Source organism: Camelus dromedarius, chromosome 8 (assembly GCF_036321535.1).
Source record: "Camelus dromedarius isolate mCamDro1 chromosome 8, mCamDro1.pat, whole genome shotgun sequence".
NCBI lineage: Eukaryota > Metazoa > Chordata > Mammalia > Artiodactyla > Camelidae > Camelus > Camelus dromedarius.
The window spans coordinates 15,706,040-15,850,218 of record NC_087443.1 but is presented as its reverse complement, the minus strand read 5'-3'; the positions used below and the strand labels follow the sequence as shown (position 1 = coordinate 15,850,218).

Here is a 144,179-nt window from a genome sequence, read left to right as displayed (position 1 = left end):
CCAGGCCCCAACCAGCTAGGCAGCCCTAAGTAGGTCCCTTAATCTGTCAAAGTGGAAGAAAAAGGGGGAAGATGTTTATTTGTCTCAGTGACAAGTAAACATTTCCCCTGCTTGGCTCCACTCCCCCAGCTTGGCTTTACTCATCCACAGTTCCTTTTTGTTTTTGTTTTTTTTTAAGTTAAATAATGTTGACATTCACCAAATACGAGCCAAATCAGTTTGAGGCTGAAGCATACACATTCAATCACACTCGGGGAAAGGGACACAGTTACTTCCTTCGGTGACTTTGCTTCAAACCTTGACTAGCCCAGCAGGGACACGTGGGTCAGCTGAAAGAGGTCTAGGCTGGGCACCAGAGTTCGGGATCTGAGATCCAGTTTGGCTATATGCTGTGCAACTCCAGGCAGGGCAGTCGGTGTCTCTGAACCCGTTTCTTCATATTTGAAAAGGCAGCTCTGGACACTTGATCTCAGAGTTTGCTGTCTAGTTTTTCTAAGAACTTTAGAGACCACAGAACCCCTTGCTCCCTCCCTCACCTAGTCCTTAAAAGGATAGGAAGGTGAAGTTTCTGGGGAAAAAAAAAAATGAAAGAAACTTCCAAAAGTGGAAACAATTCTCAACAATAAAATTAGGCATCTTGTCTTCTTGTGATGAGCCACACGTCATTTCCTAAAAAGGAAATGCTGCTCACTACACCCAAAGGAGGCAATGGAAAGGGAGACCCATCTTACAGATGGACAAGCTGAGGCCTGCAGAGCCCTCACCACACCGGCTCGTGTCACCTGCGGGCCCCAAGAAGACACATCCCCTTCTGTCTTATTTGCCTTTGTATCCCTGGAACCTAGCCCAGACCTTGCACAGAGCAAACCCCACTCAGATAAGATGTCAGGAAAAAATAAAGCAGCAGTCATGGGCCCTGGGGTCAGCGGGACAGGACCTGAAGTCCTGGGGGTTCCAGGACAGCCCTTCTGTCCCCTATGCCCCGCTCTCTCTCCACATCCCAAGACTCCTCGAGGTTTGGGGGCTGCAGAAGTGGGAGGGGAGGTGAGGGCAGGAGAGAGGTGGGAGGAAGTGGGGAGGGCCACGTGCGTGTGGTGCCATTAGCAGCAGCCTCTCCAGCACCGTGAGAGCAGCCAGATGGCTCTGTGTGGTGCCCAGATGAAAAGACAGAAAGGTTCGAGGGGAATTTCCTGTTCATAACATCCACTGGGCTCGAGCTTCACTGTAAGTTCACGCAGCCATGCAGATGGTGGGGGGTGCTGGGGGAGATTCAGGAGTGGTCCACTTACCCTGCCAGGTCCCCCGGGTCCCGTGAGCTCCAAGGGGGACATACCTGCCCAGAGAGGCCAAAGGGCATCTGATAGAAAGTGCAAATCCTCAGGCTGCACCTTCGCAGCAACCCAGCTTGGGCTCACCTCTCAAGCTCCTCTGTGGCTCAGGGAAGCCACCCCTGTGGCTCAGGGAAGCCACCCCTGCTGCCCCAGGTGGATCCCTGCTCTCTGTTTCATGCTCCTGGAGCCACTGGGGCATTTGTCACATCTGTAATCACCTGTCACCGTCTGATGGCTCCATGAGGGGTGGGGCCAGGTGTGCCCAGGTTCCTGCCATGTCCCCAGCCCTTAGCACAGGCACTGCCCCCATAGACGCCTTCCCTGATGAATCCAGGCAGGTTACACTTCCCCTGCTCTGAGTTCCCTGGAGCCCAGTTCAGCTAAATGCTCCTTCATTCATTCACTCACTCATTCACTCATTTGACAAAGAGCCACGGGGTTCAAGGTGGCCCGGCTGCCGCTGGGGTGGAGGAAATGCTCCCTGTCCTCAGGCTGCTTAGAATCTGGGTGGTGCGTCTGCACCCAGTCCCTCCTGCTGTGTCCCGTGCTCATCCTGCTGCCCCCGTTTCTAAAGAGCACATCCAACCTCCCTGGGCAAGCAGAGCCTTCCGGGAGGAGGGTCAGTGGCTGTTGAATGAACAGCGCCCCCTGCAGCACCAAGCCCACCAGAAACTGATTCTCACCCACAGCACGTGGTCAGGACAGACGCCCACCGCATGTCAATGTGTGCTGAGTGTGTGTCTGCTGGGTTGGGGTGGGGTCTGAGCCTGAGGCAAGGATTCCTCCCCTCCCCTCCACCAGCACCAGCCAGCCTGGAGGGCATCTCCGTCCACCAGCGGCCTCTCTGACCCTCACCTCCTTGCTGGGGCCTCACCCACATCATAGCCCCTTGTAAGGAAGCCCCAGGCAGGAGCCCCAAGCTGGAGAAATTTAGGGAAAGGGGCCTAGTACTAACCAAAGGGCCAAGCACAACGTATGGCAGGGGGGGAGGACGCACCACCTGGGAGCTCGTGTAACGTAAATCCAGGGATGCTAACAGCGAAGGCTGTCAATGCTTGAGCGCTTCCTGTGTCCCAGGGCACAGCTAAGCCCTTTCACACGTTCTCATTTGAAACTCCCAACAGCCAAACACGCAAGGCAGGCAGGTCCTACTATCATCACCCTCTTCTGCAGATGAGAAAATTGAGACCGAGAGAGATGAAATCCTGTTGTCCACGGCCATCCCGTGGTCAGGGCAGAACTGGGACTCTGCAAACAAGCTCCCCACCACTTTGGTGACCTCAATGTTCGGCTCAGAAATTTATTTCACTCAAATGTTCCCCAGAAAGAGAGCTACTGGCCATAGGCTGGAAAGACCTGACCTCAGAGCCACCAAGCCAGGAATCAGCATGAGCCGTGAGGACCCACCGAGGTAAAGACCCCATGAGGGGCCCCTGGGTGGTCCCTGCCATACTGCTGGCTCCCGGGGATGGGGCAGCTATTCTCCTGGATCATCATAACCCAGCTGCAGCCCCCACCCCTCCACTGGGCCAGGAGAAGGAGTGGGTGTGCTGACTGCCCTGCACCACCCTCAGGATGCTCCATCCTCCCACTGTCCCCTATCCTCCCCTGAATGGTTTGACCCCGTGTGGGACCCTGGCTGGATGCCCTTGGGAGCCAGAGCCAGAGCCAGGAGCACTCGCAGCTGTCCCAGCTACACATCAGAACCACAAACACTGTTGCCTAGAAACCGCCTCACCCCAGCATCCCTGGGCTGAATCATGGCACCAGAGCCACTAGGCACTCTCCGGCTATCATTGCCTGTCCAACCCTTTCATTTGTCAGATGGGAAGACTGAGGCCCAGAGAGGGGAAGGGCCTTGCTCAAGTTCATGCAGGGAGTTGAGGGTGAGGCTTGGATGGGACCCCAGGTCTTCTGCCACCTGATGTCTCTCACACTTGGAGCTAGAATCTTCTCTCTCCCAGGCTGCTTTGGCACAGTCCTGAGCACATGAGATCCTCAGTAAATCCTGCTGACTCCAATTCTGAATTCACAACTCAGATGGTCCTTTCACAAACAACAGTCCCGCAGGGTAAGAAGCACTCAGTGACCATTCCCACCCTTGGACACAGCCGTTTCCTTTCAGGGCTACATCCCCAAGGAAACGACCCAGAAGATAAAGAGAAGCATGTGAGCAAAGATGTTCCAACAGCCCTATTTATTACTGCCAAAAACTAGCAACGGAGCATCTGCCCCAAACAGAGGAAGAGCTTAGCAACCATGAGAGCTAAATGCCCTGAAATATTCTTTTACCCTTTAAATGCAAATCTCTGACATGGGCCAGGATGGATCTAGAAAATAGGTAAATGGAGGAAAAAAATCAGTGCTGAGGGCAGAATAGAAGATGCCCTAACTTTAACTGTACAAAAGCACCCACATGAACACACTGGAAGGGGTGTGGACACAGGTGAGTGGTTGAGAGTTTCATGGGGACTGAAGATCCTACTATGTTTTCTTTCCATTAGGACTTTCTGACTCAGGAGAGCAAGGCTCCCTGAGTTCAGAATATTCTCTACAATCTGCAGAGAGAGTGGGGTCCAGACTGACCCTGGCCCAGAATCCTGATATGTGTGTGTCTACATGTTGTCATGCTTCCATCTCTGGTGTATCTGTGCGCATGTCCATGTGTTTGTGACTGTGTCTGTGCACCTGTCCACCTGTATTAATGTCGACATGTGTCTGTGTGTGTATGTAAAGGCCCAGCCCCAGGAGTCGGAAGGTCAGGATCCCAGGTCCCCACACCCCATGGCTTGTTTCCCTCTAGTACTCAGGGCATGATGTCGTTCACCCCAGCCACTTCCAGGATGGCCGGCAGGAGAAGAGGGCCACCCTTTGTCCAAACAGAGATGGAGGAGGCCTCAGAGGCTCAGGTCAAGGTCAGCACAGGATCAGGAAAAACAGACCCCGGGCAACCACGGAGTAGGTTCAGGCTTCCGTCCCCAAGGACAGAGGAGGGGGCCACTGCAGAAGAGGGGGCAGCTCAACCAGGCAGAGGGAGCACTGAATCCAGAGGGAGCAGAAGAGATGGAGGAGAAAGCCGGGGAGGAGGCGCAGACAGACAGCAAGACTGTGCCACCAGCACCACCACTGCTCAATGTGTGTTTTCCATGGGTTTTTAAAATCTGTATTTTCTGGCTGAATGGCTGTGGGACTAAGAGGAGCTGTGTGTCTGGGAGAAAACTGAGTTTTGTTCTGTGTGGGGAAGTGTCAGAGTGCCACAGGGAGGCCCAAAGAACCACAGGGACCAAGAACCTGTGAAAGAAGTTCAAATACAATCAAAAGTTAAAGAGCAACAGATGACTGGATAAAGATGTGGTCTATATATACAATGGAATATTAGTCAGCTGTAAAAAAAGAATGAAATAATGCCATTTGCAGCAACATGGATGGGCCTAGAGATGATCATATTAAGTGAAGTAAATCAGACAGAGAAAGACAAGTATCATATGACGTCATTTATATGTGGAATCTAAAGAAAGATACAAATTTTATTTACAAACCAGAAATAGACTCATGAACATAGAAAGCAAACTATAGTTACCTTACGGGAAGGGGAGGGGAGGGATAAATCAGGGGTTTGGGGTTAACAGACATACACTACTATATATAAAATAGATAAACAAGGACCAACTGTATAGAACAGGGAACTATATTCAATTTCTTGTAATAAGTTATAATGGAAAAGAATCTGAAAATATATGTATGTATATGCATAACTGAATCATTTTGCTGTACATCTGAAACTAACATTATAAGTCAACTATACTTCAATAAGAAATGAAATTTTAAAAATATTAAATATTTTTAAAAAGCCGATGAGGTTATTCACAATCACCAACAAGTGGAAACAACCCCAATGTCCACTAACTGGTGAATAAATGGACAAAGGTGGTCTATGTACACAATGGAATATTATTCAGCCACAAAAAAGAATGAAGTCCTGACACCTGCTTCAACAAGCACGAACCGCAAAAACATGTTAAGTGAAAGGAGCCAGGCACAACAAGCCACAGAGTGTATGATTCCATTTATATGAAATGTCCAGAATAGATGAATCCAAAGAAAGCAGAGGAGTGGTTGTCAGGGGCTGGGCTGGGGTGTGGTTGCCAATGAGTATGGGTTCTTTTCTTTTACTTTTTGTGTGTGTGGGTGGGGGGAAGGTGCTGGAAATGTTTTAGAATTGATGGTAGTGATGGCTGCACGACTGAATTTATCAAAAATCATAGAATTGTACAGCATGTGAATTCCATCTCAAAAAAGCTTTTGTATTTGAAAAAGTAGTTAAGAATTAAATGAGATAGACATGATGATGATAGTTTTTTAAAAGCGGGAAATGATGCTTTAGTTCATAGCAGCAGCAGGAAAATGATACCAGAGGGAGTGATTTTCCAGCATCACACATCCATCACTGTATCTCAAGGGCAGTATTTAAAGTGTCCACGTTACAGATGCAGAAACAGGCCAAGAGCAACCAGTAGCCACCTGAGACCACATGACTAATACAGAACCAGCTGGGATCCACACTCAGATCTGATGAACTCCGGGGTTTGAGCCCTTCGCCCCAGCCCGCTCAACCCCAGGCATATTTCCCTCTCCTTTTAGATAAACTCCCAGAATCTCATAAATCTCAAGAGAAAGCCATAAGCCAACAAGAAGTAGAGAGGGCAAGGGAGAGGAACAGAACAAAATTCCAGGATTGCAAAAGCAGCTCTCACAAATTTGTGGTTCCAGGCTGATCTATTAACTCATTACAACAAGGAGAGGTGAACAAATGGGAAGTGTGGTTCCCCATTTCAGTAACAAGTCAAAAATAATCACGCACTTGCTGGTGGCTGCCTAGCCGAGGAACTAGGACCAGGCTTTCTGGGAAGAGATGCAGGTTCCCCGGCCCCCACCCCCACCCAGGACATGGAGCTGCAGAGCCGCCAAAGGGCTTGGGGGCGGGGGCACTATAGCCCCAGGCCAGCTGCGTACAGGTGCGCACCTTCAAGGACTGGGAGCGCTCACTCACCAAACAGATGTTCCGAGAAGCAGAGCCCCAAATGTGGGGGTCAGGTGGGTGGGGGTTGCACCACAGGCTGCTCTGAGACCTTCTCTGTCCGGAACTTCTCAAAGACCTCGCCAGGACTGATGTCACCAGCCAGAGCTACCCCCTCTCCCGCTTCCCCTTCAAAGGTCAAGGGCCCCAGGAATTTTGAGGCCTCCTTGTCTGGAATCAATCCACCCCACACCCCTGTCTTGGGTGGGGGGTACGCCCTAGCTTTGAAGGACGCCCAAGCCAGCCTCCTTCCTCTCCGCCCACTCCCAGGATCCTTGAAAGCCCAGCCGCCAGACACCTGATCTGAGGATTCAGGACACTGTTCCAACCATGATGTTACTCATTTCTAGCTGAGTGACCGCGAGCCACTCACCACCCACCACCTCGCTGAGCCTCAGTTCCGCTCAGATAACACGGGCTGCTGTGCAGATTGAAGGAGGTCCTATATGCAGCACCCCGCAGCCACCACATAAAGCACAGTGCGTGTTATTCCAGAAGGTCTCACCCCTCTGAAGGGCATCCACGCTCCCTTAGTGGCCCTTGCATCCCCCTGGGAGTGTCCACAGGATCCCACACACCAGCTGGGTCACTGGTCACCTTGAGGCCAGTTTCCTCTAACCCCAAGCTGTGTCCATCCTCAGACCCAAGGCCATGTGATTGGGGTTACCTGTCGGTGACAGGAGGCACAGAGCGGGAGTCCTTGGTCCAGGTGATCAATGGGGGTGGGGTACCCTGGGCCTCACAGTCTAGGGTCATCTCATCACCAGCCTTGGCCGTGACCCTCAGAGGCTTGTCTGTGTCATGTGACTGTTCACATGGAACCTGGGCCCGGCTGTTGGCGGAAGCATCAGGGACTGTGAGCAGAGTAGGGAAACAGGGATGGGGCCCAGAGGGGACCAGCATGGCTTCCTTTAGCAGTTGAGGTTGTACTGCCCTCGGAGAGGTATGGAAGGTGGCTGGGCTCTGTTATAACGGGGGAGTGTAAGTTTTGGGGTGGGCTCTGATCCGATGGTTCCCCCAGTCTCCCCCTACCTGTCCACGACCATCCTCCCTCTTGGAAGTTTGTCTTGCTTTCATGACCCTGGAATGGTTCTCCTGCCCCAGTGTCTCCACTCCTCTAGCTTCTTTCTGTCTGGTTTCCCTTCCCCAGGGACATTCTGGTAGGTTCTGTCCTCCCTTCTCATCCTCAGTTATCTCAAATATTCTCAGGAATAAGGATCAATCACCAGATGATGCACAATCTCCCTGTGCTTCGGGTCCCAGGGGAACACTGGTTCCAAATAGCTCAATATACAACTAATCATTTAATCACAGTTGTGATGGGGGCTTTAAAGAGAACTTTCCAGAGAGTTCACAGTAAGGTAATTTGACTCAGCCTGAGGGGCCAGAGACAGCTGAGATCTGACTGAAGGGAGAAGTCAGTTGGGCCAAGAGGTTAGGAGGGAATGGCATTCCAACAGAAGGAACTGCATGTGCAAACGCCTTGAGGCAGGATGGGTAGTTTAAGGAACCCAGAGGGTCTGGGCACAAAGTGTCAGGCAGAAGGGTGGGTGAGAGGGCTGCCAAGGTGGGAGGGGGTCCAGTGTAGGGCCTTGTGTCTTTCCAAGGCTTGTTAATGTGATGGCCTCCCTCCATCTGGTTACAGAGGGCTGAGCTGGAACCATTCTTGGTACCATGAGCATGCTCATACTACTGGGGACAGTGCCATGAGGGAGCACAGCTTTCGTCTACATGCCCTTCAGACGGGAAGAATTTGGAGGTAGGATTGACAGGGTGCAAAGAAGATGTAGGTAAGGTCAGATTGTCCATGCCCTTGCCCCTCACGCCTCCCAAATCCCTCTCCCAAGACAGGAGCGGCCATTACTCACTGTTGACAGAAAGCCGCATCTCCTGGCTGGAGAAGCCCACGGCATTGGTGGCCGTGTAGACATAGGCCCCTGCATCCTGGGCAGGTGGCTGGCTGATGACCAGGGTGCCATCCTCACTCACATTGTAGTGGGGATTCCTGGAATCCAGGGCATTGGTTTCCTGCGGTAGATCACAGGTGACATCAGCAGAGCCCACACTCCATGTCAGCAGCTTGCATCATTCCTCTCCCAATGATGCGCTGGGCCTACCTCTCTTGTTACCTTTATGGTAACAGGCTTCACCTACCTTGGTCCAGGTGATGGAGGGGTGGGAACTCCTGAGGCTACACAGGGGACAGAGGCTGGAACCCCTTCACTGGTGATATGGTGAGTGGCAGTGGGCTGGATTCTAGGTGGCACTTTTAAAAACAAACCAATTTCATAAACTAAAGTTCAGAGGAGAATTATTCACAATAGCCAAAAGGGTGGAAACAATCCAAATATCCATTCATCAAAGGATGATGGATAAAGAGAACGTGGTGTGTACATATGGCATATTATTCAGGCTTAAAAAGGAATAAATGTCTAACATACTATAACATGGATGAACTTTGAAAATATGATGCTAAGTGACATAAACCAGACACAGAAGGACAAACACTATGATTCCGTTCATATGAGATGCCTAGAAGAGGCAAGTTCGTAGAGACAGAAGTAGAACGGTGGTTGCCAGGGGCCGAGGGAGGGGAAAATGGGGAGTTAGTGCTTAATCAGGGATGGCACCTGGTCATAGAGTTTCAGTTTGGGAAGATGAGAAAGTTCTGGAGATAGACGGTGGTGCTGGTTGTGAAAAAGTATCCCACTGAGTTAAAAAACCCATCTTGAAACCGTGTCCCATGGGGTTAACAGAAACTGGCAACTAACAGAAATTCTTCAGCTTGTCTTCTAGCTGGTTAGAACCCCCTCTGCTTGAGCCCGGCTTCACCGAATGAGCTCGCTTAATTGTTTTGCTGCAAATTGCATGCCCTGCAAGCTTCATGCAGCCTAAACAATAAGATATTTACTCCAGTTGTTTTCCAGGAAGTTGAAGTCAGCTGTGTCTAGTTCGAGCTTAAGCTGGCTAAGACTGGTTGGGACCACCGACCCTAAAACTGGGCCCCGGGCAGGTGTCTGATGAATGACCTTTTGACATCAGAGGGCCAAAAACTCCACTCTCCGATCACGCTAGGCACCTCCATTTTTGAATGTGTATCCCATGAAGAAGCAAGCAACGCAGATACACCTGCACAGAACACCATGGCCTCACCTTTTCCCTACCTGCAATCACCTTTCCCCATGCCTGAGACCACCCTGCCTCTTTGTCCCGTAAATATCCCAAGCCCCTCGCCTTCCAGGAGGCAGATCTGGGACCTGTTCTCCTATCTCCTTGCTTGGCTGCTTTGTGAATAAACTCTTTCTTTGCTGCAAATCTCGGTGTCTCAGCGTTTTGTCTTGTGTGTTGGGCAAATGATCCTGGTGGCACAACAATGTGAAAGCTACTTATGCCGCCGAAATGTACACCTAAAAATGGTTAAAATGGTAAGTATTATGTTATGTGAATTTTACCATGATTTAAAAAAAAAAAAAGGGTTAACAGGAGAATACAGCCATCACTGTTATAAACTGATGCCCCAGACAAAGGGCAGCCTGTGTCTAGGAACCAGCTATGTTATTTCTTAACTCTGGAACTTTGGATAAACCACTTAATCTTTTGGTACCCATATTCCTTGATCAGCAAAAAAGCTAAATTGACCCCAATTCCCTGCCCACTCTCTGGGGAGAGACAGATGAGAATTGGCAGAAAATAGTGTTCACAGGACACGATGAACTTGAAAACAAATGCCAAATCCGTCCTGAGCACCATCCAGATTTGCAGGCATTAAAACAGGAGGTGGGGAGGGGTTGGGATCTCTAAGAGGAGCGGGGGAGGGGGAACTGGCATGGAAAATTCAGGAGGGAGAGCCAGAAGCCAAGGGCTCTGACAGTAATACTCCGATCCTTTAGGGAGGGAAATGCCCTCCCAGATTCTCCCAGGTGGCCAAAGCCAGCAAGTCGATAAGTATTTGTTGGACGTAAATGAAATGAGCCAAGAGAGCTTGATGGCCAGCCACCTCTGTGCGGTGGGAAGTTAGGGGGTGATGCTGTCTGCAGAGGCATACTTCCCTCATCCTGTGATGTGATGAGTTACCCTGCCTCTATGAGCCTTAGCTTCCTTAACTTCAGAACGTGCCAGTCTTTGAAACCCACCTCTTGGAGCAACAGAAAATTAAGTGAAACACACACAGAAGCTCTCAGAGGTCTGGCACGTGACACATGGCCGACCTTCGATCACTGTTATTAATTGGAATTATGAGGAGGCAGGACGGCTGGATTCTCAACCCAGCCTCCTTCTGAACCTTGGTTTTGCTCTACCAAATGGGGAACTATGAGTTCTTCCTGCTCATCCCTCGGGGGGTTAATAAAGCAAAGGACACAAACAAACAAACAGAGGATACTAACATCCAAGATAAATGACAAAACATAACTGAACTTAGTTTAAACTTCTTGTCTTCTGTTAAAAAGAACGGTGGTAACTGGTTGGGTGGGCGAAGGGAAACAGGCACCCTCCAACACTGTAGGTGGGAGAGTAACTGGGCAAAATACACGAAAAGCCCTAAAAATGTGCAATCTCTGTGAGTTAAAACTCAAGTCCACAACAACAGTTTATCCTAAGGAAAGAACTGATCACGCGGGCAAAGGTGGAGCACAAGGACCTTCAGCCCAGGTGTTCACGCTGGTGAGAAACTGGACATGAGGGGATAGGTTAGATACTCCTGACTCATCTAAACAGGGGACAGTGCAGTCTTAAATGATGCTTTGAGTATTATTAACAGAAAACAGTTATAACATATTGTTGCAAGAAACACTCAGGTTGCAAGACAGTAATATTACGTGGTTCCAGTTGGTTTTTAAGTATTTGTATGTATGTGCATATAAAGAATTTATATATAATTTTTATAAAGTATACCATGTAAAAATAATTTATAAGCAATGTACATAAAGAATATATATAATGTATATACATTACTACATACCGTGTATGTATGTTTACCCTTGCAAGCTCATGTGTGTAGAAAGTATAAAAGATACACACCGAAATGTAAAATTATTCTGGTTCTTCGTAGCTACTGGTATAGGAGGTTTATCTTTTTTTTTTTTCCTTCTCCAACCTCTAAATACCCTACGGTGAATATGTACTATTTGGGCAATTTTTAAAAACAAAGGTGTTCAAGATCAAGTTCCCCCCAGGGGTCTTCCCCCATCCCATCCTGTCCCCTGCCCTCCCACCACCACTACCCCAGGACTCACCCTGGACAACCAGGTCCACATCCCTATGTTGAGAGCCTGCCGTGTTGGTGACCACATACCTCCCTGCATCCTCCAACAGTGCTTGGTCAAGGTTAAGGCTGCCATCTGCTCAGACGGAATGCTGGCTGCCAGGTGGGAGCTGGTAAGATGAGGAACCACCAGCTTGTTTCAAGGGCCCCACTCAGAACCGGCTAAGAGAGAGCCCTCCAGAAAGCTCACCACCTGCAGGCCAGTAGGGGGCAGCCTGGACTGAGAGGCCAGGGGTTCAGAGAAGGTAGCCGGGTGGATGTCACAACTACTCAGCTCCCACCACTTCCCTGAGACTTGTCCACCCCCAGAGACCCTCAGGGTCAGGTGGGCCTCACTGCTGGCAAACCCTTGACACCACTCTCCCATGGCCAGCTGGACGAGGGCAAGGCATCTGACTCAAGGGGGCCAAGGGAGCCTCTTCTCGGAGTGCAGAGTTGGGGCCAGAGCTTTTACTGAGTAGGGGCTGAAGCTCCGAGGCCCTTCCACACTGAGGCCACAGAGAGAAGGGACAACCTATCCGTGTCTGTGGGGAGTGAACAGAGCCATGCGGAGCAGAGCAGAGGTGTGGCCACATGAGAAGTGGTCCCAGAGAGAGAAGCATCCTGGTGGCTGCCCCAGTGTGTCCCCATCAGGACCGGGGGGTGGGGGGCAGGGAGTGCTGGTCCAGAATGGGGCCTGAGGCAACTTCTGTAAAGAAGTCCAGCCAGTCCATCCTTGTTGAGGGGCCCAAAACTTTCCACCAGGCCTAAGCAGGATTTGGGCCTCCCTGTCCCTGTCCCGTGAACTTGGTTGCACATTCTGCCCTCAGGGTCCAGGATATTCCCCTGGCTGTCTTGGTACCGGATCCTCTGAGGCTCAGCGAGCTTGAGGGGGTTTCTGCTCCTTGCGCTTGGCAGCTGGGCACGCACGGGTCCACCCAGTGTCCCCACTGAGCCAAAACAGGCTCTGCGTCTCTGGCTACTCCCCGTCCTGGTATGGATGAGGCCCGCTGGATTATACCCAGGCAGGTGCCTCACTGCCCCAGCCCACACGCCCAGGCAGGGTCCTCCTTGGGGTCACATCTAATTACACAGCCTGCAGAGGGTGTCATAGGCACGATCAGTCTCCAAGCCTGTACACTCGGAGAACTGGACCCTGTCTGCACTGCATCAGGGCTGGGACAACGGGGCTAGGACCAGGGTGGAGGGAATAGAAAGATGCCACACAGCCACTGTCTCCCTGCATGTCTAGTGTCTGCCACCTGCTGGGGTGAGGGCACCTCTTTACAGCCTCCAGGGCAAAGACCCCAGGATGTCCGAGGACAGGCCACAAGCACTGAAGAAAAGGGAGCAACAAAGAAAGAGTGAACAAGAGAGGGGAAACAGAGGATAACAAAGAAAATCAAATTGATGGGAAGGGTCAAAGCAGCCACTGTGCACCCAGCAGTGTGCTAGGCAGCCACGCCAAATGTTAAGCTGCACAGGTCCTGTCTCTGCCCTGGAACCATCACAGTGGGGGTGACAAATCTGTTGTGTCTGTGCCCCCACTAAACGGCTGCTGCTCAGCCACAGCACTAATGAAGCACAAGGTCCTCCGGCCAAGGACCTTACAGTTTGAAGGGTGCCATCAGCGCATTATCAGAGAAGGCTCTGGAAAGAGACAGGAAAGAGGGAGAAAGGAAGAGGACATTCCAAAACAGGGGAACCGCTACATAAAATAGATAAACCACAAGGTCCCACTGTACAGCACTGGGAACTATGCCCAATACCTCGTAATGGCCTAGAATGACAAAGAATCTGAAAAGGAACATATGTATAAGTGAATCACCATGCTGTACACCAGAAATTAACACACTGTAAATCAACTATACTTCAATAAAAAGTAAATAAATAAAAACCAAGACAGAACAAAACAGGGGAACCACAGAGCGGAGGCTAAGGCGTGAAGGTGACAGCGCCTCCACCTGGGCACCAGGAGCCCAGCACTCACCAGCCGGCCTTGAGCCAGCGCCTCTCAGGGTGGGGCCTCCCAGCCAAGACAATGCAGGGCAGGGACACAGGCTTCCTCTCCAGTACCCGGACGGTGGAGGTGCTGCTGGCGATCTGTGGGGGGGTCTGTGGGGAGAGGAGACAGTGTCAGACATATTGGATTCCTGTGGGTGGTCATTCAGGGGACAGAGGCCCCTCTCCCCAGTGGAATCATCAGGGTTGGGGATCCTAAAGGGTCAAAGGGCACACTTCTTAGGGAACACTGCCCAGGAAGTATGGGTCCAGATACTCCTCTTAGAGAACCTGGCAGTGGACACACCTGTCCCAAAGGACAGGCAAGAATGGGGGCCTCCCCAGGGGTGCCCAGCCTCCCCACCAAGCCCTCCTCTCCAGACCCACCAGTGAACCATGTCCAGTCATGATGAGGCAGGCTTCTGCCTGCACCTTCCCAAAGATATTTTGAGCTTCACAGACGTACAGGGCCTGGTCTTCAGGGACCACACCTGTGGGGCAGGAAAGAGGCAGGCCTGACTGTCAGAGCAGACCATGGCTCCAGCCCCCACAGGCTCCAGCTCCCCAGGTGCAGACAGAGCCCTGGCACAGCCTGGCCCTGCAGAGGTAAGAGGGCTGGGATGGCAGGGAGGAAATAGATGGGGGATACAGCTGGGCCTTGGAAGGGTGAGAAAGCCTCAGTTTGCTCATGTGTAGAATGGGGATCATTTATCAAAACCTGCACCTTGTAGTGTGATTGGAGGGGTCAACAGGTGGTGCAAATACAGAGCTCAGCACTGGGCCCGGCACGTAGGAAATAACAGTAGCAGCAGTGATGGTGACGAGCTGGTGATGGTGATGACGAGGGACGCTTACTCTGTGTCAGGAACTGTGCTCAGAGATTTACATGTATTCCCCAAGGATTTCTTCAGGTGGCCTGTTACTAAGCCCAGGTGGCAGGTACTGTCATTATCACTAGCATGACTGGAATGATGTGACTAGTCCCCCAGACAAAATATGACCCTGCATCAGCCTGACCCAAGGCCAGACCTGGCAGTCAAGGTCCTACTCCCGGCCACCCAGTTTGGGGACTGAGGGTGTTGGAAGCCATTTTGTCTCCCTGTCCACCGTCCCTCAGCCCCAGTCTCTTACTTTCAAAAAACAGCACTCCTGAATCGGGCTGCCCAGTCCTGCTGCCCCGCCTGGGTCCCAGTGGCTAGCCATCTCCATGGTGCCAGGTGACTGTCTGGGGCAGCAGCCGGTAGCCCAGCACGCTAGGAGGGTGCTCCTCCCTAGTTCCATTGTGACATCCCTGGGCAGCTCCTTCAGCTCAAGTGCATCTGCAGGGAGGTGACCGGTCAGCCACACCCCAGTGCTGGACGCACGCAGCCCCCAGAGCACTGTTCTGAGGACTGCCTCCCCTCCCATTTCTGGAAGGTTCCTTCTCTTCCAGCCTCACCCTTGTGAACCTGGGGCTGACCCATCTCCAGGGCTCCAGGGCAACCTGAACTTGGCAGGGCCCACCCCTGGAGAGTGCATGGGGACAATGAGGCAGAGGGAGTGGCCTTTGGTGGGATGAAGCTGCCCACACACCTCCTACCCTGCATGGGGTCTCGAGGTCCTCGCTTTGCCCGGATGTGCAGGGAAGCAGCATGCCTGCTCCCGGCAGCGACACCTCCCGGAAGCCCACCTCTGGAGCCCAATTCACAGGAGCCCCAGCGCCTCCGAGCTCCCCCACCGCCGCCCTCCTCCTGGGCCACAGGAGCTTCCTCTCACTGGTGCCCTGGACTCCGGGAACCATTTCCACGACCCCAAAAAGCCAACTTCTGGGGAGATTCTAGAACATCTTTATTTAAGTACATCTTTCTCTGCTTGCTGAACGTTTTGTAATAAGCATATAAATCTCTACCACAAAATCAAAACAGGCCGATAAATAACTTGACCTTATATTTATGGTCCCATTGGGACACTTGAGAGTGAAAAGAGCATCCTTACACCGGGATGACAGATCTCAGCCAGGCCGCCCTGCGCAGCCTGAGTTAGAAAAAAATGTTCAAGCAACACACAAGGGTTTATTTCCTTAATTTCTGTCCCACACCCCCCAAATCCCATGCCCTTCATACAAGGTAACCACGGTTAACAGATTGTAGTGTTTCTTCCAAACTTTTTTCTAAGCATTCTCTTACTTTTATAATCAGGGAGTGGAAATAAGTTCTTTCCCAAAACAGAAACTCATGATCCTTTCCCCCTTTCTGCGGGCCAGAAGCAGGTCCAACTCCAGACAGGTCCAGGCCCTGTGCCCTGCAGCTTCTGGGCACTGTCCTCAGGTCCCTGTCCCCAGACCCATGACCTGGAAGGTCCCTCAACCTGTTTTTAACCCATTGCATCCAGCACCATGGAAAACACTCCGCCTCTTTCTTCTTGCTGTCTCTTTCCAGAAATCTCCCCTATCCATCCAAATCATGACATCAAATTTCCCTCCTGGCTTCAAGCAGTACGGAAGTTCAAGGGAGACATAGACAGAACTTGGAAAATCACTGCAAAGGAAGAAGACAGTCTTGGGCCCAACCTCAGACAGCACCCGCCCGCCGCTCTCCTTTCTCACTGGGGCCTGGAAGCTGCCGCAGCTCAGAATTCAAGAAAGCCTGATTCAGGTGCCTCAGCTGGGGTTACTGGTCCTGCAGAGCCCTGGCCTTGTGGGGCACGGCTTTGCTATTCCCCCTCCCCTTCCCCGGGCCTCCCAGGCAGAGCTGAGGCTCATCTCCAAGGACAGGTACCCCCAGAGCCTGCCTTCCCCACTCTACCCAGTGCCCCGCAGGGCTCAGCTCAAAGCTCCCTCCTCCAGGCAGGCCTCCCTCCCACTGTCTCTCTCACACTACTTCTTGACCACCTCTGTCCTTAGCCAAACAGCCCAGCTTTGTGTTCCAACTGTGGGATATTGCAGAGCACGATCTCTTCCCTGTTCTCCTCCCAGTCCTGCACTTCCCTCAGAGAAGCAACGGTTGACTCGTAATAATAAGCGAATAACATGTACAAAGGGGAGCATCTGGAATGCCTACTGACAGCTATGGTGATGGTGCTTTTAGAAACAAGATTTCATTCGTGGTCTCAATAAACTTATGAAATGGGTATTCTCACAACCCCATTTTACAGATGAGGAAACTGAGGGCCAGAGAGATTAAGGAACCAGCCTGAAACACAGATCAAAGTCAATGGCAGAGTTGGGATCAGAGCCCAGGTCTGGCTGCTGCTAAGGTCCAGGCTCTCAGCCGCCACACCCCTGCCTTCCCCCTATTACTCAGGGACAACTTGGCACCTCTTCTGTGCTCTCCAGAGGTGAATCCAAAAGCAGCTAAATTCTAGTCTCAGATCCTGCCCAGAAAACGGTGACTCGGTCTCCCGTGCAGCCATCCCCCTGTTCCTCATTGGAACCCCCTAAATAAGGCAGGACCCCAGAACCCTGTACGGCAGAGCTGAAGGTCCTCTGGTCCCCTCACTGTGCAGATGGGAGACTGAGGCCCAAGGGAGGGGCGGGGCCAGTCCTGATCCTGCAGCACGTGGCGCGGCTGGGCTTCCACCCTGGGCTCCTTCCAGGGCCTCATCCTCCAGGCTCAGCTACCTCTGCTTTCAGGCTCCAAGCCCCCTCCTCACAGACTCCCAGGTGACCCTCTGCAGGGAGGGACTGTGAGGTAGCTGGCTCTACCACCATCAGATTTCCCCAGGGATGGCCCTATCTGCCTTGGCTTTGGGCAGATCTCTAGGGCAGGAGCTGCGAATGCCCTGCACCCATGGACTCTCTCACGCAACTTCTTGACTACAGAAGCTGCTGGGCTCCCTGGGGAGTTCCAGGTCTCATCAGCTGACAGCTGCCATGTGCCAGTGGGGAGGCAGCTCTGTGAGGGGACCCTGGAACACCCAGGAAGAGAGAACAGCCCCCCTGAAGTATGCCAGCCAGCAGCCCAGGACAGGGCAGGACAGGAGGGTCTGGCCACCTTGAGGGCTGCCTCTGCCTGTCCCTGCAAACCCCACCCCTGCTTTCCCGACTTCAGAGGAGCCAAGACTGCAGTTAACGACATCCAGCAGATGGGGCCACTCCCCCCAGCTCCCAGGGATTTTCTAGAGGGAAAGGTGCCCACCGATTCTAGGTTGGCAACACCTTGACAGAAGTGACGACTTCCCTTCCTCTGACTTGGCGTCCAGGGCAAGGGACACTGGCCTGAAGGCCTGAAGCCCAGGCAGGGCCCCCATGCTGCCTCTGCCCCACTGGGGAACCTGGGCGAACCCCTTTACCACTCTGTGCCTCAGTTTCCCTATCCAGAAAGAGGTAACTACTTTTACCCTGGTTCCAATGCTTTAAAGCTCCAGGGCTCTTTATCATTGTCTGGAGACCCTGCAGCCCCCATCTCCTCTGCCAGCCCCCCAGTTCCTGTGACTCAGAGCCCTGACCCTGCTTGGGAAGGAGCACTGGCTATCAGCCTTGGCTTAGTTTGGCCAGGAGGAAGGGGGCTGGGCTCAGGCCCAAAGACTGGACAGATGGGCAGGGTGGGCCATGGGAGAGGCCAGCCTCAGGCTCTGCTCTGCACTTACAGAGAATGCCAGGGTGTCTGTGAATGAGACAAGGCTGGTGGGTGGCCTCAGCATCCCCCTCCTTCCCCCATAGAAAGATCCGGCATTGGGCCTGGAGCCACAGCCCCACTGGCCAGGGCTGCAGCGTGCCTTTCACGGGCCTTTTTCTCCTGAAAAAGAATTTTTTAAATTATATTTTATGATTGTTTATAAAGACAAACCCGATCCAGGCTGGATTCATTTTTATCTATTTACTATTCTTCACGTTCTTCTTCTGCTGTCAAAAGAAATTCAAACCAGAACACCGTCCAGGGGCCCTAAAAGTGTCACGGACTCTGGGCCTGGCCTCTGAGGCCTGATGGAGAAGCCGCCCGGATACTGGCCAGACCTGCCACGGAGCCAGGCTCTGTTTCTCTCCCACTGCCCCAGGCTGGCCAGAAGGTGTTTGCTCCCACAAAAGCACACCCCTTGCCCACCTGCTCATCCACACAGCAAGCAGGGGCTTCAGGGTTGGGAATAGGAAGCAGAGATTAGAATCAGAGGAGAGAAACAGGGCTGCACGAACACCCACTTGGAGAGAACTCCAGCAGGGCAAAGGGAACTGAGCTCAGGGTAGTTGTAAAGTAAAATAGAAAGGCCACCAAACTAGGGGAGGGGGGCCCGCATCGGAGCCTGGTCACCAGGCACGTGACGAATCACCCCGCCTCACCGGGTCCTTGTCAGCCCTGCCCATTCAAGCCTGGAGTGAAACACATTATCTCATTAAACCTCTTGAGGACTTTATGAGCAAGCCTCTACTATAAACATCCCCATTTCGCAGATGAGGAAAATGAGGCTCAGAAAGGTAAATAAATAACTTGGCCAAACAAGCAGCAGGACCTGGACATCGATCCAGGACTCTTCTCTGTCAAATGCCAGGTCCAGAGGGAATGCCAAAGCACCTTGCAGGGTGGCCCCGAACACAGACCCTGGCTGGCAGTGCAGAAGGAGGCTGCCCTCCTTTCTGTGCCCCAAATGCCACCAGGAAGCAGGTTCCCAGCTGAACAGCAGGAAGTGGGCACAGTGCCCACCCATTCCCAGCTCTGGCAGGCTCTGCCAACCTGGCCAGGAAGGCTGCACCACAGCTGCCAAGCAGATGGGCGGGAAATTCAATCTCCCACCACCGCTGCCAGGCCAGCTCACCCCAGACACACAGCTGTTAGGCCACGATCCACCTCGTCCCTGACCTGAAGGCCAGAGGCCACCAGTGGCCCAGTGGCCCCAGAAGCCTGCTTCTAGGATCCAGCCACCTCCTCCCTCTGACGGGGGGAAAGGGCCGCAAGACCAATGGCTGGCAGGTGGAAGGCACAGGACGAGGCAGGCACGTCAGCCTGGGTCCCAAAGAAATAAGGCTTTGCTAAAAAGAAATGAGATATTCAGCAAAGGATGACTCTTGTTAACGATGCCAAGAGCAACCCTCCCTAGAGCCCCCTCTCCACTGACCCAGGACCCACTGACTAATCACAACCACAGTGGCATTTGGCACCCCGCCGTGTCCTAGGTCTTTGCGATCTCTCCCTCACACAACATCCAGGAACACTTGCAGGTGAGGAGCCCGAGGCTCAGAGTGGGGAAGCAACGTCCAACTCACCTGCTGAGAGCATCAGGATCAAGTCCAGGGGCTAAAGACCTCGACTATGGGTTCAAATCTCAGCTCTGCTGCTTGCCAGTTGTGTGACCTTGGGCAAGGCACTTAACCTCTCTGTGCCTCGTTTCCACCATCTATAGAGGGGATCATGATAGAGCCCATCTCAAAGGGCTGTGAGGAGGATTTCAAGTTGGTACATGAAATGTGCTTAGCGCTGGCCCTGGCACGTGACAGATTTTATGGGAAGTCTTACTTCTAGTTTTATTATTATGTAAACCTATGATTTTCCACACCCACCCCACCCACCCGAGCGCCCAGCCACACAGTACACTCTAAAAACAGAAAGTCTGAGCACACTCTCCTTAAAACCTCTCACTGCCCCCACAGAACAAAGCCCAAACTCCGCCAGGCTCCCTAACCCGAGGCTGGGAGTGACCCACAGCAGGGCAGCCGCCTCGGCCTCCCCTCTTCCCACCGTCTCTATGTCCCACTTGCTACCTTGCTTCCTTTCCCAAGGGGAGGTCTGCACATGCTCTTCCCTTTGTCTGAAACACTGTTCCCCAGCTCGACACCTGACTGCTTCTAGGCTCAGCTTAGATATCACCTCCTCCAAGAAGCCTTCCTGGCCTCCAGTGCTGCCAGAGACAAACAAGCCACCCTCAGGCCCAGAGAATGCTACTTCTAAATGCTCAATACACTGAATATTCTAATTGTCTATTTACCACCTCTTTTCTTTTCTTTTTTTAAAAATTTTTAATTCAGGTATCAGGGATTGAACCCAGGACTGGGCACTGGGCACAGGGCCTGGCCACTTGGTGACCACGTGTCAGAGGAATACATGATGGAGATGAATGAAGGCTAAGGGTACCCCAAGCTTGAGTGGATCCCAACCCTGAGATGGCACCATATCCCCCAGGGCCAGACCCTCCTGACTGAGCCTCTGTGGGGAGCCCCTTGGACATCCCATCCAGCCCAGTTAAGTACATTGTCCATTCTCTGCACTTGCCCAGAACTTCTAACACCTGTCTCTCCCATTGTGGCCACAGCCAACCCTCAGAGCCCAATCCGCTCTGGTTCAGCATGCCAAGGAGCCATGCCCACAACTTCTGAGCAGTTCCCAGTGCCCGGGATCCAGGCCTGGAGCTTAGACATCATGACAATCACAGCCAAGGCCATGTACCAGCCACAGAAGACTCCAACCTCCTCCTCGTCTGTAAAAAGGGGGTAACTGCTTCTCCATTTATTAAGCACTCATGATGGGCCAAACCCTGTGCTAAGCACTTAATGTCTGATTTCACTGAACCCTCACGACAACCCAGTAAAAGAAGTAGTGTGGTCAGCTCCATTTTACAGGTGGGGAGACAGAGGGTCAATGACTTGACCAAAGCACATAAATGGTAAGTGATGGAGACAAGACTGGGACTCAGGTCTTGGGGATGACCATGCTTAAGTTGAACCAAACTGTTTCTGTGGTAGGCAGCCTCCAAATGGCCCCAGTGACACTTGCCTCCTGGTATTCACATACTTGAGTGGTCCCTGCCACCTACCATGTACCAGGGTTGGTCTGTGTGACCAACAGAATATGGTAGGAGTGATGGCATGTCACTTCCAAGACCATGACTGGTTATAAAGACTACTGCTTCCATCTTGGATCCTCTCCATCTCTCTCTCTCTCGACTCACTCTCTCTGGGAAAATCCATGTCACAAGAAACCTTCTGGAGAAGCCCATATGGGTAAGGAATGGAGGCCTGCTGCCAACAGCCACATGAGTGAACTTACAGTGGATCTTCTAGCCCTGGTTGAGCCTTCAGATGATCAAAGTCCTGTCCAATGTATTAATGGCCATCCCAGGAGAGGCCCTGAGGCCAGAACCAGCCAGCTAAGCCAGTCCAAGAATCCTAACCCTCCAGGACTGTGAGATAATAAATGCTTATTGCTTTAAGCCACAAAGTTTGGGGGGCAATTTGTTACCCAGCAAGAGGGAACGCATATGCCATCTCCCTCTGAAGCCCCTGTCCCACATACTCTGGATCTATATGATGCAGATTCGCCACTGGCAGGCTATGTGGCTACGTTCTCTCTTCCCTGCTCAGGGGTAGGGCAGGTGATAGGGAGGGGTGGCAGGTGGGGACAAGGTGTACACTCACGTCCAACTTCCAGCCAGATTTCCACCAAGGTGTCGCCCAACTCATCGACAGCTCGGCAGGCATAGATGCCAGCATCCCTCTCCTGAGTCGACAGGATCTGCAGCATCCCAGAGCTAGAGGCCTCAGGGGCCAGAATCATTTCAACACCCCCTAGACCAAAGAAGAGGAAGCATCAGGCAGGTACCCATGGTTGCTGTGGAAGGCCAGGGAATCAGGCTGCCTTCCTGACCCTGCCCTCCTGCAACTTCACAAGGCTGGAAGCTTGGAGGGGTGAGTGTGAGGGAAAGGTTCCCCACAAAAGTCAGGACCCCTATTGTTTAATAGGTACAGATTTTCAGTTTTGTTAAATGAAGAGTTCTAGAGACAGATGGTGGTGGTGGGGTTTGTATGACACTGCAAATATTCCTAGTGCTACTGAACTGTATACCTAAAAATTGTTAAGATGGAGAATATTATGTATATTTTATTACAATTTTAAAAATTTTAAGTCAGCACCCCTGGGTCCAGTTCCCCAAGCCCCGTGGTTGACCAGAAGTGAGTCTCAGCCTGTCCCCCAACGTGTGACAGGTTTATCACCCAAGAACTCCTTGCCTGGGCTTCCCTACCAGGTCCCCGTGCCCTCTGCCCAGGTGCAAGGTGAGGCTTGGATCAGCTCTGGGAGGGGCTCAGGGTCACTGAGATGACTAACCCCTATGGCTGCCTCTCTGAGGGCCTTTCCCTCATTTCTCCTGCCTGCTGTCCCTCTGTCCCTGCCCTGTCCCCCTCCCCCCACCCCACCCCCAAACTCCTGAGGCCTGAGGGACTACCCTGATTCTGACCCCTTTTTACAATTTATTTTTTTTATTTTTTAAATTGTGGTAAAACATACATAAACACAAAATTTTTACCTTTTAAGCATTCTGAGTGTCCAATTCAGTGGCATTAAGTACCTTCACGTTGTTGTGCAACCATCACCACCATTCATCCACAAAAGTTTTTCATTTTCTCAAACTGAAACTCGGCTTGTTAAATACCAACTCCCCATTTTCCGCTCCCTCAGCCCCTGGCAACCACCATTCTCCTTTCTGTCTCTATAAATCTGCATATTCTAGCTATCTCCCATGTAAGAGTCCACGCCTGCAAGTGGAATCATATAATCTTTGTCTCTCTGTGCCTGGCTAATTTCACTTAGCATAGTGTTTTCAACGTTCATCCACGTTGTAATAAAATTTCATCTCTTTTTCTCAACTAAAAAAAAAAAGATGGTAAAAAACACATACAATTCATTATCCTAACCATTTTAAAGTATTCGGTTCAGTGGTAACTCTATTCACATTGTTGTACAACTTGAATTTCATTCTTTCTTAAGGCTGAATAACATTCTTTTGAGAAATCCCCCTTCAAAAAGGGGCACCCCAGCCAGGCTGGTGGGGCTCTCAGCCACAGCACAGAGTGACAGGAGCACTGAACAAGGAGTCCCAAGGCCTCTGCCACCACCAGCTGGTGACCAGTGTCTGCACATGGGAGGGGGCTGATGCTGGAGACGGAGCCCAGCGTTCTGCTTCTAGAAAGTCTGCGGCTGCAGCCCCAGGACCCACGTCCATTGGTGTGGGCCCAGGAACAGCGTCTGTGAATCAAACCCCAGCTCAGACAAAACCCTCTACATCCGTTAACTCAGAAAAGCCTCACACCAGCCCTATTACCACTATTCCCATCTCTCAGATAATCACACCATCACCGTCACCATCACCGTCACTAAGAACAGCGAGCCCAGCCCGTACGCCAGGCCTGTTCTAAACAATTGACACATATGGACTCATTTAATCCACATATGGACACAAACAACCCATCTTGGATTTTCCCCATTTTTTGGCTAAGGAAGCAGGCTCAGAGATGCCAAGTCACTTACCCAAGGTCACCCAGGGGAGACGGAATTCAAATCTGGGTCTATTCTAAATCCTGCTCCTAACTACAGCTCCAGCCTGCATCAGCTCTGTGGACACTGGGCTGGGCTGGGGCTGAGTGGGGTTGCTGGAAACGGCTCCCTCTCCCCAGACATTCCATTCAGAGTGCCCCCCGTGACCATTCTGCCCCCATCCTCCCCCCATCCTCTGGGGCCCTAGGGGGACCATTCTGCGGGCCCTTCTCCCACCTAACTTACCTTGATACCAGATGACCCGATGCGGGGGCACCCCAGATGCCTCACATGGCAGCACTGCCTCCTCCCCGACAGCAGCAAGCACCACAGCATTTATGACTGAGATGGATGGCAGGTCTGTGTGGGGAGCAGATGGAGAAGTAGGGACCAGCCCACAGACTCCCTGGAGCAAGAATGCAGCTTTCCCCAGCTGGGGGAGGGGTGCTGGGGACAGGATGGTGAGCACCTGCCTCCTCCCCACCCCCACACTACACTTCCTGCACTTCCTGAACCCAGGACAGTCACCCCAGAAAGATGTAACTTCGGCTGTTTTTTTTTAAAAAAACAGTTACTCCTGGGGCCAACCCCCACCCTGTTGTCCCTCAATGAACTTGAGATAAAAGCTGAAATTCTAGAAAGTTCTAAAATGCCCCTCCCCACCCCACCCCCACCCAGCCAGCCTCCTTGCAGCCCCTTTGCACCCACACTCATTCCCACCTGAGGGCCTTTGCTCCACCTGGTCCTTCTGCCTGGAATGCTGTTCCCATTCATGTCTCTGTCGAGGGTCACCTCCTTGTGGAGGCTGGTCCTGTGGGTAACAGTCATTTCCCCCTCACCCCACCTGCACATCACCCCATCACACTACCCTCCATCTGGACAGGGACCATGTGTTCACTGCCATATCCCCAGTGCCTCCCACACAGTAGATGCTCGTTAAGTATTGTGGACCACAGGGACGGAGAGAGGGCTGGAGATGCCTCTCCTGCAGATGCCCTCAGCTCGCATACCTGTACAGTAGAGGGTGACCATCTCCTTGTCTCTGCCAACCTCATTAGCAGCCCGGAAGCTGTAATTCCCAGCATCCTCTGGGGCCACTCCCCGAATGATCATGGTTCCGTGGGCATACACGCGGACTCTGGAGTCATGTCATGAAACAAGTCCAACATCAAGGGGCCAGTTAGATTGGGTCACGTGCGGTTGCTCCAGTCATTTATGCTAATTAACAAAGTAATTAACAAGATCACTAGTACCACCGCTCTACACTGGCTGCTTGCCCTGTGCTGGACTGTGTGGTCAGCACTTTACTTATGTGGTCTTTTTTCATTTGTGGGGCTCAGAGAGGTAAGGTGACTTGCCCAGGGTCACACAGCCGGAATGGCAGAGGCAGGATTCAAGCACAGGTCTGTGGGATTCTGGAGCTGTAGCTCCTGATGCCTGGGCCCATCCTGAGGCATCGTTATGTTGCCAAAGTGATCTCACTCCTGAGTCTCATGTCATCCCAGGAAGAAGGCAGGGCACATGCTACTCCTCCATTCTCAGTTAAGAAGACTGAGGCTCAGAGGGGTCCCTGGGAGTCCTTGACCACCTGTTCCCAGCCCCAGAGCTCCAAGCCCCGGGCCTCTCACCTGCTGTCCTCTTGCAGGACATGACCCTCATGACTCCAGGAGATGTGGGGTGCCAGGTATCCAGAGGCTGAGCAGCTGACCCTCACCTCCATACCCTGGGATAAGCACTGGGACCTGATGTGGATGCTGACCTGGGGGGCCTCTGTGGTTTAAAGAGAGGACAAGCGGGGAAGAGACTGTCAGAGGAGTCGTGCTGAACCAGGTACCCAGCCCTGGGCCCCCTTCCCCTCCCTGCAGCCACTGACAGCAAAGACACAGGAAGCAAAAGCACTGAGGGGCCTTCATCCCTGGGAGCAGCTTCCTTGGGACCTGGGGTTGACCAGACAGCTGCTCAGAAACAGCCCCAGACCCCATGGGGATCTGATTTCCCAACATCCCCAAGCGGGGGCTTTGAGCTCTCTGGATTTCTGCCCTGGCCTGGGCACACGGAAGAGGCTTAAAGAACTGTCAAGATGCCAGGGCAGGGGCCCTGAGTGGACCCCAAGGCCTGCCCAAGTATGGGCTGCAAACAGGTATATCTTGGCCCTCAGAAAGCTCACAGTACAGCAGACTTTCAGGCTCAAAAAGGCCTCCTGGGCCAACTCACCTATTTTGTTCCAACACACTCACTCTTACACTTGGGGAAATAGCACCTGAAAGAAGAGGATCTATCTAAATCCTGGGTAGAACTGAGGCTATGTCCAGGCACTAATACTTCCAGATGTGCGCTCTTCCCATTGCCTCCTCTACCCCCATCTGGTCAGTGCTGCCCAGCCCCTGCCAAGCACATCTGATCTCTAGGCTTTCAGAAGTTTCCAGTGTTCCTTCTCTGTCCTACATGTTGGGAGGAGTGGACAATGGAGTTGCTCAATGGCACAGGAAAAGGACAGCCAATGAAATTGGCTTGGCCTACAGCAGTAGATACTTAGGTTAGATATGAGGGTGAACTTCCCAGCTGTGCGAACCACTACATTTAGGCTGGAAGGCTGCAGAATCCTTTCTCTGAAGGTTCAGAAAACACTGGAAGGGCTGATGTTGCCTACCAGAGGTGATGGCTGGTCAGAAGGATGCCTTGATGGATTTGATGGGAAAACACTAGGTAGTGTTGAATTGGGAGGACAGCAACGTCATCTCATACCAGGAGCCAGACAGACACCCTCGTGACCCCGTTGGAGTTGCTGGCCATGCACTAGTACTGCCCAGCGTCACTGGGAATGATGTCACTGACCTCCAAGGACAGGTTGGCTAGCTGTGTGACTGCCCGTCGAGACCAACAGGACTTGCCAGTCTCAGACCCATGTCAGGTTGTAGGGGGCCTCGCCCAGGACCTGGCAGGACAGGATGGTGGTCTCTCCTGGGCACATGGTCACACTGGGGACAGGGACCAACTGCGGTGGGGGGTCTGCATGAATAGGAACCCAGGAGGCACTGAGGGGCTGACACAGGGATGGGGACATCCTGCAGGCCCACCATGCTGGGATGGCACCACTGTACGGCTGTCACACACCCGCCGAGTGTTGTGCGTGCATGCCTGCTCCCCACACATCGGCCAAATGCAATATTTAGAAGAGCCACACCACTCTTCACACCCTTTGAGCCAATAATTCCACCCTGGGGAATAAAGCCTCAGACAAATACAGAGCTATTCTCTGTACACACAGCAGCCAAATGTGGAACTGAAAAAGACCACTGCCCACAGGAGGAAAGAACTAAGAAACCCGCTCTCTCTCAAGAGGAAAAGGCCATAAGAAGTGACAGATCAGAGGCCATCTAACCAGGGACGTGGGTTGAGAACCTGCAGGAAAAATGCTGGGTCCACATGCCAATGACCATGATGTACAAACACCCTAATGCGGGAATCTGACTCTGGACCAAATTAAATAGCATTAAGTATTACTTACTGTTCATTTCATTAGGTTCAATCACAGAATCTTTATTACACAGGAAAATCAATTAAAAAAAAAAAGAGATACATACTGAAATGTCACATCGACTACAATTTACTTTTTATAAGTTTAACTATAAAGTGAAAAAGCAAATACGACAAAAGATTAGCACCCGTTAGGTCTGATAAACACATGTGCAAGTTTCCTTACTCTGTTTTACTTTTCTCTACTCACCACTTATAAACAGTAAAATATTTGCTGACATGCTAGTGTTAGGTGACAAATTATCCCATTTTTGTTAAAATGCACACATAGATAAAGGTCCAAAAGGCAGTAAATCAGAATGCTCTCAAGGTCCTCTCCACAATGGAGGGGTCATAGGTCATTTCCATCTTCTTTTGCTGGTTTATATTCCCCATTTCCTATAAGGAGCATGCGTGATTTTGTGTGCAATTAGGAATACAGAGTGGTGATCTCTCCACGTTCTTTGGGCCCCTTTTCTTCTCTTCAAGAGAGCTTAGGCTTCTTATTTTTAAAATAAAGCCAATTTCATTTCAGGAGGGTCTGCGGTGTTTCCAACCTTCCTGAGCTCAATGGTGCCACGTGGCTGGGCCTGGAGGAATTAAGGGATCCAGACTACAAGATGGACAATGATTCCTGGAAGGGCCTGGGAGCTGACCAGGTCCCAGCGGCCAGACCAAGAAGTCAAGGGTGGGATTGAGGCGGGGGTTGGGGGCATGGCCCAAGTGGGGGATCTCAACCTTCCTGCAACTGAGGCCCCCAGGCCATTCGTGGGTGAGACAGGCCAAACGGGAGCCAGCAGGCAGGTGCAGCATGGGCATTAGACTCCAGATGAGGGACAGCCCCCAGCAGCTGGCTGGCACGCTCGCTCATGGATGGAGCACCCCTGGGAGGAAATCTTAGAGGGAAAACTCAGGAAGAGGGTAGGGAGGGCATATGCGGTGGGGCCCAAAGGGACAGACCTGTGACGACAGTCTGGGTCTTTGCTTGTTGGGTCCCAGCCCTGCTGATCGCTGTGCACTCATAGGTGCCTGCCTCGGCCTTCGAGTCTCATTGGATCTCCCAGCTGCTGTTCCCTGACTGCCTGCGAATACAGAACAGCTGGAGACACACAGTCGCACTGACCCCTGTCAAGGTCCCCCAGCCTCATCCAGCCCTCAGGGGGCTTGGTCCCCTGAATCCTGCCCAGAAGGGAGGCCCAAATCCTCTTGGAGACATGGTGAGAAGAGGCAGGCAGCCAAGGACATGCAAATCCCAAGATATGCTGTGTGACTTTGAGCAAGTCCTTTTCCCTGTCTAAGCCCTGGACTTCCAACCATTAAGGAGGAGGGGCTCAGCGGTCCTTCCTGCTCTGACCAGCACAGAGCTGGGCCTGCATCGGTTGAGTTTTCAGAATCTGGGGAAGGCCCATGACTCCTTCACAGGGTGATGACCCAGTAGTGGTCATGCTGGGAGGTTCCCAGGAGGACATTATGACTAAGGCCAAGGTCCCACCCACTCCCCTCAGATCCCTCCAGGGCATTAAGCTCCCAGGAGCCCTGGGGCTGGGGACAATGAGCAGCCATCAATCACTAACCGTAAGTGCCTCTCCTTGCCCAGCCTGGCTGCGTCCCACTGCAGTTGTAGCCGGAAGGGGAGGGCGCTGTGCACTGAACAGGAGACCAGCAGGGGCTGGTGCAGGTAGCCATGGATCCTGGGGGGCATGCTGACAACAGGCAAGGGCCAGCACTCAGGATTCCTCCCCACACACCCCCACTGCCTGTCCTCACCACACCCAGCTACACAGAGCTCCAGAGGGATGAGGCAGGGGCTGGGAGGCCAGGATTCAATCCCTGACTCCACCATCTGGTGGCCACCAAGAGCAGGAAGCATCACCTCTCTGAGCTTCAGTTTCCCCCTCTGTAAAAGGAGGTTAATTGCATTACTGACGTCATTGAGTCATCGTGAGGAGGTGGTGAGAGACAGAGCATGGAAAACACTCGTCATTTGCACGTGGCACAGCCAGCTCCATTGACGAAAGCTCCTGTGGTTGTTATGGCTTGTGAGAAGACTGGCTAGGATGGACCAGGCTGTGCCACCATTTTCTCAACTGTATGGGACAGAGAAGTCACCCCAGCCCTGAAATCTGATGAAATGCTCCCCAGCCGGGACTCTCCAGGGCTGTGGTTGGGGCTGTGCAACTTCTTGTCCACCTGGAGGGTCAGTTTCACTCAAAGTTGTTGGAGGGAAGCCTCTTTTTATGTAACAATAAGCATAGTTGGAGCATGGCTGTGAACATAAAATTCACATGCATTTGTGAGATAAAGTAAGAGAATTCAGTGAGATCTCACAGCTTTGTGGTGAGCCTCTTGGGTCCCCCATCAGACACCACCACCTTCCTAGTCTGACCCTGGACTTGGGTGACATGTAATTCTTTCCTTGGCTATTGGAATTGCTTCAGTGGAAAAGTCTGGGAATTACCCCCCAAGGTCGGTCTCGGGCCTTCAGGGCTTCGCTGGGTGATTGTGGGCATGCGCTTAACCCTTGTGCTGCCCTCACTCCCATTCCCACCAGAGATGCTCCGAGGGTGAGACAATGTGCCAGACCTCCTCCGAGCACAGAGCTGGGGGTGGGAAGGCGGTGGGTGACATCATGCTATGGGCTCCCAGCCACGTCCCAGGGGAGAGGGGTGTCCGACCATCCAGCCACATCCTCAGTTGTGTGCAAGGCAGCCACCACTCACCCCCACAACCTGGAAGCCTCTGCAAGATCAGGTCTGGCTCCCTCTTACTCGGGCTGAAACAGTCCAAGGACCCCAGCCCCAGCCCTCCCCATTCTCATGTCTCCAAATCTACAGCCTCCTGCTCTCAAACTCCCAGCCTCCCAGACCTGGAAGGGATGGGAAGCAGCAAAAACCTAACCACCCTACTTTCATCTAGAGCTGACATGGAGCCCAAAAGCCGGAGTTAAACTCCAAACTCTTAGATCCACCTGAAAGGACAAGAGAGAGAGAAATAGAGGCAGTTATTCCCCCTTCTGAAATTCCTTCCTGAAAATTCCTCCTCCAAGCTCTAAATGCCAAGGGACGAGGAACCCAGGGGCCACAGCAGGGCAGTGGAGGCCAGGAGGCTAAAAGAAGGGGTCCCAAGCCCCTCACCCTGCCCTGTCCTCCCCTACTCAGGTCCTTAAAGTCCTTCTCCTCCCCATGGGCACCTTGATGCCCTCCCTGCATCCCTGTGCGAGGTGGTCAGGGGAGTCTGAGCCCCCTCAGCAAAGCTGATGCTGGAACATCAGTGACACCCACCTCTGTGAGCCGCTCCCAGGCCACTGCCAGGGGCAGGGCAACGTGGGCGGGAGGAAGGAAGGAAGCCAAGTAAAGAGGCTGATGGCCAGTGAACTCAGACAGCCCCACCGCCCTGCTAGGACCAAAGGCATTTGGAAAGCCAAAGACTCTGCCCTGCCTTCTGGGAACTTCTAGCCTGGATGGTGAGACCTCAAGGACACACAAGAAACCAGCAAAAAGCCATACATGTGGGAACCAACACAACCACAGCAGAAGGCAGAAAACACTGAGGTGAAATACAACAGAAATTTAGACCTAACTAAAAATAACTGCTTAAGAATGCAGCAGCCAGCCCAGAGGCCTAGGACGGGGATACGGGTGAACTTACCTGTAGTTAAAATCCTCTGTACATCTCTAGGTGAGATTTAAAGGGTGTTGGAACTGAGCCCTGGCAGCACTCAGACACCCACACAGGTCACAGTGACAGAAATCATCATAGTAGCTAATACTTACCAGGTGCCAGAGGCTCCACTGAGCATCTGGTGTGGGATATATTATTTAATTATCATCATCTGTGAAGGTAAGTTCCAGCTCTGTTTCCACTTTCCACTAAAGAAACTCAGGCAAGGCAATAATTCTTCTCAGGTCACATCGTTAGGGAGTGATAGACCCAGTGTGAGGGCCCACACTTGACTGAGCTCTTAAACACCAGGATACGAGGCTGTGGAGAGCAAAGCAGGATGCCATCTTGAGTTCCAGTTCCAGTTTGCCATTAGCTTAGTCCAGAGCCCAATACCTCTGGCTCAGTTCTGCCCCAGAACTGCTTATCTTTCAGTGTTTCCTGCTCATAGAGTCCCGGGATATGGAGTTAGGTTTGACCTGTTTCCCTTCTTAAACCCTACAACCAGTCACTAAGTCACATGCATTGTTTCTACTTGCAAAATGCTCTGCTACCTGCCCCCTTCCTTGCCACCTCTTCTCTCCCTGCCTTGAACCGAGCCCCATCATTGACCACCTGGAGTAGTCCCATGGGCTCCCTCCTGGCCTCATCTCCAATCTCCCCCACTGGAATCCTTCTTTCAGCTGCTGCCAGAGTGACCCAATCTACAATGTAAATCTAATTGCATCAAGTATCTCCCTTCCCCACCCCTTTAACATGATTAGTAGCTTCCCATGACCAATAAAATAAGATACCACTTCCTTGGTTGAGCATATAAATGCCTTCATACTTTGCCCCAGCCTACATGTGCTAGGCAGGAGTCTATGGTGGCCCCAGGGATCCCTTCCTTCCTTCTGTTATTCACTCTCTGTGTAATCTCCCCTCCCGACCCACTTCTAACCAGTAGAATATGGCAAATTGAATGGGATGTTACATCTAAGATTAGGAAAAGACCTTGCGATGTGCATTGCTGGCACCCTCCCATGTCTCACGCTCTCCTTAAGCTTTGCTCACCTGGATGAAGCTGACTGCCATGTTGTGAGCTTCCCTATGGAGAGGTCTGGGGCCAATGGCCAGTGAGGAACTGAATCCTGCCAACAGCCACGTGACTGAGCTGAAAAGTGCACCAACCCCAAGTAGATCCTGGAGATGACTTTGGTCCTGATTGCAGCATTGTTGGATAAATGACCCAGAGCAAGGATGCACAGAAGCTGTGAGATAATACATGTTTGCTGCTGTAAGCTAAGTTTTAGGATGACTTATTGAACAGCAATAAATAATGAATGCACTAGGTGTCAGCCTTATCTTTTAGCAACTTCTGTTTACACTCCCAATATTCTGATCACAGTGAACTTACTTGTCCCCAACACATCACACACTCGTCATCCCCACGCTTTTGTATGTATCTTTTTTTTTTTCCTACTCTTAATGCCATTTCTTTCTTTTCTGCCTGGTAAACACGTGGTCCTTCATCAAAACCCATCTGTAATAGGACAGCTGTTCAGCTGCCTTTACCAGTTTACAAATTAGCCGCTCCTCCCATCTGCTCCCAAGACCTTCACTTGTGCTGGTGAAGGGTGAATGGGTGAAGGTGCTCCTCTGTCTCCACCTTCTCCATCCCTGCTCCCCTCACACATGCTCCTCTCCTCCCAGACTGAGAATCCCAAGTGGAAACAACTCTACCTTCATCTTCCTATCATCCCCAGCACCTAGCATAGGGCCATGTACATATGTGCCATGATGCTTTTAGTTAGACAAAACTTAAAAAATTGATGTTACATGAATGAACCTCTTGGCTCAGTTTCTTCATGTATAATAATAATATAGTAAAATAACACTGTGCCATAAAAGCAATAATAACAGAATAATATGGTAATTATAATAGTAATGATATAATACTACTAATAAAATATCATAATAATAATGTAATAGAGAAGGGCAAATCTGACTCTGTATTTGATCTGTTCCTTTAGTTTTAACCACTGTGCCCTGCTTTCTAGGCTCAGTCTTCCTAGGGCTGCACCTTTTGAAACAATGTTGCCTTTAGCCTGAAATAGACAGGAGAGCCTATTCTTGGGGCTCTGACCTTTAAGGATGTTAGCGCTTCTGCACTTAAGTGGAGGTGGCAAGTTGCAAAATAGAGAATAACCTTTGTTTTGTTGGAAGTTTACAGAGACAAGGTGACCTGAGACAACCAAGTTTACAGAGACCAGGTGGACAGCTGCAAGAACAAAGAGTGCCTGCAGCAAGAAGTTTGCAACAATCAATCACACCCCTCCCTTGTTTTTGTTTTTGTTTTTGTTTTAATAAAAGGAGCCTGTGTTCTGACTAGAGCAGATGGTTTTCCAAGGCGTTAGTCGGCCATCCTCTTGGTCTGGGAGCTTTCCAAATAAAGTCGCTATTCCTTGCCCCAACACCTCAGTCTCCCAGTTTTTTGGCCTGTCGTGTGGTGAGCAAAATGAGTTTGGACTCAGCAGCAATTATAGTAATAAAATAAATCCATGAGCCAGGCTCTACACTAAATGTCTTCGCATCCACTATCTCTGTGCCTCAAGATATCCTACTGGTTATTAAACTATATCCATTCCACACAGTCTCAGGGAGGTTAAATAACTTGTCTAAAGCCTCAGAACTAATGATGGTGCTGGGATTCATTCCAGATCTGTCTGATTGCCCTGCTGGTTTTCCTTCCACTACAATCTTTAATTAAAAGGTCCCCAAGAATAAATTGTTAAGGATGATGTGGGGAGGCCTTTTGGAAAGGGAGCAGACAGGTTTCTCCAGGTTCTAAGACTGGTGTGTAAAGCTCCTCGAGGAGTTGAGTAGGGGAGGGGACAAAGGCATTGGCGATTCTTCTCCCCAAGCAAACTAGTAAAGAATGACTGGAGAAAAGATCAATTGTTCAGGTGTAGTGGGGAGGGTGATGTAGGGAAGGCACAGGGGGATCCCCAAGTCCATAAGGAAAGTGCTCTCCAAGGGCCTGAAGCTGAGCAGTGGATCCAATTAGTTGACTGATATATGGATACATTTAGGATGGGGTAATGTTGGAAAGGGGTGCACTTGGCCTCGGGAATTTTGGTGAACTTTTAAAATTCAGTAGACACCAACATTGGAATTGTGCATTCAGGCCTCCTCCGAGTTTTGCTGCTTGCATTGGAAAACACGAGGTGCTTCTCACCACGTGGAGCTGGTGGATGTCAGGACAGCTGGCGTGCTGCCCCTCCATATACCTTCTGATAGTCAATCATTTCCCAGAGTTTCTCTCCATTACCCTTCTTCACTTGATTCAGCAAGGTCTTGACCCGGGGGACTGGGGTAGATCTAGGACAACTTTCAACAGACTCAACTTCTGTTGCAGCCCATTGGTGAGACAGGAAGGAAGAGGGCAGGGCATAACCATTGAAGGAAGGACACAGCAATTGAGGACAGGACAAACTGGTGAGAACCAAGATGGCAGAAGATTGTACTTCCAGGAAACCTTGAGCCTCAAGGCACAGCCACAGGCCCATGATAGCTCCGAGGCTGACCATAAAAGGCCAGAAAGTAAGGGGGTGCTGATTCCTGGAAATCTCTGCCCCTTCCCCAAAGTAGTTGGAATAATCCTCCTACTCGTTAGCATATGAAATTATTGAGCCCATAAAAACTAACAATCCCACACCTCGTGGTGGCTGTCTCTCTTCCCTCCTGAGATGGCTTCACTGTCTATGGACCGTGTATCTACTTTCACTTTAAACACTCCACAGCCCTCAGTCTCCCTCCCTCTGGCCTTTTGAGATGGCCTGCTTTCTGCCTATGGAGTGTGTATCTATCTCCTGTCACTTTCCCTTCTGAGTGAGATGGACCCTACTCTGTCTAAGGAGTGTGTATTTCTCTAAATCAACCTGCTTTCACTTTACTGTGCCTCACTCTTGAATTCTTTCCTACCTGAGGCAAGAACCTAGTATCAGGCAACATTGAGTAATTGTGACTTTAGCGACAGGTTAACCAATCAAGTCAAATGCAGGAACCAGGGCCCCAAGGGAAGAGGTGTGTTTTCCCTCCTGATGGCGTGGTACTTTTGCATCTATTTTAAAATCATATTTCAAATGACTGAACAGGTTCAAGGGAACGTTTTCATTGTTGGGCTTTAAGGCTTTAAGTCAGTTTTCCCTTTGAAAATTATCCAGTTTCCCTTATCTCTCTCCCCTTCCCCTGTGAGCTGTGCTATTGATAGGCAAATTTCCTGGAGGGGTTGGGGAGGTGGGTGTTGAGAATTAGCATATCAAACAAACCCAATAAACCGAATGAAAATTAGCAGACTCCTGACTCTGACATCTAGTCACTGCACTAAATTCAGGTTAATGTGAACCTGTTCTTTCTGTTTTAAACAAAGATAAGGAAATAGAGTAAGTTCTATTCCATTTCCCTCTGGGCCCATAGGCATTCCTCCCCCATGATGAAAATAAAAACAACAAAAGAATAGGAGTGGGGAAAAAAAGGAGAGAAAAGATCCCAAACATGTTAGCGGAATATATATGTACATTCTTTGCTATATAACTTAATAAAAGCTTATGGACCAAGGATAAAGAAGCCACACTGAACAGATGCACTGGGTCTGAAATATGGTCCAACAAAGTCTGTAACAGGGTGAGCTTTACTTTGAACATTCTCCAAGTTGAAATGAAAGCTTCGCAGAACAGATACATAGGCAACATCAAATAAAAACGCTGATCTGGTACTGCTCCCAAAAGGTGGGGAGGAGGGATTTGAGGGCTGGATGGGGAGGGGAGGGAAGAGGGTGGGAGCAGTGAGCCAGCCCCATCTCCCTACTAGGGGCTCAAACAGTTGCTGCCCTGTGACAGTAAATACACAGGAGCTATTTAAGTCATTCCAATTAACGTCTTTGGTGGCAGCAAGTAACCTATTGAGGGGATGGCAGGGATTGCCTGGTGCAATGAAGCTGGTGCAATGAATGCTTTGCCTATAGCCACCAAGTCATCTGTGGTTTATGGCCAACCTTTCTGCTGAAGGAGGAGTTTGGTCTAAAGGCAAAGTCCATTCCTACACCTCCCACCCCAGCACCCTCAGGTGAATCTCCTCCAGGAAGCCTTTGATGTCGGTCTAGCTCTTAGGACAGTGGAGAGAATTCCTTCCGGCCTTTTTTCTTCTTCTCTTCACCTCCCTGAGATGTTGTCATCCCCATCTCCTTCCTTTCCATATGTTCTACAAGGTTGATTTCTCTGCAGAAGGTGACTTAGGTGGAATCTAAGTCCTGGTTTGGTACCGCCAGACCTACGTTTGAATCTCTGGTCATGGGCGTATTTCTCTGTAAGATTCTGATTCCCACTGGAACGCCCACAGCATACAGTTGCTGGGGCGAGGGGTCAATGGGATGAGACGTACTAGTGGTAATGCAGACTACCAGAGCCAAGCCATGGAAGCTTCTAACGTCAATCTCCTTCCCTTATGGAGTGGAAACCAAAGCCGCTGTATTTATCATTGGGGTTCAGCAAAGCCATTCTGACCTTTACATCTTTCACAATTACAATGGCTTACTCATGGAAAATGTTTCCTCCCCTGTGAAGCAGTGTATCTGAGTTTGATGCCTCTTCCTTCATCCATAACTAGACCACCTTGGGCTGTTGTCTAATCCCTTGAGCCTCACTTTGCTCTTCTGTGAAATGGCAGTATAACAGCAATAATAGTATCTTCCATGGAGGGTTTTTATGACACCCCAGTACAAGCATGCATGGTAAGGACTCAGGTGTGGTTACTCTGGTCTTTTTCTCTTTGCAAGGACTCACTAAGCCTCACAGCAGCTGAATCAGTTTTCCTAGGTGCTGGAGAGCATCTCACAGAATGATAGCTCCCCGGTGGACCTTTACTTGTCCCCAGATTCCTGTTGTCCTCCTATGGAGACCTGAACTCCTCAAGGGAGAGGCGGGTGTCTGCCACATCTTTGTAGCTTCCAGAGTCCAGCTGTTCTCTGGGCACATCTGGGTACTAAATGAATCTTTACTGAATGTAAGTCTGTGGTGTGGGGTAAATTTGTAGAAGCCAATTTCATTCCATAGACACTAGGAGAAGTCTTCTTTCTGGACCCAAGTGCTAAGCGAGTGGCCTCTGTCTTTAGGGCATCCCATGTCTCCTCTCCTCTCTCTTTTCCCTTGCTCCTCATCCTGTGTCTTTCTCATCCATCCCTGGCCTTGGGGAAAAGACAAGATCCCTGGCACTTTGTGCCTTCTCCCAGGGGCTCCTTCCCAAGTCTGAGCTCCTCCATGAGGAATTAAAAGCCTTCACTCTCTGACAGCAGAATCCTGTCTCCACTGTGGACTTCCCTGGCCTCCTGGGAAGACTCTGGGAATTCTCAATTAACCCAGTGTTGGGGAAGAATTGGACTTGTGGATTCTGTGATTCCTGTCTGTCTTCTATGACTTTGTGATTATCTTTCTGCAATGGTTGGATCTCGAGTGGAAAGTCAAAATGCTGGGAAAACCTGTTGGGACCTAGGGCTGCAGGACCCCACTGGAATCCTTCTGGAACTCTGGTCTACAAAATCACCACTGTTCGGGTTGAAGCAGCTGGGGTAGAGAGCCTGGAATCAGCTCAAGGTCCTCAGGTCCTTTCTCTCCTTTCCCTGATGGACGTCCAGAATCTCAGCTGGAAAATCACGGTCTGCCCTGGGGTTTTATCCAGGTTTTTTTTGTGATTATGATGGAGGACCTGCCTTGAGTTCCAGATGCCCACCTTCATGGTGTGATTTGCAGGGGAGGCAGGGAGATCCAAACTGGATGCCCAGGGCCTGACATGCAGCCTGAAAATCTAGGTTCCAGATTTATTCCTTTAGACATGTAGGGCATTTCTTCACTAGAGTCTCTGTTAACAGTTAAGGTCCCTGGGAGTGGCTGATGTTATCCCCATGTCCAGCCCCTCTTTAGAAGGGCTTGAGTACTCACAAGAACTAGACACAGGCTCTGGGGAGGAGGCAGAGAACCACAAGGGAGGGGATGAGTAAGCCGGAAACTAAAAGAGACTCCCCTAGTTCATAGACATCCTCTGGAGCCATCCTGTGGAGGAGAAGTTGCAGGCAGGAGGCATGAGTGTTTCCTTAGCATCTACCATGTGCCAAGGTGTCTCATTTGTCACAGACAAATAAACAGACAAATCTATGAGATAGCTCTTTCCTGCCTTCCGCACTCAATACCCTAGAATATAATCTCCATGAGAAGAGAGGATTTGTTTTATTCACTGCTACATTCCCAGCACCTAGAGCAGTCTCTTACTGCTCAATCAACATTCTCTGCTGAATGAACAAGAACTGTTATAACCCATTTTACTGATGAGGGAACTGAGTCCCAGAAATCTTCACTGATTATCACATTCCACGTAACTGGTAGATGGTAAAGGCTGGATTCTAACTAGGTCTCCCCAACCTCACTGATCAAGTTTTTCTACATGCATTTGGTTGTGATTCTACCCCTACAGGTGTCCACCTTGGAGCAGGACCCCAGGCCCCCCGCCCATACCCACCTAGGAGTGCCACCATTGAGCTTTGGGTAACAGCTTGAAGAAGCAGAAAGGGATCCAGGCTGAGATTAAAGGGAGCAGTGCCCCAGCATCCTGAGCAAGCCTTGGGTGCCCCTCCATATGTCCTGGGCTATAGTGTCCTCTTCTGTGAAAAGGGGGTTACCAACAGCCTCACAGACAGGATGTGAAAAGTAAATGAGACCACGGGTGGGCACAGGAATTGGAAAGCCATAATGTGATAACCACATTTGAAGGAAAATTGCTCACTGCCTAAAACTCGCAGCTTCCTCAGTTAGGAGGACTGCACAGAAAGGGAGAGGGAGGTGAATTGCTCTCATCGTGTTCTGACTGTGGTAATCAGCCCAGTTATTTGCTCCTCAATTCTGAACCCTCTTCCCTCCCCACTTCTCCAAGAAAAGATTATTTTTAATTACAGTTTTACACTGGATAAATGAGCCTCCACAATAAGTTAATGAGAAGGACATAGCACCGGGAGACAGCATGTTTGCTTATTTTTGGAGAATTTCTTAAGCTTTATTATTTCCAGGCCATCCCTGCAAGAGTCCCCATGTCCGGGGTGAAGAATGTGGGAAAGATGCCCAGGATTTCTGGGATGTTCATTTGTGGTACCTGGGACCAGAGAGAAATACTCTTTACTTTCACGAAGGGAAAGCCTGAGACTGCTGTCAATCCTTTTGGCTGTTCACCAAGCGAGCAATTTCTCTGATACAACAGAGTAGCCCAAAGTCCCCTTAATAATGACCATAGAATGGAACTGGATAGCCTTGCTTCTCTGCATCCTCAGTTTCCATTTTTGCTTAGATCCTATCATCACACGTTGGATTCTTACAACAAGTTCCTGATGGATGTCCCAGGATAACTTCCCCTAAATCCTTCATTGGCTGTCCTTGGCCTGAAAGATAAAATCCAAACCCTTTGGTTCCTTATTATCAGAGCTTTGCCTCCCTCTCCTGAGAAACTGCACAACCTTGCCCTTTGGTGCCTCTGAACATTTAAATGTTGTTCTTTCTGACTAGGGTCTTTTCCTTATCCACCTTCTTGACCTCTCAGGGCAAATTAGCAGGGAAGCACTGTCAGATCTTCTGAGGCAGCTCAGGGTGGGGGGGTCTCAGCACCCACCCCAGAATGCAACACACACAGGTCAGAACACGTATGAATGTCCCTGCCTGGTATTCAGGGGCTCCACCATCATGTGCCTCCCCATCTGGAATGAAGAATGAAGAGAGAGGCTAGAGAACTGTACAAGGCTCTTTGCTGCCTCAACCTGGAAATTATGAAAACTAACATTTCATTGGCCAGAGGTAGTCACCAGGTCTACCTAACTGCAAAGGGGCCACGGGATGCAGGGGAGCCATTGAAACGTTATGTGATCCTTGCCATCTGTGCCACACTGACCTTAATCAAGTTTCTTTTCATCCCCGGGTTCGAAGAACATTCTGTCCAACTTTATTGTTATCAATGGGGAAACAGAGACATCCTCCAGCTCTGAGATTTATATATATATAAATGAAAGTACTGGGGATTGAACCCAGGACCTTATGCATGCTAAGCATGCACTCTACCACTGAGCTATACCCACTGCCCCTGACCATGGTTTAATTAATTCTAAAACCTGGCAAGTGTCAAGACCCTCCTGGACCTTGTAGATTTGGTTTAATGGCTCTGCTGAGGGCCTGAATCTACCTCCTGGACCTCCATCACAGCTCATTGCACTTGTGACTTCCTTTCCATGGGGTTACCTCACCTTCCAGACTCTAATGGCTTTGGGGGAGGACAGTTCTCTACATTTTTATTTCCTCATATTCTTCCCTTTAAAATGCTGTGGGATCATCTTCTGTGAACACAGCAGCCTTTGCTTTGTAGCATACATCGGTCCTTATAGGAGAAATTCCTATGGTGACAGCTATAAATGAAGGACCTTTGTAAGAAGGTAGATTGTCTTGACCTAATGCTTTGTGTTGCTTTGCATAGATACTGCCATCTCATGCCTGTAATACACAAGATCATGTAACATTCACATACAAGTTGGTTTAAAATTTTAAAGTTCACTTGCAGCCTTGGGCAAGGAAGGAAGACTAAAGGAAGGAAACTAAGCATCTAGTGTCTTATCCCCAGCAGAATGAATTGTGGCACTTAGACAGAGTAAGTCACAGGAATGGCTGTAATTCTGCACCTGCAGCAATCTGATTACCCAAGCAGAGAAAAGAACCAGGACCTAGGAGACCCAGGAAGGCTGCATGCCATATGTGGTTACCAAGGCTTAGGGGTTTATTTTTAGAAGAACAGCATGATGGGTTGTTATATCTGACCCAAGAGAGAACCCTGGGAGGAAAATGCTGTCTCAATCAATATTGAAGCAGTTTATGTCCATAACAGATTTGTTGTGAGCATAATTAATAAGCCAGCATATCTTTATTGAAGTCATAGTCTCTTTTCAGTATTAGAGAGGGGGAAAAAAGTATGTGTTCACTGGACTCCATGAAGATTGAAGAAGAGATTTGGTACAAACTGCTAGGAAGCAATTCAAAATCCAAGCCAGGATGTGGTCTTCACTGTCATCTGAGGAACTTGGAGGGTACACTGTGGGCTGAGGGGACCAGGGAAAGCTAATGAAGTGGGCAGACCAGGGAAACGATGGAAAGGCAAAAGGCTGTGTGAAAGGACTGCTCAGACAAGAGGAACAGCACAGCTACTGGGTGGTGGGGAAACTACACAAGGTATTGGGGAGCTATAAAATGATTGGTCAGCTAAGGGGATAGCAGAAGATTGCAGGGATAGGTTTCCAAGCCAACTAAAAGTGGTATCTTCCTCCTCAGAGCCCTAAAGTCACCTCTCTTTAATAATCACAGCTTTCCTTTTCACTTGAGATCTGTGAGTTTGAGATTTATCCTCATTGCAGAGTTCAAGCACTCTGAAAATCATTCTATTCTTTTCTTTCCCTCTCATTGGGCCAAGCATATTGCCTCACATGCAGAAAGTATGCAGTGCCCTATATATGCTTTGAGTTGAGTTGAGCTGAATTGAATTGAACTGAACTGAATGGGACTACAGCTAAATTTGAGAGCTTTATGGCCAGCAGAAGTCTAATGAGGGAAAGTGTTGGCCTGTAATCTTTAATCTCAAGTTAAGGAGTTTGATCTTTATCCTGAAAGCAATAGGGAGCCATTGATGATTGTGGGCAAGGGTGTAATATGTGTAAAATCAGTTTGTAGCTGGCTGAAGTGGAGAGAGTTGGGAGATCTAGAGACCCATTACCCATTATGGATGCCTTGCAATTGCTCAGGAGCCAGCCTGGGGTGATGTGAAGACCACCTGCTTAGATGCTTGCAGGAGCCAGGCAGCTTCCTGAGACAGGAGAAGGTAAATGGGCATATTTTGGGGGCAGATACACTTTGTTTTCATGTTAAACACATTAGACTAGACTTTATCTACTAAAAGAAATAGCTCAGTCTGTTTTTCTGGATGCAAGAGGACTTCTCCAACTGTCTTGTCATTTTCCTGATTTCTACTGAGTCAGAGATGCAAAGAAATATTTCTTTCCTATAAGAGAAACAACAGTCTGAACATGATAATAAATGGTAGCTCACACTTGACCTCAGTGCCAGGAAGACTCTGAGGAGAGATGGGAACTGAGACAGGCTGGAGCCTACATTCTGGACTAAAAAGGGCAGTTCCTATTTAGCTACAGTTGATTGTTAATGAGCAGAAATACAAGCCTGATCACCAGATCTTCTTTTTGAAAGGAAAGTGGGAATCCAGAGCTCTCTCTGACTTCTCTAAATCTTAAAATATGGGCTCAAATGTATTTAAAACACTGTAGATACCAAGCAAAATATAGGTGCTGATTTCTACTTTTTGATCTCTGGGAACAAAAAGAATGAATCTTAAGTCCCAGAACCAAGATTTAAGTCCCAACTCTGACAATCACTGACCTTGAAGAAGCTGCTTAACCTCTTAGAGCCCCAAACACCTATTATAAAAAAGCAGATAATATTTCTCTCCTTGCAGAGTGGTACGGAATAAATTAGAGGATAAACATATTCTAAGTACTAAAAAAAAAATCAATAACTTTAGGTTTTGAAGTCTCAGGTGCAAGGATCCAAGAGCACAATTCCTTGGGTGTGGAAAAATTAGGAAAAGATATCTGTGGATTCAACTTGTGGCAGTGGTGGGGCTGGGGCACTGGTGACAGTGTTCCAAGAAATTACTCGGTCACAGAAAGCATCTGAAACTTGGGCATGGAAAACATCATTGGCCACAGTTCTCTAAGACCCTGCCAGCTATAATCAATGGTCCATGTAAAGAAAGGTACCTCTGTGAGTGAAATGTACATGACTTTTAGATGAACACAACTCGTCTCAGATGGTTGTTGAGTTCAGGGACCTGGGAAGGAGGATGTTCCACGTACCAAGTTGAACCAGCAGAAAACAACAGCAAAATCAAGGCATAAGGATGATCAACACAGGCAGATTCTAGTCTCCCACCTCTGGAGAGGCCTGACATCTGTCCTATCTTTAAAGCTCAGCTTGCATTTGGTTTTGGTTTGATAAGCTGTCACCGAAAGCCCGTTTTCATGTCCTCGGCTTTCACCATGGTTGGCTGGATGAGCCACTGGAAATTATCCTACAAAAAGACAGCCAATGTTGAATGGCTTTGGCTGCGATGCTCTTTCCAGAGTCAACCTTCTTCCAGTATTGGCATCTGTTGCAATCTATTTTACAGACTTCACAGAGGGGCCAATCATAAAAAATTAATACAATTAAGGAGCAGGCTGGATGTCTTTTAAACCGTGTCTGTGTGTGTCTGGATATGTGAGGTTTCCAGAGGGATCCTTACCTATATTCAGATGTGTGTGGGTATATTTGGTTGAGCAGGCCCCACCTAAAAGGGAGAAACTTCAGCAGAGGGCCAATACAACCTGACAGCAAAGCATTCTCATGGGAGGGGGTGGGGGTGTGGTTGGGAGGGTGGATGATTATGAAGAAAGTCAGGTAGATCTCACTCCAGTGGGGCCCACAGGATCACCATGCTTCGTGCTAGGAGACAGGATGATGAGATGGTATAGAATAATCTGCTTTACTGAAAACTATACAACACTGAGGCATCATAGTCTGTACCCTTATATCTGAGGGTGTCCCATATCCAAGGGTGACCCAGAAGATAGCCCACTCTCAGCCTCACCACTGACCACAGCTATTCCATCATGGAATAAGACTGCCAGGCAAAGCACAATAAAATGTGCCTCTAAAAAAATTATTTGTAGTTTATCTTAAGTTAAAATTTAACTTGCAATCCTGTTTTTTCTTTGTTTGTTTTTGCTAAATCTAATAAATCTATTACAAAGTTCTCACTGTTTGGGGGGCACAAAGTACCTCACCGAAGTTGCCCCTGGGGGCTTTGCTGGGGGCTATATTGTAAGGCAAGTAGCTCGTGGTAAGAACCAGTGAAATGTCAGTGAGTATTTCCGGAAGTGTGATGCCATTAGTCCCACGGGCTTGTGTAGTTTGGGAAAACTTAGTTTAAACATGTATACATTTTTACAAAAAATTGAAATATAGTCATGGTGGACCTTAAGACAACTCTTGCACTGTTTTTTTTTTATTAAAGTATAATTATATACAGTAAAATTCACCCTTTATAATATATAGTTTTCACAAATAATACAGTCACACAAACAATCAAGATATGGGATGGTTCCATCATCCTCACAATGCTGCTGTACCCAGTTTTGGTCTTATGATTACCTTAATATATACAGAAAAAGCATTAGACAAAATTTGACATATGCATCATAAGTCTCTTACTAGGCTAGAAAAAGAAGGAATCTCCCTTAGTATGATACAGAATAGTCTACAAAAATACATAAAATATCATACTTAAAGGTGAAATATTGAAAATATGAGCAAATGATACCAAATACCATTGCTTCTACTCAACATTATTCCAGAGATTTTTACCCAGTGCAATAAAATACATTTTAAAAAGATATAAGGGCTTGAAAAAATTTGATTGTCATACTTCACAGATGACATGTGGTAAATTAAAACACCAAAAAGAATTTATAGAAACACTATTCAAATTAACAAGTGAATTCAGACCCTATAAAAATTGCTGGAAAGCATTTACATAAACGTAAGTTTTACTTTCATGTGACAGCAAAAACAATTTTTCAAAAACAAAAAATTAAGCAAGTAATACTTGCACATCATACATATCCAACCAAAGACTTGTGTCTAGTCTGTATAAAGAACACTTACAACTCAGTAAGTCAAACAATCCAATAAAAATAGAGACTCTTATAAAGAAGCTATATGAATGGCAAATAAGCAAATGAAAAATGGCTCAAAATCTTCATCATTAGGGAAATGAAAATTAAAATCACAGTAAGATACTACCATACATCCACTAAATGGCTAAAATTCAGAAGCCACCCACACCAAGTGTAAACGAAGATGTAGAGCAACTAGAACTCCCATATGCTGCTGGCAGGAATTAAAATGGTACAAGCACTCTGGAAAACAGTTTGGAAAGTTCTTAAAAAGTCCAACAGATACCTATCATAAATCCCACCAATTCTACTCCCAGAAATTTAGCCAAGAGAAATGAAACATGTCCAACAAACACATGTACTTGAATATTTATAGCAGCTTTATTTATAATAGCCCCACATTGGAGACAGCTCAAAAGTGCATCAACAGGTAAATGGATAAACAAATCATGATATCTCCAGACAATGGAATACTACTAAGTGATAAAAAGAGAGAATTATTAAGATGCATGACAACCTAATACTGTAAACAAGCCAAATGTTGACAGTCAAATGAATCAACTTTAATAAAAGCCATGCAATAGATCACCATAGAGCAATGAAAACAATGATTGCTACAGGCAGTGATATGGGTACATTTACAAACATAATAATAAGAGGAAAAAAGCAACACAAAAGAATACTGTAAGTTTTCATATACATAAAGTTTTTTTTTTAAAGATAAAACTTACGTATTTTGGTAGGCCTTCGGGGCAGTGATTACTTTGGGGAAAAGAAGTAAGTGACTTAGAAGAGGCATGAAGTGGATTTGGGGGTGTTGAAAGTGGTCTATTTCTTGATATGGGTGGTGCCTTTATAAGTATGTTCATTTTGTCAGAATTTATTGATCTATACATATGCCTTTTCCTTTTACTCTAGTTGTATTTTACTTCACTAAAATAATTTACTTTTTAAAAGTTTAGGAAGAAACTAAAAGGGTCTGAAAGACCTTGGTTACTGACCTTTAACGTAGACCCACTGCTACTCTCTCAAATCTGGGTGATCACGTATACACTTGTCTTCGTCCTGAGCGCGCAGCCCCGCCCCCGGGCCACGGGAGCCAATCCGCGCGCGGGCTTCCCGGCCCCACCCCGGCGTCCTCCTCGGCCGCGCCCCTCCCTCCGCCCGCCCAACAGTCAGTTCGTCAGGCAGGCAGGCAGCAGTACGTCGAGCGGACGGCGGCTCTGAGGGTCTCAAGAGTGGCGCCCGCCCTGCTCCCTCCAGCAGCGGCGGCCGCGGTGGCGTGGTCCCTCCTGAGGCGCGGCGTGGGCAGAGCGGAGGCCGCGGAGCTTCGTGCCCAGCGTGGCGGAGGCGACCTGGCAGCCAACCTGGTTGCGGCGGCGGCGACAGCGGGCGCGGCCGCAAGGTGGTCCGCAGGCAGGTGTTCGCCGCGGGGCCGCGCTCCAGCAGCCCGCTACGTCGGCGAGGGCTCCCACGGCGTGGTGTGGTGAGTGTCCGCGCCCCGCGTGCCGGCCGCGTCCTCCCGCGCAGCACCCGGCCCGTTCTCGGCGCAAGCAGCTGCGGCGTCGCCCTGGACCGCGGCCCCAACCCCGAGCCCGGCACGGACCCTAGCCGGGCTGCCCGCTGTCCGCGTGCTGGGGGTCTCGGGCGCCGCCGGGCCGCTCGGCTGGGGTGTTGCTCGCGCCTTTCCCGGGCCGGCCTTCGCTCGGCGCGGGGAGTGGGGGAGTGGCGCTGCGGGGCGTGGGGTGTAGTGGCGCGGGAGGTGGGGTGGAGGCCGGGCCCGGGCACCCAGGGACCCTCGGGCGGGAATGGGGCTCCCACTCCAGGGTGCTGGCCTTACAGCCTTCCTTTGACATCCTTTTGTGAAGCCGCGAATTCCTTCAGATGCTAGCCGCAGAGGCCTTGGTCTGGAAAGCGGTTGGCAGTGGCCTGTGTGCACAATCCTGAAATCATGATCTTGTTTGCCCGTCACCTGCGTGTTCCGCGTACGGCTTCGGTTCACCACCTTCCGTGGTGCTAGTGGGAATTGCCCATCATGTCCTTGGGCCCTTAGAAGAAATTAGTGCTTAAATGTGTACTGAAAAAAGTTCTTAGTTTAATGACATGTCAGTTGAAAGGTTGTTTTTTTTTTAAATCTGATAAGAATTTTTCCTAGCCTGAAAGTGATTTAGATCGGGTAACTTTCTATCATGGTTGTCGATTTACGTCTCTAGTAGGTGAAATAACAAGTCCTCTTAGTGTAATTTTTTTTTTCCTTTCTTAAGATCCAAGTACAAATACTGGAATATTAGAATCCTGGGTCCAGATGATAGCTTTTAATCTTCAGGTTGATGATATTTAATATAAATTTAATCTATATTGTGCTTTATTAGTATTTAGTAAATGTTGGTTAACATTGCTGGGTTTATAAAGGATTTCTTGATTGAAATATTAATATTTGAATAACGGATATATTTACTCATTTGTTTAAAATTTTTTGAATTGAGATATAGTTAGTTACAGTGAGTCATTTTCTAGTATACATCATAATGTTTCAGTCATAAACATATGTATACATACATATATTTTCATTTCATGTTATTTTTCATTAAAGGTTACTATTAAGATATTGAATATAGTTCCCTGTGCTATAGAGAAGAAATTTGATTTTTATCTGTTTTTTTAAATTTTATCTTCTTGATTTCTTGGTTGAAATATTAATAATATTTGACTCACTGATACTTTTAAAAGCTTAATGTTTCCAGAAGGACTTAAAAGATTTTAAGGAAGAAAAGCATTTTTTATTTTCTGAATCTGTTCTTTAGAAATTTTGCCTTTTCTGTGCAAAGTCCTTTCCTAATCATTCTGTAGAGGATATAAAGTGTGGAGTTTGAACTGAGCCTTTCTGAATGTGTGTGGTTTTGATAGGAAGACAATAGGTGCAAGTGACAATCTAAGCTGTGAAATCCAATCCTGGAAAAGGACTTAGATGGCAAATTGTGGAGGACTCTGTAGGCAGAAGGGAGTTTGATTTTATATTTGTGCAATAGAGAAGCATCAGAATTATTGAGAAGAAGCATGCACATGATCAGTTTTTAAATTTTGGGAGAATCTAGGTCAACACGGGTGGAAATGACAGGAGAAAACTGAATCAGGCTATGTGACCTTCTAGAGGTGAAGTGATGTAGTGACATGGAAGATGGAGATGTTAGAGTCAGTAACAGGCTCTTTTCAGCGGAGTGGTGGACTTTTCATCATGGCAGGTATGAGATGAAGCAAAGAATGATGAGGTCTTACAGAGTAAGAGGCTGAAGAGGTGAGATTTGGATTTGGGAGAGATTCTGAGACAGGACCTGGTGATGTAGTATGGGGAAGGTTGTTACTGAGCACGTACCCGACCTGTGTGCTAAGCAGTAGGATCGAAGTGGTTTTTATGCTTTGGTATTTACAGTCTAACAGGAAAGTAATCACCTTTCCTAACTATGATGAGGTGTAGAGTACTACCTTTTATACCCATAAAAAGTGGAGCCAAGGTTTGAGGAGTAGTCTGGGAGGGTTTCCTGCAGGAAGTGCTGTTAAGCTGGGACCTGGAGAATGGCTTGGAGCTAGCTGAGTGAAAGATAGGTAAGGGTGCTAAAGCATTTCAGGCACTACTTGTAGCAAATGGGTTGTAGAAATTGGGGAGTTCATGATTAAGATCCAGGGATATTTCTCATGGTGTTGCACAGACAGGAAGAGCAGTTAAAGCTTCAGATATGGATATAACCAGGAACAAAAACTAGATCAAGGCAGCTACTCCCCTCCCTCTTTACATTTACAAAATCTTCTTGCACCCTGCATCTCTGCACAGCTGTTGTTTTTATTTCTTCTCCTTTCACTTTTACCACATCCCTGTGCACTTGGCAGAAGAGAGCTGACCCTAGCTTCCCAGAGGTGTGTGCCTTCAGAGCACTCTGACTCCTGGGGGAGGGAATCCGATCCAGCTTGGGCTAGTGTCCACCACTGGTCTGGGCACCTGAGGCCTAGGTGGAGTCATTTGATAAGGCTGAACCTCTCTAAGGTGGCAGAGTGAGGTGGGGGTGGTACTGTGATGTCTCCCGCTGACCTCTGACACTTACCAGGTCAGTTCTTGGTGCTGCTTCCCCTGCTGATCTTGTGCTGGGCCTAGGCCTGCTGTTGGGGGCTGGGGGAGGAGAAGAGAGGAGGGCAAAGTCGTTTAGTCAGGAGAGGGGCTTTGGGTTGCTTTTAAGGTGCTTCTGCTTTCCTGTCTCCAGCAGTATAGGGGTAGCAGCCAAACTGGGTGGCATTCTTTGCAATGTATTTAATATTTGACCCATTTATGACATGTGAGTTATGCATCCTAACAATAAACACCCAAGAACCCACCACCCACTGACTGACTTCAGACCAGATTATCTGAGGCCCATGTTCTGATCTCTGGCTGAAAGTCTGTAAAGTAGAGCGGGTAAGAGTGTGGGCCCTGGACACCTGTATGGGGCCTGAGCTTGTTTTTCTCTCCTGTAGAGAGAGGGTAGCAATACCCACCTCATGGTTGGGAGGATTGGATGAAACACACAGATGAGCACTGAGCCCTTAGCCTCGGGTTAGTGCTCTAGTTGTTACTCCCTGGAAGTGAATGGACCTGGTGAGACCAGTGTCCTCCCTCCCCTTAGTCTCTTGGACATTGTCCTAGAGTGCGAAGCAGTCTTTGGAAGTGAGATACTTCCAAAGTGGGTCACATAGTTGTGTGGTCTAGGGCAACATCCTCTCCTGGCAAGATTTATCAATTAGAGCATCTTGTCTGCCTGGCCCTGGTCCATGTTCCTGCCTGCCTGAGGAATGCTGCAGATGGTGTAGAGATGGACTGATAAGGTAATAGATTAATAAATTGTCACTTGGTGAAAACACTGATATGAGATGGTTCTGGACAGAGCCGCTAATTGCACCTGGGCTTCCCAGTTACTAATTAATTCAGCAAGCGGCATCAGTATACACTAGGACAGATACTAGTTACTCAGCTACTTCAGTGAATAAAACACCTAATCCCCAGGCAGCTCATGGACGGTGGATGCCTGGCTTGGAGAGAGCCCATTCCATAGGTTGTTTGCTTTTGTTTCTGGTTTCCTTTGCTGTGCAAAAGCTTGTAAGTTTAATTAGGTCCCGTTTGTTTATTTCTGTTTTTATTTCTATTTCTGGGAGAATATTGCTGAGATATATGTGAGATAATGTTTTGCCTATGTTTTCTTCTAGGAGGTTTATTGTATCTTGTCTTATGTTTAAGTCTTTAATACATTTTGAGTTAATTATTATATATATGACGTGAGGGAGTTTCCTAGCTTCATTGATTTACATGCTGCTGTCCAGTTTTCCCAACGTTATTCTCGGAAGACACTGTCTTGATTCCATTGTATATTCTTGCCTCCTTTGTCAAAGATTAATTGACCAAAAGTTTGTGGGTTCATTTCTGGGCTCTATTCTGCTCCATTGATACATACGTCTGTTTTTGTACCAACACCACGCTGTTTAGAAGATTGTAACTCTGTGGTATTGTCTGAAGTTTGGGAGGGTTATTCCTCCAGCCTCTTTCTTTTTCTTCAGTAATGATTTAGCAATTCTGGGTCTTTTGTGATTCCATGTAAATTTTCATATGATTTGTTCTAGTTCTGTGAAATACGTCCTGGGTAATTTGATACGGATTACATTAAATCTGTAGATTGCCTTGGGCAGTATGACTATTTTAACAATATTGATTCTTCTAATCCAGGAGCATGGGATGTCTTTCCATTTTTTTGTCTTCTTTAATTTCCTTAATCAATGTTTTGTAGTTCTCCATGTAGAAGTCTTTCACCTCCTTGGTTAGATTTATTCCTAGGTATTTTATTACTTTGGGTGCTATTTTAAAGGGGACTGTTTCTTTCTTTTCCTGTTGATTCATCTTTAGTGTAAAGAAGTGCAACTGATTTTGTACATTAATCTTGTACCCTGCTACCTTGCTGAATTCTTTGATTAGTTCTAGTATTTTTGTGTGGACCTTTTAGGGTTTTCTATATATAGTATCATGCCATCCGCATATAGTGAAAATTTCACTTCTTCTTTTCCAATTTATTTCTTTTTCTTGCCTGATTGCTATGGCTAGGACTTCCAAGACTATGTTGAATAGGAGTGGTGAGAGTGGACAGCCTTGTCTGTTCCCAGATTTTAGTGGGAAGTTTTTTCAGTTTTTCACCGTTGAGTATTATGCTTGCTGTAGGTTTATCATGAATAGTTTTTATTATGTTCAGATATGTTCCCTTTATACCCACTTCAGTGAGAGTTTTTATCATAAATGGGTGTTGAATTTTATCAAATGGTTTTTCTGCATCTATTGAGATGATCATGTATTTTGTGTCCTTTCTGTTGTTGATGTGGTGTATTATATTGATTGATTTGGTTATGTTGAACCATCCTTGTGCTTCTGGGATGAAGCCACCTTGATCATGGTGTATGATCTCTTTTATGTGCTGTTGGAATCTGTTTGCTAATATTTATTTGGTTGAGGATTTTTGCATCTATGTTCATCAGTGATATTGGTCTGTAATTTTCTTTTTTGGTAGTTTCTTTGTCTGGTTTTTGTATCAGGGTGATGGTGGCTTCATAGAATGTGTTTGTGGGTACACCCTCCTTTTGAATCTTCTGGAAGAGTTTCAGAAGGACCAGTATCAGTTCCTCTTTATATATTTGGTAGAATTTCCCAGTGAGCCATCCACTCCTGGACTTTCATTTGTAGGGAGGTTTTTTTTATTGCTAATTTGATTTCATTTCTAATGCTCAGTTTGTGTTCAATTGATCAATTTCTTCTTGATTCAGTCTTGGTGGACTGTATGTTTCCAGAAACTTGCCCATTCCTTCCTGGTTATCCATTTTGTTTCTATATGGTTGTTCATAATGTTCTTATATGATGTTTTGTATTTCTGTGGTACTGTTGGTTCTGGATTTTTGTTTGTAGGAAGTTTTAAAGTTTACTGATTCAGTAAATCTCCATATTAGTTATCAATCTGCTTTGGAGCTCTCCAGGCTTCCTGTAACTGGGTGTCTGTTTGCTTTCCCAGGTTAGGAAAAGTTTTCAGACATTGTTTCTTCAAATATGTTTTCTGCCCCCCTTTCTCATCTCCTTCTGGAGCTCCTATAATGAGAATGTTATTCTGCTTGAAGTTGTGCTGTTAATCCCGTACACTGTCTTCACTTTTTTCCCCCTTCATTTCCCTTTTTGCTTCCATGTTTGAGGGAGTTCCTCTTACCTGTCCTTGAGTTCACTAATTCTTTCTTGTGCTTCATCTGGTGTATTTTTAAATTCAGTTACTGTATTATTTAGTTCTGTGATTTCTGTTTTTAACTTTCCTGTATTTTCTCTTTGTTGAAGCTGTCACTGTGTTCATCCATTTTTCTTCTGAGTTCAGTGGGCTTTTTTATGAGTGTACTTTGAATTCTTCATCAGGCAAATTACTTGTCTTCATTTCATTAAGGTTTTTTCCTGAGGCTTTATCTTTTTATTTCATTTGGAACATTGTCCATAGTCCTCTGTTTCTTCATTTCACTTGATTCTCTGTGTTGGTTTCTATGCATTCAATAAAACAGCCACCTCTCCCAGGCTTGGAGAGTTGTGTGGGAGATGAACTTTGTCAGTTAAGCCTGCCTACTCTTGGTTGTCAATGAAACTGTGATTGTCCAAGCAGTGTATTTTATTTTTAACAGCTCCGAGCAATTGAGGGTGTGCCAAGACCAGTCACTACTATCCCAAAGGGGAGGCTCTCGGTCAGCAGCAAGATTCAGGCTGATTGGAACCCAAACCCTCCAGTAACAGCTTTTAAAGAATACAAATATTTTGAGTCTTGGGACTGGAAGTGTAGGCCCTTCTGGCCCCCAGAGCCAGGAAATCTGGAGAACAGTCACAAACAATAGGGCTTCAGATAAGTGTACAAGCTCCTTTCTGGAAAATGTCAGTGAGCTGTAGCAAGGCAGGCTGAGAGTGCAAAGATACCACTCCCACCCTGCCTTCCCTGAGTGCACCTCAGTAGCCTCCTGATGTGTGCCAAACCTGAAGCCTGCCTCCAAGTCCAAAGCTCTGACTAGCAAGTAGGCCTTTTTTTTTACATAAAGGCTCGGGGGCGTGTCTCAGTCTAATATGCAGTGCCCTGAAAGTGGTAGCCTGCCCAGAAGTGTCCCTCCAACTGTTACAGCCCCATGGGACCCAGACATGCAATCGGTCCAGGCCTCCAGAGCCAGGTGATCAAGGAGCATCCCCTGAGTGGAAGCCACAAAAACTGGGTCACCAGTGTGTAGACATTCCCTGCTTGGAGATACTGGTACTCTGGAGCCCATCAGAGGGAGAGTGTGAAGATGGCTGGAGGGAGGCAGTGGGAGAGTGCAAAGATGACACCTTCTGAATAAAGGGGGGGCAGAAGAAGAGAAAAAAAGAAGAAAGAAAAATAGCAAGACAGAGTGAAAGCAGGGAGGATGGCACCTACTGGCTGGAGCATAAAGTTGGCCCCCAAATGGAAGGGAAAAATAAAAAAAAGATGGTGCCTGCTGATTTTATTAAGGCAGAGGGAGAACAGGAAGATGGCACCCACCACCAGCCTCAGTCCCTGGGGAGTATCCCAGCAGCCCCTGCCCCAGGCCAGTGCTTCAAAATTAGGAAATGAGTCTCTTTCACATAAAGTCTGGGTGCTATTCAATGGGCTGCTTCTGCACTTGGCCCTGAGACCAAGAGCAGAAGCCCTTTAAGGGTGGTTCCTGAATTCACCACAGCCCAGTGGGTCTCACAGGCATGTGACCTGAGTGTCTTCCAAGTCAGGTGTTTTGGGGGTTTTTCTCTCAGTTGTTAGTCTTCAAAGTTTGAGTCCCCATGCTGGGGTACAAACCGTTCACACCTCAGGGAGAAATTCCCCATTTTGAGCTCCCTCCTGAGTGTGTCTGTCCACACCAGGGGTGGGGTTTCTGGTGAAATTGTGTCTCAGCCTTTCCCACCTGCTTTGATATGGTTTCCCTCTGGTTTGCCTGATGTCAAGGGGTTGCTCCACCATTTCTTAGGCTTTTCCAGAGGAAACTGTTCTACATGTAGCTGTAGATTTGGTGTCTTTGTGAGAGGAGGTGAGTTTAGGATTATGCCGTGGCGCCACCTTGAACTGAAACCTATTGTGTGTTTTAAATTTTGGTTTTCCATTGCTCAGTTCATTGCTAGTATTTGGAAGTATGATTAATTCTGTGTATTCATGTTTATGCATGGATCTTGTGTTCTGGGATCTTGCTAAAGCCATTTATTATAATTTATTATGAGTTTTCTTATAGATTCCTTGGAGTTTTCTCCATAGACAATGATGTCATCTGTAAATAATGGCAACTACATTTCTTCTTTTCTGATCGGTATGCCTTTATTTCCTTTTCTTGCTGTACTACACTAACTGAAACCTGTGGTACTAAGTTGCAAACTGATAGAAGAGAGCAAACATTCTAATGTTGTTTTCGAACTCAGGAAAAAGATTCATTCTTTGACTATTATGATGTTAGATGTGGGTGTTTTGTAGATGTTCTTTATTACGTTGAGGTAGTACCTTTCTATTCCTAGATTTCTGAGCATTTTTAATACAAATGGGTGTTGAATTTGTTTAATTCTTTTTCTGTATAAATTGATGTGACTGCATGGGTTCTCTTCTTTAGACTCTTCGTAGTGTAGATTCCACTGTTGAGTTTTGACTATTGAACCAGGCTTGCATTCCTGGAATAAATTCCACTTGGTGATAGTCTATTCATGTGGATGCTTATGGTAGATATTCTTGTGGATTTCTTGCAGGAGGCTAAATAACGGTTCCCCGATGAGGTCCATGTCTAATCACTTCTGTGACAATGTGTGAATGTTACCTTGTATGGCAAAGGGAGTTTGCAGAAGTAACTAAGTTAAAAATCTTGAAATGAGGTTATCATAAATTTTCTGGGTGTACTTAATATAAAAGGAAGGACACAGGAACTGAGTCAGAGAGACCATGAGATGAAAGAGGCAGAGACTAAAGTGATTCACTTTAAAGATGGAAGAAGGGACCAGCCACAAGGAAGGCAGGCATCCTCTGGAAGCCAGAAAGGGAAATGGAGTAGATTCTCCTGTAAGTTCTCAAAAGGTATCAGCCCTGCTGACACCTTGACTGATATCAGACTACTGAGCTGGAAAACATTACTATAATAAATTTGAGATATTTTAAGCTACTAAATAGTAATTAGTAATTTAATGATACAATTTGTAATTTGTAATACTTTATAATATTTTTGTCTTGACATCCAGAGAGAAAGAACACACGTATATTTTGTTAAGAATTTGTGTGTGTGTGTATCCATATTCCTGGGGGTAGTTGTCAGAAATTTTCTTTTTTGAGCTGTCATTGTCAGGTTTTGGTATTACGTTATGCTGGCCTCAAAATACGCTGGGACAGATTTTGTGGAATTCGTGTTACTCTTTTGAAACATTTGGTGGAAATCTCCAGTGAATACATGGATCAGGAGATTTCTGTTTTGGAAGGACTCTACCTATGAATTGAGTTACTTTTAAGAGTTTTACTATGTATTAGGTCATCTATTTCATCAGAGTTAAGTTTTGGTATTTTGTGATTTTCAAGGAATTTACCCATTTCATGTCTCTTTTCCATGTATGTGTATATGTGTGTATTGTGTGTGTGTGTATTTTTTGAGGTGTAGTCAGTTTACAATTTTGTTCATGTAATGCTTTAGTCATACATGAACATACATATATTTGTTTTCATATTCTATTTCATGAAAGCTTACTGCAAGATGTTGAATATAGTTCCCTGTGCTATACAGTATAAACCATTTGTTTATCTATTTTATATATTGTAGTTAGTATCTGCAAATCTCAAACTCCATATTTATTCCTTCCCTCTCCCTTCCCCTCTGATAACCATGTTTGTTTTCTCTGTCTGTGAGTGTGTTTCTGTTTTATAAATAAGTCCATATGTGTCTTCTCCTTTAGATTCCACATTTAAGTGATATATTATGGTATTTTTCTTTTGCTTTCTGGCTAACTTCACTTAGAATGATCATCTCCAAGTCTATCCATGTTGTTGTAAATGGCATTATTTTATTCTTGTTTATGGCTGAGTAGTATTCCATTGTATAAAACTACTACAGCTTACTTACCCAGTCATCTGTTGATGGACATTTAGGTTGTTTCCATGCCTTGGCTGTTGTAAATAGTGCTGCTATGAACATTGAGATGCATATATCTTTTCCAGTTGGAGTTTTCTCTGGGTATATGCACAAGAATGGGATTGCTGGACCATAGGGTAAGTCTATTTTTAGTTGTTTGAGGACTCTCCATACTGTTTTCCGTAATGGCTGCACTGAACTACATTCCCACCAACAGTGTAGGAGGGTTTCCTTACAGGAGGAACTATTTCATATGCAAATACAAATCTGTGTCAACACACATCCAGCTGTGAGTGGGAAAGGAAGGAATAGTAACTGTGGGTAACTGTGCAAACTCGTTAGCCCCAGAGGCCACAGCAAGATGGGTCGTCCTCCCTCAGTGGACAAGATGCTCCCACACAGAAATCCCACAAATCCCACAGTGATGCTGTCATTCCCCTTTTACACACCTTTAACAGGCACTCCGTGAGGTTCCTCTCAGCCCATTTCCCTTGTGTCCTTGGGATTAAGAGGGAGCTGCCTCCACCACTCCCCACATTGCAATAATCCCAGGAGACTAGAAGAGGCTCCCTCTACAATGGTGCAGAGAGGCAGGAAGCCCTGTCTTTCAGGCCAAGTCTTCCTCTTTGGTCAGGACACCAAGACAGGAAACCCTGGCCTGTCATCTGTCCACCTCAAGAAAGCAGAGAAAGCTCCCCAAAGACAAGGGCTGTCTCCAGGCTCCATTCTAGAGAACTGGTTAGTGTCCAGAGAGCTGAAAGGCACAAAAACAGCTCTCCATCCCTAGTTTTCTCAGAGATGCAGATGATGAGGGAATGCCCCACAGGCCTGTGGCCAATCAGGCTCGAGGGAAAAGGACAATGCAGGGGTCCCTGAGGAAAGTGAGAGCTGCAGGTTGCCAGGAGCAGTCTGAGGACCCCGTGTCAATGCGGAGGAAGATCTAGTCAGCCACCTGTGGATCCATAGCTCCTGGGAACAACTCATCCTCTTTCTCAGGACCCCTGTCTGTAGAGCAGTGCAGACAGGAATAAGACTACAGTGGTCTGAGATCATTCCCAAACAAAACTATCATTATTCACATTTTACATACAACCCCCAAGGTGCTGCTCCCACCCACAGCCACCCAGACCCACCTCGCCTACCCTGTAACTCCCCACCACCCCACCCCACCCTGGCCCTGATGGTCCCCCCTCCTTCCCTGCCCTTCCTCCCTGCCCCCCACATCAGCTGGGGTAAGCACTGAATGAGGAGGAGCCCCTAAGGTCCCTGGGGTCCCCTTAGGGGGCTGGCACTGGAGGGGTGGCACGCTGTTCCCTGCTGGCTGCAGTGCCTGTTTCTCCTCCTCCTACCCCCTGTGACAAACAGGTCACACCTCATTTTTTGCCTGTAAGGGGTGAACCAACCCCAGAGTCAAGACTGGCCTCCCAGAGATCCCGAGGTCAGGCTTGGGCAGGGACAGCTTCCCAGCAGGCACTGGGCCTCCACTAGAGCCCGCGTCCTAGACTTGGCAGCTGGTGGAGGAGCTGGGCTGAGGCCAGTTCTTTGAGGGGAGGGGTTCTGGGAGCCCCCGAATCTCCAGGGCAGACAAATCTCAAGGGCCCTGGGGCAGAGCTCTGGGACATCCCCCAGGGCCACAGGCTGTACTGAGAGGCCAAGAGGAAGGCCAGGCTGGGGAGCTTCTCCTTGTCCTCACTGAACCATCCCGTGGCCCTGGGGCCTCTTTAATAGGAGACCTCTCTCTGAGAACTGAGGCATCCCTGGGTCCCAGGCTCCGTGCAGTGTGCTTTTTACCCTGGGGAGGAGAGAGGGGCTGTCCAGTCTGGAATGGAGGGAAATCGTGATGTCCTGGAGAGATAATAAAGCGTTTGGTCCTGAACAGGCCACTGTCTGTTCGGTAGCACCTTTGAAGTTCCTTGAAATCAGTGTCTGGTGTGCTGTCTTCATCACTGACCCCTAGCTGGGGACCTTGGTCATGCGTCTGGGCATCTTGGCCAATGTCAAACTCACGAGGACCTCAGTCCAAAAGGAGAGAGCACTGTGACTGGTGGGTGCCCACACACCCAACTCCTCCTTCAGGGTCAGGAGTCATTTCTGCACCAGCTGGTAGGAAGGAGGTGGACAGTGACTGTACTGCATACACAGGTGAGGGGAGAAGGAGGGCTGGGCGGTGGCATGATGGCATTGGGGAGCAGGAGTGGGGATGTCTCCAGCACTCCAAAGTACAGACAGTGGAGCACTCCTGCTGTCCTCCTAGGCCTTACTCCAGCTGTGTGTCCTTCCTTTCCCTCTGGGCCCCAGTCCTCTCCTTCCTATGGTCCTGCATTGCACCCAGTCCCTAGCAGAGCCTCCACAGTGCCAGGCCTTCCAGGCAGGGGAGCGATGAACAGAGCCATGTGGGCCTCCTATTCTGTGGTCCCATTCCTTCCCCAGTTGACCTGGGTCCTTGCCTCCCTTGGTTACCTGGGTGTCCCTTGCCTTCCTTCTTCTACCTGGGGTCCATCCCTCCCTTGTCTCCCTGATTGTTCCTCCCTCCTCTGGCTCACCTCTTCATGGGTGAGTCCTTCTTCCTGTTCCAAATCCTCAGCTAGGACCAAGAGATCCAGCTGTGGTTGCTGGGAAAGCAAGTCCACCAGGAATTGAGGGTACAGCTGCCTCCACCTAAGATAGAAGGAAGAGGCTGTGAGTACCCTTGGCCTGGAGTAACTTGTGAGCCATAAATACCTGGAGGGAAAGTGAAAAACAGAGACCCAGCCCATTGTCCTCCACAAGGTGGCACGCTTTAAACCACTGAGGCAGTTGGCTACACACACACACACACACTCACACGCACACGCACACGCACACACACTCACTCACTCATTCACTCACTCACTCACTCACTCCTCACTCACACACACACACACAGCTCAGGGACAAGGTTCAGAGCTTAAATCCCAAAGGCCTGGGCAGAACCCCAATCCTGGTGCTGAGAGTGCCGGTCCTTGGAATCTGCAGCCCCCAGGCTCCAAGCCCAGCCCACCTTGGTGACAAAGTCTTCCTGGGAGCACAGCTTGTCAGTGTAGCTCAGGAGATCCGGGTCCGTGTAGGTCGTGTTCTTTTCCTGCTTCAGTTCATTTTTGTCCTCTTGGAATTCTGCATCGAGCTCCCCAGTGGCTGAGGGGACAGGCCCCACCAGCTCCTCCATGGTGTCCACATACTCTCAGTCTCAGGGGGAATCTCCTTAGGTTCCATGGTCTCCCAGGGACACTGGGATCTGTGTAGCTGTGGGGGGGTGGGCTGGGCCCTGGGGCCGACCTTGCTGGGCACACACACTGGGGCAGAGCAGGAGGAGGAAGTAAAGGTGAGGGGCTCCTGCGTCCAGCTCCTGATCACGCAGCGCTCGTGTCAGTTCGGACTGTTTGGACGACGTGGACATGGGTGTGGCTGGAATCAAGACTAGCCGCATCTTCACCCACAATGATGGGGAATGAGGAGGGAGAGGTAAGGGGGAGCTTCTGAGAGAGTCACGTGTGAGGAAGTGAAGTGAGAACCTTGACGAAATGAAGTCAGGAAGTGGGAAACTCCAATTTTCCAAGTGTCTCCCCATCCCGCCCACTTCCCAGGCAGACTTTATGTGGGGTCCTTAGGGAGGTGGGAGTGAAGTTACAAAACTGACCAAGTCAATACCCCAGAGTGACAAAGGGCAGCTGAGATCACTCTTGGTGGCTGTTGAGGTTGAAAGACCAGTGAGCCCCATGAGGGAAAAGGACTGATGCGGGGACGGTGGCCATCCCTAAGCCCCTGTTACCTTTGCATTCAGCTCCAGTGGGCACATGGGTACCTGGCTGGGGGCCCACTTTAGGGGCTGGGGGGCGCCCGAGGTTCCAGCCTTGGTGGGGCTGGAGGAGGCAGGCCCTGCACCCCCTTCATCCATTGCACCTGCTGAATCCGCATCTCCTCCTTTGCCTCAAACTCCATGACCCTGAGGGGTGAGGGAGGCACAGGCCATGTTGAGAAAAATGCCTGGGCTCTGGAGCCCACCAAGGGAGAAGAGATGGAGGAATCAGAAGAGGTTGTGCTGGGGACAGTCATGGCCTGCTCCTGGGGCAGATACCAGATCTGGGGACACCCCTGCCTCCCCAGCCCTGGACAGTGTTCAATAGCATAGACCCAGGTCGCTGAATTGAAACAGGCCTGCATGGAAGGCCCACAGAGGAGACCAGGAAGGTGTCACATGGACTGTCCTGGGAGCACTACCTGGATGTGATGTCTTGTGTGACAGTGTGACTCCCGGGAGAATGGAAGCCCTGGAGGGCAGGGCTGTTGTCTGCTGGATGCATTAAATGATGGTTTTTCCTAGAGAAGGGCAGGTCCTTAGTGGACCTTCCTATTAGTCTGAGGAATGAATGAGCCCAACCCACCCCATCACAAAGATCTGAGTGGGCCTGGGACCCCACTTCTCCCTCCCTGCTCTCATTCTCCTAGGACAGGGACAGCTAGTGGAATTACCTACCTCCTTTGAAATGGGAAAAGAGTTCCACCCAAGGCCAAAGTCCCAGTGACACAGGAGGCAGAGGCTTCCACATGGGCAGGAGAACAATGACCAGTTAGTCCAAAAACAGCCCCTCCAGTTGACCTTTCCAGGACCCAGGGCCCCAGAAAGCACTTTCCATGAAGGACCCCCTCTGTTCCTAGCCCTCCTAGGGCCTGATCCTCTCTTGACCCCAGTGTGCAGAGAGGCAAACTAAGGCTCAGAGAGGTACAGTGACAATCCCACTTGTGACTGCTAGTAGACGGCTGAGTTACCAATGTACCATGAGGGCAGAGTGCTCAACTTTGGAACAGATGGTCCAGCACCTGCTGGGCGGTGGTAAAAGTTCAATAATTGCCCAGAAATGTGTTCACATAGGAGGGGTGGCCACCCAGGACAGCAGGCAGCAGGTTTGCCACTAGGTTCTCCAGCCTTTGTTGCTGGAGGCCCCACACCCTATAGGTCTCATCTGTGCTCACTGATGATACATCTTCCCCCTGGGGAGGAAAGAGGACAGACATTAGTCAGAGGCAGCACAGGGGACCACCAGGGGTTTGGGAATGGAGCTCAGACTGAATCCTCAAGCCTCAAGCTCTTGTGCCTCAGGTGGAACAGGGGAGCCCTGAGCAGATTCAAGTTTCTCGCATCACCAGTACAAGGGGTGGTGGGCGATGATTAAATGCTTTAATATCTCAGATCACTTTGTCAGCACAGCAGTGACAGCACCTCCCTGCATGAATTGCATCATCCCTGTGACTGCTGTCAAAACATCCCTTTCTAGAGATGAGAACAGAGGCTGATCCTGGGATGGGAGGGATCAAGATTGTCAGGCAAATGTGGATACGTGGGGATGGAGGAAAACGGGACAATGTAGAAAAATACAGAAACACACTTGATGGAACATGAACTGAAGTTTTGTCAAAGTCTCTTTCTGAGATTGATTCATATGTGGTCACTGACTTTGCATCTGGCCAGGGCAGGGCCTGGGCTGTGAGGGCAGGTGGGGGAGACAGGGAATCAGATTCCTTTACCAGCAGGTGTCTAAGAGGCAGCCCAGGGGAGGAGCGGGGCAGCTCTGGGACCTGGGGCTTCCTAGGATGGAGTCTCGTCACTCGCACTCACCCAGAGCCCATCCTGGGCCCTGTTGGTGTCGTGGGGCACCTGCCCCTCATGCAGGGAGAAGGAGCAGGGGACTCCATGGACCAAGTCCTGACCCATGTGCTATGTGGAATCCTGCAAACACAGTGCCCAGCAGCCATGCAGAAATCTCAGAGCCCTGTCTGATTGTCTTGACTGGTTCTCAGACCCATAATGCATCTCCTGTCCTGACACACACAAATCACTCTCTGTAGAGACCTCCATCAGGGACAAAAAGCTGACAACGTGAGGGCCTTGGATTCCCAGTGGCACAGATGAGACCCCTCAGGAGTCCTCTTTCCCCCCTGCCAGCCCTGTCCTCAGGTGTGGCCATGACAGGACAGGGTTACCACGTGTTCAATAACCTGTTTCTGCCCAAAGGGGACACCTCCCCTCACATCCCCCTACGCTGAGATGGAGTGGGCCTGCCCAGGGAGGGCTCCCAGAGGAGACTGGGCCAGGACTGGCCTGCTCCAGGGCACCCTGTGTTACCTTAGGTGACCTCCTCGTAACAGATCAGAGGCGTCGGGATTGATGGTTCAGCCAACGCCTACAGCCTCTCAGAAACCTCTCACTCCAGGGTTTCCTGGAGGAGAAGCCCCGGGAGGTCATGAAACAGAGAAAATGTTTCTCTGTGAAATGTCTGCAGCCAAGTGAGCTGGCTCTGGGGCCATCACTAGAATGTGGGTGCCTGGTAACCAGGTTCCATTTCTGTTGGGATCTGTTGTCAAGGAAGTGACATCATTTCCTGGGGTCCACTTCCTGGAACCCCCTCCTCAGACAACACCTCCACACACAGCCCTCTGGGCTGCTGTCTGCTCACCCCTTCTCCTCGCAAACCCACATCTTCCACAGTTACAGCAGCCCCGCCCTCTCCACAGCTTCCAGGGAGGGTTTGTTTGCAACTGTGAGGAGACGACCTGTTTTCCAGACTCAAGTCCTCATTCTTACCTGTTCTCCATCTTGGATTTATTCTGGTGTTTCTCCAGGATGGTCTCCCCTACTGCACAGTAGGGTTGATTCTAACTTATATTTCTAGGGATGTCCTCAGATGCATGAGAAATAAGACCTGAAAAGTGTGGGAGTGGTGACACTTGTAGGTGATGCCTCCAACCCCCTGTTTTTTGTCTTATTAGCACCCTCACATCTGTTCCTCTCCTGACCCCACCCCCTAGTCCTTATTTAATGTCACTGTGCATGTGTGTCTATGTGTTTGTGTTTTTGTGTGTGTGATTTTGCACACCTGTAAGCCAGGGCTCACTCTCTGTGTGGCCTGCAGAAAACTGCCCTCACATGGGAGGGATGGACAAGAGCTTCCTGAGGTCTGACAGTTTCTAATTTCCAAAGCATACCTGAGGAAAGTGATTCAAGCCTTTGCCAGCAGGTCAGAGCACCATGACTCCAGGCCATACAGGTAGCAGGGGCTGGAGCTGGGATCACAGACTCACACAGTCTGGTTCCACTGTCCACACTCAGAACCACAGTGTTGGGGGCAGGGAGACTGTCCCCTTCACGGGCACACAGCCTGGCAGGATCACCTTCTCTGGCTGGACACACAGTGGTGCAGGGACAGATGGACAGTAGAAGGGTTGCTGTCACCAGAGATATTTGACAGTCTCATTTGGTGCTGCCTCTGTGTTCCTGTCCTCACATGCCTCTCCCCAAGTTCCAGCCCCAGTATAAACAATCACCTTCCCCAGGAACAATAGGATTTTTTATCCACAAGAGCAGGAAGACCCTCAGCCTTGGTGGAAACTCCCTGGGAATCAGTTTCTTCCAATGATTTCATGAGGAAGGTGTATCAAATTTGATCTACTCTCATAAGTGTCTAAGGTTCAGTTGGCTCCAAGCTGCCTTTTGGAACTCTCTTCCCACCCCTCCCTGATCTTTGCAGCAGCTCCATCTCCCCACCTGCTCAAACAAGAACTTCTAGGGCTCTGTCTGCTCCCTCTTTCTTCCTCACCCCACATGCAGTCAGCTCCTCCCCTGTCCCTGGGTCCCAACTCCAAATGCATTCATCGCCTCTCTGTATCTCCCTCCCCCTCCTGTCCAGGCCACCACTGACACTGTCCTGGATTCATGCTCTTTGCTTCCCTTTCTCACTCCCTCTGATCCAAAGGATGGAAGTTTAAAAGAGAAATCTGTTCCTGTCACTCTGCTAACACGAAGAAATGTCTCAGAGACACTTAGCGGAAAAGCCCCAATCCTAGCCAAGTCCTCAGAAGCATCCCCAGAAGGTAGCATCTTCATCCTTTGGGTTTACACAGTGATAAAATGCCGTGATACCCAGACAGAGTAAATCAATCAAAATTTAATTTCATTGACACATAAAAGAAGAGGTTTACGGGCAAGAAAAACTGCTCATGGAGATGGGTGTGTCCATGAACAGGGTGATCTGATTCGTTAGGGATTGTGTCTAGCTGGACGCCTGATTCTGGGGAAGGAGTTATCTGCCAGGTGAGCAAAGGCTCCAGGCAGATGTAAGTCCCCTAATCCCTGACTCTGGGAAAATGGGGGTTCAGCTCGGAGAGGCTGCAGGCCAGGCTGTACCTGACGTAGGATGGGATGAGATGGGAAGGGCTGAGCCTCTCACATTCATTTCACAGAGCATCTGGGGTCTCCACTTTGTAGCTCTTACCTCAGTAGGAATGGTGACACTTGGGTATCCCATCACCGAAGTGGAGCAGATGTGAGTCTGGGATCCAGTGAGACCTGGGACCACACCTCACTTGTGGACACCTGAAGCCCCATCCCTCATGAGGGCACAGAGTCACAGAGGCACTGTCACAGAGTGTGGTGTGCAGAGTCAAGGTGGATAAGCCTCCTGTGAGCTCCCTGGTGGCCAAGGGGACAAGGGCTTCACCCCTCAGTCTTGACTCTATTGTGGATCAGTGGCCCTCTGGCAAACCTATGATGCCCACTAAAGACATAATGGTTTACATGTCTCTGGTTGCCTAGGGCCACCTTAGGCCCCTGCTCTGTAGAGACATGTCTGAAAAGTAGTGAACTGGCCTCAGCATTCTCCCACCAGGACCCTTCTGGGAAATTCCATCCTGGCCCCTCCACTGACTCCTCCTTCACATCTTGCTCTCCTCCCCTCTGTGTTTCTATATGTGCGTCTACCTCCACACTTTATCTTTTGCTATTTTCTCAGTTTGGGATGTGCATTTTTTTCCCTTGACTCAGCTCATGGGCTCATCTCAACCCGTGTGGAGCCTACTGCAGGGACCTACAGGGCTTCTCATCATCAGATGGCAGAGGCAGAAAGACCTCTGGGCAGTGGTGGGAAGGACAAGGGGCCTCTGTGGTGTTCCATGTCCTGGGTGTAGAGCCTTGGCAGTGATCAGGGTGTGAAGGCCTGAGTTTTGCACTTGAAAAAGATAGCCTGGGTATGGTTCCCTGCTACTTGACCTCACTGCAATCATGCTACCTCTACCTAGCGTAAGGTCAAGAAGAACTTCTAACTGGGTTAGAATTATCACGTGCCTACTTTACTCACATACTGCAGGTGTCCAAACAAGTGTGTTTGTGGAATCCCTGACCCTGTGGCTCTTGATCTCAAGTTCGAGCCCCTAGAGGGTGAATATACTACCATGCTTCTGAGGTGGAGACAGTCCCCATAGGAACCAAACTGTCAGATAATAAAACCCATCCTTTATTTATTTCTCTTCTGTCTATAACTGTTCAGCCAGTGCACTATTGAACTTTCAGGGAATGAGAATGGAGACATGGAGAGTTTGTAGAGCCTGAGTGGGGCATGTTTTACAATTCAAGGTCAAGATAGGTTTCTAGAGGAAGTGCCTTTGTGTGAGCACCACACCCAACTGGACAGCTCAGCCTCCTGCATGCACGGTCAGTTTTCACTTTCTGCTCATTGGCCCCTCATTCTGGAAGTCACCTTGCCAGCCCATGTGGCTCCCTGCTGTTTCTCCAGACCAGCTTCTCCTCTCCCCTAGGCTGCCCCTGACCAACAGAGTCAGTCCCATCAGCCACTGCAAGGGCTGCCTCACTGCTCTCCAAGCCTGCACTGGGCCCCTCTGCACAGCCTCCCCCTCCATCTTTCCAGAGTAAAACTAGTCAATGTCTTCTGTGGCAGGCAGTTTGGGACGGATGGACAGACGGATGGACGGACACGCACACACACTAATTTTTCTTTTTGCTTTGGCTGGCTAAGCAGCATTCAGTGCCTGAAAGCCTCCCTTCTCCCTTGGTAACCCTCACTCAGCCTTTAGAACTGTCACCTTTCCAGGCAGCCATCCCCTGGCCCTTCCTCCCAGGCTAGATCACAGCCCAGGACATACCTGTGCATACATGCTGCTCGGGGTCCTTACCACATCTTTTAATAATCTGTTTAACTGTCTGCCTCTGCTCTGAGCGGGGAGTTCCAGGAAAGCATCTCTGAATCTGTCATGCCCAGCACCTGATCCTGATCAAGGTAGAGGCCTTGGAGCCAGGCCAATGACAGGGCTAATGGGTACTCCTGGGCTTCCAGGATGGGACCCTGGTAGAAGGCTCTGCCAGGTGCTTCTAGATCAAACTTCTGTGCAATCCTGGTCTGGGAAGGCTCAGCTGTCTCCCCAAAATCTTGGGTGTGCCTTGAAACTTGTGGGGGGGGGGTGGGGCAATGGGAAATGGTGGCTACTCTTCAGCCTTGCCACTTCCTCCCAGGCTGGAGCCCAAATAGTTTAACTTACATCTGGTGGTGATGGCTTGCCAGAAACATTCACTTAGCGGTGTAGAGAGCCCAGCTCACCCCTGGGTACTAGAAAGTAACTCTCAACCCCGGCTCATGTGTAAAAGGCTCTACGCAGGGTCAGAGTGTGAGCAGGCCAGCCGCTTGGAAAGCTCCTCACCTCCAGGCATTGAGGTGAGGGATGCACCGGTTTCTGGCCATGAATTGGGCTTTAGAGTCCAAGTGTCCTGCCTGACTGGCTGCTGAGCCCTGAGTTGTGGGGTGGGGGATGGGCCCCCACCCAGGTCCCTGGGGCCATTTAGGGTCCAGCTCACCACACCTCTGCTCCAGATGTTTGGCCATGGCAGGTCCCCTTGTATCCTGGTGCCTGGCTCAGTGTCTCTCCCCATCTTTGTCCTGGCTGTCCTTGGCCTGGCTTCACAAGGGCCTCTCTGCCCAGGGCGGGGGTTGTGACATGAGGCACTCAGCGGCTGAGATTTATGATCGCCAGGGGTCTCTGGGAACCCCCAAGAGCTGTCTGAGTCATACCCTTCTTCATCTTCATGTCCCTGGCAAATGGAGGGCGTGAGGCCCCGGGCTGCCAAGTCTCTGCACACCACAGCCCCGGCAGTTCCCCACCACCCTGCTGGCCTCAGTATCCCCCCAGTTGGGAGTGAGGAGCACCTGGTACCCTCTCCAAGCTGCGAGCAGGAGAGCACCTCAGGTCAAGGCTGAGACTCCGCAGTCACGTGGTCTAGAGGAGGGCAGAGGGGAGGGAGGCGGGCGGAGGGGGGGAGCGGAGCCAAGGGGGAGGGGGCGGGGTGTCCTCCGCAGTTCGCTCCTTTCAGGCGCCTGGACGCTGCCAGCCGCAAGCTGCTGCGCCGGCCTGGCTGCCGCTGCCACTGCCTCCGCTGCTTCTGAAGCTTCAGGAGCCTCGGGAAGCGCCGCCGCCGCCGCCGTTGCCGTCGCTAGCCGCCCCGCTGCACCAGCCTGGGCTCGGGCTGTCATGCTGCCGCAGCCTTTCCTGAAGTCCGAGTGGGGACCTGACCACATTGGGCTGGGTAGGGCACCGGGCGCAGGGGCGGGCACACGGGTGAAGATGCGCCGTGGGGCTCGGCTCTCCCCGGGAACTGGGGTGTAGCTGCTCCCGGACTAGCGCTTCCAAGCTCTGCACTGCCCTCAGCCTCGCCCTGGCCTGGGCAGATAAGCCGCACGCCCAGGGGACATGGAAACGCTGATGCTGTGACTTCTCCACTGGATATTCCAATGCCTGTCAGTGCAGGTCAGCTCCGTCATCCACCTCGGTGAGTGTAGTGGGAGGCAGGACTGAGGCTGAGCAAGGGGGGGCCCCAGCGGTGTGGGGGCCAGGAGACATCCAACCTTGGCTGTTCCTGGGCCTAGGGGCTTGGTGGGCGATGCTTCCAAGAAGGGCCAGGCCATGCCGCCCTGTGGGGGAGATGTGCATGAGCAGCGCCTTGCTCCCAAGGGCTCCCGCTGTTCCCCAGGTTTCCAGTACCCTGGGGGTGCCTTGTGACTTCTGTGGACACTGAGGGCCTTGGCTGTGTGCAACCTGGGGCTAGAGGCACATCTAGATCCTGGCTGGGCTTCAGGCTGGGTAGCACTAGCCTTTACTCTCAGCTCAGAGCAGCGGGGAGTTGGGGCAGACAGGGCCCTGGTCTCACCAAGTTGTCAGGGCAGGATCGAAGAGGCCCAACAAGAACTATGGGTGAATGTGGGTGGGTGGGTGTTGTCAGCGTGTGTTGCTGTGTACGTGCCTGGTACCATGTTGATGTCACTGTAAGAGGGCATTGGGGCCATCCTAGCTTGTGTTGGTGCGTGCATGACTGTCTCTCAGCCTGTTAGAGTGGACAGTGTCTGCCTGTTTCCCTGGTGGGTATCTGTGTATCTCTCAGTGTATGTATGGGTGTGTGTGTGTATCTGATTGTGGCGATGGAAGCCCAATCCTGGACAGTCCCAGAGTTTCCCGTGGCCTAAGTCTTGGGGCCTGGCAGATGGTGTAGGGGGTGAGAGCCAGGCGAGAAGCCTGGGCAGTGGTGTGTTGGGGGAGTGTGTGTGTGCAAGATGAGCAGGATGAGACCAATGGAGGGAGAACCAGGAGAGGAAAGAAGAGAGTACAGGAGGAAGGGGCCTGTGAATAGGGAGTGTGTGGGAGCTGGTAGCAGCGTGGGGAAATCCCAGAAAGTTGGGTGGGTTTGGGGGACTGACAGGGGTTGTTTTTGGGGAGCTCCTTGGCAGTAGCCTTTATGGAAGTTGGGAAAGACCAGGGAGCCCAGAGAAACTGGGGGTTGGGAGCTGTGAGAAGGCAGGAATGATGGGACAGGCCAGGCAGGGGTGTGAGGGGTGGTAAGGGACTGAATCTGGGCTGATGCACTGCAATCCCCAGGCAGAGACCTGGCCAAGCCTGCTTCCCAGTGGTGGGTAGTGGTGTCAGTGGGGCTTGGGTCCTGAGGTCAGCATTGCAGCTCTGGGTATAGCATGGAAGGGGACCTCCCTCCTCCTGCCCAGTCCCCAGCTTGGGGAATCATTGGGCCCAGCCCTGGGACTATGATGACCCTAAGGACCTGGAGAGGAGGGAGGACTCCAGAGCTGTCCAGGCTGCAGAGCCAGGCTCTGGCGAGTCTGACTGCTCTCAGGTGCAAGTGCACAGAGTTGGCCAAGGCAAGAATGCAAAGGTCCAGCTGGAGGCCACCCTGGAGGAGCTGTTCATGGTTTAAGAAAGGCCCCTTTTGGGCTCCTCAGCTTTGTTGTGTCAGAAGGCAATGAGTCTAGGAACATTCTCCAATCCCCCCTTCCAGAGACCCCCCAGTGTACGTGGAAGCAGAAAAAGTGGGGAGGGTTGGAGAGCAGGAGGCAGAGCCCAGGCAGCCAGACTGGCACTGAGCTGCCTGTCATCAGTCATCAAAAGCCCCTGCATAACAAAGCCCCCTGGCACAGGAAAGCCACTACGGACCTGCTTGCTCTGCTCTAGGCCAGCAGGGCAGAAGGAAGTCATTAATCCATTTTTGGGATTGGGGCCGGGGCCATTGCCCTGCAGGGAAATTTTCTGGCTCCTGGAATGGCACTCCTGGGGCCATGTCAGTGCCTTTAGGTGCTGCCTGAGGTCATGCCAGCTTGACTCAGTCCATTCTGTGGGGCATGGCTCATACATGAAGTGGCTTGATTGTGAGAGACTTGTGTGACCTGGTGGCAGCATGTGCCATGTGCATGTGTGACTCATGTCAGGTGTGTTGGCCTATGGGGGCGGGTGTATTTCTGTGCTGGTGGACCAAGGAGAACTTTAAACTATCCTCTCCACCTGAAACTCCAGCCCAGAATTCCCACCACCTGGCAACCTGCAGTCCTGCCAGCACCATGATCTGAAGGCCAAGGGTGGGGGTTGGGTGGGGAAGGTGAGGCCTTCTCTAGGCCTGGTCTTGACCCCTCCTCTCCTCCAGGTGCCATCTTCCAGGAGAATGTGGCCAAGGATGACGGCATTTCCAGCTGGCCGCACCAGACCAGAGCCTCAGCGATGACATCCTGCAGAGCTAGAAGATCACCTACTCCATCAAGGTCATTGAGGTCAACAATCCTTTTCAGGCCCTGCAGGAAGGTGAGTGGATGGCCGCTGTGCCCAGAGCTAACAGGGATGGGTCCTGCCATGTGGCAGAGCACTGGGGACCAGTGGGGTTGTTACCAGCTGGGCTGTGCAGGGCCCCCTGTGCCCCTGGGCAGTTGTGGTGTTATGCAAGGTACACGCTCTCTCCCTGGCCCCGCAAAGCCATGGCACAAGGAGTGCTCTGCACTGCGGGGCTGGAGTGGACAGCTTGTGAGCAGGTGGGCTGGGCTCCTTCCGGACTACCTTGCAGGCTTGTGAGGCTCATTTCCAGCTCTATGGGCCAGTGTGTGCTCCCAACGCTGGTGGCACAGGTGTGTGTGGCTCAGGGCCCTCTTTGTTGTTTTGAGTGTTTGTGGGTGGGTGTGTCTGTGTGCCAGGTGTCTGGGGTGGTGCCCCTCCCCTGACCTGGATGGGCTGGTGTCTTCTTCACTGCCTATGGAGGAGCCTCTGGCACCCAGTCCTGTGGTCTCCTCTCTCAGGAGCACAACCCTGGAGGCAGAGCATTTCATGGCCCCTCTGTGCCTTGGCCTGCCTTTTTCGGCTGCCCTCCTCCAGGTTTGGAGGAGCTGTGCTCTCTTGCCATCCCTGCCTGGGCCAGAGGTGGGCGCTGTTTGACCAGGAAAGGAATGGATTTGCACCAGGCCAGGCTGAGGGGAAGAAGAGCAGGGAAGCAGGTTGATATTGATCATGTGACTCACAGAGAGGCTGCCTGGAGCCACCTGTGTGGTCCGGGGCTCTGGGAACCCATAGCCTGTCACTGCCTGGAACTGCAGTCTTGCTGCAGCCTCACAGCTCTGAGTGTGCATCTGGGCCAGAATCCAGCCAGCCTGGCCCAGCCCCCAAGCAGCGGGCCACAGAGCCCATAACTTGCTTTATTTGGTGGGAAGGGGTCAGGCAGAGCTGGGTTCAAATCCCAGCTCTGTGACTGATGTGCTGTGTGATCTTTAAAGGTCATTAGCCTTGTTCTAGCCTCAGTTTCAGTGTCTGTGAAGTTGGGCTACCTCAGTGTTGTGGTGGTGGATCTAGAGAGGTGATGTATGCACAGCAGGCAGGAGGCTGTCGGCAAGCAGCTGTCCACTGGGGTGCCCAGCAGCGGCGTGCTGAGCCCCATGGTGGGGTTAAGGGTTTGGGCAGTGGCACATTGCACCCTATGTGGACCTTGGTTCTCTGTGTCCTGGCTACCATTTGCTCTGTTCTCCTGTTCCCTGGAAAAGAGTGCATGACACTCCTTGGTCTCTGGGCCCTGCCTGGGTCTACCAACCCCCAGGTCAGGGCAGAGACATGGACCCCGCTGGCTAGACACCATCCTCCCGAGGCCCTTGGCTACAGCTCTTGGCTCAGTCTGTCCATGTACCGGCCCTGACATGGCATGAGCCCCTGCAGGCTGAGCCCGGGCCTGGCCTGGCAGGCTGTCTCTGTGCTCTCTCCTCCCCACACAGCCTTTCTTCTTGATGCAGAGGCAGAGGCATTAGGTCTTGCCTTAGCTCTGCTCCTGGACTAGGGCTGGGGCCTTCTTTCCATCCTTTTGTCTGAGTATCCAGAGGCCTGGGAGGAAGGGAGGGGCCACACTCTGGAACCTAATCTGAGCTCCAGGCCCAAAGTTTTAAGACCTGAACTTGGCACTGGGCTGGGCTCCTGGGGCTTGTCACAGAGGTGCCCATCTTGCAAGACTGGTGCCAGGTGCTGAGGGGCCCTGACTTGGCTCAGCCCCGGGGTCCTGGCTGCCTTCCGTGTCATGGCTGCAGACATCAGGTGCTGCTCCCCGTCAGTCCTGGGTGGTTCCAGGGCCCCTGCCCTCACTAACCACTCCCTCCATCCTGGGCTCTTACTTAGGGCGTTGGCCCCCCAGGGCCTCAGGGCCCATACATGTGGGATGAGATCCCTGCAGCTCCGAGGGCCATTACACTGAGATACACTGGCCTAAGGCTCTCTGTACCCCACAGCCCTTTAAATGTTTAAAGACAGCCACTGTGCCCCGCAGACTTTTTCAGGCTTCACATCCTGCAGCCTGAATATTTCTCACTTGGTTCTCTTTTGGATTTGTTCATTCTGTCCTTTCCCCACTTAACACACAGCATCCCTGATGTCTCTTGATACGGGACTTAATTTGCTGACCTCAGCTTTCCTGCCTACAAAATGGGGATAGTGGTACCTCCCTTAACAGGTTGTCTCCAGGACCAAATTAGGTAATGACAGTGGAGAACTAAGCTGGTGCCTGGCACTAAAGAGGCGCTCAGGAAACAGGAGCCACAGTTACTGTCCTCAGGTTGTCTGACCAGTGCAGAGGGAGAGGCATAGTCACTGCTTGCCCTGGATGCTCTGCTGACTCTAATGAAGTCCTAGTTAGTACTCCTGCTATGGGTCTGGGTGAGGCTCAGGTCCTCAAGCCCAGAACTTTTGCCCAAGAAAGGGTGATGCATCAGAGAACCCCTCCTGGAGCCTGTGCAGGTGACTGATTCCAGTGTGTGACTTCACACCTGCCTGTTTATAGTCCAGCCTGCTCAGAGCTTGTGAGTCTCAGTCATGCCTTCCAGAGGGTTGCCTCTCCTTCCCAGCCCTGAGCCAGCCCGCAGGGTGTCTGCATCTCTCTTACCCACCTCCAAAATGCTCAGTAGGCCAGGCCCAGCCTGATCCCACTGCTCAGCTCCCCAGCTTACTCTGTGGCTCCACATGGGGTCACTGGGCAGTAAGGAGGGGACACGGGATCTTGTCTGTGGGGAATCACTGATGTACCACAAATGGCTGCATTTCTGCCCCAGACTCCATCCTGTGTTCTGTTTCTACCCATGTACACTCTTTATATATGGACTTTACAGAATCACAGCACATGGGGTCTTCTAGGGCCTGGACTCCAGACTTTTCCATTCCTCCTTCCTTCACTGTAGAAGCCTTGTGGGCAGTCACCTGGGTGGCCCTGGGAGCCAGTCCAGGAACCTCACTGAGGGGAAGAATGAGGTGTGCTTGGCAACTGTGGTCTAGTACAGGCTCCTGGGGATGGCCTGTTAAAAAGCAGAGGCATCTCTCAATCCCCAGTGTCTATGGACCCCTGTGCCCAGGGCTGTGTGAGCATCATCTCAGACAGCCCTGGGGAGCGTGGGGGAGTATACAGAGAGCAGAGGGAAGCAGGGTTTGCCTCACAAGTGTGAACGAGCCTCGGAAGCTAAGCAGGGTCGGGCCTGGTTAGTACTTGGATGGGGGAAACGTGAAGGATTGGTAGCCGAGCCAGCATTCTCCCTGTTCCTTGCCTGCCCTCCCACTATGCACGTGACCCTCACCCTATCTCAGGCCTTTGTCCAGTTCTCACCACCTCCACCGACATGACCCCAGCCTCAGCCTGGATCCCTGTGGTCACTTACTGTTCCCTGCCTCTGCTCTCCCTCCCAGGCCTCTGTCCATGCAGCAGCCAGCGTTACCTGAAAAGTTAATTCAGTCACCTTCCTCTCCTATTGAAACCCTTCAGTGGCTCCTTGCAGTACTGAGAACAAAATCTAGACGCCCTTATCAGGGCCTGAAAGCCCCCATGTACCCCCAAAAGGGCTGAGCTCACCTGCTTCGCTGCCGCCACACCTCTTGACATCTCTGCTGCAGCCACGTTTCGTTTCTTCCTGTATCCCCAACAGGTGAAGCAGGCTCCCACCTCGGGGCCTTTGTGCATGCTATCCACCCCCACCTGGAAGGCCCTTCACATGACAGGCTCCTCCTCAGCTCAGCTATTCCTCAGATCTCACCTTCTCAGAGAAGCTCCCCTTGGCTCCAAGATGGGCCCCTCTCATTCCCTGACAAAGCCTTCTTTTCCTTCTTTGCCAGCTTCCCCACCTGCAGTTATGTTATTCGTTTATTTGTGAGGAGCATCAGGTCTGTGAGGGCGGGGACTCTTCTGTCTCATTCACTGCTCAGTTCCTAGAGCCAAGCCTGGTGTGCTGTCGGTCATGGGTGGTCAGTAAAAGCCCCTGGATGGATAATAGGACAGATGGACACATGGAACCTCTGTTCTCTGAGACCCCCTCAAGCTTGGGGTCATGCTCAGAACCACTCGTGGTCCCACAGCATGTGGGGCTTGTTGCATTTATAGCTGCCCCGTCCTGCCACCTCATGCTGGCCTTTCCCTCCTGGTCAGCTTCTGGATTTGAAGAAGCTGGCAAGAAATAATAGGAGGTGGTGGCACAGCCTCTCCCTGGCAGTGGCCACTTCCATGGGGGATACTAAGTCCCAGCACAAAGGCTACAGTCACATTGAGGAGGTTTCCCATGCTTACCATCTGGAGCAGGGAATAATTTTGGGGGACTCATTTCTCAAAGGTGTTTCCCCACCTGAGCTGTTCTGTCAGGGGCTCAGGGCCATTGGTCTGTCCATCCCCTCTGAGATGTGCCTATGGGGATGGGACTGGGTGGTGAGGGAAGGGAGGTTACCCAGGGGAAGTAGACGCTCATCCTGGGCTCCAGGTGCTGGCCTTGGGGTCTGTGTAGCTTGATTGCTGTGTGGGTATTGGGTATAAGCTGGGATCTGGGTTCTTCCAGATCCACTCTTTTTTTTTTTTATTGAAGTATAGTTGATTTATAATGTGTTGGTTTATTTTGTACAGCACAGTGGTGGAGTTATGCATGTATAGATATTCTTTTCATTGTAGGTTATTACAGGTTAGTGAGTATAGCTCCCTGTGCTCTACAGCAGGACCTTGCCATTTATCTGTTCTGTATATAGTAGTTTGTATCTGCTCATCCCACACTCCCTATTTATTCCTTCCCTCTGCTTTCCCCCTGGTAACCATAGTTTCTTTTCTGTGTTTGTGAGTCTCTTTCTGTTTTGTAAACATGTTAATTTGTGTCTGGGTTTCCACTGTTGTCTCCCACCTGGGAATCCTCTGGTGGGCTCAGGAGCCCACTGACTCTGGCCTCAGTCTCCACATGTGTGAAATGGGGATGATGACTTGGGGAGGGAGAGAGAGGAGCAACTGGAGGTGTGGGGCTGGCGAGCATGGCTGCTTGAGCTGCCAGGTCCCTTGCCCCACACTCCTGCACAGTGGGTAAGCAGTGCCCATTTGCAAGAATGCAGCTGCCGACTCTGCCACGTTGGCCTCTGAGGAATCAGGAATTAGAACCCTCCAGGTGAGCCAGGGCTGAAGGGGCTTTGAAGCTCTTTAGTTAATGATGGAATCCTCATCAGGAGGAGCCTGGGGAGCACAGCTCTGGGGTCCAGCTGTGTCAGGCTGCTTAGCTCCTGGACCTTCATTAAAGGGAGGACAGCCTGCGTCTGTGATGAGTATCAGCACCCACTGAGCAGTGCTGGCGAGTGCTCCAGGGGAGCTCCTAGATGGCGGGGTGCAGCTGGACAGGGACTGCGTGCCAGCTCTGCTCCAGCCTTGCCTCTGGGACACTCTTCAGGAAGCCCTCCCTGGCTGCTCTGTTACCTGAGGGGTCTGGGGCTTTCTCTTTGCAGCCATGCTATCCCGCCCATCTCCCCGCATGTCTTAGGGGTCACCTGTGGGATCTGGGAGCACAGGCACCATTTTTTGTGTCTCACAACACCCAGCAATGCAGGACCAGAGCAAGTATTTGTTGAGTGGCTGTGTGACTGTACCTATGGCATGTACATGTGTGGGCCTGCAAACACACAGGAGTGCTTGCCTATGTGTCCTAGTGAGCTCCCAGGCATAACACCTGCAGATGGGCTGAGACCCTGGTGGTGGGAGGGTCCAAGGATCATCTACTTAGAGAGCCCCTTCCTGTCAGGACCCCATTTCTGTGACAAGAAGGCTGAGCTATGGTGCCCTGGGTGATGTGGAGAGTTTCTGCCTCACATGTCTGAGAGGTGGTAGCTGTTGCCCCCCTGTGTGCTTGTGGGACTGCTAAGTTGGACCACCTGAGAATACCACCCCCTAGCCTTACACCAGGGGATCCTGCTGAGGGCCTGAAGTCACTCTCTGTGTTAGTTACATTAGTCATGTGGGTGTCAGGAACACCTGTACCAGCCTAAGAAAATATGGATGTTTAATCAGGCCATATAATGGAAAAGGCCTCAGGTTGTATAACTTCAGGCATGGCTGGATCCAGGGGCCCAAATGGTATCCTTGGGACTTTGCCTCCTTTTCCACACACCCTGCCCCTGCCTTCCTGGGATTGGGCCTTCCCTCCCAGGCAGCCTTATCCATTCAGAGCCCCCAGGCTGTTGCAGGCTCATGTCTAATCAGCCCAGCCCCCTGGTGCTTCCCCACAGGAAGAGGGAGAATGTTTAACAAGAGCCTCCCAAGGGTCCCAGGATCGCTGCTCATGGGCCTGGCATGGAGACAGTCTCCTCCGGATCAGTCCTGGTGCCAGTGGAGTGGGATGCCCTGGTTCCTCCCCAGCCCCTGGGCTGAGAGTGAAAGAGGCAGAGCGGACATGGGTGGTGTCACCTAAAGAAGAGAAAGGAGGCTGGGTCCACACAACACCAGCTTGCCCTCCGCCTTCTGTTTGCTGCCCCCCGGGAAGTGAGAGTGGCCATGAAGCATGGGGCTTCTCTGCCCATCCCCAATGTGCTCTGGGGATCGGGGTTGGGCTGGAAGCCATGGGGCCACACCTGGTGACCAAACCTTTCTTCACAGGTGGATTCCAGGAGACCTCAGACTTTGAGGATTTGAAAGCTCTCTGGGGCGGGCTGTGTTAGGAGGGAAAGAGCCATGCTTTGAGCTGTTTGCTGTGCCCATGGGGTCAGGAAGGAGACCAGATGAGGCTGGGCGGTGTGGGAAGGCTTTCTGGGGGAGGAACACTTGCACTGGCCCAAAGGTCAGGAGGCTTTGAGTAAAGGAAGTGAGTGTTTCAGGCATGTAGGATAGAGTGGGCTGAGCTGTGGGTGGTGTTTTGGGCAGTGAGGGAAGGGTTGGGATCAGCCTGGTGGGGCATGGGCTCAGGGGTGAGAAGGGAGAGGACCCTGGGTCTGAACCGCTCCCTCCCAGGTTTCCTGAGAGTCCCTGTGGATGTGGTGTGACTGGGACCTCCCTTCACACCCTTAAGTCCTGAAGGGAGAGGGACCTGATGACCAGGAGGTGGGGTGTATTGCTCTGTGGCCTCCTTCAGGTCCTGGGGTGTCTGCGGTCCTTCTCCTAACTGTGTGTGATGTGAACATCCTATTTCCAGGAAGGGGTGGGACAGTGGGTTTTGGCCTTACACACTGTGCCCCCACTTTATATGTAGCCACAATCCATAACCTTGGCCCCTGACTCAGCCTTTTCCACCTGGGAGGGTCTTTCCTATCCCCACGCCCTGTTGTGGGCAGGGCTGTCTGCTGCCTTAGGGATGGCTCATTTGTGGTCACCCCTGAGAGCTCACCCAGGTTCCAAAGGAGGGGGAGAAATCCCAGGTTGGCAGCAGGAGACCAGGCTTTACCCCATACCCCAGGCCAGCTCTGCTCATCCTTCTGTCTGGTGGGGACTTTGCCCCAGGCTACCGTGTACCCTGAGGGGCTGGACTGACCATGGCAGAATTAGGAGTGCAGGAGGGAGCTGCCTTATTGACAAGGGCTCCCACATCCTCCTGGTCAGGTTCTGTCCTGCTCTGAATTATTGAATAGAAATCCTCCACACCATGAGGCAGAGCTCTCAGGGCTGCCTAATCTCATTAAGAAGTCCCCTGAGAGTCTCACTAGGTGGCTGGATGCTCAGAGAGGTTTATCTCTGCCACAGGGTGGTTAGGCCTCAAGAGTGTGGACCTGGGATCAGGCCCCTACCCCGCTGCCCTCCAAACTCAGGCTTAGGCAGAAGTGATGCTTTACAGCTCTGCCAGCCACCAACAGTTCTTAATCAGTTATGGTTTGCTAGGCTTAATTACTTTAAAATTATTAATTTCAGCTGGAGAAAGCAGGCAAAGGAAGAGGAAGAAATGGGACCCTCCTTAGGGCCGTGAGGCTGGGCCAGGGCTGATGGGATGGTTTCCAGCTGGGCCAAGACCACTCTCTGGGAGAGCTCTGGCAGGCTGCCCATCCTGCCTGCTGGATGTGGCAGGGACAGACCAGTGGGCTAAGAGTATGATCTGTGCTACAGGAGAACTAGCCAGCCCAGGGGCCCTGGGAGCACAGATACAGTGTCTTATGTAGTTTGAGAGCAACCATGGGAGGCATTCTGGAAGAAGTGACTCTTGAGCTGAGTCTTGAGGTGGGTATTCAGAGGCTTGATCAGACTAACATTCAAGATGTTTGATGAGACCCCTAGGTATTGATGTGCTGTTTCATCCAATGACACAAAGTCAAGTTGTCATGTCTATATTTGAGGTGGTAGCAGCAATGTTCAGTGATTACATTGGTTAGTCCTTTTGGGGGTGAAGAAGTATGATTTTTTAATTACATCATTTCTTTTTCATTTCTTGCTGGTTTAATTTTGTAAAGAGACACTTCCCTTCATCTACTGTTCGGCCACCCATTTAAATAGTTCATAGAGGAGAGGCACATTAGATGCTTCTTTCTTTTCATTCACTTATCCATTATCAAGACAATGAATTGCTACCCTGTCATCCTGCAAAGATGATGAATTAATTTTAAAAACCAAAATGAAGTCAAGGATTAAAACCTGTTTGATGGATTACAATGTACTGCAATTATTGTATTTGCTGGTGTTCAAACTGTCTCATCTTGTCACCAGTGGTTCTCCAAGAAACCTTATTTTCTTTTAGCAGGAAATAATATTGAATACTAAATATCTGACACAGGTATCCCCCCTGCTTCTGGCTTGAGCATTGTTTCTAGGTCTTTTCAGTGGGAAGTGCTAGGTATTACATATATGAGAAAATTCTCTGTTGTTTGTACAGATACGTCCAATTCAAATTGAGAACTGTGAGATTTTTACTTAACCTCTTCTGTGACATCTGTATCTCCTTTCTTCCTCACTGGTAAATCTGATTCTCAAAGGCACAGGGAATAATTGAATTAGAATATCCAACTAGTCATTTGTTTCACCTCAGTGGATGCACACCCAAGTTCAGATGAACAATATCCATATTACCATATAAGACCTCAGTGAGAGAAATTGAAGACAATAGGAATAAATGGGAAGATATTCCATCCACATGGATTGAAAGAGTTAATATTGTTAAAATGTCCATATACCCAAAGCAATCTACAGACTTAGTGCAATCTTTAATATAATCCAATGGCATTCTTCACAGAAATAGGACAGACAATCCTAAAACTTGTATAGAAACACAAAGACACCCAATAGCAAAAGCAATCTTGAGAAAGAAGAACAAAGCTGGGGACATCACATTCCCTCACATCAAACTATATTACAAAACTGTAGTGATCAAAACAGTATGCTATTGACATAAGCACAAACCCACAATTGAATGGGACTGAATACAGAGCTCAGGAATAAACCTATGCATATATTGTCAGTTACTGCAGTCAGTTTACAATAAATGGTAAGAATACACAGTGGGGAAAGGACAATCTCTTTAGTTAATGCTGATGGGAATGCTGGACAGCCACAAGCAAAAGAAGGAAACTGAGCCACCATCCACAAAAATTAACTTAAAATGGATTAAAGCCTTGAATGTAAGATCTGAAACTATAAAGCTTCTAGAAAAAATAAGGCAGTCAGCTTCTTGTTAGCCCTGTGATAATTTTTTTTTTTTTTTGGATCTGCCTCCAGAGCAAAGGAAACAAAGGCAAAAATAAACAAGTGGGGCTACATGAAACTCAAAAGCTTCTGTGCAAGAAAGGAAACCATCAACAAACTTTAAAAGCTCCCTCTCAATGGGAGAAGTTGTCTGAAAATCACAGCTGTCATGTGGATAATATCCAAAACATATGAGAAATCATACAAATCAACAGGAAACAAAAAATAAGCAGTATGTTTATAAAATGGGTAGAAGATCTAAATATTTTTAAGGAAGATGTACAGATGGCCAATAGGTACATGAAAAGAAGCTCAGCATCACTAATCATCAAGGAAATGCTAATGAAAACCACAATGAGACAACACTCACACTGAATACAATGGCTATTATCAAAAAAAAAAAAAAAGGCCCAAGAGATTACAAATATTGGAAGGATGTTGAGAATAGGGAACCCTTGTGCACTACTGATGGGAATGTACATTGGTGCAGTCACTATGGAATACAGAATGGAGTTTTCTGAAAAAATTGAAAATAATACTACCATACAACACTGCTATCCACTTCTGATATTTATCCAAAGAAAAGGAAAACACTAACTTTAAAAAAAATTAATGTACAGTCAGTTACAATGTGTTAATTGCTGGTGTACTGCTCAATGTGAGTCATGCATATAAAGAAAATACTTGAAAAGATACATGCACCTGTATGCTCACTGCAGCATTATTTACGACACCCAAGATACAGAAACTACCCAGGTGTTCGATGACAGAGTGGATAAAGAAATGCTGATACAGGTGTACAATGGAATATTCAGCCAAATAAAAGAATGATATCTTGCCATGTGATAATATGGAAGGACCTCGAGAGCATTATGCTCAATGAAATAACTCAAAGAAAGGCAAATACTGGAGGATTTCACTTATATGTGGAATTTAAAAAGAGATCCAAGCTCATATACATAAAGAGAACAGATTGGTGGTTGTCAGAGGCAGGAGGTGGGTACGGTGAAATGGGTGAAGGTGAAGAGGAACTAACTTCCAGTTTTAATACAAATGAGGCATGAAGATGTAAGAAGCAGCATGGTAGCCATACTTAATAATAATATATGGCATATTTGAAACTTGCTAAGAGAGTTGACCTTCAAAATTCTCATCAGAAAAAAGAAACTGTTTACACATGTATGGTGATAGAGGTTCATCTAGACTTCAAATAGGAAAGAACAAACCTGACTCCATATTGATCTGTTTCATTTTAACCTTTGTATTCTATTGGCTTTGCTATAAAGTAATCACTAAAAGAATGTTGTCTCTAGCCTGAAATGTACAGGAGAGCCTATTCTCAAGACTCTGACCCCTAAAGAAGAACACCTTTCCCTTTCCATTCACATAATTTGCAAAACAGAGAAAAACATTGGTCTTGTGGAGATTTATAGAAACACTGTGACCAGATCAACAGCAGCAAAGAAAGTATTCAGGTTCCAGGAGGTTTGCACCAACCAACCACAACCACTCCCCTTTTAGTATAAAAGAAACATGAATTTGAACTCGAGTAAGAACGTTTTTTGGGACACTAGTGTGCTATTATCTCCACCTGCTGGTTTTCTGAATAAAGTTGCTATTCCTTGTCCCAGCAACTCCTCTCTTGATTCACTGGCCTGCTATGTGGCAGACAGTACCAGCTCAGACTCACCAGCTGACTTGTTTTGGTGATTATTTCACAGTATTTACAAGTATGGAATCATTATGTTGCACGTTTGAAACTGACCTAATGTTGTGTACCAACTATACCTCAATAAATAAATAAATAAATAAATAAATAAGTAAAAGCTGCAGAATCCTAAGATAAATATAATATAGAACTAGCTGTGGCTTCTGAAAAGTTAAAACTTTAGTTGCATCACATGTCAGTTGTCTCCTTCCCATTCCCTCTGTGTTTGTACCATTTCTACATTCTCAGAACATAAAGCCATTAGGAGATAGGCTGGGACCTGGTACCCTTTCCCTGAGTGCTTGTGTTGATTTTGTGGCAGAAAAGGCTAGCGGCTCCATGTCTGCTATAGGGCCAGGTACTGTCTGTCTTCTGTCTAGGATGTGTATTTCTGTATTTCAATTATTCTTTATGATTTTATTTTTTTAATGTAATTTTATAAGGCACCAAAGTAAGGTGGAAACAGTTGACCTTTTTCTCATTTCTCTAGTCTCCTACAAAAGCTCTATATAATGCCAGACGTTGAAACCATCCAGACTCAGAACTACCTGGGCCACCAGTAGCAAACCTCAGAGTGTCACGGTAAGTGAGCTGTGCTTTGCCACTTCATGTTTATGTAATGAATTATAAATTAATTAATCAGTTGCTATCTTCATTCATAATTTGAGAGTCTCTGGCTTTTCTAATAGTTTATTTGTGACTTCCTCACTAAAATTTAGTGGCTTTAGTTTTATTCATTGGAAAAGTAAAGATTGTGGACAGAATAACAGAAATTCTGGTGTTACTAGCTTATAAATGAAAGCCTCAAAAAATATTAGACTACTTTACTCCTGACCCACACTTTATGGAAATGCAGTATTGTGTATTTCATATTTGTATTAAGAGCTGTATTATAAATTACATTAATCTTCAAGTGGCTTTGAGTGATTAATTTGCTTTCAGAGCAGAACTTTTTCCTGCATTCCAGTAATACCTTTCAATTCAAAACACATTTGAAACAGATTCTTATCAAATTATTTTCTTCAGAATAACTGATAGGACCATATATTAATACTTCTGATTAACGGTGACACTTCAGCCATCTGGAGCAATCAAAGAATGAGTACTTTATAATAACAAAAATAGGGATAGAAATCATTCTAAAATACAATGTACAGTTCCTTGTCTTCTTAAGTTGATATATTATACTCCTTTTACTAGTATAGAACCATTATTGTGCAGATGATGGCTGGTTTTTCCTACCCTAATATACAAATGCCTCTATTTAAAAATTTTTCTATCTGTTGTAGTTTTCCTGTCCATCCTGAGCTGCTTCTAAGTGCTATTTATGTATGTAATTGTGTTCCTTCTAATGGTCTTGGGGACACATAACAAATTGTATGAAATGTAAGGTCAAAAAGACCAGAAGGAATTCCTGAGTGGTTCTTTTGTGAATAAAGCATTTTGGGTCTCACCTTGTAGGGCATAAAATTTTTAAACTATCCCTAGCAACCTTTATCTTTGGCAGGGGGAGAGGGGATTATTATTCTTAAACTAAATTTGCCAATTAGATGAGATGTTGCTATTTTTATATATTTATTTAGAACAACTAATTTAATACCTTTATTAATATGTGAGGCTGTCTTCAAAGGAACCAAATCAAAAAGATGATGGAGTTCTTAAGGCTCCTGCACCACCACCCAAAGTGATAAACACTGTGATAAACACTGTGACAATACCTCCTCAGCTCTACCAAGATATAGTTACTGTACTGAAATGCAAAGAAGAAGACAAAGAAGACAGCAGCTATATACAGTTTTACTGCACATGGGTAGAATTTTGTGTGTTATAGCCTTTTAATGTCCTGAACACATATTAGTACCCTGGTGCTCAGCTTTGAACAATGAACTTATCCTACTACTACCAGCGTTTTTACAGCATTTGATTTGGTTGCTGTCTGATAAACTGTACACTTTTAAATAGAGCCCAGCAAGCCCACGGATGTAACTATACTACTTCATGGTTACCAAAGAAGTGGACTTCTGTTTTCTTGGCAGTTAGATACTGTTGTTCAGCATGTGAAGCACTTCAGTGATGTAGTGGAATTTGGTGAAAATCAAAAGTTAACTGGTGACAATCAGTACTTGTTAAGTGACTTAAAGTGCACTCAGCCTCTAAACACATGATGCCTTAGATCTTATTTTTATATTTGGTAATTGTATGCCTCCTCTTTCTCATTAAAATTTCCTCAGAGGGTAAAGCTAAACATTTGTGATTTCGTTATCATAGGTGTAGGATATAGTGATGTTAAAATGGGATTGATTTAAGAGACTTAATTCTACATGGATGAAGGAAAGTTGGATGATAAGACCGTTTAAAAGTATAGAATAGGATTCAGCTTCCAGATGCTTAAAAGAAGTGTTATGCTAACCTTAGCCCCAAATTTTACACATGCAAATGGTAAATTTGATTGAAGTACATTTTGCTTTGGATCATCTCTTATATACTATAATGGATTGAATGTCTTGATTTGATTGAATTATCCAGACATTTGGAGTATGTCCCAGTAGATATTTATAATCTTTATGAATCAGAAGCATTATGAAAGATAGCTGAGATTTTTTTTTTGCCTTTAATTTAATGGTAGTAATAATGTAAGGAATACACTACAGGCGATTATGTGTTATTTATATTTTTTAATATAGCATGCATAATCACATAGTATACATCAGTAAGTTTTTAATAATTTGGCTTACCCATGTTTTTTATATTGTGATCTGTATGAGCAATGCTTTGACACCTCCTCACCCCAACTCGTGTCCTTTTGCTTGTTTTGGTACTATGTAAACAAAATACTAAGGCACTAGATATTTTCAGCCCCCTAACCTAGTCTCTTTTCTTCTAGTGTTATGAGCTTGACTACTAAATGTGCCACACCCAGTTTTAGAATGTACCTGAGAGCACATGGGATGCTAGCAATGGTCTTTAACACCTTGGATGATTCCCAATATCATCAGGGATTTAAGTTTCTGGGATTGAGAAGCATTATTTAAAAATTCTACTTTATTTGGCTATTAAAAAAATACCTTCATTCATCTATAAATATTTCCTAATTATGGGTTGAGTTAGTCTTATTTGCTAAATATTTAGAGCTTAATGCCCGAAATTTTCTCTTAATAAATTAAGTAAGGTTATTTTCTAATGACCTTTTCCCCCCTTAACTTGTCAGTTTATACTATTAAAACACTATTTAGTTATCATAGGTAGCATACCACACTGGAGATTCTAATTCTGTAAGTATTGATTTTCTCTAGTTAAAAAGTACTGAAAAAATTATTTATTTTTGATGTTAATAGCATGGAAAAAAGTAAAAAGATACTAAAAAATATTTTTGACATTTTGTTTGGATGTTGAATATAGGACATAGCCCATTATGAAAAAGAATCTATTCCTCATTTTCATTATGATTTTGACACTTTCTCTTAAAAGTAAAGCATATATATAAAAGTTGGGTTTAACATTTTCAAAGTTAGGAAAAAAATCATTGTTAATCATGATCAATAGCGGTATTTTGAGATGGAATTTTTTTTGTTCAAGGAAATATCCCAACTCCTGTGCCATTTTAATTTCCAGAAATAGTTTGCTCTGTAAACATTTAGTTACCTAGTCAGAATTTTGAGGATTCAAAGCTTAAATCTTTAGATAATTAGTTGTGTTTCTGTGCATTGAAATGTGTTAAGTACAGAATATTCCATATATTAGAATATCCCAGCATAGACCTTTTTGTTATATTAATGCTTACCTACATCACCTTCAATACTTGTAGATTTTATTATAAGCAGAGTGTGCTAACTCTACCTGATATGAATGATTTTGAGAATATATTAATGGTTCTCTAACAATTACTTGCTTCAGCCGGACCTGATAGGTTTATTGTAAAGAAACGACTGTGAATATGCTTCTTTGAGCATCCTAGCTTTATATATTGACACAAACTCAGCTGTGTTTATTTCACATGAAAAATAGCTGTTTCTGATACAGATTTTACACTTACACCATTGCATTTAATTATTGATTGTAAACTAAAACTTTACTATATCATAAAGAACACAGAATGAAGGATATTTTAAAATAGGATTATATTTAGCTGAAAAACTATTTTGTAAACCCTTCATTTAGCACTTTGATGCCCCAGAGCTAGAAGCATTTATGTAGGAAAGTTCTGAAGAAAGGAAAATTTTAAGCAGCAGTGTTTTATTTATGTATTTATTTAATTCACATTTCCCTAGAATATTTAAAGAGGGGAGTTTTCACTGAATACATTTTCAAGCTTTCTAAAATATGAACAAATGTCAAAATGATCTTATCCCCTGAAAATATCCCTAATTGCTGTTTTTTTTTCTTTTGTCTGTTGAATCTGTCCCTTTTACAGCTGCCCTCATGTACATACTGAGTAGAGATCTTTTGAACATGGATCTTGATAGAGCTAGCCTAGATCAAATAATTTGACTTTTAGTACTGGAACAAGATGCTTCTTGAGCTAAGCTGTTGAATGAAAAAGACATGAATAAAATTAAAGTAAACATCCAAAGGATCTGTGAAACTGCAGAAGAAGCACCTTCATCTAGAAAGTACAATGGTGGTTTCCTTCTTTCCATTCATAAAGTGAAAATTACTTTCAGGAAGTTTTTAGTCATAGTTGTTGTGTGACTTTCAACAAATCATTTAAACCCTTGTTTATAATTTGGTAAATTCTTGTGAGGTTTTGCTCAACGTAATTCTGTTCCCTGCCTGATGTTCCTAAACTGGCCCATCAGTATTTAGTTTAGTTTAGTTTTGTTGTGTTTTTCCTGGTGACAATTTTTATTGCATTTTGCCTAATCCTTTTCCTTTTTGCTTTTGTTAGTTTGTTTTAATGTAACTACATTGAGGCTACTAGGGATCTGAATTCTTACTCTTTGTAGGTTTCAGGGATAAAGATTCAAAGGATTTTCAAAAGCCATTTTCAGTGAGCATTCACTTATTCCAGAGTATCTCAGGATGTCTGATTAACTGCTGTAAGAGATCAAGACTCGGAAGGAAGATTCCTGGGCATCAGCCCTTCTCTGGAGCAATGTCTCTTATCCTAGGGGTCATGGCTGTGGCTACCTTTATGTAACTCCCTAAGTTAAGATGACTGTGTTGCTTTTGGTTGATATTATTTCTACTTTCTTCTGGCTTCTTTAAAGCTTTTCTTAAAGATTGGTAGGCCAATAGAAGATAATTGGTCTTGTTACTAAAAAAAAAAAAAAATTATTAAATATTCCCAACATTTATATATTTCCAACATCTGAACTATGTAAGCATTGGTTTTTCTTCTGCCCGCAAAACTGAAGACTGCAGCATTTGCCTCAAAAATTGCAGAAGGCTTTGTGTTAGCCACATATGACTTAGAGTTATTGCTGTGTTTAGTTAAGATAGAGTAGGGAATAGATTCAGGTAGAGTGGGGTTTGAGAGGGAAAATGAGTTACCATTAAAAGGCAGGATACAAAATTGACGTGTACTCAGGCCTTTCAATTACAAAAATTAGAAAAGTGGTAAGATTGTAGATAAGCAATCCTTCTACCTTCTACCAAACGATCTGTATGCTATTTTTGAAACATATTTTACTTTTAAAAGTACTTTTAATATTTTTACATATACTAATTCTTAATGGTAGAAATTTGAGCCTGTAATTTTTATTTGCTGCATGATTGAATAAATATACCTTTATTACTATTTTGTCTCCCATAGTGTTGTACTTTTCAATTCTTTCCAGGTGTTTTCTCTTGAATAACATGATGATAAACGTTCCTTGAATTTTCTCCATCATTCGTTGAATTTATTAGGATGGTAAATACCATTATAACTGTTATATTGTGTTAAAGAGTTAACCACATGATTAAAACCAAACACAGTTGCTAATGTTAGGATGCCTCTTTTTACACCACCCCCACTTCAACTATTCTTGAATTTTGTGTGTGTTTTAAATCTTACAGTAGACATTGCTTTATAGATTGACTATCCCCTACACGTAAGTGTTGTTTGTTTTATTAGTTATTTGACCTCTTCCTTGAAATACATGACTACTCCTGATGTGCTGTGGAAAGATACCTTAAAATATTAATATTATTAGAATAATAAATATAATTCAAATATCCAAGAGCTCACAGTTGCTGAGTAGTATTCTTATTAATGATTTGGTTGTGCTTTTAACTTTTTGAGGACTATTCCAGTTTCAAATAAAATGTTTGAACTGTAGGCTACTTTTAAATACTAGCTTATAGTATACTGAATATAGCAAGCAGTCCTTTTTATACCTATAGAAACAAACAATAAAGTCCCCTTTTTGCATAAAATCTTGTGAATCTTTGCTATATTAACACCAAATTACTATGTACTCTCTTTTCTAAATGAAGAAAGCCTCATTAGGCTTCAGCTTCACTGCTGTGACTCATGAGCTGACTTACCTGAACTGATCTCATTACTTTACTCTTTCAGGGCCTTAGAATGAGAATTGGGTAAAATTTAATCCGTTTTTATAGTATTGAATTCTAATTTTATATTTATCACCTTGCACATCAACCTTGCTTTTTTTATAAAGAATAAAATAAAGTCTTTAGATCTCTTCTAAATCTAATAATACTAAGATTTTTGTTGATTAGATTTTTTTTACATTTCTAAATACCTAAGTTATATTCAGTTTCAAATAGGTCAGGAAAACTTAATATAAAGTTGCTTCTTTCAAAGGAAAGACACTTTGGGAAGAAAATCAGGTCTTTTCAGCTTTGCTAATTAAAGCATTTCTTTTGATAAACTAAAGCTTCTTTATTTCAGCAGGAACCAGTTTGCCCTTTATTGGAGTGTGGCTATGTGTGTTTTTAAAAGATACAATAAAAAAAAAAAGGAAAAAAAATTAAAGGAAAATGAAGAAAAAGGAAAAGTAGACTGGTTTATAAATAAGGTTCTGAGTGCTCTGTGCTCCCTCTACTGGTGGCCCTCAGTCATTATTTGTGTATAATACTGTCATGGTGGCCACATGATGGGTATTCAAGCTGCTACCGCTGCGGTGTAGTTTAAAACTGGTGAATCTGAAGCCCTAAAGATAACAAAGGATTTTTATTCAGAATAGATAAGAACATATATAGAACAATGTGAAAAAAGACAAGAAACTTTGCTGGAAAATAAGGAAGGAATATTTGACGGGGGCTCACAGTAGAAGAAATACAGTTAACTGATAAATACATGAAAACAGGCTTATTTTAAAAATAGGAAAACATAAAGCATAGCAGTAAGAGACGTTTTTACCATCAGGCAAAAGTTTAGACACACCCACACCCTGTTCATGCAATGTTGCTTGTTACAACTTTTGTGGTAAATTAATTCAATATATTGATCTGTAGTTGAAATACATGTACCCTTTGGTTTGTCAGTCTCACCCTTGAGCCTCTATATGGTAGAAATAACAGTAGCAATATGTATTTTATTGAACTAGCAAATGATCAACTACTGGAAATAATGGATTTTCTCTGAAATAAGCCAACGGTAAAAAAAAAAAATTCTACAGTTCAAGATTTTTCTGATACCAATTTAAATAAGTTTAGGTTAACAGAAAAAGGCATTTAGTGTGTTATAAAAATGCTATGGTGTTTTAGCTTGGTGGTAGAAAACATGCTTAGCGTGCATGAGGTCCTGGGTTCAATCCCCAATACCTCCACTGAAAAAGAAATTAATAGTAAACAACAAACAAACCTAATTACACAACCGCCCAAAATACTATGGGCTGGTAGCATGCAGTATTTTTTTTTTTAATAAAAATCTCTAGAGTTGTTGCTTTAGAATTCTTGTTGTGCATCAATAATCATTAATGGTGTTTCTGATTTTCAGGCTGGACATTTAGCTATGGACACGTTACTGTCCCTTAGTTCTAAATGAGCAGGAGACTTGTTTAAAGAAGAACTCTGGCTCTTGGAGTGGTCTAGATCATATTATGAAGGTAATATATATATATATATATATATATATATATATATATATATATATATATAAAACATTTTAATATATTATTTAACGCTTGAAGAAAATTCATGTACTTCAAAGAATAATGACATCAGTTTGAAAAGATCTGTTCTTTCTAGTAGCATCTTGAAAATCTTTTAAAAATAAAGCCATTAACAGTTTGATATGGGGGAGTTATGGAAATAAAAAAATAAATTACAGCCTCATATTTTAACATCTCACAGAATAAAACTTAGAATAAATAGTATTCAGAGAAGTTCTAGCATATTCATAGCATGTGTACAGATGGCTTTTATATGTTAGTTAAGGGGATAAGTATTGAAGTGATGAGACATGCTAATGTATATTCATTTCTTTTCTCCTAGTGAAAGATGTGTGGACCATTTAAGTAGAGATGAAGATGAACAGAAACTAATGGCCTCATTATGGGGAGCAGAGAAATGTTTATGAGTTTAAGAAAGTATTAAGTATGAACAAATATTGGGGGAATTACTTAATCTTAAATATGACTCTGTGTGTGAGACTGTCATAGTTTTATATTAAACATCCCTTGAGTTTTATTTTGCTAATCCAAGTTGAAATTGTAATGCATTCTTTGAGCAACCAAAGTTAACATGTTAAATGAGCAGTGTAGTTTTTTTAAGTTTGTTGCGCCGTATGAAATCATGCGTGTCAAGTTTGTTCATATTGCCAAATGTTATAGTTCTTTCCTTAATGTGACTTCTGCTTAATAACTTGTTTGTAGAAGGTAATAGTGAAATGCAGTCAGGGTTTTGTTTAATTTTTTAATTAATAATAACTTTCTTGATGTAACTACTGTTTCAGTCACATTGTGTATGATCACAGCTTATAATAATATTTGGTTTTGAAGAGTACTACTGAACTGTATGCCATAAGTATATTTGTTTTTTGACTTTTCTGAATGACTGAAGCAAGTTCAGAGTAGATTAGGATTTATGCTGGCAGTGAATTTCAAGACACATAGGCTGTGTGTTGGCCAGACTGGATTAGCAAGGGATTTTTTATTGAACCATCTATGAGAAAATGATCTAGTGTAAATGAAAAGTTTCTGGCATAGATGAAATGGAAATTATTCCTTGGCTCTTGTAGAGTGCTTCAAGTACATTTGGTAAATATATAATTTTTAAAAATTCTAGATGAATCTACTCTAAGAACTTTAAATAATAGTTTGTTTATTAAATTAATAATTCTTGTTTTCTGACCTTTAAAGTGCTTGGTAATTCATTACCAGGAATGTATAGCACAGAATATATTAATTATGAACAAGCAGTTATAACAGTGATGTTTTAATTTTGTAGTAAAGCAATAGCTGTATTATTTTCAATTAAGGACACATGGGTTGTTACTCCCTTAGAGACAAAGGCTGATAATCCTTCCTCATCTTTATGTCTTTTTGAGCACTGTGTGTTATGTGTGAATGAATGAATGAATGTTATAGATTGCCACAAAATTTCAAAATTTTTCCTTTTAGATAATGGTGCATAATCCAGAGAATCAGAGCTACTTGAGAGCATACAAAGATTCACAACTCATTGTTTCATCAGCTAAGTAAGTTTTTCTGAAACGTCATGCTTTCTTTTCCTTTCCTTTCAAATTGATGTACAGTGTTGTGTTTTTAGTGTCCAGTGTTGTGATTCAGTTATAGATAGATATCAATTCATAGATTCTTTTTCATCACAGGTTATTACAAGCTAGTGAATATAGTTCCCTGTGCTATACAGTAGGACCTTGTTGTTTATTGATTTTGTTTATAGTAGTTTGTATCTGCTAATCCCAAAGTCCTAATTTATGACTCCCACTTCCCCTTCCCCATTTGGTAACTACATGTTACCAAAGACATAAATTTCTATGTGTGTTAGCTTCTGTGAGTAATTATTGTTTTGTAAATAGGCTCATGTCATCTTTTTAGGTTCCCCATATAAGTGGTATCATTGTATTTGTCTTTCTCCTTCTGGCTTACTTCCCTTAATATGATAATGTCTAGGTCCATCCGTGTGGCTGCAAATAGCCTTATTTTATCCTCCTCAGTGCATGTAAAATTTCCAAGTATATCTCCAGCCCTGGTTCTAGCTCATTATAGCAGCTTCTTCCTAACATCTCTATCCCGGTTGTTGATATTGCTGCCCTGGTTCTCTGGCCTCTAGCCTGTCCAGTACAATACCTGTACCTCGGGGATTAACCTTTCATGGATCTCTGTTTTGTAAAAAGAACCCCAAACTTCAAATCTGTGTGATTCCTTATTGTCTTTGGATGTATGTTCAACAGCCTTAGTATAGTAGCAAATACCCACTTCAGCCTGACTCAAGTTTATCTATTTTTTAACCCCTTATTTTAAAGAATTTCAAATGGAGATAAAAGTAGACAGTAGCATCATAACCCCTGTTGTACATGTCATTCAGCTTGAATGACCAGCAGTCATGGCCAGTCCTGTTTCCATGTATTACCCATCCATTCCCTTTCTATATTATTTTGAAACAAATTATAGATTTCAAATCATTTAATTCATAAATACTTAAGTATATATTCTCTAAAAGAGGACTCTTAAAATATAACAACAATATCATTCTCATATCTTATAAATTATTAATTGCTTAATATTATATGTGCAGTCATTATTCAGATTTCCAATAGTCTCAAATTTCTAGTAGTCTCTAGTTACTAATAGATTTGCTTTTTATCTGTAGGATTCCTTGTCATCTATTTTTGTCTTATATTTGTAAGTTACATCACACTTAGTACCCTTAAGGCATATTGTTCTGTAATCAAGTTTACCCTCCCTTACCAAGGTGTATTCTTGCAAGTTAAAATCTGTATCTTAGTTTGAAAATGTCTTTTGTATACTTCATGACCCCTGACACATGCCTTCTAAGAGGAGGTGGTTAGGAACCTTTGTAATTAGGACCTTTGCATCAGATGTCTTAGAAGTGGCAGCAGAGGTCAGAATTGGATGTTTGTGAAAGACCAGTTATCTGGCTTTTTGAAATTTTCAGCAGAACCCTGGTAAATGCAGGGATAGCATATTGAACAATTAAATATTCTCCTGCTGTTCCCACCTCACCTCCCAGCAGATTTATTAGCTCAGTGCTCCTTAAAGCCTGTGAGTTAACAGTAACAGCATGGTCATTCTGGTGAACATCCCCAAACTTCTAAAGAACAAATTATTTCATGTTAGACACAAGGAACCACTTCTTAACCAGAGAGTATGTTTTAAGGAGCAGCTGGAGAGCAGTGAGATACAGTACAGTTTTATTTAAGGGTTTTGCGTGGTGTATAATACATGAAGACTCAGCCAACAGAGTCAGCTTACTTCATCTCTCATAGACTTTTTAAAATCAATGGACATTGCAATTTAAAGAGCATTTTCAGAAATACTAGACCCACTTAAAGATGATATTTCCGTGTTATTTTGGGTAGCATCTTGAGAATCCTTGGATATAGATGATACCCTTGTATGACTGCCAGGAGACATGTCAGTTCAATGACCTCATGTTAAAAAATATGATACAGGGGGTTGGGTATAGCTCAGTGTAGAGCACACACTTAGCATGCTCAAGGTCCTGGGTTCAATCCCCAACACCTCCATAAAAAATATGATTTGTTCTGATGTTTAGGAAGTATTTAATATTTATCTATACAAGGTTATTATGCAATATTAATATAAATAATATTCTTTACCTAAGCTAAGAGCGTACATTTGAAATGAAAAAAAATCTAAATGAAATTCAGAAGTGCCCAGTGTTAGCTTTTAAAGGTTTAACTTGTTTGGGGATGGGTTGTGGTAGGTTGTTATGCTGGAGAGTTTGGTAAAATGGGGGACAGCTGTGGGTAGTAAAGTTATAAACATCTGCATTGAGTTTATAATTTCAACTTTGCTTAGAAAAAATTAATAGTATCAAGTTTTCGCAAAGTCTTAGCGCCTAGTGTGATTACCAGACATGTTTGGTACACAGTTGAGTAGGTAATACATTATAAGTTCTTTAATAGAAAAAAATTAATTTAGCAGCATTTATGACAAGTTTAAAACAGTAAGGTCCAAGTAGGTAGAAATTCTTAGTATAACTATGTTTGTTTAGCATAACCGTCTTTATTTTGTTTTGTCTTAAGAGCATTACAACAGTGTGAAGAATTCATTAAGCAGTATAACCGTGCTGAGAACAGTACATGTTTACCTGACAGTCAGCCTCTGCCTCTCCAGAATATCACTAATCACCTGGGCAAAGCAGTAGAAGACGGCATGAGGGCCGTCATTGGGGTGATGCCCAATTTAACTAATGATAAACGTCAGTCATATTTTCTACATATATTCTCACTGAAAGATTGTATTACATGTAAAAATAAGTTAATCCCCTTATTTCTTTTCTTTTTTTAAAACATTTTTATTGATTTATAATCATTTTACAATGTTGTGTCAAATTTCAGTGTTCAGCACAATTTTTCAGTTATACATGAACATACATATATGCATTGTCACATTTTTTTCTCTGTGAGTTACCATAAGATCTTGTGTATATTTCCCTGTGCTATACAGTATAATCTTGTTTATCTGTTCTACAATTTTGAAATCCTGTCTTTCCCTTCCCACCCTCCGCCCCCTTGGCAACCACAAGTTTGTATTCTATGTCTAGGAGTCTATTTGTTTTGTATTTACGCTTTGTTTTTTTGTTTTGTTTGTTTTTTTTTGTTTTTTAGATTCCACATGAGTGATCTCATATGGTATTTTTCTTTCTCTTTCTGGCTTACTTCACTTAGTGTTTCTTCTTTTCTTAATGTAGTCATTTTTAAATTGCCATCATGTAATTCACTTACTCATGTACAGATTTAACTGCTTTTAGCAGTTGATATTTTAAAAACCAGCCTAGTAGCTCAGCTCAGAAATATTGTCAACAGTGTATCTCAATAATGGAATCGCTATACATTTTTATTTTTAATATTTGTGTTAATACATATTAGTTGTCAGTGTCATAAAAATGATAACAGCCTTTGTCCTCTTCCCACTCCCTGTGTCAGAATGGGGCAGCAGCACAGCAGGAGGGCAGGGAAGCATGACGGGCACAGAGGTGACCTGTGTGCTTCAGGTTCCAGAGCACCTACCTGAGAAGCAGAGATTTGATATTCAAGAGCTGGTGAGTTCAAGTGACTATTTCAGAAATGAGTACTTGATCTATTAAGATGATAAAAACTTCATCTTAGTTTTGAATTTAAGAACTGGTTGTTCAATATATTGTGGGTTTCAGTTGACTCCCTATGAACATACCTCTTACAGTACAGAAGGGAACCATGAAGGGCCATGTGTAAAAATAAAGAATATGAGAACTAAAAGTGGTGAAATCATTCTTTGGGGAGACCATTATTAATAATTATAAAGTGGTTATTAACCATTTTGAAGCTCATAGCACACTGATTAGTTTTCTAGCTGTCAATAAAAGTTGTATATTCACTTGTTTTAATTCTCACCTGTGGTAACAGGCATATTTTACCCTTTGTAGGCTTTAGGACTACTGGTAAATCTAGTTGAGTATAATGCTCAGAATTGGCAATGTCTTACCAACATGGAAGCATCATGTTCTTTTGATTCTTCCTTCTGTAGTGGAGAGGGAGATGGTAGTTTAAGGATGGCTGGACAAGTCCATGCAGTTCAGGCTTTAGTGCAGGTAAGCCACAAGTTAAAAACAAACTAACACCTTCAGGTTTTACATCTGTCCAGTTTCTTTATCAGGTGTTACCTTCCCTCCCTCCTACCTTCCCTCCCCTCCTCTTCCTCTTCCTCTGACTCTCTCACCTGGTCAGTGAGAGGTACACTGGGTTAAAATGTGTGCCATTACTTATTCTGCTGACTGTTTTCAACTACTGTAATCACTCCTTAGGCGTTCTTAGCAAAAAGCAGAAACAAGGCCTCTTTGTATATGGATCAAAAGTAGATTATTAACAACAAACTACAAATCAAGTTTTAGCTTTATCCCATCTGTTTCAAGTCCTCCAGCATTACTTACTGGTCTGATCTGTGCCCAGGACTGTGTGTACCTAAATTTTGAAACACAGCTTTGAAAATATATATGTCTTTGGAGTAATTTCCTGGCTTAGGAATTGTGTCAGAGTATGTATATTTAAAATTGATGTCCCCAACTTGCCCGACCCCAGTCACATACTCCCTTGTCAGTTGATTTATACTCCCCTGTAAAACAGTATGTGGGTTTTTGCTTCTTGACAGTGCTGGGTGTTACTATTTTTTACTTTCCCCCATATAATACTTTCTGCCAGTTCTTAGCTACCTTTGTCATTTCCTTAAGTGACAGTTTGCACATGTTCAGAAGTGATCATGAACCTTTTCTTTTTTTTTTCCATTTTTTCCAAAGCCTTTGCTAACCTGTTAATCCTTTTGGCCTTTCTGAAACTAGACATGCTTGATCTGTGTCTTCAGGTAATAACCTGCAACAACTTGTCATTTTCTTCAGTCATAACTAGGAGCCCAGTCATTCCTTTTCAAACATTTGGATTTCAGCACTTCTTTATTCTGTATACTTTTATGTGATATAAAGTAGACATTATAATAATTATTGGGCATACTAAGTAACTTTTGTTTATGTGTGGTTTATCTATTGATAAATTAGGAGTCAAAGCAAAAAGTTGTAAAATTCAAGTACTCATTCTATTAGCCACTTGATATATAAACATAATCACATGGCATGTAGATTCTGGAAAACTCCCACCGTATAGTTGTGAGAGAATGAAAGGAGTCAGTTGAGCTTTCAGTATACTTGTGAATGCAGTTTTGAGCTCACAGACTCCCTGGAAGGATTTGGGGGGACCCCTAGGGAACCTGGAACCAATTTTAAGAAATACTGCTTCACATAAAGCTGAAATTTTATTTTCTTGAGGGTATTAAATTTTATATACCATGCTTGTATATATTTAGCAAATTTTTGAGATCTCCTTGGCCTGTGGTTTTCAGGTAGCTGTCATTAGTAACTTTGGGTTTCCCCAGTCATATCAGTGAGTATATGAAATGCTTTCTGTACATTCAGCACTGCACCAGCACATGAAAATAAAGGGAGTGAAGGCAAGAGGTGTAGTGGGTTCCCTTTTAGAGTTTTTGGTGTGTCCTTCCATTGACAATTGTACTTCCATTGTTAAGTATTCTAGTTGAGATCCAGTTCTAGGTCTTTCTCGAGAACTAGTTTTTACTTTTACTGGTTCTTGTTTATATCTTAATCCCTTTAAATTCCTTTTAAAGAAGCCACGTTGCTTTCCCCAATATTATGTTTTATTGAGTGTACTTTCTTCCTTGCAGTTAATTTATCCAGGCTGCTAGGATTTAAAAATTGTTTAATTGTTTTAACTTTTGATTTGTATATTTGCTTGAATTTCCTCTCAGTATTATCCAAATTAAGAAAAAGTGTTGAGATTCCCAGTCTTACAAGCAGAATGCCTGCATCGTTAGTAGATAAACTTAATTTGCTTGATTGAATTTCAACAGCTTTTATACTTTTGGCCTTCAGTTGAATGAAGACCAAGGGCTTTTACTGATATTTACCCTTGTTTACAGACAATACGCTTCTTAGAATTAGTGATGTTTAAAAGCAAATTGAGCCTTAAATTTAGATATATACATGCTGGTTGGTGATCTCTCTCAGTGATCTTCAAAAATCATCTTTATCAGCCATTCCTTGAGTGAGAGAGAGCAGCCCAGTTGGCAGAAAGTAAAACAGGTGAGTTGAACAGAGACGCTCCCACCACTCAGCATGATGAGAGTGGAGAGAGGCAAGAAAGAAGTGGAGAGATGCGGCGGGCGTCAACTGAGAAGACGGATGGTACAGAAGAGAAACAGGAGGAGGAGGAAGACGATGAAGAACTTGACCTCAATAAAGGTATGTTTATTTTGATGTATTCAAACTAAATATGTGTTCTTTTTCCTCCAAAAGATTTTTTAATTCATATATTGTTATAATCTTGCTATGTTTATGGCCTCTCTAGTGCAGTGCAGACAGGCTTCCTAGCAGTGAAGAAGGTGTGTGTCCAGTGCAGGCAAGGTCTGCTTTCCTTTCCTGGCTCTTTCTTTACTTATCTGTAAGGAGAAGCAGCTGAATAATATGACCCCTAAAGGTTTTTATGGTTCTGAAACTTGGGGATTCTTTTATTGGCCTCACTTTGCAAACTGAGAGCTATTGTCATAAATTACAGTAATAGTTCTCAAAGCCTTCTACCCATATTTTTAACTGGGTTGTCATTTTTTGGTTTCTATACATTCTAGAGACTTGACTCTTATCGAGTACCTGATTTGCAGATAAATTCTGTGACTTGTCTTCACTTTTTTGATGGTGTCTTTTGAAACACAAAAGCTTTAAGTTTGATGAAGTCCAACTTACCTATTTTTTATTTTGTCACTTGTGGTTTTGTTGTTGTGCCTAAGAGACCATTTCCTAACCCAAGGTCACAAAGATTTAGTCCTGTGTTTTCTCCTAAGGGATTTATGGTTTGGCTCTTATATTAAAGTCCTCTTCCATTTGTGTTATTTTTTGTTGATATGTGTGGATATTCCATTTTCCTAGGATCACTTATTGATGTTTAGCCATTTTGAAGCAAAGATGACTAACAGAGATATTGGTTTATTGGATGGTTTTGTGTGTGCATGTGTGTTTTAATGTACTGTTACAGTTTTTGGTTTAAATATTTTCAGCTGTTCAGCATGCTGGCAAGCACATGGAAGATTGCATTGTGGCCTCATGCACAGCACTACTTCTTGGGTGTCTCTGCCAAGAGAGTCCAGTAAGTAATAGTTCAGTGTTGTTTTATGTGTCTTAAAAAGTTTCCATTGTGACAGCTTCATATCATTACCTAATTAACTTACGACTTTTTCTTACCCCCTCATATTTGGTGAAGTTTAGAAGATACATCTCAAAGTAAGAATATATTGGGTTTAATGAGGAAACTCCCAGGCTAATGGAGGAATGGATTCACTGTGCCCTTGATTGAAGTCAAAGAGAGCGTCAGCTACACCCTGTGCCCAACTGGCTTCAGGTACAAAAGTCTAGCCTCAGTGAGAGCATCAAAGACTCAGTTTCTGTCTTTACACTCTGCTGTCCCCTGCATGTCATCGTGTCTTTTGCTAGCTGTCGTCACGGCCCTGTGCTGACTCTAGCTACGTGTCTTTTCTACTTAACTAGTGTCCAGTGGAAGAAGGTGGCCTCTTCCCATATGTTTATTTGTAAGAGCAATGGTTTCTTTCCCCTAGGACCCCTGCACACCCACTGCAAAAAGTAGGCTTCCCCTCACCTTAGCCAAGATTGGCTCACTTACTTTTCTTTGATCTACCCACTGGCCAGGGAAATGGGATTACTACGTGAGATTTAGATCATCGTGATTTAACTATGAGAAGTATGTGAGTGTCTAGACACGTGGGCTGAATCAGCACAGAAGTGGACAGGTTCTGGCTATTGGGATGGTCTCCTTTAAAAGGGGAAACATATGGATATTTTTTAACAGAAAGGCCCATTAGAAGAGCCAGATTTTAAAATAAAAAGGAGGGTTTTTCCCCCTTAGCTGCCAGGTGCATTCAGGTAGCAAGAAAGAGTGGAGGGAGGTCTATCGTATAGTGGGGTGGTTAGTTTTTCTTCTCTGAGGCTGGAGGACTAGAAGTAAAGACCATAATCTGAAGGGCCTCTATCAGCCTACTCACATTTCTTCATTTTTGCCATCGACTTTTCTGCATTGCCTTGCTTTCCCCCGTATCCATTTGTCTAGAGTCCTGTGTATTTTTCTGAATCTTTCTTGCCCATCTCTTCCATATTTACATTGCAGTCAAGTATATTGTACACTGTAGTCAAATGCACACTTGCTCACTTTGTTGTGGCCCTTGTTGGCACCAGGACTTTCAGGATCAAGGCCAGAGTTTTTATTATGACTTTGGAGGCCTTGCAAGATCTTTATTCCCCTTCCAGTATATAATCTTTTCAGCTCAGCCCTTTTACTTATTTCCTTAAAGTCCAGAGATTTTTAAGGGCAAATGAGAAACACATGCCAAGCAAAGGGAAATAAGAAGATGCTCCTTCAGTAGCACCCCCCCACCAAAGAACCTGATGGGCATGCTATGTAAATTAAAGATTTTTAGATATTGTGTTGTGCACACACCCAAATTTCAGTCATGGGCTTTCTTAAATAATGGTTCTTAAAATTAATTGAGTTATTATCAAATGTGATTTATTTTGGGCCATCTTTCCTATGTTAATAAATTCCTATTCATCTATGTTTCTCTTGCCTCTAAAGAGATCATAAGGTCCTTAGGTTGTGCGAAGTGATGTGAATTCGTAGAAACTAAGATGTCTTTGTTGCCTTGGGGATGATTATGACTAACCTCAAAAAGCTATCTGATAGAACAAAATGTAAAGGAGATTGGTTTGCCCGATGCTTAAGTGGAAAAGAAACAGAACAGCAGGTGATTCTGTGCAGTAAGTGCTGCTCTGTGGTGAGGGCAGCCTGCCTGGGAGCCCGGCAGACACTGGTATCATTTTCCGTCACCCCCCCCCCCTCCCCGGACACCTGACATCCTGCAGGGCTCAGTCTCCTCTCTGCGCTTCCTGTCCTTGCTGCTCTCGTGACTCCCCGTTTCTGAAGTCCTGCACGCCTACGGTGCCACAGCTAGCTTCCTTAAGAGCACGTCTGATCCCATAACTCCTCTCTCACCAGTCTTTCTTGACTTACCACCATTTAGGGAATGGTGACTTTACTGCTGCAAGACCCCAAACTTAAAATTACATTCTCCAAATTTTAACTCTGCCAGACCCCTTGGGCACTTCCTAAATTTCCCAAATAGGCCACACTGTTTCCTACCTTTTCTGTTTGTACCTGCTGCAGGCTGCTTAAAAATAAATGCTGTGACTCCCTTTCCCACCCCTCAGCCACTCACGATGTTGTGTTCTGCAGTGTGGTGACAGAAGAGGATGAATTTGCCTTATTGAGAGGCTTTCACTCAGAACCCAGGATCTGATCCCTTATCCTGTGTGATGGGAGTGCGCTTCTCTACTGAGCAGCCCGCACGGACCCCTCAGCCCCCTCTCTCCCCACCGCTGTGGTCTCAGCCCCTTCCCTAGAAATTGGTCAAAGACGTTCTTAAATCCGGCTTTCCTTTCCCTCTGCAGTGACTGTAGCTATTGCCCTTACAGCATATTCTCCACTTCTCAGTATATTTAGAAACACAGACATTTAAAGATTGTGAAATCTGTCAATATTTAACTGCAAGGCTTGTTAACTCAGTAAGAGTAACTTGTGCTCCACCTCCCAGCTGGGGGCCTGTGGTGGCTTTTGGTGGGAAGGGTCACTTAGACTGTGGGTGATTGACAACATGTACCTTAGCACACGGTTATGTTAGCAATGCATTTGTTAGATCTTTTCTGAAATTCTATTCATATCATTTTTTGCTTATTTATAATTCCAAAAATACCTTGACAGGAATAAAGAAGAGGGAGAGAGGGGGCTGGCTGCATATTTCCTAAGAGGGGCAACGTGTACTCTTTTGTCTCCTGCCCCATCAACAAAAATCAAGTCAGAAACTTCCCTGTTCCTTCTCCTCTTGTGGCAATGCATTTTCTTTTGTGTTTTTTTTTTTTTTACAGGTGAGCATCCTTAGAAGAGCTTTTCCTTTTATTCTTTATGAACTTTTAAGTCATTTTTAAAATATGTTGAAATAGGACAGGTTTTAGACAGGCCATGTATTTTTCTTGTAACAGATAAGTTTATACATAGTCTGGCTGCTTCTTGCTAATTAATGAAGGGAAACATCTTAAGCTTAAGCAAAACTGGAATCTCTACATCAGGCAACCTAGATAAAAACAAAGTTTTTAAGTGAGAAGTGGAAACAAATTCTATAAATCTAAGTGTTTATGAACCTTTTAAAGTCAGAAAGATGGATGATAAATTGAAGAAAAGTTTTGAAAAGGTGCTTGAAAACAGGGTCCACGAGGGGAAGCTGAGCTCTGAGAAGAATGACACCTCCCTTGGTGGTGTGGCACCATCAGGGACCAAGCCATCCTCCAAGCTTTCCTCCTGTATAGCTGTGATCACAGCCCTCAGTGCTAAAAAGGGCGCTTCCAACTCCTCTAAAGAACCAGTGACCAATTCCTGGGAGTCCTCTCTGTTCCCCAGAGAAGTAAATGACAGCCCTAGAGCCACTGAAAAGTCTCCTGAATCCCAGAGTCTCATCAAAGGGATGAAAAAATCATCCCTCAAGCAGCCGGATAGTCCCTGGAGCATCTCCAGTGAGAACAGTAGCGAGGGATCGCCCTCCTCTCCCGCAGGGTCAACGCCAGCAATCCCCAAAGTCCGCACCAAAACCAAAATCAAGACATCTTATGGGGAATCAAGGGGATGGTGATGAGGGTGTTGCCCGACGTGAATCTTGATGCTGGAAACAAGCCTTCAGAGAAGATGGGGTCCATTGTGGTGTCCGTGATGTCGCATCTGTCATCTCCAGCCTCAGCCACTGTCCTTTCCTTTCAGCCTCAGGGCACCTGTGCAGTCAGTGGTCATCACCAACGCTGTTGCCCCTGCCGAGCTGACGCCCAAACAGGTCACGATCAAGCCTGTGGTGACCGCCTTTCTCCTGGTGTCAGCTGTGAAGACGGCTGGCTCGCGAGTCATTAACGTGAAGCTCACCAACAACACGATGGTCAAAGACACGGTCATATCTGTTGCCTCCATTCAGAGCACCAGCAGTGCCATCATTAAAGCCGCCAATGCCACCCAGCAGCAAACGGTCGTGGTGCTGGGCTCCAGCCTGGCCAATGCCAAACTTGTGCCAAAGACTGCACCTTGCCAACTTAACCTTCTGCCTCAGGGCTCCCAGGCCACCGCTGAGCTCTGCCAAGTGTGCACCACACCTCAGCAGCAAATAAAGCAGGCAATAATCAATGCCGTGGCCTCACAGCCGCCCAAAAAGGTGTCATGGATCCTGGCGGTGTCCTCCCTGCAGAGTTCTGTGGTGGAAGCTTTCAACAAGCTGCTGTGCAGTGTCGACCCAGTCCCAGTGTATATCCCCAAGCTCAGTCCTCCTGCCAACACGTGCATCACATTATAAACCCGTGGGTACAAGTGCTTGGAGTATGGGGACTCCTTTGCCCTGAAAAGAGCCTGAGCCAACACTAGGACAGATGCAGTGTGTGCATTGAAGTAACATGCAACCACTATAGTAGGAACCTCATTATTGACAAGAAGAGCAGCCTCCCGTCCCCTGCCCGTGGGCACAAGGAGAAGGGAGAGGTGACGCAGGGCTCCCACTTGATTGTGAAGCCGGTCCCAGGAGCTCAAACGCTCGTTTCTCCATCAACCAGTATCCTGCTTCATCTCCCACTCTCCTGAGCTCCGTGGGGCTGGCACACACACTGTAACATAAATCCAGTCTGGCAAAGCGGGACAGTCACATCATCCCCTTCGAGCACAGCCATCCTTCCAGCTATGCCTCGGGATGAAGACCCACCAAGCTCTGTAGGCGTAGTCTGAAATGTTTGCAGTGTAATGAAGTTTTCCAGGATGAGACATGGCTGGCTGCCCACGTCCAGCAGGCTGCAGACATGAGTGGACAAAAGACTTGCCCTGTCTGCCAGATGCTGCTTCCTCACCAGTGCAGCTCCGCCTCCCACCAGAGAATCCATCAGCACAAATCTCCCTGCACCTGCCTCGTGTGTGGGGCCACCTGCAGGTCGGTGCACTTCCAGACCCACGTCACCAAGAACTGTCTACACTACACGTGAGAGTTGGTTTTTGATGTTCACATTGCAATGTTGTCTCCTCTGATGCGGCCACGCTGAAGTCTCACATTCAAGGTTCTCACTGTGAAGTCTTCTACAAGTGTCCAATCTGTCCAGTGGCATTTAAGTCTGCCCCAAGTGCACATTCCCATGCCTACACACAGCACCCTGGCATCAGGATCAGAGAGCCAAGAATAATATATAAGTGTTCCATGTGCGACACTGTATTCACCCTGCAAATCCTGCTGTATCGCCACTTTGACCAGCACATTGAAAACCAGAAGGTGCCTGTTTTCAAGTGTCCAGACTGTTCTCTTTTACATGCACAGAAGCAACTCATGACGGACCATATCACATCTATGCGTGGAACACTGAAAAGCATGGAAGGGCCTCCGAACTTGGTATAGACTTGCCTTTGAGCATTAAGCCTACAACTCAAAATTCAGCAAATCAGAACAAAGAAGACACTGGATCCATGAATGGGAAAGAGAAACTGGAAAAGAAATCCCCATCACCTGTGAAAAAAAAAAATCAGTGGAAACAAAAAAAGTGGCCAGTCCTGGGTGTATGTGTTGGGGTGTGACTTCCTGTTCACACAGTGAGATGTTTACATTTCCCACTTGAGGAAGGAGCACGGGAAGCAAATGAAGAATCAGGCCTGTTGCCAGTGTGAAAAATCTATCAGCTCATCCCTCAGCCTCTGCCAGCACAACCGGGTCAAACACAAAGGCATCAGGAAGGTTTACACCTGCTCGCACTGCCCAGACTCCAGGTGGGCCTTCATGAAACAACTGATGCTGGAGAAACATCCAGCTCACACATGGTATTAAGGATCCTGACTTGAAAGGAAAGACAGAAGCCACCAATGAGTAGGAAATGGAAATAAAAGAAGATGCCAAGGTTCCCAGCCCCAAGTGGAAGTTAGAAGAACCTGTTCTAGAGTTCAGACCTCCCAGAGGAGCCATCACCTGACCCCTGAAGAAGCTGAAGACAAACACCCATTGTGATAGTCATGCAGAGCTGCATTTCTCCATGTGGTGATTGATTTGTTAACTTCGTCCCAGCAAGGAACTTTACGACCATAGGATCTAATATTCTGATATTGGATCCCTGAGGGAATCAGAGGTGTCCTCTGAGACCTGAGGACAATCAAGGGGGCCAAAGTGAGAACAGAAGCAAGAGCAGAAGGTAAGATGTGACCTGGGCGACACCTGGGATCAGGTGGGCCCTGACTGAGGGGCGCTATGGGTAGGTCATAGGGGTGATGGCCCAGGCGGGTGAAGAAGGTGCCTATTTATGATGATCTGTCAGGACAGCTCCAGGAGAGCCCCCATTTCAAATACATTTGCAAACCTGTCATATCATCCCTCCCAAACGTGTTCATTTAGCAATACGAGCGCATCTTCTTGTCCAGGTGCTGGGCTAGAGACCTGAAATAAACTTGAAACCAAGGCATAGACTCTGCTCCCAGGTGGCTGAGTGTTCATTAAAACACAACTCAGGGAAAGCTGTTGTACGTAGAGGCCCAGGTAATTGAAATAACCTGTCCCTCTCCGACAGTTCCTATAAACACTGTTCTGTATTCTGACCCTGATGCTCATGCAGGATACACAGGGTTTTAGCAGAACTTCCCAGGGGAAAGCAGACTCAGTGCTGTGAGGATGGGAGACAGCGTGGACCCACCTTGGCTGTGGTGAGCAGGAGAGCTTTCCTGGTGAGTGACTCCCACTGAGACCTCCTGCCCCCCTTCAATTCTCTCCTAGGGATTCAGGGACAACCCCACTGTCCTGTGAGCAGAGGACTTGCACTCAATGATCCACATCACACACACACAAGACAACATAATTTAAAGTATCTAAACAATATTACACTGATTGTCAAAGTGTTTTATTGAAATTGATATGTACAGATGGCTGGAGGAGAGAGGAAGGGACAGAGGTGGACACAGAAGATCTAAGTCTTGGCTGTGCCTTTTAGAGCAAGTCCTTGTCATGCTCATGACATGACCAGGCTCTTCCCAACGGCAGGGTCTCAGGGAGTGTAGATGGAGCCCCTGAGCTGGGCTCTGGCTCCACAGCAGAGAACAGAGAGGAGGTCGATGCCTCACAGGACCTGCAGGGAGAGAGTGGGAGCATGCTGGGGTCACTTGTCCACATGACAGCCCTGTGTCTCTGGTGCAGGGAAGTGAGTTTATTCAAAGACACGCATGGCCCTTTGCTGTTCACATTAACAATAAAGTGTCAACGCAGGTTTGAAATGTATCACACAGCATCTTTGTCTCATTGCATCAAAAATGTCGAACTTGAAAAAATGAGATGACCCTCTATTACCAGTCACTTTATCACTTACCAGGTGTAATGATCGTATCCACTGAAAATGTTAGAAAACATGACTTTCAGAGCTGCGTCATGTTCCTTCTGATTCTGTGTCCTTAAAAGACCTGCTTCTATTGCTCCTGCTGCCAGCTTCCTACACAACCATGTATTCTTCCTCTCTGAAAGCGGAGCCCAGTCCTGTCCTCCCCAGGCAGCTTCTAAATCTAGGATCCCTCCCTGAACTTCCTGAGCATGAGCCCTGTCCATTTCCCTAGGATGGCAGGCACTTCCCAGTATGTCTTCTCTCCTTCTGTGGATTCTGAGCTTCTCCCAGACCAGGAAGCTCCTCAGTCAGTTCTCAGTCTGCTCTCTGCTCAGTGCTTGACATACAGTAAATTCTCAATCAAGATTTGGGCATCATTCATCTACAGAAGTTATACACTGTTTCTGATGTCACCCTGAAATTAGAATGAAATCCCAGAAAAGAATCGGGATGTCTTGAAGCAAAAGGGCTGGTTTGTTGTCCGCAAGGTCTGCAAAGCAGGAACACACAGTTTTTACCTACAAAGGACAGTATGAACCCCTGGGCTTGATGGGTTGAAGAATCTCTCAAAGCCAAACAACAGAATGTATAGGTGGGCGACTTGCAAGGGGCTTGGATGGCCCTTGCAGCCTGACTACAGATCCTCGCAGCTGAACTGCAAGTTTCCCATGACTGGCTGGCACTGGAGCATGTCCTTAGAGGTTTGACCAGGTGGGGCCCTTAGCAGAATCAGAAGTCTGACAGGTGTTGTATGTGGTTTTCTAAGAACCTGGAAGTATGTGAGTTAACCCCAGGTCCATCATGAGCTACACAGTATCTCAAGCCTTGAAAACCTCCAAGTGGACAAGGGCTGTCTGGGCTTCTGTACTGAAGGCGTTTTGTTGAGGTGAATTTGGTATTGCCTTCACGCTTGGGTGTGATCATTTCTGGCCAAGTCCTACAAACTGACACTGAGCCTGTGCTCCTAAGCATCAAGGTCGAGCCTCAGTCCAGGTGGCCCTTCCTCTGGGTCCTCTGATCTCTCCTTTGTCTGCTCCCAGTTGAATCGGGCTTCTGTCATTCCCCATCCAGGAAGAGCTCAGAATCTCCTCCCTGTGAGGACCTATGTTGTGTGCATGAGCGCATCCATCTTCAGGTGGAGGAGAGGTCGCTGACCGTGGCCTCACTCAGTCACCTCCAATCACTGGATCCCCAGACTTTACTCTGATGGACATCATCGGCCCCCCCCCACCCCCTATTTCTGGTTTAGGGGGAGAGGCAGAGGTCTTTCCCCTGCAGAAACTGACTGCAAGGATGCCAGTCCTGGGGACTGGACATGGGCGGGGCAGTGGATCACTGCTGGAGGAGCCTGAGGGATGGGAGGGCCTGTGAGCACCTCCCAGGGAGCCTAGCCTGAGGCTCGGACCTTCCTGCAGCTTCTCCGGCACCTGATATGTTTGGGGAAGACTCTTCTAGGCATCTGAGCTCAAGTGGGTGCTGCTGTTGCAAATCAAAATTCCCTGCAGGGAACAAATCCAGGACCCAGCCTTAAGACAATGTGCTGGGTATTTTTAATTTTTAAACGTGTAAAATTTAAACGAAAAAAACAATGATGATCATTCTCTTCATCCATTGCTCAGCCTGACACGACAGGTCCCAAGTAATACTTTATCACCTCTAAGAGTAATCCGGAATTGTAAATCACAGACACCTCAAGAACATTGGGCGTCCCGGGCCTGAAGGCGACGGGAGGCAGCAGAGCCTGACTGATACTTACAGCGCGTCCCTCTGCTCTGGCTCTGGCGCTGTCGCAGGCAGGAGAGCTGGAGCTGGCTCTCCATCCAGAGGGGCTTCCCCAGCGGGTTCTGGAGCTGGTGCTGTAGCTCCAAGAAGGGAAACTCTCATCAATAGGACTGCTTTCCCACGTGTCTCCCAAAGCCAGGGGAGCCCTCACTGCTACTCAATCAACTCTCACTCCCTGACTCCACCCCCAGGGAGTCTTCCCAGACTCTGCTCTGTGGGGTCCAGTGCCTTCCCCTCCCCACCCACCAGATCCCCCACCCTGCATCCTGCTCACCATCACTGTCTGCCTCTGGGAGCTCCAGTTGCTCCAGCTGTGCCAGGAGGAGGTGGGCCTGCTGCTCCAGGTCGGAGCCAGGCATGCTGAGCTCTACGTAAGCGACAATGGTCTTAAGGCATGGGAATTCTGGAGGCTGGTGGAAATCGTCTGGGTACTGGAACAGCCAGGTGCCCAGGATGGAGGACATGGCCCTGGGGGTAGTCAGGGGGACACCAGGGTCAGAGGCTTGGCCTTTCCTACCATGCTGGGCTCCCAGGGTAGCCCTGCGGGGACCTGGGCCTTTTTGCCTTTGGCTCCTGCCCATCCAGAGGCCGGCTCTGCTCCATGTCCCATCTCAGCTGGCAGTGTGGGCAGAGGCGGGCTTGGACACAGAGGAGGGGCTGCTACCAGCCTTCTGCAGGGACAGCCCTGGCTCAATGTCGTGACCACCTGTCCACCGCTTCAGGGACACCTGTCACACTGCTATGTCCCTCTCCCTGCCCCTCCCCACTGGATGGCACGTCTGTGAGGACAGGCAGGCTGTGCGTTCTGGGCACTGCCCTCTAAGGGACACGGGAGCTGCTCTATCAGTGCCTGAGCCAGGAGGGAACAGACAGGCTGTGTCGGCCATCCAGGCTGCCCACGGGCCTCCTCACTCCACAGACTTTAGCTCCTGCACCTGCTGGCTGCAGAATCCTCCAGGGACCCTGCCTGGGTCTCCTTCTGCCCCTGCCACTCAGCATCATCAGGATGGGCTCAGCTGTCCCCTGAGGCTCACTGGGTCCCCTGAGCACCAGCTGAGTCCCCACCATTGAGGCTCCACTAGATGGTGGGCAGGATGCTCTCCACCCCTTGCGTTCTGTGTCTCCCAAAGGGCGTGTGGGCAGGGATGGGATGGGTAGGGGATGGTTGTGGGTTTTCTTCAGGGTTGACTCTGTCCTCTGACCTCCCAGCTGCCCCTCACAGCGCCACAGTCCCATCCACAGCTCTCTGGGTCTCGTCTCCTCTTTGCCAGGGGAAGCCCTAGGACTTCTGCTCTCAAACCAGACTCACTGGATATGTGGGATCCTGGATTCCGCCCACCTTGGACCAACCAGAGAGCCCAGAGCTTCACACACTATTTGGGGAAGGAGCCCTTCCCGCTTCAATCCAAAAGACTCACTGTTTCAGCTGGTGCAGGGGTCCCCCGTCCTCTTCCATAACAGGGAGGATGCTTCCGTATCTAGAGGAGAGCAGGAAGGCGTCACATGGACTGTCCCGAGCACACTAGCTGGATGTGCTGTCTAGTGTGACAGTGTGACACCCCGGAGAATGGAAGCCCTGGAGGGCAGGGCTGATGTCTGCTCGATGCATTAAATGATGGTTGTTCCTAGAAAAGCCCCTGGCCCTGGGGGCCCTTCCTATACATTGGAGGAATGAGTGAGTGAGCCCACCCGGCCCCACAGCGCACATCTGAGTGGGCCTGGGACCCCACTTGTCCCTCCCAGGGATCCCTGCTCTCACTCTCCCAGGACAGGGACAGCTAATGGCGTCACAGATCCCCTTTGAAATGGGAAAACAGTTCCACCCAAGGCCAAAGTCCCAGTGACACAGGAGGCAGACGCTAGCTCTTGGGCAGGAGGACGATGACAAATTTGCACAACCACAGCCCCGCCAGCTGCCCTTGCCGTGAGCCAGGTCCCCAGAGAGCACCTTCCGTGAAGGTCTCCCTCTGTTCCTACCCTCCTAGGGCCTGATCCTCTCTTGACCCCAGTGTGCAGGGGGGAAACTGAGGCTTAGGGAGGTAGAGGAACAATGCCTCATGGCACTGCTGGTAGGTGGCCAGGTCCCCAATGTCCCATGAAGACAGAGTGCTCACCTCCGGAACAGATGGTCCAGCACCTGCTGGGCGGTGGCAAAAGTTCGATAATTGCCCAGAAATGTGTTCACATAGGAGGGGTGGCCGCCCAGGACGGCAGGCACCAGCTTTGCCACCAGCTTCTCCAGCCTGTGTCGCTGGAGGCTCCAAGCCCTGTAGGCTTCATCCCTGCTCCCTGATGGTCCAGCTCCACCCTGGGGTGGAAAGAGGAGAGATGTGAATCAGAGGCAGCACCGGGGACCCCCAGGCACTTGGGGCTGGAGATTAGACTGAATCCTCAAGCCTCAAGCTCTTGTGCCTGAGGTGGAACAGGGGAGCCCTGAGCAGATCCAAGGTTCTCGGCATCACCAGTACAAGGGGCGAAGGGCGATGATGAAATGCGTCAGTGCCTCAGATCCCTGTGTCAGCACCGCAGTGCCGGCCCCTCCCTGCATGCACCACTTCATCATCGTGACTGCGGTCACACATCCCATTCTAGGGATGAGAACACAGTGGCTGAGCCTGGGGTGGGTGGGCTCAGGATCTTCAAGTTAATGTGGACACGTGGGGATGCAGAAGAAACAGGACAACGTGTAGAAAAATGCAGAAACACCTTTGACTCTACATATACTGAAGTTCTGTCCAAGTCTCTTTCTGAGATTCGGACTTATATGTGGGCACTGACTTTGCGTCTGGCCAAGGCAGGGCCTGGGTTGTGACGGCAGATGGGGGAGACGGGGCATCAGATCCCTTTGCCAGCAGCTCTCTTAAGAGGCAGCCCAGGGGAGAAGCGGGGCAGCAGTGGGGCCCGGGGCTTCCTGGGTGTGGATTCTCGCTCGCACTCACCCTGAGCGCGTCCTGGGCTCTGCTGCTGTCGTGGGGCACCTGCGCCTCCTGCAGGGAGGTGGAGCGGGGTTCTCCATGGACCAGGTCCTGTCCCGTCCCTTGTGTTGAGTCCTGTAAATACAGTGCCCAGAGGCCAGGCAGCAGCCTCAGAACCCTGTCTGGTTGTCCGACCCATAAGAAATCTCCAGTCCTGACACACATCCACCACTGTCTGCACAGACCTCCTTCAGGGGCAGAAAAGCTGACAAAGTAGGAGCCTTGTATTCCCATTGACACAGAGAAGATGCCCCTCAGGAGTCCTCTTTCCCCCTTATCAGCCCTGTCCTTGGGTGCGGCCATGACAGGACCACCAGGTTACCAAGTGTTCAACAAGCCATTCCTGCCCAGAGGGGACACCTCCTCTCAAGTCCCCCTTCAGCGACATGGAGATGAGGGAAAGCGGGCCTGCCCAGGGAGGGCCCCCAATGGAGGCCGGTCCCACACTGGCCTTCTCCAGGCCACCCTGCGTTACCTTAGGTGACCTGCGCAAAATAGGCCACAGGCGTCTGGGTGGAGGGTTCCACAGACGCCTACAGCCACCGAAGAACCTCGCAGTCCAGGGTTTCCTGGCGGAGAAGCCCCGGGAGACCGGGAAACAAGAGGAGAACATCCTGTGTCTTCAACTGTCTCCAGCCAAGTGCGCTGGCTCTGGAGCCGTCACTAGAATGTGGGTGCCTGGTAACCAGGTTCCATTTCGGTTGGGGTCTGTGAAGGATGTGATGTCACTTCCTGGGGTCCACTTCCTGGAAGCCCCTCCTCAGACAACACCTCCACACACTGCCCTCTGGGCTGCTTGCCTGCTCACGCCCTTCTCCACGTGAACCCGCATCTTGCACAGTTATAGCAGCCCCGCCGTCTCTAGAGCTGCCGGGGAGGGTCTGCATGCAGCTTTGAGGAGACGCCCTGGCTTCCAGACTCCACCCCTCATACTTACCTGTTCTCCATCCTGGGGAAGTCCTGGTGTGTGTCCAGGCCCGTGTGTCTCCCCAGCTGCACAGTGGGAATGATTCTAGCAAGTACTTCTAGGGACGTCCTGAGGTGCAAGTGGAATAAGGCCTAAAAAATTGGAGAGTGATGTCACCTGGAGGTGTTGCCTGCGACCCAAGTTATCTTCCTCTGACTTCCTCCTCCATGGCTGTTCCTCTTAGGATGTGACGCGATAATTCTTATTCAATGTCATTCTACACGGGTGTCTATGTGTGTGTCTTTGTTGGTGTGTGTGTGTGTGTGTGTGTGCCTAAGCCAGTGCTCACACTCTGTGTCACCAGTAGGAAACTGTCCCCACACAGGAGAAATGGGCAAGAGCATCCTGAGTTCTGAGGGTTTCAGTTTTCTAAAGCAAACGGAATGAGAAAGTCTTAGGCCCTTGCTGGAAGTTTAGAGCTCATGAGTCAAGGCCATGCAGGTAGCAGGGCTGGAACTGGGATTATAGACAGCCTGTGTCCACTGTGCACACTCAGTAGCACAGTCCTGGGAGCAGGAAAGCTGTCCACTTCTCTGATTACACAGTCTGGCACGCTGAACTTCTCCAGCTGGATATGCAGAGACCCAGGGACAGATGGGCAGATGGAGACAGACGTCACTAGAGTGACGTGACCATCTCGTTGGCTGCTTCCTTGCCTTCGTGGAGCTTACGTCCATGTAGGAGGAAGGCCAGCGAGTAAACTGAATGACAAGGAAGGATGTAATCAGGAAGTAATAAGTGCTCTGATGGAATACACTGGGGACGTGAGAGAGAGCAAGGCCACGGGCAGCATGGCATGGAGCAAATGACAGTAGGGACCTCATGACCTGGGGGCCCGAGATCCTCAACTCGGCATCAGAGATAGCAAGGTGAGGCCGAGAGAGGGGTCCCACCCGCAGGGAGCTGGCCTCTACCTCTAGCTCCGTGTGGTGCTCTGGCCTAGCTGCTTACCAAGGTCACTGCCTCCTGTTCGTGGGCACACATGCAGCTGGACTCCATTTCCTGGCCTCCCTGGCAGTCGGGCGCGCTCAGCTGTTGAGGTCTAACGGTGGCATGTGAACTTCAGCACAGCCCATAAAGATCTCCCACACGTTCCCCTTCACGTCCTCCTTCACGTCCTTGAGACCTGAGAAGCCATATGTCGAAGATGATCGATTCAGCGGATAAAAAGAACCTGGATCCCCGAACTCTGGCTAGGAGAAGAGCTACCCACCAAGGAAGATAAACCCATCTTGGACGTTACGCAAGTGAAGAAAAGCCCGGGATTGTATTAAGCCACTGAGATATTGGGGGTTACATGTTCAGGCAGCTCACACGCCACTGAATCACTGAAGCCACTGTGTCATTGCCACGGCTGCTCATTTGGCCCTTTCTCAGCCTAGAACATGGTCTTATCATATTACCATTTACCTTTTTACTTTCAGGTCACTTTCCCTTCCTATAGGTCCCACTCCCTCAACTGGGATGGCAACAGGGCAGTCAGAGGTTTGCCCTTGTAAGGTGAATGCTTTCTATGTTCTCTGCTCCTTAAAGTGGATTCTGCCTTCACTGCTGTAGCATGTCAATGGATGCTCTTAGGGCCCTTGAAGCCATTTGTACTTTTAGGTGCTTTCTCTTTCAGTTTGCTTACAAGACCTGCTTTCTAGACTACCACGAATACAGTCCTTATCTCAGTCCTTCCCCAAATTATGATCATGTCTGGACCAGCGTGGCCTGGGTGAGTACGACAGAACTGCTCATACGCTGCTGTAGCTGCTTATCTCCCTGTCCGACTGTACGCTTTTTCAGGACAGGGAGTGTTTCTCGTGCGTCAGGCACTATCTGGCACATAGTAGGTGTTCAACGAATGCTCGCTGAAGGAACGAATAGGGTCACTCCATGTCGTCAAACACACTGGGATGCTATGGAAATAATCTACAGCTTTTCTTTTCCCCCTCTACTTTTTGGTATTTTATTTGAAAAGGTTGCTTTATATAGACAGTTATTTGGGCAAATTATTAATCTTTCATTAAGTCCTTCAAGCTCCTGGTCTTTATGGCCCATTTTGTACAAGATCATTTACTTGTCTTGATTATTTTGTTTCAAAAGCAGGTGTCACCCATCCTCACAGAGTTCCTTAGGCCAGGCTAATCCTCCGGGACTGATCGTTAAGGCTCCAGGATAGATCGGATTCTCCAGTTTCAGTGGCAGCAAGGCCAGGGAGTGAAACAGAAGGAGAAATCTTAACACCTCCTCTCCCAAGCGTCAGAGGATGAAGCTAAGTCAAGCTGTTCTCACTGAACTCTCTTTAGCCCACAGATTTGTAAGCAAATGAGGTAAATTAGAAGATATATCCAAAGGTTAGGTGCCTAAGATCAATACAAAAAGTTAGCCCCCCGTCAAAACAAGTAATCAAAAACAAAACCCTTTTCACTAATTCCAAAAATAAGCCCCGAAAACCTGAACTCAATTCATCTTGCCAATTTTTAAGACTTCAGGATGTTCGCCAACAATTTTATCTTTGTGGTTTTTTTTACATTTTTTTGAGTTACAGTTTATAATGTTGTCAATTTCCCATGTAGAGCACAATTTTTCAGCGATATGTGAACATACATATATTCATTGGAACAATGTTTTTGGCTGTGAGATTCCGCAAATCTTGTATTTCCCTGTGCTATACGGTATAATCTTGTTTATCTATTGTGCATCTGCCTGTCAGTATCTACACATTTCCAAGGCCCAGTCTTTCCTGTCCCATGCCTCTCCCCCTTGGCAACCACAAGTTTGCATTCTATGTCTATGAGTCTGTTTCTGTTTTGTATTTATGTTCTTCTCTGTTTTTTCTTCTTTTTCTTCTTCAAAACCACCTTTAAAGCGACAGCCTAGGCAAGCCTGCTTCCAAGCCTGCGAAGGCGTGGCCTGGGCACCGCGCATAGAGTGGCAGGGTTCAGGGGGGCGTTTTGGGCTGTGCGGGGAGGGTCAGAACAAGAGAGGGGGCGTAATCGGCCGAGCAGGGGCAGGGGAAGGCCTGTGCTAGGAGGGGAGAGCCCAGTTGGGGTGGTCTCCGCTGTGAGGGGTGAGCTGGGTTGGGGCGGTCTGGCTGCACGGGGAGAGCCTGGGCTTGGGGCGGGGGGCGATCTCGGCTGAGGCAGAAAACCCTGGGCAGGGGACGGCCATGACCACGCGGGGAGAGGCGGGGCAGGGGCCGTCTTGGCCCCGCAGGGAGAGCAGGGGGGCGATCTCGGCTGCTGCGGGACAACTGGGGCGGGGAGCGGCCTTGGCCACGCGGGGAGAGCCAGGGAAGTGGGCGGTCTCGGCGGCGAGCGGAGGGCGGGGACTTGGGGCGGGGGGGCGATCTCGGCTGCTGCGGGACGACCAGGTCGGGGGCGGCAGCGGCCGCGCGGGGAGAGCGGGGGCGGGGAGATGCCTTGGCAGCGCGGGGAGAGCCAGGGCGCAGGGAGAGCCGGGGCGGGGTTCGGTCTCCACTGCACAGATCGTGGCGGCTGGGGCCTGCGGGCCGGATGCTGTGGACAGCGCTGAGCCGCCTGCCGAGACTGTTGAGCTGCGCGCGACTCCCGGGCGCTTGGCCTGGGGTGGCGGTTGGGGCTATGGGCCTGCCTGGAGGCCGCAGGGAGAAGGCGGGCCTGGGGCTGGGGCTGGCGGCCCTCCAGCTCCGAGAAGGCGCCCGCATCCGCGCCCGCGCACTACCTGCTAGTCTTCACCTGCAATGTCTGTGGGACTAGGTTCTCCAAACTTATCTCCAAGCTTGCCTATCACCAGGGTGTGGTCGTTGTGACCTGTCATGGCTGCCAGAACCAACACACCATCCCCGACAACCTGGGGTGGTTCTCGGACCTGGATGGGAAGAGGAATATTGAAGAAATCGTGGCAGCCAGAAGGGAGAAGGTATGCCAAGTGGCTGGCAAGGGGGTCCAGGAGCTTGTTTTAGAGGCTGCGGGGTCCCCCAAATCCACCAGTGCTGTGGCAGGGGCTGAGGACCAGGATCCCACCCAACCTGGCAAGAAGGAGGCCAGCTGACTCACCTTCTGCCTTCAAGAAGCATACTCTGGCCCTGGGCCGCTCTGGACGTGCCAATTCTTTTTTTTTTTTTTTTTTTAAATCAGTAGCTATCGTTTGCAGATGTGGGGCCTGGGGGTCTCCTGCTCTCCCTGGTTCTGGAGTCAGAAGGACTCCCGAGAACCCTCTGTGGGCTGCAGCTGGGGCCTTCTGCAGCTACAGGCCATGTCCCAGTGGGAAGGGGCTGGACTTGGAGTCTGCGCCCCTCCTGGCTGTGGCTGTGTGGCCTTGGGCAGGTCACTTTGCCCCTGTGAGCCTCTGTCTTCCTGTCTCCAGATGCAAATACTCAGAGCGCCACCTTGTCAGGAGGACAGGCAGAAAGACAAGACTCAGAACAGACATGGGGTGGCTCAGTCCTGCCCCAAATGTCAAGGTCCCCGTCTTGCTGGTTCTCAGGGATCCCAGGAAAGGATGGCCAGTTAGCCAGTGTACTTCCCGGGTGCAGGATCAGCACCCCCACACCCATCTGCAGATCTTGTCCCTCTGGCCAGACACAAGGAGGCCCCACAGATCCTTCTGTGGCACCTGCTGTCCCCTGGACAGCACTGGTGAACAAGTGCCAACTTCAGCCCTGACTTTTGGCCACTGGCCAAGCAGTCAGGAAAGCAGGCCACTCACTATCACCACTGACAGGCCAGGCAGCCGTGGTGACAAGGGGAGTGGGTGCGAGGGGTGCTTTCTGATGGGTGGTGGGCCGCATGCCCCGCATTTGTCTCCGAACCTTGTCTGACTGTCTTCTCAGGATGTTCCTGTGTTTATGAGAGCGTGTTTATTTCCAGAAGCCTTCTGGGCAGTGTGAGCTTCAGCATTAATCACCCAGCCACCATCTCACAGGATCCCAGCAGGATGCGCGCTCCCAGTTGCCGACCCCCTCGCCCCCGGTCCTCAGCATGGTTCTCGAGGCACTGGCAGTCTGTGCTCTGACTCGGTTACCCCCGTCCTTCCCCTTGGCGAACAAGCCTGGATTATTCCAGCCCAGAGCCTCCTGTTCCATTTGTGAAGTCCAACCTGGAGGCCGAGCCAGCAGCCCCACCATGGCCTGCTCTCCTGTGCCACAGAAGCCCCAGGCGACCCACTGGCCTTGAAATGCCTGATATGCAGCGCTGGGTAGTGGCATGGCTGCTTTGCTGACCCCAGACGGTTAGGACCTGAATTCGGGGAGGTCCTGGGGGCTGGCTGGACTCTGAGAGTGCAGGGCTGGACCTTGGAGGGCCACTGGGACCAATCCCGCCCTCCACGCATGCGGAAACAGAGGCCTGTGGTTTGGACATGTATGCTAGCCGTTTTTTATTGTCTGTTTTCTGACACTTTGACATCTGGGTCCCACTGACCCTGGAGGGGCTGCCCCTCCCAGGGCTAGTCAGTTCCTAGAGACAGTAGAAGATGCCAGTGAGCACGCCCAGGGCGGGGACAGATAAGTAGGGGCAGCCCCTCCACCCAGAGATGCTGATTCCTCCCACCTGCTAGTCCTGCCTCCCTGTTGCTCGCCATGGAAACCACAGGAGAGGCTCTTGCCCACTTTTTCCCCTCCCCTGCCTCCTGACCCGCGAGGGCCCTGCTGATGCTCCTCCAAGGGCAGTGCCCCATCTGCACGGATGCTTCTTAGCCCAGCCAGGGCCCAGTGGTCCAAGTGAGCCCACTTTGTGTGAGGCCAGGCTGCCACTGACTTCAAGACTTCAGAATGACGTCTCAGATGCGAAGGGACGCATCACAGGAATTTCCATATATTTTTCCACCTAAGTCATCACTTAAGAGTAAAAGTAAAATAACATTGTGTTCAGATCCAAGAGACTCAGCCCTTTTTACCTGCAATTACCTCTATATAAAAGTTCCCTTTACTTCTCCCTGTGAAAAGAGCTTATTCAACCCACAACCAGAACCACTCCCTCCATAAAGGCTCATTTCCTCCCCTTGGTATCAGCGGCTCGCTCAGAGGCCTTGTCACATGGTACTTTTCATATACCCAGAATTCCTCCATGAGGAAGAAAGTGTATTCTTTCCTTCTTGCTGCTGCTTCTCATTACTTCCCTACCCACAACTCTCACAGCTAGACTTGCACTCACGATTTGTTAAAATGAAAATCATTGAGGCAACCAGGTTAAGCCATTCAGGTGAGTAAGAAAAGGAAAGAACGAATTAACTCCACTTCTGGCCAACCTGCCGCTTATTCCTGTAGCTAATATAACACATTATATTGAATTGTCATACGTTGTTTCTCTGTATGACATGCTCAGCAGATTGTATATAGCATATAGTTTATATTCAACTTATGTTCCTTAAATTAATTCAAATTATCATTGTCTTCTAAACACCTAATATAACTTAATGAGATCAATTTTTATTCTAGTTCTAGAATAGAAATAGGCAAAAAGATGTAGATCAGTGAAGCTAAGAAAGGGTATTATTAAAGACTAGCATAAATCAAATCTCCTAAAATAAGTGGCAGCAAATTACAAGACAGTGAATAAAAATATAGCCAAACTACATGTGGTTTGCTTGGCTCAAAATGTTTCTATAATGCCTTCAAGTGTGGCATGCAAGCTGCTGTCAACACCCTGTGCTCCCCACTGATTCACATCTGGCCTTTTAACACATTTATATTAACCTCATGACCCGTTGGGGACTTTGAATTTGTGGCCCCTCTGCTAGAATTGTCTTGAAACTATGAACAGGATAATCTACTTTCCCTCAAATATTTCATCAAATTTAAGTTTCAGTTAATCTACTAAACTTTCAAAAAGATAAGTTTTATTCCTAAAACAATGCAATGCCCACATAGATGGAACAGAACATGAAAACTTGTATTAGTAACAAATATAGCACATTTGCCTCTATACAGATATTAAAGTATGACTAATTAGGTTACATTTACAGGAAACACTTCATGTTCTGATTATACTGAACATCATGGACACAGTATCTTTTTTCTTATTTAAGTGGCTCCCTAATTCTGTAAGTACCATAGATTCTTGAAGAAAAAGTGGCCTCTCTGATCTGTTCTTCCTGCATGAAGTAATAATCCTAAGATCGTGGCATTAAAGGCATTCTCAAATAACTAAAGGAATAGGAATGCAAATAGATAATGGAAAAAAGTTCTTGAATTTTAGGAAACAAATGTTATTTCTATGCTAAATCTAAGAATATAAATTTTAAAATGTCACCAATAGAATAGTATTTGGATGATTAAAGCTTTCTCCACACTGTGTTTCAGGAATTTGAGACACAGGCTAGTTGCTGACAAAAATAATAGAGGGTTTGCTCAAAGTGTCAAAACTTCTCTAGATTTTTCTGCAAGAGTTAGAATATGATAGATTTTGAGCAGAACTCAAATTATTCAGAATTTTTTTAAAAAATAAAAATATTCACAACTCTTACAACAGAACTGAATTTATGATTCACAAGTTCTCACATCATGTTGTGTCACTAAAACACCAAGAAAGCATTTTATCACTTCAACTACGAACATACACTGTACCTCTCAGGGAAATATCTACTCTGCTATAACCTCTAGTTAAGTTCATCTTTAAATAACAACTTTGATACTACTGCAGTATTGAAAAAGATTAAACAGCTTAAAACCAAAGAGAGATAAGGAACCAAACCAAACGAAACCAAACAAAAAGCATATGAAACTGACATGGCCATCTTTCAGATAATTTATGATTGTTTGAATAGGGTAAGTTCCTGGTATAAAATAATACTGTTGTAAGAATTATTGACAGTAATGGTAATATCTAACATTTCTTAATTTCTTATTGAAATAGTTCTTCACAGATAACAAATGCTCATTTTTATCCTGTCATCATTATATATCAGATATTATTCCAAGAAATGTATATGTATTAAGTCAACTATTCTCTTCCAAATTTCTAAAAGGTAGGTACTATTACTATTATTACCCCCATTTTCTCGATGAGGACACTGATAACCTCAAACCAGGATTTGAATCCAGGCCTGGGCTCTTAACCACTCTGTCATCATGGCTCCAGGTTTATATTGATGATATATAACAAGACACATCCTCCTTCTTGGTCATCATTCTAGTTAAGTTTATTAATACATCACCGACTTAAAGGTCACTGAGAGATAAAAAGGAAACACTCACTCATCTAAGTATTACATGATCTCCTAATAACAAATGATTCCAATTAAGTTTCTTAAATAAGTACACCAAAAAAGTGATTTTTGCTAAATTTTAATAATTATATCTATCCTCCTCAATGTAATTCCATTTCATTGAAAGTAAAATTTAAAATATTGAATGGTCAAAATTACCTTAAAAGTAAGCATTTTGTCTTGTGAGACACACGAAAGCATTTGCAATCTTGTCATCTCCTGTCTATTTCTACTTTAAAAACAGTGTACATTCAAGAAGTTTCTTATTAAATGTGTGGCTAATTCTCATAACAGTATTTTCAGCCTGGACTTTTTTTTTTTTTTTTCTGGAATTCAAGATCATTGCATCTTATTTGCTAATGATTGGTGTGATCGATTGATAAATAAACTGAAGAAACCTTATTTCCTTCTGAGTTCCCAGTAGTGTTAATGTTGTACCATCATTTTCTTGTTTAACCGGAATTAAAACTTCAAAGTCATGGTCTTTTTAGTCTCAGAGCCTTGGTTCAGGCTAATACATCTCCCTAGACTCTCATCCTAACTTATTCCAAACATCTTTATATGTGTAAGTTTATCTCACCGTCTTTCAAGGCTTAATCCCTTCAGTCAAATATAACCTCTTTTCCCTTGGAATCTCCATCATGTTTGTTTCTGTCTCTCTTACAGCAGCATATGTTCAGAGTTCAGAGAATGGAACTTTAGAGAATCCAGACTGCTTGGGTTCATATCGTGACTCTGTCACCTACTAAGCCATGTGAACTCGAGCAAATTAATTTATCTTTCTGAGTCTTAGTTTCTCATATATAAAATGGGAAAACTATAGTATCTACTTCAGAGGAATGTTAGGAGAACTAGAGAAAATAATTTTTATAAAGTACCTAGGATATTCTATGTGCTAATTGAATGTTAGATTTATTCTCCTTACTAGATTTACTATTAACATCATCACCATCATTATCATTTTTGAAAATAAGATATGGCCTATTTTATGCCATTAAATGGTCCTAGCCTACGTAAGAACCTTTCCTTATCTTCAACAAGACCCCACCTTCAAGATAGAATTGTATGAGACATTAAGCAAGTAGATATGACTGAGCAGCTATAAAGTTGGATCAACCCTAGCAATAGACGTGACAATCAAATTATCTTTAGGTATCATTTCCCAAATAATGTTAGTTTTCATGAACTGTGGTACAAAATAATTTTTTTGCAGACATGACTGTTTAATTCATCTGTCATCCTTGTGTTACCTAGCACAGTCTCTCATATGAAGTTGGTCTCAACACATGAGTACTGACTACAGCCATATACGTCAGAATTGTGACATAGCAGCTTTTAAAAAGTCATTAACACTGAATATGTTTTCAACAGTGACCTGTGTCTCTATTCATTTTCTGTGTCTTTTAATGCAACAAACCATTAACCTCTCCAAGTTGTCAACATTTGATTTTTTTTCCCTTTCCCTCCTTCCTTCAATTAGTGTATATTAAATATAGACTGTGTGTTAGATGTTGTTTATTTAGGATTCTAAAAATATAGATGAAGTCATTGTCTAGAGCCTTGCTAACCAAAAGTTATCAGCAGCATTAGCAACACTTGGAAACTTGTTAAAAATACAGACTTGGGCCCTAATGAGGCTCTAACTGAGACCTCTTGAACCAGAGCCTACATTTGAACAAGGTCCCCAGGTGGTTCATGAACACATTCGAGAGAAGCACTGGCTGCACGTAAGAATCACTTCTGTTTATAAAAATACAGATGCCTGCAATATGAGTGGGGAGCCGATTGAGCATTATTTATATATATGTGTGCATACATATATTATATATAACTTTTACTGAGAAATAATTGACATTCATTATAGTATAAGTTCATTTGATTTACATATTGTGAAATAATTACCTCAATAGGTTCCACTAACTTCCATCTTCTCATATGTATACAATAAAAAGCAAAAAGGAAAAAAAAAAGTTCTCCTTGTGATGAGAAGTCTTAGAATTTACTGTCTTAACCATTTTCCTATATATCTTAGAGCAGTGTTAGCTGTAGTCATCATGTTGTACATTACATCCCTACTGCTATTTATCTCAGAACTGGAAGTTTGTTCCCTTGACCACCTTCCTCCCATTCCCCCTTGGCCCACTCACCACCTTTGGTAACCACAAATCTAATTTTTTTTCTGTGAGTTTGATTTTTTTCTTTGTTCATTTTGTTTGTTTTCTTAGATTCTACGCATAAGTGAGATCATAGAGTATTTGTCTTTCTCTAATTTACTTCACTTGGCATAATGCCTTCAAGGTCCATCCATATTGTTGCAAACAGTAGGATTTTATGCCTAAATAATATTCCAATACATATATATGTGTGTGTGTGTGTATACACACACACACACACGTATATCACAACTTCTTTATCCATTCATCCATTGATGGATGCTTCAGTTGTTTCCATGTCTCGACTATTGTAAATAACACTGCTATGAACATGCGGGTGGGGTGCAGGTATCTTTTCAAGTTAGTGTTTTTGTTACCTTTGAATACATTCCTAGAAGTGGAACTGCTGGATCATATTATAGTTCTATTTTTAATTTTTTGAGGATCCTCCATACTGTTTTCTATAGTATTTGTACCAATCTAAAATCTCACCAACAGTGCACAAAAGTTCCCTTTTCTCCTCATTCATGCCCACATTTGTTATCTCTTGTTTTTTTTTTTTTTTTGTTAATGACCATTTTAAACAGGCTTGAGGTGATATTGCAGTTTGAATTTGCATTTCCCTCATGACTAATGATATTGAGCATCTTTTCATGTACCTGTTTGCCTTTCTTATATCTTCTTTGAAGAAATGTCTGCTCAGGTTATTTGCCCATTTTCTAACTGCGTTATGTAATTTTTTGTTATTGAGTTGTATGAGTTCTTTACATTTTGGATATTAACCCCTTATCAGACATATGGTTTGCAATTTTTTTTTTCCCATTCCATAGATTGTCTCTTCACTTCTTCAATTTCTTTTAACAATGTTTTTTAGTTTTCAGCAGAGATATCTTTCACCCCTCTTAGTTAAATATATTCCTAAATATTTTATTATTTTTGATGCTATTTTAAATGAGGTTGATTTATTTATTCTTCAGAATCTTTTTTGTAGGGTATAGAAGTACTATTGATTTTTGTATGTTAATTTTGTATCCTGCAACTTTAATGACTTCATTGATTAGATCTAACAGTTTTTTTGGGTGAGTCTTTTAGGATTTTCTATACATAAAATCATGTTATCTACAAATGAAGACAACTTTACTTTCTTCCTTTACAATTTTGATACTTTTTACTTTTTCTTACCCGATTGCTGTAGATAAGACATCCAGCACTATGCTGAGCTGGAGTGGTGAAACTGGGAACCCTTGCTGTGTTTCTGAGGAAAAGCTTTCATCTTTTCACCATTAAGTATGATGTTAACTGTGTGCTTGTTATACTGAGATATGTTCTTATGTTGAGATATGTTCCTTCTATGCCTAATTTGTTAAGAGTTTTTATCATGAATGGATGTTGCATTTTGTCAAATGCTTTTTCTGCATCTATTGAAATTATGGTTTAATTCTTTTCTTTCATTCTATTAATATGATGTACACATGGATTGATTTGTATATGTGGAACCATCTTTGCATCTCGAGGGTAAATCCCAATTGATCATGGTAAAGGATCTCTTTAATGTGCTGCAAAATTTGGTTTGCTAGTATTTTGTTGAGAATTTTTCAATCTATATTTATTAGTGATACTGGCTTATAATTTTTTTTCTAGTAACGTCCTTTTCTGGTTTTGGTATTAGGGTAACACTGGCTTTGTAAAATGAGTTTAGAGTGTTCTCGCCTGTTTAATTGTTTGGAAGAATTAGAAGAATTAGTGTTGATTCTTCTTTAAATGTTTGATAAAATTCACCAGTGAAGCCATCTGATCCTGGGCTTTTCTTTGTTGGGAGATTTTTGATTACTGATAGAACTAGTAGTTTTTCTATTTAAATTTTTTATTTCTTCCTGATCAGCCTTGGTAAGGTATATGTTTCCAAAAAATTTTCTACTTCTTCTAGGCTGTCCAGTTTGTTGGCAGAGGGTTTTTCATAGTACCCTCCTACAATCCTTTGAATTTCTAGGGTATTGGTTATAATTTATACTATTTCATTTATAATTTTGTTGATTTTGATTCTTTCTCTTTTTTCCTTGGTTAATCTAGCAAAGTGTCAACTTTGTTTACCTTTTCAAAGAATCAACTCTTAGTTTGGTTAATATTTTCTATTGTTTTCTTGTCTTTTGTTTCATTTGTTTCTGCTCTAATCTCTGTTAATTCCTTTCTTCTGCTAACTTTGGGCTCAGTTCTTCCTTTTTTCTCTAAGGCATGGAGTTAGGTTGTTTATTTGGGATCTTTCTTGCTTCTTAATGTAGGCATTTATTGCTGTTTCTCTCTTAGAACTGCTTTTGCTGCATCACATAAGTTCTGGTATGTTGTGTTTCCATTTTTGTTTATCTCAAGATAAAAAGTTCTTTCCTATGTTTTTTAAGATTTCATGATTTTCTGAAACAAGTTTTTCAAGATACCTGGAGTACCCAGAGAAGAACTTTTTTTTTTTATATTTAAAATTTATGATAGGAAAGTTTCCTCAGTGTGTTTCTTATGTGGCATTTCCTGGATTAAAGGTCATGAAATAAAATCACCAATAAATTAGGGAAAACATAAAAACACCACTGGGTACTATGAAAATGGCCTGAGTCCAAGAACAGCATGCAAAAGAGCAAACACTTTGCTCTCCTTAAACCCTCCTAAGTTTTTCAGCACTTATTCAATTATTTATTTATTTTTTCACTTCTTTTAAGGAAAACCCTTAGATACACAGTGTGGCGAGGACTATTTGTCCTTAGGGTCTCCTGGTTTCCTTACTTAAATGTTGATTTAAGAGCTGACTAAAGCAGGCTAACTATACATGACAGGTAGAAGAACCCCTTTTCAACAAACTTAATAGGGCACTGACACTGCTACATTCCAACCACACTACTTTCAGATATAAGCCTGTTGCCCACATGAACAGAGGAGGTGTCAACAGCATATAAAGATCTTTCTACAGACCTCATTTTCATGAAAGAACAACTGAAGAATTGTGTATCAGCATTCTATGCTGGGAAGATAAACATGGCTCTTCCTAAATTTACACCTTCAGCTGAAACAGTCTAGCCAGTCTATGGACTGTCCCCAAAACATGTTTTTCCCCACCCCTTTGTCTTTTTTATATGACTTTCCTTCCCCATCCAATTCTGTTTTCTAAGGTCAATGCAAGTACTTCTTCCCTTTTAAAGTCTTCCCAGACCCCTCCCCAATTGGAAGTGACTGCTTCCTCTTTCTGTTTACAAAGCCTCATTTACCACCTAAAGATATGAAAAGTTCACTCATTACATTTTCACCCATTATTTTTTGTGTGTAAATGTGGTTTACAACCAGCCCACAACCATGTGCTGACAGAATTCCTCCAGTACCACATGGTAAGTTATGCAGTTCTACCTATCAGAACCAGCAGGGAACATACCCCTTCCTGCCTCCTCTCCCACTTCAGGCCACTACCCATGGCCACACTTGGCACTAAATAGACAATCAGTACTGGATAAATAATGAAATATGTGAACAGATGGCTTGTAAATAATGTGCAAGCAAGTATAGTGTATGAAAAAGATAAATTAGTTCTAAATAAACCAAGACTTGTGAGTAAATGTGATTTATAGAACTGCATGCTCGGAAGAAACCTTCCATTCTGTTGTTAATGCTACATGAATGCCCTTGGTTCTGTCCCTTAGTAATCAAATCTGGGTGCAAATGAGAATCATCTGAGAGCCTTTCAAAAATGCCTTGAAGTCCCAGATCACAGACTTATTGTGTCAGGATCTCTAGGGAGATAAGAGAGAATGGCGGAGATTATCTTATCATGAAGCGAATTATGTCAGTGGGATCTGCTTCTACCTGGATGGTTGCAAAGTAGCTCCTGGCTTTGTTTTTGTGGTTGTGGCTGCACCAAGCCTCTCATCCTGATAGTCTAAGCCTAGCAGAGAAGAGTCTATGTTCCAGCATACCAAGCAAAATGTCTGAGGTTCACTTTAATTAGATGAATCTCAATTCGGTTAACAAATCCCTTCCCCTCCAAACCAATCTTTAGGCCACTGATGGACCTAAGCCAATTATAATAACTAATGGAGGCATTAATCTTATTCAAACTCATCCAGCTGGGAAATTCAGAACCAGGGTAGGAAGGGATATGGAGAAATGGACACTGAGGAGGCATTCAGATATCATTACACATGATTATTTTCCCTGCTAGAAGGTAAGCTACTAGACGGGAGGGATATAGGCTTAATCATCCATCCAGCCTCTTTTAATAAATGAGGAAACTAAGGTCTAAAAAGGTTAAATGTTTGCCTAAGTTTATACCTCTGTTTAACTGGGGTTAGAATCCCAGTCTTCTAACTCTTACTCTAATGATGGTCTCATCTTATCGCTCTGACTTTTAACATTTGAATATAATAGTTGTAACAAAACTATTTAACCATATGATGGGATTTTTATATGAACAACTTTCCATAATGGCTAAGGCAAAAGTAGAATTTTATCTAGAGTCTATCTTCCCCTAAGCTTCATGTAACAAAAATTATCCACCTGCCAAAGTGAACAGCTAGTTTAAGAATAAAATTTAAAAATGATAATGCTCTGAATCCACACTCCATGTTTTAAACTCTGTGCCTTGTGGTGACATGTGAAAGCAGTGTTGGAGAATTACACAGTGCCTTTAGGATGTCACCCAGAACAGGAGCCTTATCGTTCACAACCGGCCAAAGGAAATCTAGGAGAGGTAGCAAGAAAATCAATGAGTAAAAATCAATCTTATCTTTCCCACCTGACCCTTTACTCTTATCTTTGATATCCAGCTACATTCTCTGGCATCTGATGCAGCAGGACAGTCTGAACTTTGTACTTCCATAGCCTTTTGAAATTACTTGTGCTGTTCTCTGTGGAATGCTGTTACCGACCCTGGTAATGCTCTATGCTTCCCTCCCCTGAAGCCTCCAAGGTCTTGGAAACAATTCATCTCTTGGCCTCATGTTCCTATTACTAACCTGGCATGCCCACCCCCTGAATGTGATATCTGACTAGCCCTGTTGTGCCAGTATCAGGCAAAAGCAATGATTGACAAATTTTAATTTGGAAAATGCAAATATGCCCTCTCATTCATTTGTTTCAGACAGCAGGCAACCCATGCAGAACTCCTGAGACAAAGAACAAAACCTAATCTGCATGTCTGGGCCCTGGGAAAAATATCTAGGGATAATTTTCTTGATGCTGTCTTCATACCTGGTAAATCTCTAGTGGTATTATTTGCTTAGAAACAAAAATGCATGTACCCGAAGGCCCAATCCTATGCTCATTTCCAGAGAAGCTTTGCTATTTCATCTGTAATCCAGGATATTAATGAAGCAGCTGGATTGGAGCCGTACTTCTGATAGAATTCAGTGAAGGAAACACTAAAGTGGAACATAGTTACAACTCCTTTTGCAGAGAGCTAAACAAATGTCAGCTCTCAGATCCACAATGATTCCCCTGCCTGTGGCTTATAAGTCTTCAGAAGCATCCTGAAGCTACCCTGCCAATGCTGGCAGAAGACAGTGGAGGCACTACTGAGTGGGTTTCAGTTGTTTCCTTCATCCAAATCCTGTGTGTTTTCAGATTAGATTGGAGTTATCTATTTCCATTATTAATCAACCACTAGAAAGTAACTTAGAGACAGAGAATAATTTGGTTCCTCATGTCTTACAGAATAGTATATCTAAAGCTTCCTTCAAACTACAGTGTGAAAGATGGCAGCTCATCTGATTGAAATCACAAAAATGACTATTTATAAGAATGAGAAATCTGCAGAGCTAAATGAACAAATCTGTTCCTTTCATGTTGTAGAACATCTATTACCACCTGTTCTACCATAGAATTTGTTCAAAGAAATTTTCCAGAAATAGAAAAAGTTCTAACTATATTTTGGAAGGCAGTAAATCTTACTGACAGATAGCGCAACTTTAAATTTTATGAAATTAGTTATAGCCAAGATGGCAGAGTAGGAAGATCCTGAACTCACCTCCTCCCACAGACACACCCCAGTTCCAACTATTTACAGAGCAATCACCTATGAGAATGGTCTGAAGACTACCAGTAAAGATTTTCCACATCCAAAGACATAAACAAGGGACCAAAGTGAGATAGATAGCAGGGTCAAGACACACGGTATAGTCAGGCTCCACAACTCAGGCTCAGGAAGGAATACCATAATCACAGAGGTCCCTCCCAAGGAGTAAGGGGTCAAAGCCCCATATTGGGCCCAGGGGTCGTGCACTAGGAAGATGTGTCCCAAGGGCATCTGGCTTTGAAAACCAACAGGGCTTATGTTCAGGTGAGCTGGAGAGCTGTAGGAAATAGAAATTCTGATCTTAAAGGGCATGTGCAAAACCTCATGTGTTCTGAGTCCCAGCTCAGAGACAGTAGTTTGAATAGAGTCTAGGCCAGACCACTTGCTAATCTTGCAGAACCTGAGAGAGAGGAACGAGGCAATTCAGATGCTCCCTGGGGACAGAGATGTGGGCAACAGTTGTTTTGGGGAGCTCATTCTGTTGCGTGGACACTGACACTGGAAAACACTATCTGGAAACCTCCTAGCATATCAGCACCGCAGGCTTAACCACCCGCCAACAGGCCAGCACCCTGGCCCACACATCCAGCTGTGCGGGGTCCCAGTCCTACCTACCAGTAGGCCAGTACCAGCCCTGTGGCCCCATGGCCTCCAGGCCCACGCAGCTAGCCACGTGGGTACCTGCCCTCTCCCACCCAGCAGGCCCACAGTCACCACATAAGGTGAGGCCTCACAGCCAACAGGGGTGGGAGCCAGCCCCATCTACAGTGCACCCACAGGAGTCAGCACCTTCACAACTAAAGGGGGCATGCAGCCCAATGGGGGGCAACCCTGAATCATTTAGCTCTGGTGACCAGAGGGAGGATGCTGCTGGGTCTCATAGAACATTTTCTCCATAAGGCCACTTCTCCTGGATCAAAAAATGTAACTGACCTACCTGAAATGTGGAAATAAACATAGAGAATCAGGCAAAATGAAAAGACAGAGGAATATGTTCTAAATGAAGGAACAAGACAAAACCCTCAGAAAAAGAATTACAAATGCTGGAGAGGCTGTGGAGAAGAGGAAACCCTCCTACACTGCTGGTGGGAATGCAGTTTGGTACAGCCACTGTGGAAAACAGTATGGATATTCCTCAAAAGACTTGGAATAGACTTACCATATGACCCAGGAATCCCACTCCTGGGCTTATATGCAGAAGGAACCCTACTTCAGGATAACACCTGCACCCCAATGTTCATAGCAGCATTATTTACAATAGCCAAGACATGGAAACAGACTAAATGTCCATCAACAGGTGACTGGATAAAGAAGATGTGGTATATTTATATGATGGAATACTACTCAGCCATAAAAACGGACAGCATAACGCCATTTGCAGCAACATGGATGCTCCTGGAGAAAGTCATTCTAAGGGAAGTAAGCCAGAAAGAGAAAGAAAAATACCATATGAGATCGCTCCTATGTGGAATCTAAAACAAACAAACAAACAAACAAACAAACAAAGCATAAATACAGAACAGAAATAGACTCATAGACATAGAATACAGATTTGTGGTTGTCAAGGGGGTGGGGGGTGGGAAGAGATAGACTGGGATTTCAAAATTGTAGAATAGATAAACAAGATTATACTGTGTAGCACAGGGAAATATATACAAGATCTTATGGTAGCTCACAGAGAAAGGAATGAGATAATGACTATATATATATGTTCGTGTATAATTGAAAAATTGTGCTCTACACTGGAATTTGACACAACATTGTAAAATGATTATAAATCAATAAAAAATGTTAAAAAAATAATTAAATGAAGTGAAGATAAGCAATCTTCCTGATGAAGAGTTCAAGGTAATGATCTTAAAGAGCTCAATGAATTTGCAAGAAGAATGAGTGAACACCATGAGAAATTAAACAAAGAACTGGAAAGTATAAAGAAGAACCAATCAGAGCTGAAGAATAAAATAACTAAACTAAAAAATACACTGGGAAAAAATCAACAGATTAGATGATACAGAGGAACGGATAAGCGATCTGGAGGACAGAGTAGTGGAAATCATCCAAGTGGAACAGGAAAAAGAAGTTTAAAAATGAGGATATTTTAAGAGACCCTTGGGATGACATCAAGCATACTAACATTTACAGTAATGATGGGTCCCAGAAGGAGAAGAGACAGAGAAACAAGCAGAGAACTTAGTTGAAAAAACAATAGTTGGAAACCTCCTTAATCTGCAAAAGGAAACAGACATCCAAGTCCAGGAAAAATAGAGAATCCCAAACAAGATGATCTGAAAGAGGTCCACACCAGCACACATTATAGTTAAGATGGCAAAAATTACAGATAAAGAGATAATCTTAAAAGCAGCAAGAGAAAAATCATACAAAAGAACTCTCAAAAGGCTATCAGCTGACCTCTCAGCAGAAAAACTGAAAATCAGAGCAGGTGGCATGATACAGTCAAAGTGATAAGAAGAAAAATACTACAACCAAGAATACCCAATCAGCAAAGTCATCATTCAGATCTGAAAGAGAGAGAAATAGTTTTACAGACAAGCAAGAGCTAAGAGTTCCCTTGATCATTATATAACATCCTCCTTTGTCTCTTAAAACATTCTTAACTTTAAAGCCTATTTTGTCTGATATAAGTATCCCTGACCTGGCTTTCTTTTGATTTCCCTTTGCATGGAAAACCTTTTTCCATCCCCTCAATTCCAGCTGTGTGTCTTTATATCTGAAGTGAGTCCCTTGTAGGCAACATACATACAGGTCTGGTTTTTGTCACCATTCAGCCACTTTATGGCTTTTGATTGGAGCATTTAGTCTGTTTACATTTATGGTAAATACTGATATGTTTGTTCTTATTGCCATCTTAATTGTTTTAACGTTGTTTTTGTAGGTATTTTTTGTTCCTGTCTTCCTTTGTCTTTTGTGATTTGATGGCTCCTTTTAGTGTTATGTTTGAATTCCTTTTTCTTTTCTGTGTGTATAGCCATTATAGATTTTTGGTTTGTGGTTACCATGAGGTTATTATATAGCAATTTATATATATGTCATTATATTAATTTGCTGATCTCTTACTTTCAAATGCATTTTCACAATCCTATATTTGTACTCTCCTCCTCTCACAATTACTGATGCATTTTACATCTAGTTGTTTTGTGTATCCCTTCACTACTTATTGTGGATACAGATGATTTTAGTACTTTTGTCTTTTAACCTTCCTACTAGCTTTGTGTGTGGATGATTTCCCACCTTTACTGTATTTTTTGCCCTTACCAATGAACTTTTTTGTTTTATAATTTTCATGTTTCTAGTTGTGGTCTTTTCATTCTTGTCTAGAGAAGTTCCTTTAACATTTGTTGTAAAGCTTATTTGGTGGTGCTGAATTCTTTTAGATTTTGCTGGTTTGTAAAGCTTTTGATCTCTCCATCAAATCTGAATGAGAGCCTCACTGGGTAGAGTATTCTTGGTTGTAGATTTTTCCCTTTCATGACTTCAAATATATCATGCCACTCCCTTCTGGCCTGAGGAGCTTCTGCTGAGAAGTCAGCTGATAGCCTTAAGGGAGTTCCTTTGTATGTTATTTGATACTTTTCCCTTGCTGCTTTAATATTCTTTCCTTAGCTTTTACTTTTGTCATTTTAATTACAATGTGTTTGGTGTGTTCCTCTTTGAGTTAATCCTGTATGGGACTCTCTGTGCCTCCTAGTCTTGAATGTCTGTTTCCTTTCCCAGATTAGGAAAATTTTCAGCTATTATATCTTCAAATATGTTCTCAGGATATGGAGAAAAGGGAATCCTCTTACACATTTGGTGGGAATGTAAACTGGTGCAGCCACTGTGTGAAAGAGTATAGAGATTTCTCAAAACACTAAAAATAGACCTACAATATGACCAACAATTCCCCAAAAACCACAAAAACATTAATTAGAAGAGATACATGCATCCCAATGACTACAGCAGCATAGTTCCAATTGCCAAGATATGGAAGCAACATAAGCATCCATCAACAGATGAATGGATAAAGGGGATGTGATACACACAAACACACACACACACACACACACACACACACACACAATGGAATACTACTCAGTCATGAAAATAAATAAAATCTTGCCATTTGCTACAACATGGATGGACATGGAGGGTATTATGCTAAGTGAAATAGGATCTGAGAGAGAAATACAAATACTGTATGATATGACTTATACATGGAATCTAAAAAATAAAACTAATGAATATAATGAAAAAGGAAATGGACTCACAGATAGAATGAACTAGTGGTTACCTGTGGTTAGAGGGAAGGGTGAGGGGCAAGACAGGGGTAGATGAGTAAGAGGTACAAACTATTGTGTATAAAATAAATAAGTTACAATGATATACTGTACAATATGGAGAATATAGCTAATATTTTATAATAACTGTATATTGAGTACAACTTTTAAAAATTTTGAATCACTATGCTATACACCTATAACATATAATACTGCACATCAACTATATCTCAAAAAATAAAGAGCTGAGTTCAACACCACTAAGCTGACTTTACCAGAGTGTTAAAGGAACTTATCTAAATGAAACAAAAAAGAACTACAAATAGAAATATGAAATTTATGAAAGGAAAATCTTATTGATAAAGGTGAACATATAGTAAAAGTAGCAGAAAGGCCACTTATAAAACTAGTCAAAGTTTAGAAAACAAAATATTCCAAAAAACTGAAGAGGAAAGAATGCTTCCAAATTCATTCTACCAGGTCAGCATCACCCTGATACCAAAATCAGACAAAAACACCACCAAAAAAATTATAGCCAATATCACTGATGAACATAGCTTCAAAAATCCTCAACAGATTGAATTAGCAAGCCAAATCCAACAATACTCTGGAAAGGATCATACACCATGATTGAGTGGGCTTTATCCCAGTGATACATGGATGGCTAAGTATCCCCAAATCAATGAACATTATATACCACTTTAACAAAATTAAGAATAAAAATCATGTGATCATCTCAATAGATTTGGAGAAAGATTTTCACAAAATTCGATACCCATTTATGACAAAAAGCCTCAATAGTGAGTGTAGAGGAAATATACCTCAACATAATAAAGGCCATAAATGACAAACACACAGCCAACATCATACTCAATGGTGAAAAGCTGAAAACATTTCCTCTAAGATCAGGAAAAAGACAAGTATGCCTGCTCTTGCCACTTTCATCCAAAGTAGTGTCAGAAGTCCTAGCCACAGTAATCAGCCAAGAAAAATAAAAGAAATCCAAATTAAAGAGAAAGAAGTAAAACTGTCACTGTTTGCAGATGACATAATACTATATATAGAAAATCCTCAAGATACCACCAAAAAACTATTAAAACTAATAAATGAATTCAATAAAGATGCAGAACATAAAATTAATATACAGAACTCTACTGGAGTTTCTATGCACTAATAACAAACTCTTAGGAAGAGAAATTAAGAAAACAATCACATTTACAATTGCATCAAAAAGAATAAAACACCCAATCCAGGAAGTAAAATCTTGTACTCTGAAAACTATGATATTGATGAAAGAAATTGATGATGACACAAACAAATGGAAATATAAACGGTGCTCATGACTATATTACTCAAGGCAGTCTACAGATTCAGTGCAATCCCTATCAAAAAACCAATGGCATTTTCCACAGAATTAGAACAAAAATTCTAAAATTTGTAAGGAAACACAAAAGATCCTGAATAGCCAAAATAATCTTGAACAAAAAGAACAAAGCCAGAGGTATTATGCTCCCTGATTTCAAATTACATTATAAAACTATAGTAATTAAAACAGTTTGGACTGGCACAAAACCAAACATACAGATTAACAGAACAGAACAGAGATCCAAGAAATAAACCCAAACTTAAATGGTAAATTAATCTATGACAAAAGAAGCAAGACTACATAATGAAATAAATATAGCTTCTTCAATAAATGATTGTGGGGAAACTAGACAGCTACATGCAAAAGACTCAAGCTGGACTACTTTCTCACAGTATACACAAAAATAAATCCAAAACAAATTAAAGACTTATATGTAAGACCTGGAACCATTCCTAGTCAGAAATATATGCCGGACACTTTTTTTTTTTTTTTTTTACATTTTTTTAAAATTGACTTACAGTCATTTTACAATGTGGACACTTTTTGATATTGATTTTAGCAATATTTGGGGGGATGGTGAAAGAAAAGCAAAATAAACAAATGAGACTATGTTAAACACAAAAGCTTTTGCACCATAAAGGAAATTAGCAACAAAACGAAAAGGCAGCCTACACAATGGGTGAAGATACTTGCAAATCATCTATCTGATAAGAGGTTAATATCCAAAATATGCAAAGAACTCATACAATTCAACCTCGAAATATAACCCAATTAAAAAATGGTCAGAAGACCTCAATAAACACGTTTACACACAAGACATACAGATGGCCAACAGGCAAATGAAAAGATTCTCAACGTCACTAATCATCAGGGAAATGCAGCTCAAAACCACAGAGATAGCAGTTCACACCTGTCAGAATGTCTGCTACCAAAGAAGCGACAAATAACAAGTGTTGGCAAGGATGTGGAGAAAAGGGAACCCTCACGCATTGTTGGTGGTAATGTAAATTGGTGTAGCCACTATGGAAAACAGTATAGACAGTCTTCAAAAACTTAAAAATAGAGCTGCCATATGATCCAGCACGTTCATCTTTGTGTATTTATCCAAAGAAAAATACTAATTTGGAAAAATATATGCACCCAATACTCATTGCAGCACTATTTACAATAGCCAAGATATGAAAGCAACCTAAGTGTCCATTGATAAATGAATAAAGAGGTGGCATGTATACATACACACACATAATAAAATACTATTGAACAGCACCCCTCCCCCAAAAAAGAACCTCACTATTTGGGATGACATGGGAGGATCTAGAGGGTATTATGTTAAGTAAAAGAAGTCAGAGAGAGAAAAGACAAATACCGTACAATCTCACTTACTTATGGATCCTAAAAAACAAAACAAACAAAATATAACAAAATGAAAACAGACTCATAGATACAGAGAACAAATGGCCGTTGCCAGAGGATAGGGGTGCATGAAATAGGTAAAGGGAATTAAAATGTGCAAACCTCCAATTATAAAATAAATAAGCCATGTGGATATAATATACAGCATAAGGAATATGGTCAATAATATTGTAATAATTTTATATGGGGACAGATGGTTACTAGATTTATCATGGTAATCATTTTATAATGTATGCAAATGTCACATCACTATGTAGGCACACCTGAAACTAATGTAATATTATATGTCAAGTATATTTCAACAAAAAATTAAAGACAAAAATTTATGAAATTTGATGACTGTCATTAACAATTTTCTTTCCTCTTGGAGATACCTCTTTCATCTGAAAGCTGATGCTAAAAGTAAATCAAGTGATAATTTCTTTTTAAAGGTCCTGCTCTTTGGGGCTTGATCCTCACTCCCTTTTGGAAGAGGAAGAGCTTGGTTCTGGAATGGATAAGGAAGACTATTTAGGCCTCCTGTGGCATTATATACCTGTGACACAGAGAGCAGAGAAACCTTTTCTCAGTAAATGAATGTGGGAAGTGAGGAACAGACTGATAGTGTGGAAAGAAGGGCAAATGGGGATCAGAGCTGACTACGCATACTCAGACACTGGTACATTTCAGAATTATATGGTGGCTCGTTAAAATATATGTACCATATATATATATGCATGCCAAGACACACCCCAGAAGTAAGCCTGACTGAATAAGCCTGAGGAGGTCTCGAGAGTCTGTATTTCAACAAGCTCACAGGTAATTCTGATGCAGACTTAGGTTAAACATAATCTGGACCCCAATTCCCCAGACCCCCTTAAAGTAATACACTGTGTAGTATCCCTTCATCAAATTGGTTTCCCCTATGTATAGATGTTTTCTTGGAATAATAATGAGAAACTGACTGGAGATGAACAAGCCTCCAGAGAAAAGCTGTTTGTCAGATACAAACTCTATGTGAGGTACATTCCACCTTTAATCACTGCAGCAGCAAACAACCTCAAGAAGACAAAGGAGGACAAAGTACTAAACAGAACTCAGAAAATCCAACACAAATACTGGGTTACACCGACCACACCCCTCCTTCCTTTAGCCAAAACAGCAGAAATTTCATTTACTGAGGTCATCCTGGTATTATACTGTTGACTATAGAAATATCAGGGAAGCCTATTTCAGCATTTGCACTGGGAAGAGGCAAAAGTCTATTCCTTGCATTTTTGTCACTCTGAGGGGTCTCATATGTGACCAAAATGGTTGCTATCCTGGATCTAGAAGATTTGTTGCTTTTAACTATGCTGTTGTCAAGATTCCGTGAGAGGAAATCTATTTTAGTTGATTCCTATGGTAACATATGCTGGTCTATCTGTACTCTAGCCTGTGACCTCATCAGTCTCTCTATGGAGAGGGGCAGAGGACCTTTGTTACTGTATCCTTTGGTTTCAAATATTAAATTGTCCTGTATTGGCTGGTATAAATTTTTAGTTTTCATTTAACTGGTTTTTTGCCCTGTCCTGATGAAACATATTTGTCAAGTGTTTGGTGTGTAAATAAGGTATGTATGTTTCTAAAATACATTCAGTGGAATAGAATAATTCCTATGTGACACATGGCCTTTTGAGCAGGAAGAGATTTCCAGGGGATTAAAAATATGTTGTAAAAGCTGCTTTCAAGTACTTTATGATGTATGCCAGCATTGCCGAGTCAACTTACTAAAACTGGACTTGCTTTAGAGTCTGCCTAAGAGTAGAACATGGCTTTATCAGCTCAGACCACACTAAATCACCACATATTTATCTCTATAATATAGAGCATACATTCTGGCAATCAAATGATTTATCAATTGATAAATATCTTCTATGTAACATATATGTTGCTGATTTTGCTGGACAAGAGTAACATGTCTATTGATATTGCATTGTTCACTGTGGCTCATGAATGCTGTCTGAGTCACTGTAATGGAATTAAAATCAAAAGTCATTGGTGACTCTTGCAAGGGTAAAGACGATTTTAATTGATGGTAAGTACCCCTCTAGCTCCTTCAAAACCTTTTGCTTGTGGGGGTTTCGAGTCACCCATCTGCCTGGACACCATGGCCAGCGTAGGAGTGGGTGCTGCTGGGGCAGGAGCCAAGGCCACCACATCGCTGCTCGGGGTATTAGCAGTCACACTGGTCACTGGGTCAGCTTTCTCTCCGAGACCGCTCTTCTCTTCCATGGCCTTCGGGCTCTCAACTACTGGAGACGTCTTCGCAGGAAGCATTGAGCTCAACGTGGAGACATCGTCTCTTTCCTCCTCAGACTCAGCCTTGCGTTTTACAGCCAATGTCTGGGGTTTGCCTGGCAGGTGCACAGGCTGCATGTAGAAGGCGGCAGGGACCTGGGCTACAACATGGGAGGAGGTGGTCGCCCCACCCTTGACCACATGTGCCACATCATCGAAGTCTTCGTTATCCAGGAAGGATCAGAACCTTTTCCGGTGGGTTGTTCTCAGTTATTGAAGGAGTCGGAGAAGCCACTACAGACTGGCCTCACCACAGGGCTGAACGAGAATCAGATAGGTGGCCCCTTAGGGGGGACAGCCCGTCTGCTGAGCTTGACAAGAAGGCGGCCCTCCTTAAGTGTGAGCACTGCGGGAAGTACGCCCCTGCAGAGCAGTTTCGCAGCTCCAAGAGATTCTGCTCCATGACTTGTGCCAAGAGGTACAATGTGAGCTGTAGCCACCAGTTCCGGCTGAAGAGGAAAAAAATGAGAGTTTCAAGAAGCCAACTATGCTCGTGTTCGCCGGCGCGGACCCCGCCGCAGCTCCTCCGACATCGCCCGAGCCAAGATCCAGGGCAACCGCCTCCGGGGTCAAGAGGACTCCAGCCGGGGTTCAGATAATTCCAGTTATGATGAAGCACTCTCTCCAACATCTCCTGGGCCTTTATCCGTGAGAGCGGGCCATGGAGAGCGTGACCTGGGGAACCCCAATACAGCTCCGCCCACGCCAGAATTACACGGCATCAACCCTGTGTTCCTGTCCAGTAACCCTAGCCCCTGGAGCGTGGAGGAGGTGTATGAGTTCATCGCTTCCCTGCAAGGCTGCCAAGAGATCGCAGAGGAGTTTCGTTCCCAGGAGATTGACAGACAGGCCCTCTTATTACTTAAAGAGGAACATCTCATGAGTGCCATGAACATCAAGCTGGGCCCGGCCCTCAAGATCTGCCCCAAGATAAATGTCCTCAAGGAGACCTAAGGTGGCCCTCTTGCACAAACCAGCCCAAGGCAGACACTCCCCACTGTCCAGGTTATGACCTGGTGCCAGCAGACTTCACAGGGAAGAAAGAGCTGTTCCAATTATGTAAACCTTCCGTAGAGTAGATTACTGAGACGGGGAAGAACAGTGCAAGGCTTGGTCGCTGGTGCTACATGGCAGCAGCTCTGACATTTCTCTGGGTTCTACTTTGTTTTTTAAAATCTGTACCATTCTCACCTCCCCTGATCCAGTCTTTACAAAAGAGGCAGTCTGGAGGACTAGGACTGTTCAGCCTTATCCCAGAGTGGGGTGTCTAGCCAGGGTCTCGGTCCTCCAGGAGGAGGAGTGTATGGTGCTGGGGGCCAGGAGGTGGCTGGGATGTAGGTGTGCCTCAGCCGCGGGGGAGGCAGGGTTTTTCCAGCTTGTGTGACACAAGTAGCAGAATCCGGTGCCCCCTCTTCCCTCTGGATTGTCTGCCTGTAGCCGTGGCCGAGTTGTGCTGTCCCTCCCTTAGTACTGAACATTCTCTCCTGCGTCCGTGGCAGGGTCACCAGCCAGGACAGAGACTTGGCTGGCACCATCCTGATTAGCTGCAGGGACTGTTTGGCACACACGTGGCGGTTGCCATCTTTTCTGCATCCCCTGCTCCCTTCCAGTTTATCTGTTGTCTTCTGCCCTCCCTTTCCCATTCCTACTCTGCTCTGTCCTATAGCTTTATGAAGCAGGAGCGCATGAGGTCAGGTGTAGAAGTACCTGCCTTAGGCGCTATTCCTTATACAACAAAAAATGTTAAATATTTTTTTTCCCTCCTCAGTAAAAGGATGAAAATTGAAAAAAAAGAAACAAAAAAAAACCCTTTTGCTTTCCATGGGCAAAGTAATAGTAATTTATTCTTTCTTTTTGAAAACCAGTGGAACACTCTTATTTCTCTTAAACACATTTTCTTCTCTGCTTGGCAGCCTTAATCTGTGACTGCTTCTTTTGACTCATGGTATAGCCTTGACATTACCACCATCGTTTCTACTGTAAGTTCCACATCTGGTTTCAAAGAATAAAGAGACTTTGATCATCTCTCAGTGGGAGTACAGTCAGTTCCTCCAAGCAACCCTCTCTGCTTGCTGGCCTCTTCAGGCAGCCTCTTAACATTTTTCAGGCATTAAACACAAGTCTACTGTGTCCCTCAAGCTTCATCGGGAGGAACTCTTAAACTGAATTTCATTGTTTTATTGTTAATAATAATATTGGCATCTTAATTTTGAAACTATTCAAAACCAAACTGGCTTAAACTGAAGTCTCAAACTGAAGTTCAGTCCCTCATAGCTTCCCTCTGGACACTAAGTTGAAAGTCTCCCATCCTAGAAACTATTTGTAAATGATGCAACCAACAAGGGATTCATTTCCAAAATATATAAACAACACTTACAGCTCAATATCAAAAAATCAAACAACCCAATCAAAAAATGAGCAGAAGAACTAAACAGATATTTCTCCAAAAAGATATACAGACAGCCAAGAAGCACACGAAAACATGCTCAACATCGCTAATTATAAAAGAAAAGTAAATTAAAACTACAACGAGATATCACCTCACACCAGTCAGAATGGCCATCATAAAAAGTCTACAAATAATGAATGCTGGAGAGGATTTGGAGAAAAAGGAACCCGCCTGCTCTACTGGTGAGAATGTAAATTCGTGCAGCCACTGTGGAGAACACTATGGAGGTTTCTTAGAAAACGAAACACAGAGTTACCATATGATCCAGCAGTCCCATTCCTGGGCATATGTCCATACAGAACTCTAATTTGAAAAGATACATGCACCCAAACGTTCACAGCAGCACTATTTCTAATAGTCAAGACATGGAAACAGCCTAAATGTCCAGCAATAGATGAGTGGATAAAGAAGTGGTAGTATATACATACACTATGGAATATCAGCCATAAAAAAGAATGAAATAATGCCATTTGCAGCAACATGGATGGACCTAGAGATCATCAAATTAAGTGAAATAAGTCAGATAAAGACAAATATCAAATGATATCACTTACATGTGGAATCTAAAAAAATGATACAAATAAACTTATTTACAAAACAGAAATAGACTCACAGATACAGAAAATAAATTTACAGATACCAAAGAGGAAAGAGGGAGAGAGGGATAAATTAGGAGTCTGAGATTAACAAATACACACTAGTATATATAAAACAGATAAAAATAAGGACCTACTTACAGCACAGGGAACTATATTCAGTATCATATAATAACCTGTAATGAAAAATAACCTGAAAAAGAATATATGTATATGAATCACTTTGCTGTACACTTGAAATTAACACAACATTGTAAATCAACTATACTTCAATTAAAAATAAAATAAAATAAAATAAAGGAAAAAACAAACAAACAAACAAAAAGGCCCCCATCCTGAGTGCTGGGGCTGGGAGATGGATTCACTATTCGAGTAAGTTCGCTTGTTCTTTGCCACCCCTATTGCAGCACTTATCATGATGTATAATTGTCTATTTGTGTGTCTGTCTACCCTACTAAACTGCCAGCACTCTGAGGACAGAAACTTCATCTGCCTTGTTCACCACTGTTTCTGGCAAATAGTTCATGCATTCTCAGTGGGGGTGATACCACTCCTAAGGGGGTGAAAAAAAATCTTAGACAATGAATGGCTTAACCACACCCACCCCCAAGGGTCAAAATCCATAAACAAATACACAGTATATCCAAGGTACTAAAATTTCATGGGAGAGGAGTACAATTGGTGGGGAGTGTTGATAATGAGAAAAGGTTGACAAACATTGATCTAGCACAACATAGACAACAATAAGTATGGGTTAACTACACACAGGAATGAATGAATGACCCTTGCCTCTGTAATTTTCCCTTGTGGTATCCCCTGGCAGTGTTTCATGAGGCCAGTGCTCATTCATTCACTAGCACCACCTCCTACTTCTATACACAACCATGAGTTTGGTGTGATTCTTTCAATAGCATTAAGCAAACGTGCAACAGCCTTTTTACCTGTTATTCTAGGTAGAGTTAGTTCATAACATCTTTTTATAAGTGTCTCCCATTTAGTGTCTTTTTCTCTCAAGAATGTAAAGTCTTTCAACCATGTTGGCTTATGGTTATAATAAAGTTTATTATAGCCTATCTCACCCTCTGAAAACAACCAATTCACTAATAGACTTGAAAATTCAGATACGGAGTTGACTCTTTGTTAGCACAGCCGTATAAATTAATTTTTTGAAAACAAAAAGTGCTTAAGCAGTGAATATATGTACATGTGTGTGAATATATATATCATAGGTTCTTATAAATATTTATTTATGTAATCTGTAGGTAAAGTTTGGGCTGATATACTCATGGAAATATATAACTGTTAAAAATAAGCAGCAGTCATAAAGTGGTACATCAATAATGTTATATTTCAAATAGCATTTGGAGAATAAAATTATCAATGATTTGACAAAATATTACATAATTACATATTTCTTAGACGCTAAATTTCAACAAATAGAGTCCGGTGCAAACCAATTTTTAAACACATGTTGTTTTAAAAACAGAGAAAGAATGGCAAATGATATCTAAACTACATATAGTATTTTTTTGACATGTGACAGTGCTTTGTATGAATGATCTTATTCATTTTGAAATATCACAATCATCTTGGAAAAATATTATTAGCCTCTATTTTATAAGTTGATAAATTATGAGTCTAAAAAATTAAGTGATTTTCCTAAGGTCACACTGTGAATGAGTAGGAAAAGTAGATTAAAATTTAAGCACCTAGTAAGTTCCTTCTATGCTTTCTTACCTCAGAAGTGAATATTCCATTGTAGAAAACTGGTATAATTTCTTCCATAAATGTTTGATAGAATTTATCAGCGTACCTATCTGGACCTGCTACTTTCTATTTTGGAATAAAACCAGTTCTTGACTTAAATTTTTCAGAAAAAGATTTTAAAGAATAGAAAATGTGTTTTAGATTTCCTTTTCTTCCTATTAATCATCACCCAACCTAGATTATATAAAGATTATAGAGCTGCACTATCCAAAATTGTAGCCACTAGTCACTATGGTTATTTAAATTTAAATGAATTAAAATTAATAAAATTTAAATCCTGTTATTTAGTCACACTAGTAACATTTCAAATGTTCAATAGACAAATGCGCCTAGTGGTTACCATATTGAAGAGCACAGATATTAAATATTTCCATCATCACAGAAAATTCTACTGGACAGCACTTGTCTAGAGACTGAGATGAGGGTGAAAAAGAGAGCTTGGAGATTTAATAACAGAGTGAGGACTTAGGATGAGTCCCTGAGAAAATGCTTGAACCCACCTCCCACGGGAGTGGACAAGTGAACTGAGAACTGAAGGGTCCTATACTTCAATCACAGCTGGTCTTTAGAGATCAGCAAAATTCTAGAACTTTCCATACCTTAGCATAGCACAGAAGCAACAGAATGATAATGACGCAGGGTGTTATCTTGGCAGATAGGCCTGGGACAATCTCATGAATATGCCATGTGTGTTGGTATGGCCCAGGCAGTACTCAAATGTTATTTCTTCTAGGCCTTAAGGTAGGACAGGTATAATTAAGAGTTTCCTACCATTCCAAGAAAAGATCAAATTACTTGAGAGAGGGTGACCTTGAGAGGTTTGGTGGTTGGGGAAAAAAGATGCAACTGTAGAGATTAATGGCTGACAATTGCTCAGCATCAACTAATTCAACAAATGCCTGCAAAGACAGATGATAGTGACAAAAACCAGGTGCCACCTTCGAATCTAGTGTTAGGACAACTGTAATTTTCATTAGAACAGTGAAGCATGAACATTTTGATATTTCATGTGCAGTCGGTATTTTAATGAAGAATCCTTACCCCAGAAGTGGTCAGTAGGCATCATATCAGAAAAATCACTATCCAGAGGTGATTATTATGAACACTTCAGCTATCGTTATCTCTGATCACACCAGATATTTAGCTAATTAGCAGACTGTCAAAAATGGGTTTTCATTAGTGAAATTAGTGGTTTATTAATAGCATGCAGACTGTTAGAAATATACTTTCCTTGGTGACAGTAAATCTATTACAGAATATGGACTGAATGAAATGTTTTAGATACATTCTTAGCCTTGCCTGCTTAGATTCATTTTGGTAACAGCTTGAAGTAAATGCTCTGCAAGACATCTGAACAAATTTGGTCCCGGCTTCCGTAGGTTAGATTAATCAGAGTTGTTTATAAAGTGGCAAACTCATGGGAAAATTCACCAGAAACCAAGATAGTGTAGAAATGAGGGGTGGATATTATTTGGACTTAATTTTCAGGTTTCTGCCTGACTTTGAGCAGAGGCATGGACTGTCCTTGTTTTGGACTACCTTTTCAAGGCTTATTGTATTGTGAACAGCCCAGGAAATAGAGATGGATTTCCTCCTTGGGCAGTTAGCAAATCTTTTGTCTTCTATTTTTTAATAGCAGGAGTTGGAAAACAATGGCCAATGGGCTTAATTCAGCCTGCAGCCTATTTTTGAATGTCTTATGAATTAAACTGTTTCTTAAATTGTTATAAAACAAACAAAAAGTTAAGAAGCATATGCAATAGAGATTATATTTGGCCAAGAAAACCTAAAATACTTACTCTTTGGCCCTTTACTTACTATAGTGTCTCTACAAAAAGTTTGCCAATCCTTGACTTAACAACTTTGAAAGATAAAGACAGGATCTCTTTCCAGAGCATAAAGTACTCAGGCTTACCATTTAGTATAAAAGATTCAGAGTTATTTAAGCTCAGGTTTACCCCCCTGCAATGTACCTAACTGAGTAACATGTATTATCTGACCCTGTGCACATTGCCTGTGAGAACCAGGACTCAGAACCAGTGTAAATGCTGATACTCTGGCTATTGTGAGCACTGACTGTCTGTTGCCTCTGATCCAAGAGTTTCATGTCTTCTGCCATTTCACAAAACTATGGTAGATAAACATGTGAGCTCCAAAGTAGGGTAAACCTCAGATCCTTCGCAGTCCTTGACACCTGTTGTCAATGGAAAAGATCATGGAATCCTGCCCCTGGAAGATTATCACATATGCCTTTAAGGCACATTTTATGTAAGGTGGCGTTTGGGACACATTGAGTAATAAAGAAGAGAACTGGGACTCCATAGAGATTGCAAAACAGGTTTATGAACTGTTTGTACTGACTAATAAAGATTTGTTTAACAGATCTCTCCCTCTGTGTGTGTGTGTGTGTGTGTGTGTGTGTGTGTGTGTGTGTGTGTGCATATGTGTGTGGTGTATATATATATATGGTAGAAGCTGGTCTGAGATTTATTCTCTTTTGA

General features: G+C 45.9%; 1 protein-coding gene and 2 pseudogenes across 1 annotated transcript; 2 read left to right on the top strand and 1 right to left on the bottom strand.

The window, feature by feature from the left end:
- Positions 1 to 46,069: 46,069 nt before the first annotated feature.
- Positions 46,070 to 107,196, top strand: LOC116156069 (zinc finger protein 532-like; annotated as a pseudogene).
- LOC135321896 (ral guanine nucleotide dissociation stimulator-like) lies at positions 107,152 to 108,730 on the bottom strand. Its single transcript, XM_064488643.1, has 3 exons — positions 108,600 to 108,730; positions 107,456 to 107,649; positions 107,152 to 107,255 (listed from the first exon to the last, which is right to left on the bottom strand). The coding sequence occupies exons 1-3, from the start codon at positions 108,635 to 108,637 to the stop codon at positions 107,152 to 107,154; spliced, it is 336 nt and encodes a 111-aa protein (XP_064344713.1). The 5' UTR covers positions 108,638 to 108,730.
- A 3,215-nt stretch (positions 108,731 to 111,945) lies between these two features.
- LOC135321895 (polyhomeotic-like protein 1) lies at positions 111,946 to 138,245 on the top strand (annotated as a pseudogene).
- The last annotated feature ends 5,934 nt before the right edge of the window (positions 138,246 to 144,179 follow it).

What these genes read in the sequence shown, in the direction of transcription:
- LOC135321896 (XM_064488643.1), bottom strand. Translation starts at nt 108,637, where the DNA reads ATGGAAGAGGACGGGGGACCCCTGCACCAGCTGAAACA. An exon ending in CCCCTGCACCAGCTGAAACA is followed by an intron (nt 107,650 to 108,599) that starts GTGAGTCTTTTG and finishes GACTACCCCCAG; the next exon opens with GGCCATGTCCTCCATCCTGG. An exon ending in CCCAGAGGCAGACAGTGATG is followed by an intron (nt 107,256 to 107,455) that starts GTGAGCAGGATG and finishes TTGGAGCTACAG; the next exon opens with CACCAGCTCCAGAACCCGCT.